Genomic DNA, 144,179 nt, shown 5'->3' on the forward strand with positions numbered 1-144,179 from the left:
GCAACCACAATTTGGGATTTTCTTTCTCTTTCGCTTTTGGTGATAACGGTAAACAGGACAAATAGAGAGGGTTAATATCCTTAATGGGAGTGCAGACAGCAATAGACACCCGTAAGGTATTCTAATTGCTCTCCACGCTATCCAAAAAAAAAAAAGATTTGCCTTTGGTTATTCGAGCGAACCAGTACTTGCAGTGAGTGACACAAAAAGTATTGAGGGCACTGAATGAGCATGACAGACAAACAACTTGCATTTCTTAACTGTCCATTAAGGGACACAGGAATTTAGTAATTACTATACGTTTGGGATATCTGCTGCTGCCTACAGGAGGTTTGGACACTGACAAACAGGAAAAGAAATGGGCCAGATCCCACATAATCCCTCCCCTAGCTGTCATGCTTCATTTTTTGCTAGTGTCCTAGAAGGTTGCCCACCTTTTCCTTAGCTCAGCTGAGAAATTGTCTGACTATATTTTTGATTGCTTCTGTTTTTTTCTTCAATTGGGATATTCCATACAGTTTACATACTTTTTCTTCAGTGTCTTGAATGAGCAAATGCTTTTTGAGCTAGCCTCTGCAAAGCAGCTAAGGGCCCGTTCACACTATGTGCAATTACCTACATTTTTCCTCATAGAACAATAGTTTTCTATGTGTCATGTTCAGATCAAACACACTGCCCCCCCCCCCCCCGGGTTTTTGGCCCGGGGGGTCCCCTGGCCAAAAACTATTGATGCCCACACACTAAATCTTTGCAGTTTAGTGTGCAGGCTGGTGTGAACGGGATATAACTGAGTTTAGCCTCAGCAACAACTGTGGAGGCCGTAGCTGGATTGCCCTTAACTGGAGGATCACAGTACTAGTCTGGAACGTGACCTATGGTTGTGCTTGTGGCACTTTCCAGATCTTTGTGTACCGTGTTAGTTAGCAGTAGAGAGCTCTTCAAGTCCTGAGCCATTGCACAGCCTCAGAGGTGGCCTCACTGAAGCCTCAGTCTATGGGTAGGCCTGTGGATGTGCGTGACATTTTCAAATTTTCAGCTGTTTTTTACGGCTGTAAATGCTTAGGCTGAGGAAATTATCTCTGATATCATCTGCCAGGTGGAATGCTGTGCACATGTACTCTGCGCTCCCTTTCTGCTATTCAGCCTGGAGGAAGCATCATCCCTCTTTTACTCCTGTTCCTCAACCACTACGTGTCTCTCTGGTCTCTGGTTCTGTTCCACTACCTGCCTGAGGTCCCCTCCAGGCCACATGAAACACTCAGCATCAGCTGCTTGGATTTGAGAGTACTTGAGGCCTTGCCTCATATTGGCTTAATGCCACGTGGCACATCATGTCTTCTCAAAGAAACACAAAAGACAGTCCCGCTGTTACAAGTGACCTCAGCCGATATTCCTCTTATGGTTTTGGGAGCATTTACTTGGTATCCCCAGATGGATCTTACTTCTGTAATCTGCAGCATGGGATCCCTATGGTCATAGGCTTTCATCTGCGTAGTCTAGTTCAGCCCTGTTGGGCGGGGACAAGTCCTCTTCTATGTCCACAAGGACTTTTATGTCCACTACGGACTTCATATCTGGTCATACCCAGCTACTGGATCTTTCTGCCTTTAGGGTTTTAGGCACCCTCTGGTAGCATCCCTGGATAGTATGTCTCTGACCTGCCTGAGACCAATAAGGTCTGCAGCCCCTGTTATCATTTCTGAATCAAATTCTGAATACCAACAGTCGAGAGAGGCCCTTTTTGGGTCACAGCAGTCCCCTGTAATTGACTCAAATATACAGGGGCTTATTCAAAACCCTAATGAGGCAGTGTAATTCACCATTTTGCATTTAGAGTATCAGTCTGCTGTTATAGGCATGGGTCTTTTAGAGCTCCTATGGCTGCAAAGTCTTTTCCGCTACATATGCAGTTTGAGAACTTACTCTATGCAGCCTGGAAACACTCTAAAAGGTCCTGGACTCCACCTAAGACTGCACCAGAACATGTCCCCTTTGAGAACAGATTCACTTTTTGGGGGTCAGTGCCCAATGTGGAGCCTCAAATGATCCACGTTAACAGAGATACCCAGGGGTCAAGTCCTGGGGAAAAAAGTGTGGGAACTCCCACCCAAGATCCACTCCCCCACCAAAAAAAATAAAAAATGATACGCTCATATGTGCGAACACTTTAAAAGTGGTATTTTTTATCAAATTTTCATATTGTGTATATGAAGCTTAACTGTTAGTACATAAAAAAAGACAATGCTCAATAAACATAAATACGGCAATTCTCTCAATAATCAGCATTCGTTCATTTGTGCTTCCATGCAAATGTGAATATCATGTTCTGATCTTTATTGGGGAATGTTATTTTGTATATAGAGTGTTTATGTGGTGAGTTTACACTTTTCATTGGGCAGAGTTTGGATAACACAGGGTTAAACGGAAAGGTCATAAATTAACTGCACATTATCTGGACCGAATGCTTGGGGAGATTGATGTGTTCCTGCTTAGGAGATGTTAGCTTGGGGGACTGCAAACTCTGCAAGGCTCCAACACACACTGCTATTCCAACCCTTCACATATTTCCACATAAACTTCCCTCCTGGCATTAAACTTTGCCAGCTATTGTGCTCAGCTTACCACCCCAAACTGATGTTCCTCCCTCAGCTCACCTTTCTCCCTGCATGTCCTGTGAGCAGAACAGAATAGCTGTGCTCCTCCTCTGGGTTCTCTCGTCATATGACACTGAAGATAGAGGAGCGGGGGATTCAGGGCGACACGCAGAGCGAGTATTCAGGAGACTGGGGGGGGGGGGGGTGAGGAGACAGAAAATCATGGCGGGAGGAGCTCATCACAAGAGGTCTGACTAAATACAATCTCTTAGCAGCAGGGACCTGATCTACCGGTCATTTAGCTGTGATTGACAGGTAAATCGAAGAGGAAGCTGTCATGGGGCCCCCTACTGGCAATGCTTGAATGATCAGCCCACCTCTCGTGTGCAGGACTAACTATTGCGAGCTGTGTCGGCGGCTGCTGGTGTAGCACCTGCCACACAGCTCGCATACTTCAAAGTCTTGCAGGACATGGCTGCTAACGGGAACTGATTCCTGTTGTGGAAAAAGTACAGGAACTCCGTTCCCATGCGTTCCCGCAGGACTTGAGCCCTGAAGATACCACTAAAAGTGTTAAATGTATATTTATCTTTGAGAGCTTCGCTGATAGGAAGTTGAATGCCCTCTTTAGACCCCAGTGTAAGTTACAACCACAAAAAAATAAAAACTACAGAGCTCAAAGGATAAATGCTTCCACATATTCCTCAATAGTGTGCAAAACATGGAACACTTGTGTTTCTTAAGCTTGAATGCTATGCCGTGCAGCCCTCAGCCTGAGAGACTTTTACCACAGTATGCTCCTACCAAAGCTTAGGAGATCTGTGGAAGGCTTATGCCGCATACACACAACCGTTTTTTCCATCAGAATAAACTCTGACGGTCTTTCCGACGGAGTTCCGCTGAAATTGTCTTGCCTACACACGATCACACCAAAGTCTGATTGTTTAGAATGCGATGACGTACGACGGGACTAGAAAAAGGAAGTTCAATAGCTAGTAGCCAATAGCTGCCCTTGTGTCGTTTTTGGTCTGTCGGAATAGCATACAGACTAACGGTTTTCCCGATAGAAATTGATTCCGTTGGAAAGGTTTAATTCATGTTCTATTTCTAGGTCTGTCAGAATTTTTTCGAAAAAAAAGGTCCGCTGAGGCATACACATGATCGGATTATCCGATGGAATGATTCCGTCTGACCTTTTCTGCCATAAAGTCTGGTCGTGTACGCGGCATTAGAGGAACCTTGTACCTCTACCAGTGGCAGCCCATGCATTGTGGCCGCACGGGCGTCGCCCCCCCCCCCCCCCCGACACCTCTGCCACCCTCCCTATTCATGTGCCCCTTTCAGAACACCGGACACATGAAATACAATGGTGGGGGATAGGCGGGGGTGTGTATTTTGAAGCCTGTGATTAGAGACAGAGGCTCTAATAGGCTTTAAAATAGGGTGCAGAGCACTGCGTCCTGATTCTACCCTGTTATGTAGCATAGCGAATTAATTTTTCGCTATTTTCACACTAACGTTACTCCCGGCCAATCAGCAGGCAGGTCAGTGAGACCTGTTTCCCGATTGGCCAAAGCATTAGGCGATCCTATTGGATGCCTAGCGCTTTGGTAGAAGAGGAGACACAGCGGAGGAAGCCTGAGGAGCCGAGCGGACACAGGAGCCGCAGCCGCCGCATCCCACCATTACAGAAGAGGAGGCGAGCCCTGTCACTCGGTAAGTGCTGCCGGACCATCTACGCGGGGGGGGGGGGGGGGGGTTAGTGAGGTGACAGCCGGGGGGCACAAATGGCTGCAAATGATGGGCACAAGTGGCTGCATTTGATGGGCACAAGTGGCTGCATATACTGGGCACAAGTGGCTGCATATACTGGGCACCATTGGCTGCATTTGATGGGCACAAATGGCTGCATATGATAGGCACAAGTGGCTGCATTTGATTGGCACAAGTGGCTGCATTTGATGGACACAAGTGGCTGCAAATGATGGGCTCAAGTGGCTGAATTTGATGGGCACAGTGGCTGAATTTGATGGGCGCAGTGGCTGCGTTTGATGGGCATAATGGCTGCATATGATGGGCACAAGTGGCTGCATATTATGGGCACACATGGCTGCATTTGATGGGCACAAGTGGCTGCATATGATGGGCACAAGTGGCTGCATGTGATGGGCACAGTGACTGCATATGATGGGCACAAGGGTTGCATATGATGGGCACATGTGGCTGCATATGATGGGCACAGTGGCTGGCTATGATGGGCACAGTGGCTGCATTTGATGGGCACATTGGCTGCAATTTATGGGCACAGTGGCTGTATCTGATAGGCACAATGGCTGCATTTGATGGGCACAGTGAGGCTGCAATAGATGGGGGGTTTTCAATATTTTTCAGTTTGTTTGCGCCCCCCCCCCCCAAAAAAAAATTTTGAGCACCAGCCGCCACTGACCTCTGCCTGATCTACCCTAATGCTGCGTACACACGATTGGATTTTCCGACAACAAATGTTCGATGGGAGCATGTTGTTAGAAATTCCGACCTTGTGTGGGCTCCATCGGACATTTTTTGACGGAATTTCCGACAACAAAAATTTGAGAGCTGGATCTCAAATTTTCCGACAATGGATTTTTCCAAAATCCATTGTCAGAAATTCCGAGCATGTGTACACGATTCTGACGCACAAAATTCCACGCATGCTCTGAATCAAGTACGAGACGGAAACGCTCAGTCTGGTGCAAATTTTGAAATCTTTAAATGCAGCGCATTCTCTTGTTCTTTATAATGCTAGAATGATGAAGTTGTTTTGCAGTTGATATTCAAAAAGAGTTCTGACAAACTGATTTATTTATTATTTCTTGTGATCTCGTGAATAAAAATATAAATTTTTTAATTTTTCTTTATAATAATCTCCTTTTTTTAAAATCGATATCTCCTGTTTTTTATTTTTTTCTAGTGATCCCCATAATATTTTTTTTTTTTTCGTTTTGTGTGTCAAGTTACCACAACACCATTATTATCTTGTATTTTTTAACCTCAAGGAGATTGGTTGGTGTCCCTTTTTCATTTTACATTGTCTTTTGGAAATGTACCTGCCTACTCACAAACAAACTGTCCTTTTTTCATTTTAACAATGATTTAACCAATGATTTTAGACAAAAGTAGACATTTATTAGGAGTAATAACAAAATAATGAGGAAGGCAATACTGGATAAACTGGTGAAATTTACGAAAGCCTTTGTACCCCAGGGCACACATCAACTATTTTACAGGCAAAATTGGGAGCCTGAGGTGTCCATTTAACAGGGAACACAATCCGGTCCAGGACTCAGAGAGATCAGGAATAGCAGCAAAGGACATATATGTCCCCATGCTGTGGGCTTACAACAGCCTGCGTATTTTGCCAGACCAGACTGAACCGAGACCATCACTCTCTTGTCTTCCTTACACGCTTGCTTCAATGCTTGCTTCCAGGCTGTGGCCCTGGTGTTGGAGTTGTGGCAGGAGGCATAAGAGGAGGATGGTCCAACACACACAGGTGGGTTTTGCTTGTGAGTTCGCCCCTTAACCCCTTATTGAGGGCCATATCACTTCCTCACAAAAGAGGCATTGGCCCACCTCCATTTCCTGCATTTTGTTGGCAGCCATGCAGGTATAGGCCTCAAGAAGACGTGGGGGGGTTCTGAGGGCCACAGAAGCCTGCCAAATTAACCCAAGTGTTGACTCCTCCACGTTCCTCCCCTCCCTGGGCCTTTTTTGTTCAAGGTTGAGGGGAAGGACCTGGGATTTGGTCAGGCTACTGGGCCCGGCCACCTCCTGGCTGCCACTTACCCCCACCGCCTCCTGGCTGCCACTTGTCCCGCGACTTCCTGGCTGCCACTTACCCCACAACTTCCTGGCTGCCGCTTACCCTGAAAACTCCTGGCTGCCATTTTCGACAGACTCCTCCTGGAGCATGGAGGAGTAAGGATTTTCTGTGTATGAAAAAGGGACATCGTTTTAGTTTATTGATCATCAATCACACACAATTTTGAGAAATATATTGAACAATGCTATACCTGACTCAAGCTGGGTTCCTCCACATCTTCTTCCTGGGTGGAAAGCCCAGGTTGGACATCAAAAGCCTCAGCTGGGGTGGAAGGAAGAGTGGAAGGAAGGGTTCAGAGTGATGGCCTGGTTTCAGTCTGGTCTGACAGAAATCGTAGTCTGTCGTAGTACCACAGTCTGGGTACATAGATGTCATCTGCTCCTGATCTCTGGGAATCCTGGACCTTCTTGCACTCCCTATTATATGTGCTCCTCAGGCCACCAATTTTGCACTTTAAATAATTGATGTCTACCGTGGTGATCTGTGGCTTCACAAATTCCAGCAATTTATCCAATGCTGCCTTCCTCTTTAGTAGATTTGTATAAAAGTGCTGTTTTGTCTGCAAGAGACAGAGCAGCTCTCTGTACAGTAGAAAAAAATAGTGGAGCCAAAACTGATAAACTACTAATCAAAAAAGTGTATAGTGACACTAAAATATCAAGTGAAACAAAAACTGAAATCACAAATAATATCAAAAATGATAACAAGCTAATAAAAAGTGAACCATCAGATGCTAAAAGCCTCCTAAATTAATACACAATGCTTTATGCTCTAATTTTTCCTCACCCTGTGACAAGTCAACAAAAAACTATAAAAATAATAGTGAAGAAAAATCAACACAACGTTCACTTAACATGATCACAAACCATGCATTAAAAAAGTCTATGAAGTGGCAAATAAAAAATCGCAAAAATGTGTCTATAATCATTTATCTGTGACGTGATGTGATTCCAAAAAGAGTCCTGTAGTTATATTCTTCCACCACACCTCTATGTCAGTGACTCCACTCCCTTTAAGAAACACACTCACCAGCTTTCTCTGCCTCACACTCTCGTGTTTGGCCAAGATCGCCTTAACCCACACCAAAGGGGGGTAAATATTAACCTTCAGACTCCCACCTTATGCCTCCAGGATTTTTCCACATGTAAGTGATTTCTCTGCATGTAAGTAAAAGAAGTGCTCATGATTAAGTCCTTGTGACGAAACATGTCAGGGCCTGGCTGTACGGCAATCATTCACATGTGATAACAATTCGTTGGGACATGCACTAGGAGGTGGAAGCTCGGGTCTGAGGAGTGGTGAGGCTGTTACAAACTACTGCACACCTTGGGTCCGCCGTGACCCCAACACATCGTAAATGCACTGCATGGAATGCTCTAGCTGTGACAAATATTTTTCCGCTTGATGTGAATTGGAATATTGTGAGTGTAATGGTGGAAGTATTTTTTATATTTTTATTAAATTGAAAGTACAATAACACTATTGGAGCACTACTTTTACTTACATGCGGAGAAATCACTTATGTGTGGAAAAATCCTGGAGGCATATGGTGGGAGTCTGAAGGTTTATATTTACCCCCCTTTGGTGTGAGTTAAGGCGATTTTGGCCAAACACGTGAGTGTGAGGCAGAGAAAGTTGGTGAGTGCGTTTCTTAAAGGGAGTGGAGTCAGTGACACAGAGGTGTGGTGGAAGAATATAGCTACAGGACTCTTTTTGGCTTCACATGTCGTCACAGAGAAATAATTATAGACACATTTTTGAGATTTTTTATTTCCCACTTCATAGACTTTTTTAATGCATGGTTTGTGTTCATGTTAAGTGAACCTTGTGTTGATTTTTCTTCAATATTATTTTTATAGTTTTTTTGTTCACTTGTCACAGGGTGAGGAAAAATGATTAGAGCATAAAGCATTGTGTATTAATTTAGCAGGCTTTTAGCATCTAATGGTTCACTTTTTATTAGCTTGTTATCATTTTTGATATTATTTGTGATTTCAGTTTTTGTTTCACTTGATATTTTAGTGTCACTATACACTTTTTTGATTAGTAGTTTATGAGTTTCAGCGCCACAATTTTTTTCTACTGTTTTGGGTGTGTTGGCACAACAGAGAATCAAATATTGTTTACACATTTACTGTATCCTAGTGGATGCTTTAGGCATTTGTTTTTTCCAAGAGTGCAGTGCTGATATTTCAGGTGTGGGCGATTACCTCTTACCATCAGCTCTCTGTACAAATCAATGAATTGGGGGAGGAAATCATGATCGTTGAATCGATCCATTTTATCTGCAAGACACAACACAAAACAAACCCTAATGTCAGGCTAAACTCACATAATCTTGTCCCAATATAGGCCTCAGTCTATAAGCAGTATAGGCCATTAAATGCCCAAGTTAAAACTGTACCTACTGTACCTACTCCGTCCTCCGCTCACAGATCGTACATACGACACATGTGTGTTACGCTTTATATATAATTGCGCATGCGTAAAAACTCAGCGCGCCCCTGACCTTCTTTATAGTATATTCCCAGCCCCTTGTCTTTCAGTACAGTGGGAGAGCACATGGCGGAGAGACAACAGGTGCATTAAGGCAGCAGCAATGACGAAAGCCCAGAGCCACGAACTTCCCAATCCCGGAGGAGATATAAGGCCTCTAATATGTCCTTGGGTAAGATGGTGTCCATCTTGAAGAGGGCCAACTATGATGGGAAGCATGGACCCAAACCCAAATGTCAGAAAGGCCAAGATCATGACTAAAGTTGTGAAAAGTCTGCAGAAGAATTTTGGGGTACGGTGATCCGAGGATCAACTGAGGAATCAATGGTCAGACCTCAAATTGAGGGAGCAGGATCAGTACAGAAGAATCAGGAGAGTGCTGCAAAAAAGTATGTATTTGTCACGTGTTCCTATTCTTCTTATTATGTTCGTGCTGCTCCATGTGCTTTTCTTTACTGTTGTACAGTTTAAAATGGTAAGTTTCAGGTTCGTGGGCACAGTAATCGTTCGTAGTAAACATTGTTAGTTTGCCCACTATTACGATGTTTTTGGCAGATACAGGTTAACTACATTTGTTCAGGCCTATTTGTATTAAAGAATGTTTAGGACATTGTTGACTAGATGGGTTTGTAACTAGAATGAAATGCAAACTTGATTCAGTGTAAGGAGAGGACACTCAGCAGCTGTTTATACATCTGGACGCAGGAGCACTAGTGTGGGACACTAGAATAAACTTTTTAGGGTGTCCCACACAGGTGCTCCAGTAGATACTAGGGGTGTCTCCATGTGTGAAAATTGACCCAAAAAAGATAAGTATTCCAGTTTGAAGAAAGGGAAAAAATCAGGTCTTCAGCTTGGAACTCTGCCAAAACAGATAATTGTATGACACTTCCAAGCAATGTTTCATATTCCTATTTCTTGCCTCAAATATCTGTGTGCTAAGTATACCTTTATTTTATTCACATAGGGGAGAAAAACGGGGTGTCAGAGGACACCAGGGACCCCCAACCTCCTAAAGAAGGGGAGGTCACCACACCACAACCTCAGGGTGTGGAGGAAGGAGAGGTTTATGAAGTGGGCGAAATAGTGACCACAATAGGTGAGTGTCTGAGACCACAGGTTCAGGTAATAGATGTATGCCTCGATATTTCTAATAAATAGTGTGTTTTTTTATTTTAGGTGATGTGGATGTTGTGGAAGAAGAATCTAATTTCACAAGTGCAAGTGCACACGTCCTCATCGGGTCATCGTGGTGTGCAATAGGGAGTTATAGAAGATCAAAAAAGACTCAAAAACATCACTGATGTTTTAAGCAGAATATAAAACACACCAACGTTTTTTTTTATTTTTATTTTTATTAGAACTTTTCTAAAAAATGTTGAAAGCCAAATTTTGAAGATGCACATAGTGTGTCAACATGTGCTATCTGTCATCACAGGATATCAAGGTACGCGTTTTGTGGGTGCAACCCCTTCCTCGCAACTCAAGTAGCTGAGAGGGAGGGGTTGTACCCCCAAAGCACGTCCATTGATCCCCATGATGAGAGCTAGCACATGTTGATCTTAGGCACGGGATCAGGAGTGAAATTCCCATTTTGACTCCCAATTTGTGTGCATCTTCAAAATTTGGCTTTCACAGGGGTGACCTCATCCCATCTGATGAAGGCAATATCGACACAGTTTGGACATACTAATGTCTGATATTGCCTTAATTTTATCAAAGTTGAACTTTGTAAGTTCCTGAGTTGTGTATTGTTTTATGTTTTTCAAAACATGCCTGTTTACCACAAAAAAGGATATTTCTACTGTCCCAACAAAATAATATATTCCAAAAAATAAGTTGGTTTGTTCAAAAACCCTTTTCTAAACACACATGTGAATGTGCACAGAGTAAAAAATGTTCTACTCAACAATGTGTGGCTTCTTCTTTCAATGCTCAATAGCAGTTTTTTGTTTAAGATGGTGTTTACAGTCAGAAAGGGGGTTATTTCCTAAGTGCAGTGCAGTTTCAGTGCACTTTCAAGTGCACTTTTGCAGTGCACTTGTAGTGAAAAGTGGATTTTCCTTTAGTAAATAACACCCACAGTGCTTTATAATTTGCATCAATCAGGCCATTATCGTCACTCCAAAAAGGTGTGTGTGTGTAGCAGACCCACAACATAATTTAATAGCTGAAGAAGAGATTGTCACCTCATGTATCAAAGAAATTACGTTGGAACTATTGAAGAAAATGGCCAAAAAAAAGCCTATTGGAGAACCTAGGAGACAGCTAAAAGGAACACAAGCAGTAAATCAAAGGAAATATTTTTCAGTTTAAAATAAAAATGTATTTTAAAAATACATTTATTTAAATACATACAATGTGATGTTAAAGGATAAAACTTACCCTAATATAGTCCTTCTGCAGGACCTGAATGATGGCAGAACAGGTCTCTGGAGAAATGATTGGGGAGGAGATGCCTGTTGAGAACTTGATGTCCTGCAGACTTCTCCCCATCGCCAAGTACGGCAAGGTGGCGACAAGCCTCTGATTGGGAGTGATGGCTTGCCGCATGCAGATGTCCTGCTTCGTAATGTAAGGAGACAGCAAAGCCAACAGACGGTGAAAAATGGGGTCCATCATCCAGAGATAATTCCTGAAATCATCAGGATTATTCTCATGGATCTCCCGCAACAAAGGCATCGGTCACGCTGGAGCAACCAATTCTTCGTCCATGAACTCCTCCCCGCCCTGTTCATGGACTGGACTGGGTCAAAGTAAGAACCCCAACACCAAGCCCCTGCACAGCACAAAATCTACGATGATAACGTACCCGCAACATGGCTGTCAGGTCACCTTGAGGCGAGGTGACAGGTGCACGCCGTAGGGATCAGGAGTGCACCGCAAGGTTGTGGACCCTACGGCTGACTTCTGCAGACGGGGGACAGATCCCACTGGGGTTAGAGCGTAAGATTCCCTGGGGCGCGGAGTCTAAGAGCCAGCAGGTGTTCACCAGCGCCTCCAGTGGTGAGGATGGACTTGGCTGCAACTGGCTCCAGGTCGCGACCCCCAGGGTCCCCCAGCTCACACCCACAGTAGGCAACAGGAGGATAGGGATGGTGAGGGACAAAGCCAAGGTCGGGGCCACAAGCAGACCTTAGTATTAAGATTTCAAATAGTAATAAGACATTGTAAGTAACATCACCTCTCTTTCTCTTGTTGACTAGGGATGAGCCGAACACCCCCCGGTTCGGTTCGCACCAGCACTTTCGAACGGACCCCAAATTCGTACGAACGTTAGAACCCCATTGAAGTCTATGGGACTCGAACGTTCGAAATTAAAAGTGCTAATTTTAACGGCTAATATGCAAGATACTGTCCTAAAAAGGGTTTGGGGACCTGGCTCCTGCCCCAGGGGACATGGGTCAATGCAAAAAAAAGTTTTAAAAACGGCCGTTTTGGCGGGAGCACTGATTTTAATGACGATTAAAGTGGAAAAAAAGTGAAATATTCCTTTAAATATGGTGCCTGGGGGGTGTCTGTAGTATGCCTGTGAAGTGCCACGTGTTTCACCAGTTTAGAACAGTCCCTGCACAAAATGACATTTAACGGAAATAACGTCATTTAAAGCTGCTTGCGGTTTTAATGTTATATCTGGTTCCTGCAATATGGTTGAAAATCATTGAGAAAAATGGCATGGGTAGCCCTCCCTGCCCATTACCAGCCCCTTTGGGTCTTGTACGCATATTAAGGGGAACCCCGTACCCATATTAAAAAAAGGAAATGCGTGTGGCCCCCAGGCCCTATATACTCAGAACAGCAGTATACAGGCGGTGCAAACAAGACAGGGACTGTGTAGGTTTGTTGTGTTAAGTTGAATCTGTTTGTAATTTTCAACTGGTACATTTTTAAAGTGTAGCTCCAGTCAAAAAAAAATAATTTTAAGCTTTTTGGAAAACATAGGGAAGGGTTATCAACCCTGTATAATTTGTTTTGTCGTCCATCTTTTTTCATCTCACTTGCTGTTGTCTCCTTCCGTTTGCAAGTAGGAGATGTTTGTAAGTTGGATGTTTGAAAGTAGGGGCCTGCCCTATATGCTCTGCAGAAATGGCGGAACAAGGTGTTGGTTTTGCCACAACATTGTAAGCCCTCAAAGTGACTCTTGGTGGGCGCTGGAGCGCCCTGCTGTGAACAATTATATCAAGAATTGTAATTACATGCCATTGTTGAACAGTGGTAGAAAAATTGACCTTTGGTGGTTGTGGTGCTGGTGCAACAACACTATAAGTCCTCACAGTTACTCTGGGTGGGCACAGGAACGGGCCCTCCTGTGAAATATTATATCAAGAATTGTAATTACATGTCCCTGTTAAACAGGGGCAGAAAAATTGTGCCTTAGGCACTGGTGCTGGTGCCACGACACTGCAACCTCTCCCATATACTCTAGTTTTATTGCAGGAATTAGCCCTGCTGCAAAGCATTGCATCAAAAATTGTAATTAAACGCCCCTGTTAAACAGGGGCAGAAAAATTGGGCCTTAGGCACTGGTGCTGGTGTCACGACATTGCAACCTCTCCCATATACTCTTATTTTATTGCAGGAATTAGCCCTGCTGCAAAGCATTGCATCAAAAATTGTAATTAAACGCCCCTGTTAAACAGGGGCAGAAAAATTGGGCCTTAGGCACTGGTGCTGGTGCCACGACACTGCAACCTCTCCCATATACTCTTGTTTTATTGCAGGAATTAGCCCTGCTGCAAAGCATTGCATCAAAAATTGTACTTAAACGCCCCTGTTAAACAGGGGCAGAAAAATTGGGCCTTAGGCACTGGTGCTGGTGCCACGACACTGCAACCTCTCCCATATACTCTTGTTTTATTGCAGGAATTAGCCCTGCTGCAAAGCATTGCATCAAAAATTGTACTTAAACGCCCCTGTTAAACAGGGGCAGAAAAATTGGGCCTTAGGCACTGGTGCTGGTGCCACGACACTGCAACCTCTCCCATATACTCTTGTTTTATTGCAGGAATTAGCCCTGCTGCAAAGCATTGCATCAAAAATTGTACTTAAACGCCCCTGTTAAACAGGGGCAGAAAAATTGGGCTGATGGCATCACCCAGAAACAGAAATGTTCTTCCAACATATCATCGGAGGAGGAAGAGGATAGACGCTGGCGATGGTTGCTGGAACCGATCATACCTTGGGGCTGCGGACTAAAAAATTGTCTGAAAGCATCAGTCAGACGGCCACCTTCTCCACCGCTCCTTCTGACCGATGCCTCAACAACAGGTTGTCCAGGACCAGGAGTTTGTAACCTCCCAGTCTCTGGGAACGCGTTGCACAGACCTTTCTGCAAGGCCTCCCGGAGATGTCTCATCCTCTGCTCCCTCTGCGATGGCAAGATAAGGTCGGCAACCTTACCCTTGTACCGTGGATCAAGGAGAGTGGCCAGCCAGTAATGGTCCCTCTCCTTGATCCGAAGAATACGAGGATCCTTCCGCAGGCTTTGCAGGATCAGGGAGGCCATGCAGCGTAGGTTAGCTGAGGCATTCGGTCCGGAGTCCTCTGGGTCACTAAGAACAACATGATCCGCAGCTACCTCCTCCCAGCCATGTACAAGTCCACGTGTTTCTTGGGACTGTAAATCATCCCTACAAGACTGCTGCTGCTGCTGATGCCTCCTCCTCTTCCTTCCTCCTCCTCATCCTCCTCATCCTCTTCCTGTGTGATGGGTGGCACAGCAGGAACACTGTCTGGATAAAGGGGGCCTTGAGAGGCAAGGAAGTCCTCCTCTTCCTGCCTCTGTTCTGCCTCAAGTGCCCTGTCCATTATTCCACGCAGCGTATGCTCCAAGAGGTGGACAAGAGGTACAGTGTCACTGATGCATGCACTGTCACTGCTCACCATCCTTGTGGCCTCCTCAAATGGTGACAGGACAGTGCATGCATCCCTGATCATGCCCCACTGGCGTGGTGAGAAAAAACCGAGCTCCCCTGACCCTGTCCTGGTGCCGTAGTCGCACAGGTACTCATTGATGGCCCTCTGCTGCGTGTGCAGCTGCTGCAGCATGGCCAACGTTGAGTTCCACCTGGTGGGCATGTCACATATAAGGCGGTTCTTGGGCAGGTTCAACTCCTTTTGGAGCTCAGCCAGCCGAGCACAGGCATTAAATGATCGGCGGAAATGCACACAGACTTTCCTGGCCTGCTTCAGGACATCCTGTAAGCCGGGGTACCTGCCCAAGAACCGCTGCACCACCAGGTTAAGGACGTGAGCTACACAGGGCACATGGGTCAGTTGTCCCTGTCGGAGGGCGGAGAGGAGGTTGGTGCCATTGTCGCAAACCACCATTCCTGGCTTAAGCTGGCGTGGCGTCAACCACCTCTCGGCCTGCCCCTGCAGAGCTGACAAAACATCCGCCCCAGTGTGGCTCCTGTCCCCCAAACAAACCAGCGCAAGCACGGCATGGCATAGTTTTGCCTGCGTACTTGCGTAGCCCCTGGAACGCCTACGGAGCACCGCTGGTTCTGAGGACAGAGCACTGGAAGAGGCCATGGAGGAAGAAGAAGAGGAGGGGTGGAGGAGAGAGGTGTGTCACAACCAATAGTAGCATTTTGGAGGCGTGGTGGCGGAACAACCTCCAACACTACTGCACCTTGTCCTGCATCCTTCCCAGTTGCCAGAAGAGTGACCCAATGGGCCGTGAAAGACAGGTAACGTCCCTGTCCATGCCTGCTGGACCATGAGTCAGCGGTAATATGCACCTTACCGCTGACCGCCCTGTCCAGCGAGGCAAGGACATTGCCTTCCACATGCCGGTAGAGAGCCGGAATCGCCTTCCGTGAGAAAAAGTGGCGTTTGGGGACCTGCCACTGAGGAACCGCACATTGTACAAACTCACGGAAGGGGGCCCAGTCTACCAACTGAAAAGGCAGCAGTTGAAGTGCTAGCAATTTAGCCAAGCTAGCATTCAACCGCTGGGCATGTGGATGGCTGGGAGTGAACTTCTTTCGCCGGTCCAGCAGCTGGGGCAGGGACATTTGCCTGCTATAATCGGACGTGGGTGTACTGCTAGCAGAGTGCCCGGAAGCACTTGGCTGTGACACACCTAATTCTACACCTTCATTCCTCTCAGAGCAGGTTTCAGAGAGGACTGAAGGTCTAGTGGGGTTGGAGATGCCAGCTGATGAGGAGCAAGGAGAGGGCCGCTTTGTTCTTTGGTGTGGGTCTTTGAGGTACGCTTGCCAACGAGCTGCATGGCAGGTCAACATATGTCTGGTCAAGCATGTGGTGCCCAAGCGGCTGATGTTTTGGCCACGCGATATACGCTTGAGACATATGTTGCAAATAGCAGCGGTGCGATTGGATGAACTCGTCTCAAAAAAGGCCCACACCAAAGAACTTTTATAATAACGTGCAGAGGCAGCGCCCTGCACAGGCGGAGCTTTGCGGTGTGATTCAGTCGGTGTGCTGCCCCTAAGCTGGCCCCCGGAGGGCATCCTGCCTCGTTGGACATGTGCCTCCTCCTCCTCCTCCTCCTCTCTTCTACCAGGCACCCACGTGGAGTCAGTGCCCTCATCATCCCCTCCCTCTTCATCGCTGTAGCAAACCTGGCAGTATGCTGCAGCTTGTGGAACATGACTGCAAGATTGCTGTCCTTCTTGAGCATCCCCTCTCTCTGCATTCACGCTACTGCCTTCCTCTAGCTGAGTGTCATCATCAGAGGCTACAAAACACTGGGCATCCTCCTGGAGCATGTACCCAACACTGTGCTCAAAGAGTTCAGGAGACTCCTCAGGAGGACGTGGTGGGTCTAGGGAAGGAGTCACTGATGATGACATTGAGAGGAGGGAAGACGATGCGTTGGCAGCTGCTTTGCTAGTACCCTGAGACTGGGTGAGAGAGGATGAGGAGGATGAAGAGGGCTTGGTCATCCACTCTACCAAGTCGTTGGCATGTTGCGGCTCAACATGTCCAGCTGCCGAAAAGAAGGACAAGCGTGTCCCATGGCCACGTGCTGATGACAATGCACCGCGTCCACGACCAGCACTGTTGTCTCTAGACACAGAGCCTGCTTGCCCTCTTTTATCGGCTCGCGCCTGTCTGCCTCTCCTTGCTGGCCTTCCAGACATGGTAATGGCCTGAAGGGAGTTGGGTAAAAAAGCAGTTGGGTAGTGTATATTGTGCTAGAGGCACACAACACCCACTAACTCCTGCAGATGCCTTTATTATAGAACACCAGAGATAAAGGGTTATATACAGATGTATACTGTGCTGTGATGGAGGCACACACAACTTCCAATAACTCCTGCAGATGGCAAGTGGGCTCAAATAGAGAAGAGCTATGTAGGTGGATATAGCGGTATGTACTGGGTACAGAGCACGCAGACAGCACGCACAAGCTCCTAACACTACTGACTGCAAGCTCTATTATAAAAGATAGATCCCTAGCTATATAGGTGAGGTGAATATAGCGGTGTATACTGCGGTCAGGGCACGCAGACAACAACCACTATACAACAGCAAGATCAAAAATCGTCCGAAAACGATCGGTGTGTACTGTGTTGAAGGTACACAGAACACCCACTAACTCCTGCAGATGCCTTTATTATAGAACACCAGAGATAAAGGGGTATATACAGATGTATACTGTGCTGTGCTGGAGGCACACACAACTTCCAATAACTCCTGCAGATGGCAAGTGGGCTCAAATAGAGAAGAGCTATGTAGGTGGATATAGCGGTATGTACTGGGTACAGAGCACGCAGACAGCACGCACAAGCTCCTAACACTACTGACTGCAAGCTCTATTATAAAAGATAGATCACTAGCTATATAGGTGAGGTGAATATAGCGGTGTATACTGCGGTCTGTGCACGCAGACAACAACCACTACACAACAGCAAGATCGAAAATCGTCCGAAAACGATCGGTGTGTACTGTGTTGAAGGTACACAGAACACCCACTAACTCCTGCAGATGCCTTTATTATAGAACACCAGAGATAAAGGGGTATATACAGATGTATACTGTGCTGTGCTGGAGGCACACACAACTTCCAATAACTCCTGCAGATGGTAAGTGGGCTCAAATAGAGAAGAGCTATGTAGGTGGATATAGCGGTATGTACTGGGTACAGAGCACGCAGACAGCACGCACAAACTCCTAACACTACTGACTGCAAGCTCTATTATAAAAGATAGATCACTAGCTATATAGGTGAAGTGAATATAGCGGTGTATACTGCGGTCAGGGCACGCAGACAACAACCACTACACAACAGGAAGATCGAAAATCGGCCGAAAACGATCGGTGTGTACTGTGTTGAAGGTACACAGAACACCCACTGCTTCAGACGCCAACACACTACACAAGGCCGCCGCGCTGGCGGCCTTATATAGTGTGGGGCGTGCACTACACAGCCTGAGCTATGATTGGCCACAGGCATCCTGCCTGTGGCCAATCATGGCTCTCCTCGCTGCTGGCGCTGCGATTGGCCAAGCATGCGGGGTCACAGTGCATGCTTGGCCAATCACGAGCCAGCAATGCACTGCGCCATCGCAGTGCATTGTGGGCCGTGAGCGCCACACGAATTTGGAGCGAACGGACCAAAACGTTCGGACTTCGCCGAACGGGCGAACAGCCGATGTTCGAGTCGAACGTATGTTCGACTCGAACACGAAGCTCATCCCTATTGTTGACCTTCAATCTTCCTTAGCCTTCTCCCTGGCATCTGGGAATTTTAACTTGAAGTGACACATGCAGGTCATCCCTACTTATCTAGTGGTCCCTGATTTGAACCCTTACTCTCTTATGGTCTATGGTTTTGTTCCTTATCCTCATCATGGGAGGACTCCTGTCTCAGAGCTGTCCTCATGTCTGGGAATTGAGTCCAGATCCCGAGAGCAGTTCGTGCTTGCTTCTTCAGGGGATTCCGCTTTGACTAGGTCTCTTGACCTGGACTCCACTGGACATCACTTTGGTGCTGTAAAACCTTCACCTCTGGGAAGGCTTGGGAATTCTCCCTGTTCCATGGTGAATTACCTGGTCCCTATGCTGGCTAACCTTCTGGTCTCTTCATTCTATGGTGTCCATTCTGGGGACAGATCTTTGTTCCCTTGAGTGTGCTTTATCTCCTGAATCGTGAGCAGAAACCATTGTAAGATGGCTTGGAGTTCCCTTGGATTGTCAGCAGACAGTTAATCCTGTGGCCCTGCTGCAGATACTCCCTGTGGTACATAGCATGTGCCTGGGGGTTGGGTCCTTATGCATTCTGATTATTGGAGTAAGGCCCTTCTACTATGACTGATTTGCAACTCCTAAGGAAAGTTCTTCAAAATATATTCCCTGTTTATGTCTTTAGTCACGCAATCGTTCTCAGCTCTCTAACTAAGGTTCCTCCTCCTTGCTGAGTGGCTGTGGATGCTTTGCTGGATCAGGACGTGTAGCCCCACTGCTTTTCAGAGCCGTTCTTGCCCAATGCCTAGAATCAGAAGTTTAAGGGTTGAGCCTTTTCTCATTCTTAGACCGGCTGGTCTTGCATGGTGGACCTGTTATCCAGTTTTCCCTTAGGTATATACAGTATCTCACAAAAGTGGATATACCCTCACATTTTTGTAAATATTTTATTAAATTTTTTCATGTGACAACAATGAAGAAATTACACTTTGCTACAATGTAAAGAAGTGAGTGTTCAGCTTGTACAAGTGTGTAAATCTGCTGTCCCCTCAAAATAACTCAACACACTGCCATTAATGTCTAAACTGCTGGCAACAAAAGTGAGTACACCCCTAAATAAAAATGTCCAAATTGGGCCCAAAGCATCAATATTTTGTGTGGCCACAATTATTTCCCAGCACTGCCTTAACCCTCTTGGGCATGGAGTTCACCAGAGCTTTACAGGTTGCCACTGGAGTCCTCTTCCACTCTTTCATGAGGACATCACGGAGCTAGTGGAAGTTAGAGACCTTGTGCTCCTCCACCTTCCGTTTGAGGATGCCCCACAGATGCTCAATAGGGTTTAGGTCTGGAGACATGCTTGGCCTGTCCATCACCTTTACCCTCAGCTTCTTTACCAAGGCAGTTGTCATCTTGGAGGTGTGTTTTGGGTCCTTATCACTTTGGAATATTGCACTGTGGCCCAGTCTCCAAAGGGAGGGGATCATGCTCTGCTTCAGAATATCACAGTACATGTTGGCATTCATGGTTCCCTCAATGAACTGTAGCTCCCCAGTGTCGGCAGCACTCATGCAGCCTCACAGCATGGCACTTCGACGACCATAGAAACATTTCCAATACAGCGCCAGGGATTACTAAAGAGATGATCTAAAGACTAAAGATCGCAGCTGCTCTGATTAATGGCAGGACCAAAAAAACTGAAAACAAAGATTGAGAAAAAGCAGTGCTGATCAGGCTAACTATAAAACCCTATATGTGCTAATATGTTATTAAATAAGAATTCATCAACACCATGACATTGCACAGCTCCGTGAACAATTGATATGGTTGCAAAACATAAAAGTGCAAAGTGCTTCGAAAAATTCATAAATGCAAAAAATCAATAAAGACCATAATAAATACTCTAAACAGTGCTTGAACACAGCTGAAACCAATGTAAAAAATTTAACAGTGATAATATATTATTGTTCCAGAAAAAATAATAAATGTTGTCATGTAAGTGAAAAAAGAATTCTTCAGTAAACGATGTAAAATGGTGACGTTCAGTGAAATCTTGTATGTAGATTCAATGTGACTGTAACACCCAGGTGTAATCTTCCACCAGACGTACCAAATGAACTCACCAGATCCACCAGCTGGTAAAATTATAAACCAGCGTCTAAGGCCCCTTTCACACATGCAGACATTATATCCGTATTTCATCCATCCGTTTGCGGATGAAATACGGAGATACATGCATACCTATGGGATAGCGGGTGTCTGCGGGTGAACATCCGCAGACACCTGCTATTGTCCGCCTCCGCAACTGTCCGATTCTACAGACAGAGGAAAATCCTATTTTTCTATCCGTCTGCAGAGCGGATAGGATGAACACGGACAGATGGTCCGTGCTCATCCGATCCCCATAGAGGAGAGCGGAGATCTGACAGGGCGGTCCCTGCACAGTGTGCAGAGAACGCCCTGTCCACCACCGGCTCAGCGGGGACAACGGAGCGATCCCCGCTGAGTGAGCGTATCATCACCCCCTTGTGAAAGGGGCCTTAGCCTTTTAGCAATCAATGCTTGGATCAGAAATGTTCGTTAGCAAATATGCAAGGTCCTCTCCATTAAGTCATGTCATAATTCATCCAGACATAAGAGAAGGAAGAAAGAAGCTCCAATAGTGTGATAACGCTTAAAAAGTTTATTTAAAACATTTAAAAGATGTTCACTCACATATTACAAATGTCAGACCCGACACTAGGGATTCTAGGCATAAATGTGTTCCTAATTGCCTCCAGCCGCTCAGATTCATGTGCGAGCTGTGAGTGCAATCCTGAACAGCATGTTGGCGTCCGAGTGCTAGTGCTACTCGTTTCGCCATACGTCCTCTGCCCAGGGTGCCCTTTTTCACAATCTTTACTCCCACCACCATGCTTGACTGTAGGCAAGACACACTTGTCTTTGTACTCCTCACCTGGTTGCTGCTACACACACTTGACACCATCTGAACCAAATAAGTTTATCTTGGTCTCATCGGACCACAGGACATGGTTCCAGTAATCTATGTCCTTAGTCTGCTTGCCTTCAGCAAACTGTTTGCGGTCTTTCTTGTGCCTCATCTTTAGAAGAGGCTACCTTATGGTCTGAGCACTGACACTCTGCAGCAATGCTGGCAGCACTCACACGTCTGTTTCCCAAAGACAACCTCTGGATATGACGCTGAGCACGTGCACTCAACTTCTTTGGTCAACCATGGCGAGGCCTGTTCTGAGTGGAACCTGTCTTGTTAAACCGCTGTATAGTCTTGGCCACCATGCTGCAGCTCAGTTTCAGGGTCTTGGCAATCTTCTTATAGCCTAGGCCATATTTATGTAGAGCAACAATTCTTTTTTAAGATCCTCAGAGAGCTCTTTGCCATGAGGTGTCATGTTGAACTTCCAGTGACCAGTATGAGGGAGTGAGAGTGATACCACCAAATTTAACACACCTGCTCCCCATTCACACCTGAGACCTTGTAACACTAATGAGTCAAATGACACAGGGGAGAGAAAATGGCTAATTGGGCCTAATTTCGACATTTTTACTTAGGGGTGTACTCACTTTTGTTGCCAGCAGTTTAGACATTAATGACTGTGTGTTGAGTTATTTTGAGGGGACAACAAATTTACACTGTTATACAAGCTGTAAAATAATAATATATTTACAAAAATGTAACTGTGTACTCACTTTTGTGAGATACTATATTTTAAGGCTGGAAAGGCTCCCCATATTTCCATTTGTAAAGAATTTGTGTTGTTGGTATGTTTTCCTCTTTCAAGTAGTCATATGCTCTACCTGTTTTTGCTTCACCCACAGCTTAAGCTGGTGCAAACTCATGATACTTCAAGGCAGTCATTTCCTGTTTCAACAATTCTTGTACTGGTCTGGGCATCAGGTTGATCCCCTGTGACCTCTACTGATATTAGCTATTCTACTGTCCTGTTGGGATCTTTGCTTGTTTTGGTTCAATGTTGGTTCTTCTAGTTGTTGCAGACAGTTCCTGGTTCTTGGATCCACCAGTAACTGTTGTCCACCACACAGTTGGACTGTCTTTGAACATTTCAAATGTTTAAGACACTTTTCCCTCTTCTGAAAAGAGGAAAAATCTTTATTTTATTGCCACCTAGGGGTACTTCTGGACTGACGTGGGGAAGGGTGGGGGGTCAGGCTGTTTATGTCTAACCTTAGATAAGATTATTCCTTTTAATTAGTTAGGAGTAGTCTCTCTAATTAGTTTGTTAATCCCATTTTCAATTAACTTTTGGCATATTTTGTTCTATCCTTAAAGTGGATGTAAATCCTCACATATACCCAGTGAAGTGAACAGCCGCAGATCATACACAGGGATGAAACTATATCTGCTGTCTTCAGCTTTATATATTCTTTAGAATGTGCACATCTGTTATGCCGCGTACACACAACTGAACTTTCCTAGGTCCAACGGAATCAGTTCCTTCGGACAATCCGATCGTGTGTGGGCTAATCCGATCGTTTTTCATAAAAAATATCCAATGGACCTAGAAATAGAACATGTTTCAAATCTGTCCTACGGACTCAATTCCTATCGGGAAAACCATTCGTCTGTATGCTGGTCCAATGGACCAAATATGACGCAAGGGACGCTATTGGCTACTGGCTACTGAACTTTCTTTCTTAGTCCCGTCTTACGTCATCACGTTCAAAACGAACGGACTTAGTCCGTTTGTGTGTGGCCAATCCGTTCGTTAGGAAGTCCGTCGGAACTCCCCCGAAAGTCCGTCGGGAAGACCGCCGGACCCTCTCTGCCGGAAAGTCCGGTCGTGTGTACGCAGCATTAGAGATTTTCTCTCCCTGTTCAGCACTGGGAATGGATTCTAGGCTTACAGCCAAGACAGCTGATTGGAGGAAAGGCACACACCCCCCTCTCCACATAGGCAAAGGAAGGAAGGAATGTGCAGAGCTGTGCTGTGACATAACAAACTCTCTGCTAATCTATTTATAGCAACCCCACACAACATAATTTTCAGGCTGGTTTTCTTGTCAGAAGTTATCATGCTGACAAAGCAAGGAAACAGCAGAAAGACACAGGTCTTAGTACTTTGGAGAAAGCTAAGAAAACACTACATATAGTGTATGTACAGTATGTGCTTAGGTCAAATTTCAGGAATCAGGTTTACATCCACTTTCATTTATTTTAGAGGGCAACCGATTAATTGCTATGATGTACAGAAGTTTGCCATGAGATGCAGCTGATCCTTTCCATGTTTCAAATGCTACTTGGGAGAATGAAAGGGAGACCCTAATTGCTATAAGTAACATAATCTGTTTATATAACTTAATTACTTAAAGCGGTAGTAAACCCGCACATTTTTTTTTTTTTTTTTTAAACCTGCAAAGCAAAAGGCATAATGAGCTAGTATGCACCGCATACTAGCTCATTATGAAATACTTACCTTAGAACGAGGCCCCGACATCTGGCCCGATCCACGCCGAGGGAGCTGACATGCTCCCTCTGCGTTTCTTCTGGGTATCGCGGCTCCGGCGCTGTGAGTGGCCGGAGCCGCGATATCGTCACTCCCGCGCATGCGCGCGGAAGATTTCAGTCCGGCCGCTCGGCTGCTGCCGGATTTTGACGGCGAGAAACCCCTTGTGCGCATGCGCCGCTGCAGTCAGCGGCGCATACCAAGGGGAATATCTCCTAAACCGTACAGGTTTAGGAGATATTTTTTTTACCTACAGGTAAGCCTTATTATAGGCTTTCCTGTAGGTAAAAGTTAAAAATGTGGGTATACAACCACTTTAATTATAAAGCCCTCAACCTACATTCCGTATAGCTTGTACCTATATACAGTTGCCAAATGGCAAGACGGAAGTCTATGCAACCATACCCAACATTGCAGCCATACCCAACATTCAATACCAGAAGTTTAAGTGATATATTAATAATAATAATAATAATAATAATAATAATAATACAGTATATTTCAGATCCAAACCAAGGCTACGAGTAATCTTTAAGGCACTTTTCTTTATGGACATTTTTTCTTTTCTTTTCTTTAGCTGAGGCCATTGTGTTTTTGAGTTTCTACTGGTTCCAATTGGGACCAAGAATCTTCACAGAGACCTAAACGAATACATTAGTACTGCTGTGTCATTTTATTATACATTTATATTTGACTCCCCTTAACCCCAATAATGTATTTGATACGTTTCGTAAAATTAGTGTAATGTTTCAGATTTTCTTTAATTGACAGTTAAATGCTTTTGGATGGCTGCAAAAAGATCAATTGTCCCTACAATTATGCATTAGCTGAAGATCTTTTTAAAACGGTTTCCTTTAAAGCAACGCCTTCTCTGCCTTTTCTTTGTTTTGGGATGGCCCTTCTTGATATTGCGGTGTGTAGGTGTTTCTGGCTGTCTTCATAGTGATCTCATTTTCTGAGTCGTTCCAACAGAAAGACTCTGTGACACTCTGTCCACACTTCATGATTGGTCCAACCTTTTTCTGGCCAGGAAGAGATGAATCATTTTTTTAATAGGAAAATAAGGTAATTGGAAACAGCATCCTGTAATGGGTGTGCACAAATAAATCTGAAACGACCATTGAATTTATTGCTGGTAAGTTTGGGCAGTGACATCCATCAAGTCAAGTCCTAGGGAGCACTGTCTTCACAAGTCACTACATTCTGCTGAATCTGGAACCCTGTAAAGGTGCATTCATGCATGATATACCAATCATTTATTTTTGTGAATATCTGTTTCCCTTTTTTCTTCATTTGGCACACCTTATGAGTAAGGGTTTGGAGACATTGAACAGGACCATACAGACAGATAAAAGCAAGCAAAGGTCCCAATTTCCAGTTGCAACTTGTAGCTTGCCCCAATCCGATCATTCAAATTAAAAGTAAAGCAGCTGCACCTCTGTTACTATTGTGCAAGTGTCACAGTTACTCAGACAACTCTTCCATATATCATCTGGTGGTAGTTCTTGGGTAAATATTGCCAGTCTGTGGCCAGAGAATTCTTGAAAGAATGCTATGGTTTCCACACATATTTGCAAACCTTTCACGTGCATACCAAGGACTAGCTGCATGGAAGAGAAAATAGCGAGTAGGCACTATCCAGGATAACTTTTTTTTTTAAACTGTAACTCTATAAGATGCTAAAATGTCTTGGTACTTTTAAGAGTTTCTCCATTTACAGTATGTTAGCTGTAGTTTGGGCAAGGAGTGGAAAAAACAATTGTGGAGGAGGGATGGCAGAGGACACAATCAGAAATTATTGGCCAGTGTATTTTTTTTTTCCATGTTTTACCCTGAAAACAGTTCCAGCTGTTGTTGATAATGAAGGACTCATCTGGGAACAAGACCTTTTCTTAGACAAAACCCAACAGCCAGAAACTTTTAAAATCACCGCTGGAGCGTGCTAATATTGACAGTACTTAAATTTAATTATTTTCCTGGTCGCTTTTCAGCCATAATTGTGTTTTTTAGTTAAAATCGCAAACATGACAGGAGAGAAATGTTTGGGAAGGTGCTGCCCTTTCTTGCAGCCTGTCATTCTTCTCACATGTGGTCTTCATAAAGGCTTATTAATAAATACTTTTGCCAAAGGCCTGCACATGGTGATAGTTTTGGGTTGCAGGAGACCAAAAACGGATGCAGCAGTGAAGGCGCGGTATCAATCCCACCAGCCCACCATTCCATTCCTTGATCTACAATGTGCTTTGTTAAATTTTTTTGGCATTTCATATTTTTCCAATTTTTCACATGAAAGGAGACAGGGGGCACGGGAGTCTGGTGGGGGGGAGTGAGGACGGAGGACTCCTCTAATTGCAGGCAGGTGTTACAGACTGATACATGAGAAATGCTCAGTTTGGTCATATAATTACTTTAAGGATGGCTGGAAGGAATCTTAGAGGCTTTGGCCCCTGGTGCACTGGGGGCACTGCAGAGGTCAAAGGTGTTGAGCAGAGTAAGCTGGGCCAAGGAACGCAACTCATTAGTTAAAAACACTGTTTTTCTAGTTCCTAATTCTTCCCCCTTTAAATAACCATTAAAAGCAATGTGGCGCAGCATGCACGTTTGTATGACGTCAAGTAGAGTTCTAAAAGAAGGGCAGTCCTTGCTCACTAAGCTTTTTGAAAACATAGGTCCATTTCTCATGTATGTTTCCTGGCTATGCATATAAAAGCTTTATAATGCATAACCTAGATATCGCCAACCAGTAGCAGCTGGTGCTCAAATTTTTTTTGGGGGGGGGTCACAAAAAAAGTAAAAAATTCTGAAAAATACTGAAAAAAAAATATCAAATGTAGCCATTGTGCCCCATAAAATGGATTACTGGAACCATGTCCTATGGTCTGATGAGACCAAGATAAACTTATTTGGTTCAGATGGTGACAAGCGTGTGTGGTGGCAATCAGGTGTGAAGTACAAAGACAAATGTGTCTTACCTACAGTCAAGCATGGTGGTAGGAGTGACATGGTCTAAGGCTACATGAGTGCTGCCGGCACTGGGGAGTGACAGTTCATTGAGAGAACCATGAAGGCCAACATGTACTGTGAAATACTGAAGCAGAGTATGACCCCTCCCTTTGGAGACTGGGCTGCAGGGCGGTATTCCAACATGATAAGGACCTCAAACACACCTCCAAGACGACCACTGCCTTGATAAAGAAGCTGAGGGTAAAGGTGATGGACTGGCCAGGCATGTCTCTAGACCTAAACCCTATCGAGTATCTGTGGGGCATCCTCAACTGGAAGGTAGAGGAGCATAAGGTCTCTAACATTCACCAGCTCCGTGATGTCGTCGTGGAGTAGTGGAAGAGGACTCCAGTGGCAACCTGTGATGCTCTGGTGAACTCCATACCCAAGAGGGTTAAGGCAGTGCTGGAAAATAATGGTGGCCATACAAAATATTGACACTTTGGGCCCAATTTGGACATTTTCACTTAGGGGTGTACTAGTGGTTTGGACATTAATGGCTGTGTGTTGAGTTATTTTGAGTTGACAGCAAATGTACACTGTTATACAAGCTGTACACTCAGTACTTTACATTGTAGCAAAGTGTCATTTCTTCAGTGTTGTCACATGAAAAGATAGAATAAAATATTTACAAAAATGTGAGGGGTGTACTCACTTTTGTGAGATACTGTCATGATTCTGCTTTTCTGAGTAGCGGGCATGCAAACTGCAAACAGGTCTTCTTATGGCTTTCTTTCAACAATGGCTTTCTTCTGTCCACTCTTCCATAAAGCTCAGATTTGTGGAGTGCACGACTAATAGTTGCCCTGTGGACAGATTCTCCCACCTGAGCTGTAGATCTCTGCAGCTCCTCCAGAGTTGCCATGGGCCTCTTGGCTGCTTCTCCAATTAATGTTCTCCTTGCTCGGCCTGTCAGTTTAGGTGGACGCCCATGTTTTGGTAGGTTGTGCCATACTCTTTCCATTTTTGGATTATGGATTGAACAGTGCTCTGTGAGATGATGGAATATTTTTTCATAACCTAACCCTGCTATAAACTTTTCTACAACTTTATCCCTGACCTGTCTGGTGTGTTCCTTGTGTTCCTAGGTTCTCTAACAAACCTCCGAGGGCTTCACAGAACAACCGTATTTAGACTGAGATTAAATTACACACAAGTGGACTCTATTTACCAATTAGGTGAGTTCTGAAGGCAATTAGTTCCACTGGACTTTACTTAGGGGTATCAGAGTAAAGGGGGCTGAATACAAATGCACACCACAATTTTCAGATATTTATTTGTAAAAAAAATTGAAAACCATTTACCATTTTCCTTCCAGTTCACAATTTTGTGCCATTTAGTGTTAGTCTATCACATGAAATCCCAATAAAATACATTTAAGTTTTTGGTTGTAACATGGCACTGTAACCCTCACATTGCTAGAAGGTGAAGTTGAGTATACTTGGAAGTTTGGTAGGAACTCTACCCTTGCCCATTTTAAATTGGGCCTATAGCATTCTTTTTGAATTAGATACAAACTTTCTGTTATAGAGTAACAACGCTCTGTTCCTATTTCCCAATTGGGCTCCCACATTGTCACTGTGTCACACAGGCTTCTGTTAGAGACAACAAGTGGCTTTTTCAACACACATTATGCAGGAATGGTCCACTGTTGTTACCATCAGGAAACCCATCCTTTGGAAATGGGATGCAGCCTTCGCTGGGATTCATGTTGACAGGGCTACAAAGACATTGCAGGAGACCAGCAGCACTAAAATGCAGCATAAAAACTATTTTCTGACAGTAAAAAGTAATTGTTTACTTTACACAAAGGACGTTAGCAAATTAAATATATTTGAAGTAGGGTTTACATCTACTTTAAAATGGTTGTAAACCTCTGACATGAAATATGAACATATCCCTCTATAGCATGGGTGTCAAACTGGTGGCCCTCCAGCTGCTGCAGAACTACAAGTCCCATCATGCCTCTGACTGTGGGAGGTATGCTAGTAGCTGTCTGCCTTGCAATACCTAATGGGACTTGTAGTTACGCAACAGCTAGAGGCAGTGGCGTAACTAGAACCTTCAGGGCCCCGGTGCAAGAAACCATGGAGGGCCCCCCTGACCTCCAGCCAGGGCTCTTCCCACTGATCCCGGGGGCAGCAGGACCTAGATAGGAGGGGGAACAAATCCCCTCCATCTTCCTCCTGCAGTTACTTAATCCCTATCAGAAGGAGAGGAGGAGAAGCAGACTTTTAGTGGCTGCAGGAGAAAAATTTAGGGTATTTGTTCCTCTAAATGCCCCCCTATTGCAATTGTGACCCCTGCAGTTACGCCCCTGGGATGAGTGCCAGTGGTGGTGGTGGGGGATGGGATTAGTGGCAGCAGTGGTGGTTGAGGAGGGATAGGATTAGTGGCATCGGTGGTGGGGGATGGGATGAGTGGCAGTGGTGAGGGAGAGATGGGATGAGTGGCAGCAGATGGGAGGATGGGAAGAGTGGCAGCAGTGGGGAGGATGGGATCAGTGGCAGCAGTAGTGGTTGGATGGGGAATGGGATGAGTGGCAGCATGAGTGGCAGCGGTGAGGGTGATGGGATCAGTGACAAGGGTTGTAGTTGGGGGTGGGATCAGTGATGGGGGGGGTTGAATGGGATGAGTGGCAGATGTGGTGGTGGGAATGGGATCAGTGGCCAGGGTGATGGTTGAAGGGGATGGGATGGGATGGGATGAGTGGCAGTGGTGGTGGGAGGATGGGATCCGTGGTGAGGGTGGTGGTTGGGGGGTGCGATGGTATGAGTGGTGGGGAGGGGAATGGTATCAGTGGCAAGTATGGTGGTTGCAGGATGGGATCAGTGGCAGCAGTGGTCATGGTGGGGTGGATCAGTGGCAGCAGTGGTTGTGGTGGTGTGGGGGGTATCAGTGGTGGTGGTGTGGGGGAGGGGGAATCAGAGGCAATAGTGGTGGTGTGGGGGGTATCAGAGGCAGTAGTGGTGGTGTGGGGGGTATCAGAGGCAGTAGTGGTGGTGTGGGGGGTATCAGTGGCAGTAGTGGTGGTGTGGGGGTATCAGTGGCAGTAATGGTGGTGCGTGGGTGGTATCAGTGGCAGTTGTGGTGGTGTGGGGGGTATCAGTGGCAGCTGTGGTGTTGTGCGCGGGGTATCAGTGGCAGTTGTGGTGGTGTGTGGGGGTATCAGTGGCAATTGTGCTGGTGTGGGGGTATCAATGGCAGTTGTGGTGGTGTGCGGATGTATCAGTGGCAGTTGTGCTGGTGTGCGGGGGTATCAGTGGCAGTTGTGGTGGTGTGTGGGGGTATCAGTGGCAGTTGTGCTGGTGTGGGGGGTATCAGTGGCAGTTGTGGTGGTGTGGGGGTATCAGTGGCAGTTGTGGTGGTATGGGGGGTATCAGTGACAGTAGTGGTGGTGTGGGGGATATCAGTGGCAGTTGTGGTGGTGTGGGGGTACCAGTGGCAGTTGTGGTGGGTATCAGTGGCAGTAGTGGTGGTGCCGGGGGGATCAGTGGCAGTGTTGTTATTAAGAGATGGGTGCCACTCACTTGTAGATCACTTGGTTCCCCCTCCTTGCTTGGTCTTACTTGGGCAAGCAGAGAGGCTGGGAGGGGCCTGTGATTGAAGGTGTGGACGGAGAAGATGGGCGGAGCAGGTGGGGACAGAGAATTTGGGCGGAGACTGTGCGGGCAGAGGGAATGGGCGGAGAGGATGGGCGAAGCGGGCGGGGATTGTCCCTGTGAGTGTGGGAGCAGAGGATGGGTGGAGAGGATGGGCGGGGAGGATGGGCGGAGCAGCTGAAAAGGATGGGTGGAGCTTACCGGGACTCCACGTAAATTACTATATCTCGGGGCGGCGGCAGCGGGCCCCCCTACAGTGGCGGATCTCAAGGGCCCAGCCGCAAATGCGACTGGTGCGACCCTGACAATTCCGCCACTGGCTAGAGGGCTGCCAGTTTGATACCTGTGCTCTACAGTGTGTACTTGTTTCAGTCCAGAAAACTAAGTGTAATTTCTCTCTGCGGCCTCATTCTTCTCCCATCTGTATGTGTCACTTCGGACAGTTTTTTGCTGACACCAAGAGGTAAAAAGGTGACTGGAAAGGGAACTACAGCACACAGTCTGTGATTGAAAGTCTCAGCTCTGTCCCTGTGTGAAGGGGGGGGGGCCTTTCCCTCCAATCAATACTCACTGAGCTCTGCAGAGTGTAACTTCAGCTCCCTGCCACCTGCTTTCTGAAAGCTCAGACAAGCTGTACAAATTCTGACATTTGAGCTGGTGTAGAGAAGAGAAGCCTGCAGATAAACAGGCACAACTTATGCAGGAGGATTGCTTCATCTCTGTGTATCACCTGAGGCCCGCTACTTCACTGGGTATATATAAGGGTTTAATCTTTTTATGGAGTAAAGGGTTTACAACCAGTTTAAATAATCCTAAGAAAGTGTGTACTAGAGGTAGTAAGAGCGGTACAAGTTTCCATAAACAGTTACAGACTTTTCACTTCCTGTAGATGTGGCCTAGGTTAGAATCCCAACAACACATGTTTACAGTTCAGAGTATATGACATATTTTTACATAAAAACTTTTAGCTGTGCTTGAATATGACATCATACACAGTTCAGGATGTTTATAGCATTCTGCTAACTGTTTAATGATGCCCTATTGCCCCTCATGTTATTTTATGACACCTTTTAACCCTCAGTAGCTGGCAGACTGTCCCAGCGACATTGTTCCGCCCACCATGACCTGGTCGGATCCCTTTCTTCATGCTTTGACGTGTAAATTTAGACAATTAGAAATGTTGTTCTAGGAGGAAGTAGCCATCATTGAGCCCCCTCGCCACTTCTTTACAATTTTATGGCTGTTTCTTTTCTTGCAAGCAGAGAAAAAGCTTTGGCTTCTGAGCAGCGTTGCTCCCCCAGGACTCTGGGTTAAGGTGAAAAAATGACTTGTCTTACTCTGTTAGGATCAATTTTAACCACAAAGTCCCTCTTGGCTTCTCTTTTCTCCCTTGACCTAATAATGGAGATTTTTGTGATGTGAAACCGCAGGACTGCATTCCTGAGAGAGGGGCGGCTGCTCCTCTCCTTCCATCACTAAAGGGATGGAGATCCAGAAAGACTGCTCTCCACTTTGCTGAATACCGTTGAATCACAGATAGTATAACGTGTTAGATTATGGTCAGGTTGGCAACCAAAATGCTCTTCAATAAAATACTCTAAAGTACAGTGTTACCTTCTTAAAAGCAAATCACAAATCCAAAAAAAAAAAAAAATAAGAAAAAATAAGTTGTAATAATAGTACAAATCCAATTCCAAACAGAAAATTTACCATTTTAAGAAAAAAATGAATTCTAAAAATGATGGCAGCAATACATCTCTACAAAGTTGGGACAGGGCAAATCATTAGATTTGCAAATCCTTGCATTTTGTTTTTATGTAGATTTTACACAGGGTCTTAAAGGGGAGGGCCACCCTGAAAAACAAAAAAATGTTAAAAATTACAAAAAATCTAAAAAAAAAAAAAAAAAATGAAAAAAAAATTTTTTTTTTACTTACCAGAAATGCCTGTTGCTAGGCACTTTATCCTAATCTTCCTCTTCCTCCTCCGCGGAGATCTTCTGTCTTCTCTCTTCGTCGCGGCGTCTTCTGGGTAATGAGTCGCGCTGTGTTCTGGGAACTGTGTGTTCCAGAACACAGCGCGTCCCATTCAGAAAGCGCTGCGGGACTCGCGCATGCGCAGTAGCTGCGGGACTCGCGCATGCGCAGTAGGAAACGGGCAGTGAAGCCGTAAGGCTCCGCTGCCTGTTTCCCTTACAAGGGATGGCGGCGCCGGGACCCGAGAGCCGAGGGACGGGTCAGCCTCGGGAGGCCGACATCGCGGGCGCCCTGGACAGGTGAGTGTGTTTATTAAGTCAGCAGCTGCAGTGTTTGCAGCTGCTGACTTTTTTTTTTTTTTTTTTTATAACCGGCCCTCCGCTTTAACTTCTTGGGGGTATGTACTGTGGTATATAGGACTAGAACCTTTGTGCTTGTTTATCACTGGATTGCAGCACATATACAACCTAGCTGTCATGCTTACCCCTAAAGCAGTTGGTCAGACACTATAGCTAGCTTCTGTGTTCTTCTCCTATAGCAGCTCCCTTTCCTATAAGGCAAGCAGTGGCGGAATTATAGGGGTCGCCAAGATCGCCATGGTGACCGGGCCCCTTGCTGCAGGGGGCCCTTGAGGGCCCCCTGTACTCTTCCATAGGAGGGGAGGCTGAGAGGAGCTCCCTGATCATCAGCCGAACTGAAATCGGCATTATGCAGGGAGCTCCTCACATTAGCCTTTAGTGAAAGCACAGTGTGTGCTCTTTGTCTCCCCCTACAGTGCAGTACCTGTCAGGAAGAGCCAAGGTAAATGTCTGCCGTTTTTTTTTAATAAGACTAGCTACTGTATTTGTGTTTGTGTGTGTGTGTGTGTGTGTGTGTGTGTGTGTGTGTGTGAGCATGCATGTATGTGTGTGTCTGTGAGCATGCTTGTGTGTGTGTGTGTGTGTGTGTGTGTGTGAACATGCTTGTATGTGTGTGTGTGAGCATGCTTATATGTGTGTGTGAGCATGCTTGTATGTGCGTGTGTGTGAGCATGCTTGTATGTGCGTGTGTATGAGCATGCTTGTGTGTGTGTGTGTGCGAGCATGCTTGTATGTGTGTGTGTGAGCATGCTTGTATGTGTGTGTGTGAGCATGCATGTATGTGTGTGTGTGTGTGCGTGTGTGTGAGTATGCTTGTATGTGCGTGTGTGTGAGCATGCATATATGTGTGTGTGTGAGCATGCTTGTATGTGTGTGAGCATGCATGTACCGTATATACTCGAGTATAAGCCGAGATTTTCAGCCTCTTTTTTGAGGCTGAAAGTGCCCCCCTCGGCTTATACTCGAGTCATCGCTGTCTGCCCGCTCGATCAGCGTGTCGAGCAGACAGACAGCGGCCATTCTATTCAAAAGCCGCGCCTCCGGCTCCGCCTTCGCCTGTGATAGGCGGAACACTGAATTTCCCAGCAGCCTGTGTTCCGCCTATCACGGACATCGTATCATCCTCGTACTACGGACGAGGATGATACGACGTCTGTGATAGGCGGAACACAGGCTGCTGGGAAATTCAGTGTTCCGCCTATCACAGGCGAAGGCGGCGGCGCAGCTTTTGAACTTTACAATGGCCGCCGACGAAGAGGGCACGGGACGGAGGCAAGGCAAGGCACGGCACGGCACGGGACGGGACGGGGGCAAGGCAAGGCACGACACGGGACGGATGCAAGGAGGCAAGGCACGGCACGGGACGGAGGCAAGGAGGCAAGGCACGGGACGGAGGCTCGGGACAAAGGTAGGCTGGACACACACACACACACACACACACACACACACACACACACACACACACACACATGGATGGAGACACACACAGGGATGGATGGATGGATGGATGGAGACACACACACACACAGGGATGGATGGATGGATGGATGGAGACACACACACACAGGGATGGATGGATGGATGGATGGAGACACACACACACAGGGATGGATGGATGGATGGACACACACACACACAGGGATGGATGGACGGACACACAGGGATGGACGGACACACAGGGATGGACGGACACACAGGGATGGACGGACACACAGGGATGGACGGACACACACACAGGGATGGACAGGCATGTCTCACCCTCGGCTTATACACGAGTCAATAAGTTTGCCAGTTTTTTTGGGGGTAAATTGGGGGCCTCGGCTTATATTCGGGTCGGCCTATACTCGAGTATATACGGTATGTGTGTGTGTGTGTGTGTGAGCATGCATGTATGTGTGTGTGTGTGAGCATGCTTGTGTGTGTGTGTGAGCATGCTTGTGTGTGTGAGCATGCTTGTATGTGTGCGTGTGAGCATGCTTGTATGTGTGTGTGTGTTCATATATGTATGTGTATGTATGCATGTGTGTGTGCATGTATGTGAGTGTGCATGTATGCATATGTATGTATGTGAATGTGCATGTGTTTATCAGTGGCGGTGCATCCAAAAGGGTGCACAGGTTCCACCCCCTCTATGACCAATGGATAGATTCATGCATAGCATAGCATGAATCTATCCATGGCCACCGCTGCCACCCCCATATTTAGGTGTCTGGTCCCTTTTGGGGTGTCGGGTGCCTGAATTACAGCGGGGGGGGGGTGTTTTTGCAGTACCTGATTAGAGCCATGGGCTCTAATAGGCTTTAAAATAGGTGAACTGCGAGCGCCATGCTTGACGCTCACAGTCTACCCAGGTGTGTTAGAAAAGTGAATTAATATTCACTTTCCTAACACTGAACCGCCTCTCCACCAATCAGGTGTGCGTGTCTGTTACCCATCACCCGATTGGCTGAAATGATAGACACAGCTATTGGAGGCCCATCAGGAGGAGAGGACGGGGTTTGATGGGCACAGTGGCTGTAATTGATGTTTTTTAAATCGGTTCCTTTATATGCGGCCACCCATTTGGGACTGGGCACTGGTGTTCCACCATCGGGCTCGGAGAAAAGATCCCTGTCCGGAGGTCGGGGGGGGGGGAGCCCGCCATGGTTTCCTGCATCGGGGCCCTGAAGGTTCTAGTTATGCCACTGAAGGCAAGCATGCCTTTCTGGTACTAGGTTGCCCCCAGGACTTATATACAATGCTATAGCGCCTGGTCATTTATTTTTTTTTTTTTTTATTTGACACGGGGTTCCCCTTAATATCCATACCAGACCTGAAGGGTCTGGTATGGATATTTAGGGAGAACCCCGCGTCAATTTTTTTTTTATTTGACGGGGGGTTTCCCTTAATATCCATACCAGATCTGAAGGGCCTGGTAATTGAATTTAGGGGAACCCCACGCTTTTTTTTAATCAATGAATGAATTGTCGGCTCCCGTAATACAGAGAACACTCATTGCGTGTTTTCTGTATTACGGGAGCCGACAATTCATTATAGCCCCAAGTGATTTTAAAAGACTTTTTTTCCTGCAGAAATGACACTTTGTGCAGGGACAGTTCTAAGCACGGGAAACATGTGCCCCTTCACAGGCATACTATAGACACCCCCCATGTACGAAATTTAAAGGAATATTACACTTTTATTGTTTCACTTTAATCATTATTAAAATCACTGCTCCTGAAAAACGGGCGTTTTAAAAACTTTTTTTTGCATTGATCCATGTCCCCTGGGGCAGGACCCGGGTCCCCAAACACTTTTTAGGACAGTAACTTGCATATGAGCCTTTAAAATTAGCACTTTAGATTTTGAACGTTCGAGTCCCATAGACTTTAATAGGGTTCTAAAGTTCACACGAAGTTTAGGTCTGTTTGCAGGTTCTGGTGCGAACCAAACAGGGGGGTGTTAATCACAAGCATGATACTGCAGGCTTGGCTGGCTTAAATCAAGTTTGGTCTCCACCCAGAGACTGGCCACATCAATCACCTTGCAGGTAGACAGACAAGGAGAATGCCACCGTTAAAACCAGGATGCTGGAATGAAGAGCAGGAGCAATACACAGTCCAGACATTAGCACAGTGATTGGCTGCCAGCAGAACCCCGAGCGTTGTGCAAGTTCTTACAAGCCCTGCTTTTTTTCAGGTTGTCCGCTAAGGTCCCTTTCACATAGGCAGTTCATCTGTCCATTGTTTGATCTGTGATTTTAAAATGGGCAGCAATACATCTCTATAAATGTAAAGAGACAACAGTGCGCTAAATTCAACCTGCTACTAACAACACAGTGGTAATATCACATAAAATCTATCTGAATACAATCACTTGTAGTGCTCCAAACATCCACAGCGAGTGGAACCATATATATTGCCGTAAATATATTGAGTGAAAATTAAATAGGTATATGCAAATTAACCGTGATAAAAATAAATAAATGAATTCATTACAAATATCCCATAATACAAAGTTCATTAAAAGTAGTTGAGTGATAAAGTGGCAAGCAAATAATTCCTCCGCGTACAAACAATATTCAAAAAACGCCTCCTGAATACAAACAGCCAGTTCCTGATCAATTGCCTCACTCAGGTTCCTGCCGACTGATTGCCGTTTCACATAAAACAGGTGTTTTGATAATATAGTTTGTGGTGGTGCTCACATAAGGATAAAAATAGAAGGGAAACGCATCATTGCGCAATGTTGATAAAATTGAAAATCTACAAGAATGGTCGATCTCAGTCACATTGGTTGAATTATCAGCCGGCGCTAAATATAATCATCAGACGTGATCATCTCCTCACTCCGCATCTCGTATGCCTACAGCACTACAGATGTCGTCACTAGGCTCCTCCCGACTCATTGCGTTACATGTAACGTGACTTTCTCAAGTGTGATATAGATTGATCTCTATAGGCTCAATCTATATCCACCTCCGGTGGGATATAGATGAATTCGCCTCCGGCAGGATATAGTAAAAAGTGTCCCAAGCGCAGACTTTTCCTGTTTGGTCTGACAGACCTGAAATTGGGAGGATGTAGACAGACGCAGGTCCACTTAGAAAAGGTTTGCTTTTGGGTCCACTTTTACTGACTGGACCATAGGTGGTTAGATATAGCTGGATGCATGTCAACTTTTATCCACCCACCAATTGGGTTTACATGGGTCAATTTTTTCCATGGATGAAAATTATAATGGACATGGATGTCACAAATTTGACATCCATATTGTTCTGATCCAACTCAGCAGGGGGTCAGTCTAAGATACACCCAGATAGCAAGTAGTAATGGGCTAGATGTTACGACTCGAACATCAGCTGTTTCTTTGTTTGTAGAACAAACAAACATATGGGGCGCTCGCGGGAAGTTCGCCTGCCGTGAAGTGCCCCATAATGCACTGTGAGATCGCAGTGAATTGAAGGCTGCTGATTTGCCAAAGCATGCACCTGACCTGTATGCTTCAATGTACTGTGAGAGCCATGATTGGTCAAAGGCAGGGTGCCTTTGGCCAATCATGTCTCAGGGGCTAACTCCACGGCCCACACCATATAAGGCTGCTTACATGACAGCCGCGTATAGTGTGAATTAAAGCGGAGTTCCACCCAAAAATGGAACTTCCACTTTACGTGACCCCTGACATGCCACATTTGGCATGTGATTTTTTTTTGGGGGGGGGGGTACCTTCTTTTTAGAAGCATCCAGCTTTCACTTCATCCTGGGGCTCCGCAGCACCAGAAGGAAGAGAGGGGGAGAGGAGCGGGGCTTCGTACATCTGCATCACTGGACCGTGGGACAGGTGAGTGTCTGATTATTAAAAGTCAGCAGCTACACTTTTTGTAGCTGCAGACTTTACTTTTTTTTTTTTCGGTGGAACTCTGCTTTAAGAGAGATTAGGTAGGTTAGTTAGTGGATTGGGCATGCAGTCAGTATAGTATATATAATACAGTGCAGAGTATATAGTGCAGTCAGTGTAGTATATATAATACAGTGCAGAGTATATAGTGCAGTTAGTGTAGTGTATATAATACAGTGCAAAAAAGGAAAAAATAAACTGCGCTTAGGTGAAATAATGAAAAAACTACTAACAATCTGTAATAAAGGCGGCAGCAATAAATGTGATACAAACACCCAACAACAATGAGAAAATACAAAAAGCTGCGCCAACAAAAAATGAACCTCTAAAAAAAAAAAACTAAAAAAAGGGAATTATGTTGTATGTAAGTGAAATGTGAATAATTGATATATTCAAAAACTCCTCAATACATAAAAAAACAAAAAATAAAAAATTGCAATTATAAAGAATTCATCCTTAGAAAGTTCATAAATGAGTCCATAAATGATCAACAATTGTAGTCCTAAATGGAGACACCACAGTGGATGAACACACTCAGATGCGCACAAGTGCCCGTCACCATATAGTGGGTGCGCTTACCAGATGGAACTTTGGTTAGAGCGTTATAATCATATCATCAATCGCGTCAGAATACTCCTCTCTTTAGTAGGTCAGCTCACCACAATGAAACAGCATTCTTACAAGCGCATCTTAATCCTTGATCCCAGAAATTATACTCAGTGGCTCAGAGGAAAAAGAGGGAACCAACATAGTGTGATACTGTTTGGAAAATTTATTAAGAAAAAAGTAGCGCACTTACATAGATATCGAATGTATACAGCGTATATAGAAAGAACATGAAAAGCCGGCCGGCATTCAGGAGCCCGTCCTCCTCTCCTACAACGTAATGGCGTCACTGCGTGCCTTCCCAGACGCGTTTCGTCATACCTGACGTTGTCAATGGGGAACGGGCAGCGCAGTGACGCTCCACCTTATATAACCAATGCTGCAACCAAACCTCGTTCTGAGATGCAAGATTCAGTGATACGTCGCCATTTTAAATGATGGCAAATAGCCCTAAACATTGTGCAATTTATCCCGTACTAACATGTAAACAAAATCACGTATCTTATGGACTACTATAGCGCATAAGCACTCACTTTACCATGCGAGCGATTCAAAAGGTCAGCCCAAATCTAGGATAAAAATAAATATAACCAAAAATAAAATTGACTATAAATAGTATATATGTATATCAATATGCTAATGTCATGAGATGGGCGGTACGCAGTCCACGCAGTGCCACACATAACGCGCAAAGAAATCTACGCGAATGGAACAGCGAAAAAAAACCCCAATACATTAGTAAATTGATACAAAAATTGTGTCACTATGTTTAGTGTCACACAACTATAATATAAGTATTGATAAAGATCAAAAATATATATATAAATAAAAAATAATTTGTACTTGAAATAAAATGAATAAATATTAATATCAACTATAATCTTATGTATGTATGGGTACTTAGGCAATATAAAGTAATCTATGAATATGATCCATAACAAATTACCAAATCCAGATGGTCACATAGATTTAGTATAGATATCCCATCCATACATAATAATCCATAAATGGTATATAAAAAAATCATATTATACAATGAAAAATGTATAATTGAAAAATATATGTTTCTCATAGACCAATCTGGCATCTCAAAACCGGTAAAGCCAAAAAAAAAGGGTTTTTTTCCCCTTTTTTTATTAAAACAGGTCTATCCCACAGACCTCAATATGAACAAATACTATTAAAACTTACATAAAATAAATACAATATTAAACACAAAATTTAAGAATTATCAATGAAAGCATTGACATCGGAATCAATATTGAGCCCATAAGGGGCATAGGTTTTTAAACGATGGATCCAGGACATCTCGAGTTTTGAAATTTCTCTAACCAGGGAACTGCCCCGCCAGTGAGGTTTATGTTTATCAATTCCTAAGAATAGGGTTTTAGAAGGGTCTTTATTGTGGAACATCAAATAGTGTTTGGACACTGAATGATTAGGAAAACCGGTAATTATATTTGTTATGTGTTCATTGAGTCTCACCTGTAATGGACGCTTAGTCCGTCCCACATATTGCAGCCCACAAGGGCACTGCAACATGTAGACCACCCCAGTGGTGACACATGTGATACATGGCTTGATGGTATGGTCCAATCCTGTGGCTGTACTCCTAAAGGTAGTAGTCCGTCTATGAAGGCAAGAATTCAAAGAACAGACCCTACATTTTCTACATTTGTAAAACCCAGTGAGTTGGTCAAAAAAAACCCTGCCTCTGGCTGGTGGGTCAATGACATTTGGTGCCAGACGGTTTCGTACTGATGATGCACCCCTAAACACTATTTGTGGTCTCTCACCCACCACATTTTTCAATGTGGCATCGCTGCTAACGATATGCCAGTGTTTGTTAATCAGTTTTTTTATACCTTTCTGTTGTAGTGAATAGGTGGTTATAAAGGGGACCCTTCCCTGGATGGCGTTTTCACGCGGGCCTCTCTCTACTAACAAATCACGTCGATTGATATTGGTCACCTCCTTAAGGGTCTCAGTCAAAAAATCTTGTTGGTACCCCTTTTCTAGAAATCTTGAAGTGAGGACCTCAGCCTGTGTCAAGAACTCCTCAACCCTTGAGCAGTTACGCCTTAATCTGATGTATTGACTCTTGGGAACTGCCCTAAGCCAGGGAGTGTGATGACAACTATCAATAGGAATGAAGGAGTTCCTATCAGTGTCCTTAAAGAAAGTTGAGGTGACAAAACGGTCCTCTACCACCGAGACAGTCAAATCTAAAAAATGTATTCTTAGTTGGCTTATCTCGTAGCTGAGTCGTATGCCCCTTTCATTTTTATTCAGAGATTCCAAAAAATTCTTCAAATCACCCATCCCATAGGAGGAGGATGTCATCTATATATCTAGCCCACAGGACAATTTGAGGTGTATTATGAGCATAGATGACATCCTCCTCCCACTTGGCCATAAAGAGATTTGCCAAACTAGGGGCGTATTTTTCCCCCATGGCTACTCCCATGGTCTGTCTGTAATATTGATTCCCAAACCAAAAATAGTTGTGGGAGGCGGCAAATTCCAAAAGATACATAAGGAAAGTCACCTGCTGGGTGGGGAGGCCAGAATCTCTATCCAGATATAAATGGACCGCTTCGAACCCCAAATTATGTGGAATGATCGTATACAGGGAGGCCACATCTGCTGTGACCATCCATGTATCAGGTCCAGCGGACACACTTCCTAAAAGATTAATAATATGCCTCGAGTCCTTAACATAGGAGGGAGTCTTTTGGACCAGAGGCTGTAAATACGAATCTATATATCTGCCCACCCGGGAAGTGATGGAATCGATATATAATAATATATATAATATATAATACAGTGCAGAGTATATAGTGCAGTCAGTGTAATATATATATAATACAGTGCAGAGTATATAGTGCAGCCAGTGTAGTTTATATAATACAGTGCAGAGTATATAATGCAGTCAGTGTGCAGAGTATATAGTGTAGTCAGTGTAGTATGTATATTACAGTGCAGAGTATATAGTGCAGTTAGTGTAGTGTATATAATACAGTGCAGAGTATATAGTGCATTCGGTGTAATATATATAATACAGTACAGAGTATATATAATGCTGTGCAGAGTATATAGTGCAGTTAGTGTAATGTATATAACGCAATGCAGAGTATATAATACAGTGCACTGAAGTGGTTAAGGGGAACCCTATGACAGAATTAAGTCTGCACCAGAATCAAATCGCATGGGTGTTTACACTCATGCAATATGATTCATGTCCGAACTGACAGTTCACACTGCAATATGCGAACCGACCTGGGGGTGTCGCTAACTTTGTAATGACACTCTCTGCGGTTCGCATAAGGTGTGAACTGCCTTGCCAGTCAGGTGCGATGCTGGAACAGCAGTGGATTCGCAGAATTTTCTGCATCGCACCTATGTGAACCGGGCCATAAGGGAATGACAAGAAGTGATATGGAGTACTCAGGGATCCTCACTCATGCAGGGTAAGAGATTCCAGGGTGATTGAGCAAGGGGACAACATTTAATTGCTGCTTTACTCAGATTATTAAGTCCTTATATGTGCCTTGGAATTTGCTATGAGAGATTTTGGGTGTGAAAGAGCCAACAAACCTGACTATGGGTACTTTGAATAGAGCAGAAAGCAAGGACCATTAAGAAAGTGCAGCATGTCTTGCGCATGCGCAGTGGGTAGCTGGCTGTGAAACACCGGGAAGCCACAGCCAGCTTCTTATAAGCAAGGTGGCAGTACCTGAGACCCAAAGTCCAGCAAAGAACCAACCTGGGTGAAGACAGTGCTTGATCCCTGGACAGGTGTCTGTATATTTAAAGTCAACAGCTAAAGTATTTGTAGCTGCTGAGTTAAAATTTTTTATAACTAACCGGAGCTCAGCTTTAACATAGATGACTGACAGCAGGAAAAGACCATGTGGTCTATCAACTCTTTCTTTTTTTATTTTAATTTTGTTTTAACATATTTTTCTGAGAATAGACCTTTGTACAGCCCAAGCTTGTTTAAAGGATATGTTCACCTTCTGGAGCATGTTACACATACTCCAGCACGTCTTCTTATTCACTTGAATCGATCGCTTTCGCATACCTCCCAACTTTCTGAAATGGGAATGAGGGACACCTATTAGCAAAATTATGTAGGCATAGGACAAACTCCTTGCCACGCCTCCCTTCAAAGGGAATTATACAAAAAAAAGATTGGTTTGTAGCGGATGACATTTTGGACAAAGTGTAATTTATGTGTAAACTTAGTTTTTTGCCTCAGAACGGTAATGGGGTTCTGAGGGTTAATTATGTTGGTTAACTTTGACATCAGTTTGGCTGGGCTGTGTTAGAGTTCTGCCTGGTCATGTGCACGGTGAGGTGCACATGACAGGCCAGAACCAGGCCTGGTTGCACGTTTTGGGTATCAGCTTCCTTCAATCAGTGGGTGTGTCGGGCCCCGCTGAGGAGTCTGGGGAGGGGTACTTAAGATGTTGAGGTCCCGTGTTACGGGTGGTTCGTTCGTGAGGCCCTATCGGTCTGTTCCTGTTTCCTGGACCGGGGTAGCCCCACGAGGGGTCCCGTTCACGGAGCATTCGACGATCCGCAACATGCTTCTGTTGGTTGCCCCCGATAGACCCGCCTGGTCTGGAGTAGGGATCCGGCTGGTCCAAGACGCAGTAACTGAGGGAGGATTCAAGGCGTCCGGGTGCGCTCTCGGCTTGGAGAGGCATCACAACTCGTGAAGGCGACCGGGGGAGGATTCTTCGGAGGAGGGCCAACAAGCTGGCATCCTGAGAAGTGCCTGGTTACTGAATTGGGAAGGACATTGACGAATCCACGTTTTTTCAAGTACACTCAAGGAGACAGAGAACGTTCCAGGTACTGAGGAAAAAGGTTCCTGTTCACTTTCAGTTACAACTTGTTCAAGGTTAGAGATTTTACAAGTTCTGAATCAAAGTGCTGATTGCCACAATCTCTGGCTAAAGAGTTGTTCAGCCTTGAAGCACCCGGCTGTGAGTGGCTACTCTCTGGGTGGTACTAGAGACGTTGTTATGTCTGCAGTTCGAGGTGCCTGAGTTCTTCACCCTTGCCCTCTGTTCCCATACAAGACTGTGTTACCCCTGCAAAATAAAACCTTTCAAAAGGACTTTATTGGTGTCAGCGTTCAAAGTTGTTGGGTATCAACCCTGGGAACCCCTAGACGTGGAAGAACAAGCCAAGCGGAGGTAACCGGTAAGCCCAAAAAGTTAAGGCCGCCCTGCAAAGGGTTATGGCCGCTACAGGTTAAACCCACAAGCACTTTTTTTACCACTACTATTCCTTTATACTGGCTTTTGAATTGAATACAAATGCAGCAATTTAGAAATTGGATGAAAGGTTTAGCACTGGAAAACACCTTTAAAAAGATAAAAAGTTTTATATACAACTTTAAAGATCAGACCAAAATGAGGGACAAATGAGAAGGAAAGAGGGACTTTGTTCTGAATCAAGGACAGTCTCTCAAAATCAGGGACAGTTGGGAGCTAATGCTTTCGGTGGGTGGTGTTTCTTGCCAAATGCAACATGGGGTTTATTACTTGCTGGGGCCTTGGCGTGTGAACATTCCCATCTGCTGCCTTTGCAGTTTATGGTAGAGCAGTTGGGGGGGGGGGGGGGTTGGGGGGGCTTTAAAAACTCCGTTCATTTGTATGTTTTTACCTCCCACAATCGCAAGTCTACATGTGCCCTAAGGCTTAAGCAGGCCATGCATGGATCAAAATTCAGGCAGTTCAGCAGAGACCATCCAAATTTTGAACCATATATGGGCAGGCTGGTTGTAAAAAAGTTGATCAACCGATCGACTGCTGTACAACCACCCAGCAGCAGCAATCAGTGTATTCTGACAGTGAGGAAGCCACCCCAGCGTGAGTGATTCCCCCCCATCCTCATCAATTGTTTTTTGTTCACACACACTGATTTGAACGAAAAAAAAAAAAAAAGATTAATGTATGGCCAGCCTTAGTTTACACTTGCATTTGGTTAATCCCAGTTTGTACTGCCCCCGGCTGCTCCCCCTAAGCTGCAAAGGCAGCCGTATGATATATACACATGCTGGCGGCTGTGATACTTCTAATGCTGCTCTCACATTCGACATGCATTTCCGCCTGCTGAAGGTGCCCCATTCAAGTGAACGCAATAGCCCCACATCTACATGCAATGCAAGTGGTTGGAGCTTGGTGGTGCAAACTTTTAGGGCTTAAAACAAGCAGTGAGGAAATGACAAAATGCCTCCTCACCTCCTGTTAAATGCCCTCTGAAAAGCTCTTCAGACGATTGCTGCAAGTGTAAATTAGTGAGAGGAAATCTGCACTTACAACTCGAGAAAAAAAAATCTCTTCAATGGCATACTGACTACAGTTAATACCTGATGGGGTATACAACTCTTCCCACTATATCCAAAACTAAAAATTGGCTCTGGTTGTGCTTTAACTGTTACCTAGAACTTTTCTTTAATGGAAAACTTTTATGATAGGAATACCTATATGCTGTCTGTTTTTAAAAAAAAAAAACTTCCAGCTACCTGTCTGTCATCCTAATACAATGGCTTCAGTATTGTCTGAGTCACTGACCTGGCACAAATACACAGATCAGGAGATCTGACTTCACTCCTACTGCATACGTGTTTTGTGTTAGTGACTCAGAAAGTATTTAAAGCCCAACTGAAAAGCCACATAGATACTGTACATATGCAGACATTGCAATACCAAGCTCCATTTTTATAAGCTTACCTCCACTTTGATGTTACAGCATTTGTGTAGGGTCTTACCATGTAGTCCAACCAGGGCTGCTGTTAGAAATCAGGTACCTCTCCACCCCCCCCCCATGAACATATCAAAAATTTTCATTAAAAATACACTAAAATCATTATTAGCGGACACAAACATAACAGAGACTGTGTATGAATTAGCCCCTTTTTAATAGTTTTTTATATTTTTTTTAAACGTATATATTTTTTTAAAACGGGGGAATCAGAGGTAGGCAGAACGGGGGGGGGAAGCAATTATAGGAATGATTGTCAGGACTGGGCTCAGCCCTTCCTACCCTGAGCTGGCCACTCAGCTGTCGGCTAATTGCCAGCACCTATCTCTCCACAGTGACTCATCTGTTGATGATATCCTGCTCGTCAGTCCTACCTACTAAAGCCGCCCAGACCAGATGATTTCTGCCTTTGCCTTGGTCAACATCACAGAGACTATCTCCTGCGTTCCTGTTAAAGACTTGCTTGGCTGACATGCCTTCTGGCTCCAGATCCTGCTTGCAGTTCCACTAGGCTGATCCCTGGCTCCCCGACTTTCTGGCTTGTCTGACTATACGTTCCGGTTACTGAACTTTGGCTATATTTTGACTACGCTTGTTCTATTTACTTTTATTATTAAACAAGTGTGATTTAACTGTACTTCTGTCTCGGTCTGATTCATGGTTTCTGACAGTAAGTGAAGGCCATGAATTCAGAAGATGCAGTCAATCCACTTGTTGGTAATATTTTTTCCAGATTGGATAAGCAGGATCACTGTATGGATCAGTTTGCCATGGCGCTATAAACGCTCCTGAGTCGGACATCTCACCTGGAATCTCCCACTGTGGATTCAACCTGTGTTACAGGCCATCCCTGCTGCTGCTCCAGTCTCTGTGCAGGCACCCACCTCGAGTATTACCTCTATAAGAGGTATGTCTGGTTCTGGTTCTGTTGTCTTGAATGACCCTGAGTTTGTGGCTTCTTTTAAAAAGGGTATTTAACATTCCCGCACACAGAACTGTTGCCGATTACACCATTGAATTCTGTACTCTGGCAGAAGAGGTTGCTTGGAACAATGAGGCCCTTGTGGCTCCTTTTTCTCATGGTCACTTGGATACCATCAAGGATGAGATAGAAGCCCGAGGTATACCCACCGAGCTGGACAAGTTGATCACGTTTACCATCCTCATTGACTCCAGACTCAGAGACAGACTCTCTTTTAAGGAGCGCTTGTGGAAGCCTCCTGTACATTTGTCTCTGAGCTTTGCAGTTCCACCCTTGCCTCCCTCACTGCTCATGCCTCTGGTAACAAGTCAGTCTGTGAAGGTGAACCCATGCACTTGGGCTTCACGCGCCTCTCTGAGAATTGTTCCAGTTATGTGTGCCGGTTTACCTTGATGATATCCTCATATTTTCCAAGTCCCTGGAGAACCACCACACAGGTGTCTGTTGTGTGCTTCAGAAACTAAGAGAAAACAATCTCTATTGTAAATTGGAGAAATGCGAATTCCATTGCGAACAGGTTAAATTCCTGGGTTATGTAATTGCTGTTTTTTTCGATGGACCCAGAGAAACATTCAGGATTCCTACAGTGGCCAGATCCGTGGGTTTATGTCCTCTTGCCAACTGTTATCGGAAGTTTATTCGTAACTTCTCATCTCTGGTCAAGCCCCTGACTGATATGACCAGAAAGGACAATAACCCACACAGTTGGTCTCTTGAGTCCATTAAGGCCTTTGAGAGTCTAAAGGCCGCCTTTGTTTCTGCTCCTGTGTTGGCACATCCTGATCCAAAGTTACCTTTTATCCTTGAGGTTGATGCTTCTGGAGTTGGCACTCTTCTGTCTCAACGTCCTACCTCTGAGAGCACTATGCATCCTTGTGGCTATTTTTCCAAGAAATTGTCACCTGCAGAGTGAAATTATGAGATTGATGACAGAGAGCTGTTAGCGATCATTTTAGCCCTGAAAGAATGGAGACATCAGAGCTAAACGCCTCTCTCCCAGAAGCGTGCGATGGGCTCTTTTCTAGTCTAGTTTCAATTACATTGTCTCATTCTTACTTACATACCTTCAGTACTAAGAATGTAAGGTCTGACGCTTTGTCATGACAATTTTCCTCCACGTCCAAGATGGAGTAAGTTCCTGTTTCTGTGATGCCTCCTGATCGTATTCTGGTTACGGTTCGCACCAGTCTCACTTCTTCTTTGGGTGACAAAATTCTTGCTGCTCAGGTCTATGCTCCTCCTGAGAAACCTTGTGACCGCTGCTTTGTCCCAGAGAGTCTCCGTACTACTGTGCTCCAGACTTACCATTCTCCTAAGGCTGCAAGTCACCCTAGAAGAATCAACTCTTTCGGGCAATTTCCCAACAATTCTGGTGGCCTAGTCTACGTGCTGATGTAAACACCTTCATAGATGCCTGTTCCTTGTGTGCTCAGAGTAAGACTCCACAACACCTTCCAGTGGACCTCCTACAACCCATACCCATTGGAGAGAGGCCCCGGACCCACCTGTCTATGGATTTCATTGTGGAGTTACCCAACTCCCAGGGCAACACAGTTATCCCTATGGTGGTTGACCGGTTCTCGAAAATGTCTCAATGTATTCCACTTAAGAAGTTGCCAACTGGCGTCCATTTTTGCTCTGAATATCTTTCACTTACATGGGCTACCCAAGGTTATTGTCTCGGACAGGGGTAATCAGTTTGTGTCCCAGTTCTTGTGAGCCATTTGTGCACAGTCAGGAATTCAGCTTGCTTTCTCCTGTGTGTATCATCCGCAGTCTAATGGGGCCACAGAACGAGCCAATCAGTCCTTGGAGCAATTCTTATGTTGCTATATTTCTGACCATCATAACAACTGGTCAGACCTCTTACCGTGGGCAGAGTTTGCTCACAATAGTGCCTTGAATTCTGCTTCCTGATTGTCCCCGTTTATGGCGAACTATAGTTTCCAACCTTCCATGTTGCCTGACTCTTTTGTTCCGCAGAGTATTCCTGCGTTAGAGGAGCATCTCCGTGGTCTTTGTTCCACTTGGGCATAAGTCCAGGAGGCTTTGCGAAATGTTAATGATAAGTACAGACTCCATGCTGACCACAGATGCTTGCCTGGTTGGGGACAGGGTCTGGCTGTCATCTCGCAACTTCTGACTTCGTGTTCCCTCTCTGAAGTTGGCTCCTTGGTTTATTGGGCCTTTCCATATTCTTTGCAGGATTAACCCAGTGGCTTATGCATTAGACCTTCATTCTAATATGCATATCTCAAATGTATTTCATGTCTCCTTATTAAAGCCTTTGGTCTGCAACCGCTTTACCGCCTCGGTGCCACGTCCTTACCCTGTACAGGTTGAGAACCATGATGACACTTCCGGTTCCGGCGCCACATGAGCAGGCTGTGAGTGGACGCAGCTCCCGCCGAACCCCTCTATATCGCTGCCTGTAGACCTGCTAAAACTCCGGGGTTGCTCCCCAAACTCCACCTCACTTACGGGGGACTCATGGACCGCTTTGTGGAGCGGTCATATGCCCGGGCTGTCTCTTCCTCGCCGTCCTCAGCAGAAGACGCGGCCCTCGGCGCGGCCAAGATGGCGACCACGCTACCAGCAGATCAGGTCGGGCCCTTGATCACAGCAGAGATGCAGGGAAATCAACAACCGGTGGGCATAGCCCAAGAAGTTGTAGCCCTTCTAGGCCCTACTTTAACAGCCACAGTGGATGCAGCCGTACACAAAGGGCTGGAGCAGCTCCATATAGAGCTACAAGCACAGGCGCAACGAATCACCCAGACGGAAGATCGGATTTCTTTTCTGGAGGATGATACTACGGCACAATCGGCGACGATCGCCCATCTCACGGCGGAGACGAGAGATCTGTGGGATAAGATCGATGACCTCGAGAACCGCTCCAGAAGAAACAATTTACGAATCATTGGTCTTCCGGAAACGGTTACTGCGAATCACCTCGCTGACATATGTGCTAAAGTCATACCGGAACAATTGGGTCTCCGCATACCCTGTACTATCGAACGTGCTCACCGCATCGGCCAATATGAGGATACCCGCACTAAGCCTAGGCATGTCATTGTAAGGTATCTCAATTATGCTGACAAGGCAGCGATTTTACAAGCATTCCGGCGCAATCGTACCTTGACCGTTGATGGAGCTAAACTTCTACTATTTGCCGACTATTCAGTAGAGGTCATGAAACGCAGGAAGGCGTTCGCTCCGGTGTGTACTACGCTACACCAACAACAAGTAAAGTTTTCCTTGGCCTACCCTGCTATTCTACGAATGGAAGCGCCTTCAGGGGAACGCCTATCTTTTACGTCACCGGACGAAGCAGCAAGATACTTGGCTCAAGCCACCACAGAAATGGACCATACAGATGCTTCGATCGGCTCTCCGTCCCGCCCTGACCCTGGAGATCGCAGACCGCGCTCCAGCCCTAGCAAGCCGCCGTATAAGCGCACCCGACTCACCCAGCTATCGAATCGTGAAGGAAATCGTGGCCGCTGAAATCGGACGTTTTGGATACGAGGAGACCACGCTACTACTCCCTGCACTGACGATGGAATTGGCCTGATAAGTACACGCTTGTTTTTCTCCCATGTGCCTACACTTCTACAGTTTGCATCAAGTTAGCAGTTCTTTAGTGTTATGGCTCAGGGCTCCTACTGGTTTACTGCGATTATAAAGCGGTCGCTTAAGTTCTGTTTATAAACATTTACTCTACATACCACCGAGACGGTAACCTGCTTTTGAATGCTGGACTACAGTGTATACGAGGCGGATATGTTCTCTTAGCCCGCCACTCTGATCCCACATGACACTGCTTTATACTCTATATTTGCAACGGTTGTTCGCTCGGAAGCGGGAACCATTACCGCCCTCAGCCTGGGTCATTCCCACTGCAGCATCTATGCTGTCCCCCACGTGGGGTGCTGAACTCGGCTCTTGATCCCTCCTGGACAATACTCAAGTGTAGGGGGGAGGCGGGAGGGTCGGTATCCACATACGGTTGGATGTGGAAAAAAGGGAAGTTCATGATAGATTGTTTAGATACCTTCTGGGTATTAATTTGTTCTTTATTCCATGCAGGTTATGCTCTACGTTACATGTTGTTTTTTACTTCGTGCTTCTATGAATGCTCTATGCCTTTAAGCCTAGAAACGACACGGTCTTCGAGAGTTCCCCTATTTGGCGGATCGAGATTATGGAGGAGGTTTCCCCGCTACCTCTTAGCGCTGACATCTGAATTATTACTACTATGGCTTCGTCGGTCGAGGGGGATCACTTGAAGATCGTGTCGTGGAATGTTAAGGGGCTTCGCTCCCCATGTAAACGGCTGATGATCCTTAGACATTTGAAACGGTTACGAGCGGATGTGGCTCTGTTACAAGAGACGCACCTCTCGGCTGATGATGTGCAACGCCTCCGTAGGTTGTGGGTGGGAGAGGTTTTTGGGTCCCCATCTGATGGTCGTAGGGCTGGGGTAGTGATTCTGTTACATAAAAAGCTAACCTACACAGTTAAGAATGTACAAGTGGATCAGCTAGGTCGCATGATCACCATTTCACTCAAATTAGCCTATTCGGATATCGCTATTACTAATGTCTATGCCCCAAACTCACCTGACTCTACCTTTTTTCGTGACTTGATTACCTGGACGGCGATGATACCAGAAGCTTTACACATTTTGGGAGGAGATTTTAACGCGGTGATGTCACCCACCCTTGACCGTTCGAGCAGATCCGCAGCAATAGGGTCGACTCGGGACAGACCTATCACCTCACCAACGCTCTTAGCCAGAACGGTTGACCAACTACAACTACTGGACCCGTGGAGGATAGCTCATCCGACGGGTAGCGACTTTACGTTTTATTCCCCTCCTCACGACTCGTTTTCTCGTATAGATTATTTTTTTGTCACCCAAGCGCTTTTCCAATTGACCCGGGATCCTGAAATCTACGACCCTAGGATTTCGGACCACAGCCCAATAGCCCTTAACTTGCTAGATACTCGCGCGGGGTCCCTGCCACCTATGTGGCGATTCCCTTCGTACTTAGCGGACAACGAAGATTTTCGTTCGGTTCTGGAGTTGGCATGGACGGAATATGTCTCCGACAATCGGGAATACCTTACCAATCCGAACTTATTCTGGGAGGCTGGCAAAGCCTTCTTAAGGGGTAAGATCATATCGTATGTCACTCAATTTAAACGTAACGCCAAACGACAATATATGACGGCGAGCGAGAACTTACGGTATGCTCACGAAAGTTTAATATCTAATCGCTCGCAGGCCAATATTAAATTATGGACGAAGGCCAAGAGGGAGTTTGATCTTTGGGCAGAACAGCAGGAATTGGCCAAAGCGTCATACTCCACTCTTTATTTTCACAAATTCGGTAACAAGGCAGGTAAGCTACTCGCCAGGATGTGCGCCGGCGCTAGAAAAACTACGCGTATTATGTCCATGAAAGATGATACGGGTGTGCTGCACACCTCCTCCGATGAAATTAGCAAAATCCTTACGGACTATTACACCCGATTGTACTCGACGGATTCGGTGGATCAGGAGGGAGCGGCGACCCTCCTGCATCAACTGCAATTACCTGAACTCACCACTGAAGCTCTGGATGCCCTCAATGCTCCCGTTACGATTGAGGACATTCAGATCACAATTAAATCTTTGGCGTCGTCTAAAGCGCCGGGTCCAGACGGCCTCACTGCCGAATTCTATAAAATGACCAAAGACTTTGTCCCGGCCACGTTACAAGCTGTCTTTAAGTCAATGTGGGAGGGCGGTCCATACCTCCCTACGGGAACTCAGGCATACATACGACTTATCGGCAAGAAAGATAGAGATCCTACTCTACCAGGGTCATACCGACCAATATCGTTGATTAACGTAGACGTGAAAATTTTGTCGAAAATTGTCGCCACTCGTCTTGCGTCTTTACTCCCATCACTTCTACACCCAGCTCAATCGGGGTTCGTTAAAGGACGCTCGGCTACGTTAAACATCCGTAAGGTTCTGACTGTTCTAGAGTACGCCAAATCCCACCCTGACAAAGATGTAGCTATTATGTCGTTAGACGCCGAAAAGGCCTTCGACAACATTAGTCTGTCTTGGCTTTTTCAAGTATTGGAAAAGTTAGCGTTTTCTGGTCCGATCCTGCAATTTTTACGCCGTATGTACGAATCCCCGACGGCACGGTTAGTGACCCCTGACTTTATATCGGCCACAATCCCCTTGTCGAAGGGGACGAGACAGGGTTGTCCCCTGTCTCCCCTATTGTTCAACTTAGCCGTTGAGCCGTTATCGAGACTGATCAATTCGCCTAACGGGATTAGTGGAATCAGGTTGGGGGACCACACGCTTCGTTCTGCCTTTTTTGCGGACGATATTTTATTATTCTCTACGGATCCGTCGGGAGACTTTAGACGCCTTACGGACATGTTCCAAACGTTTCGGTCGTACTCCGGGCTGCGCATTAATTTTGACAAAAGCGAAATTCTATCCCTTCGACCTAATCTGGCCACTGCCTGGACCTCTAACTCCCCCTTGACCGTAGCAAACCACTATATCACTTACCTTGGGATACGCATTGGCCGGACACCCTCAACTATCTACTCACTTAATTTCCCTCTGGTGATATCGAAAATTGTGCACGAACTAGAGGCTTGGACGGCTCTTCCTCTCTCGCTCTTCGGGAGATGTCATCTTTTTAAGATGGTCTCATTTGCCCGATTACTATACCCAATGCAAACTATTCCTCTCTTAGTTAAGCATTCGGATATTAGGTTGATTCATTCAGCTTTGACGAAATTCCTTTGGGCCGGGAAGAAACCGAGGATTGCTTTGAATAAACTATGCCTCCCGAAGATGGAGGGAGGAGCGAGCCTACCCAACATCCGATTTTATAATCTAGCGTGTCTGCTTCGCCAAGGTCTAGATTGGCTTTCAGGAAAATCCAGGTACTCGAATAACTCCTTAGAAGCTGCGGCGGTCTCGCCGTTTGCCCTATCGGCTATCCTTCATTCGAATCCAAACAAATTACCCACCCATTTCCGATCTAATCTATTGATTAGAGATACAGTGATAGCATGGCGGGAGACGCGCAAATTGATAGGGCTACCGTCCGATATTTCCCGATTTTTGCCAATCCAATCAAATCCCATGTTCCCTCCTTCCACAATGCATAGTGTATTTGCTTACTGGGCAACTAAGGGTCTCACGAAGGTATATGATGTTTATTCGAGAGACTCAGGTAAACCCAAGCCATTCCCGATGCTAGCGAGAGAATTCTCCTTGCCGTTAACTCATTTCTTCCACTACCGCCAGCTCCTTCGTTATTTGGGTGACAGGCATAGACAAGTAACGAATCAGTTCCAGAAATCCTTCATAGATACGATAATACACAATGGTGACTACTCTATCTCTACTATTTATACCTCCCTTATTGAATACCACTCTGCCAAATACCGCTTACAACCTTTTCGAAAGTGGGCAGACATTTTTGAGGATGTGGATCTTCCAGGGAAACTACTAGAGGGTTATGTTAAAATTAGAAAGGTTACAGTTTCTGAAACATGGAGAGAAACCCAATTTAAGATTCTTCATAGGGCGTATTACCCCTTTCGTATTAACAGAACTGATCCTAACCAGGAAAGTTGTCCGTGGTGCTCAAAACTGCGTCCTACACTTCTCCATCGCTTATGGGAGTGCCCACACGTTGAGACCTTCTGGAACTTGGTGCTACGATTTATTCATGCTGTGACAAACCAGTACCTGCCCAGGGACCGACTTCTATGTCTCTTCGGATATACCACATCGACTCAACCCCACCTCACAGATAGCTATACAGCTATACCCCAATGGGCACATTTGTGTCTACTAGTTGCACGAAGAACTATCCTGACACAATGGATCAAACCCTCACCGCCCTCAATACAGGCTGTGAAAAAAGCCCTGGAAACTCTTTTCTACCTAGAACGATTGGATACTATTCTGCTAAGTTTTAAATCAACCACACGTTTCTTTTCAAGATGGCGCAAATTTATGGAACATGTCTTCACGAAAGAGGATATACACAGGATTATGCAGCCATTCAGATACACAGAATGGTATCTTAAGAGGGATATTACTAACTCTTTGGGCGTACTAAAAATACCCAGGGAGACACTTAGGGAGGAGCCCCCCTGACTTGAACTACAGCGTAGTGTCTCTTAGATTACATTCTATGCTGACTCTGTATTGTTCTGCCATGATCTTTTTGCTAGGTTGTGTTCTCGATCCCATAGACTCTACTGTACGCATATAGGCTTTTAGGCATATGGCTGTTGGTTACGAACCATGTATCTGTATTCCGTGTTCCTTGTATATCTACTGTTTATGTTTATTGACTGCTTGTCATTCACAGTAAAAGTAATAAAAATTTTATAAAAAAAAAAAAAAAGAACCATGATGAGTATGAAGTACAGTCCATTGTTGACTCCCGTAGGTTCCGTGGGCCCATGCAGTACCTGGTGCATTGGAAAGGATATGGTGCAGAGGAATGCTTGGGTCTCATCCTCGGACGTACATGCCCCTGTCCTCCTCCTTGATTTCCATAGATGTTTTCCCCTCAAGCCTGGTGGTCCTCCCAGGGGGAGGGGCCTTTGAGAAGGGGGTAGTCAGGGCTGGGCTCAGCCCTTTCTTCTCAAAGCTGGCTGCTCAGCTGTCGGCTAATTGCCAGCTCCTATCTCTCCACAGTGACTCACCTGTTGATGATCTGCTCGTCAGTCCTGCCTACTTAAGCTGTCCAGCCCAGATGACCTCTGCCTTCACCTTGATCAACATCACAGAGACTATCTCCTGCATTCCTGTTAAAGACTTGCTTGGCTGACATGCCTTCTGGCTCCAGATCCTGCCTGCTGTTCCACTACAAAAATGAAAAAATGTTGGAAAATGTTGGAAAATGGAAAATGTTTGATGTGAGCTTTTTGTCAGAATTTCCATCACACAAAATTTGAGATATAGATCTCAAATTTTCCTACAACAAAATCCGTTGTCGGAAATTCCGATCGTGTATACACAATTCTGACGCACAAAGTGCCACGCATGCTCGTGTAGCACTTACCCCCGAAGGAGCTGCTGAATTTTTATTGTGCTTACTGTTACTTCACCTGCTCATGGTGTCTGTCTCAGGGGTCCTGTTGTAGAGTGAATTAAAGAATATGGCTCCGACACTTAGTATTTTTTTCTTTTTGTTGGGTGTTTATTTAACAACACACACTTTTGCAATAGAGGGATAGAGGGTAAGAGGGATTCAGGTATCTTTGTAGTTTTGCGGGTTATAGGTATTTCCTTGGTCCAGAGGACAAGTTCCACAAGCTGGATCTAGCAATCACCGGATAGGCCTCTCTCACTGACCTAGCAGCCGGCGAGATGCTCGTACAAAGCCTCTGCCACAGACTTGATAAGTTTAGCGCTCTTGTCCTGCAATCCTCTGCCACAGGAAGGCACGATAAGCTTCTGGTTGCAAAAATTAAAGAGTTTCCCCACAGTACCTGAATCTTTCAGCAGGCCCGACCATACTGTACGGTAAGCAACTCAGGATGCATCCTCCAACTGAATCTCTAGGCTTATCCATGAGGTATCAGTCTTATTGCTCGGTCCTCCTCAGAAAAGTCCTCCCCTGGATCCTCCAGTTGCTTGGCTTCTCCCCGCAGGCAAGACAGCACAGGATCATCTCTGGATCCATAGGCCCCAGAGCCTCTGGGCCTACCCTTCAGTTGTGGAGCCTCAGGCCAGCCAGCCCTGAGACATTGATTAACCACTTAACAACCGGCCCATAGCCGAATGACAGCTACAGGGCAGTTGTTTAACTCTGGGAGGCCGTCATATGATGTCCTCCCAGAATTCCGCTCTCGCGCGCCCCCTGGGGTGCGCACTCGAGAGCATCCGTGACCGCCTCATCGCGGCAGTTTACCACGTGATCGCTCCGTCAAATGACGGAGTGATCACTTGTAAACAAACCGCCGTCATGTTATGATGCCGGTTCCTCCCTCCCCTCTCTGTACCGATCGGTACAGTGGAGGGGGAAGAGATCGGTGTCAGCAGCACTGTGGGCTGCATCTGCAGTCTCTACATCGCTGCTCACCGAAATTTAACCCCTCAATTCCCTGCCAATACTCTGCAATACCCAGCAATACTCTGCAATGCCAGATAATACTCTGCAATACCCAGCAATACACTGCAATGCCAACTAATACTCTGCAATACCCACCAATACTTTGCAATACCTGCTAATACTCTGCAATACCCGCTAATACTCTGCAATACCCGCCAATACTCTGCAATACTCGCCAATACTCTGCAATACCCACCAATACTCTGCAATGCCAACTAATACTCTGCAATACCCGCCAATACTCTGACATACCCGCTAATACTCTGCAATACTCTGCAATACCCGCCAATACTCTGCAATACCCACCAATACTCTGCAATGCCAAGTAATACTCTGCAATACCCTGCCAATACTCTGCAATACCCTGCCATAAATTGCCATACCCGGAGATACCCAGCCATACTCGGAGATACCCAGCCATACTCGGTGATACCCTGCAATACCCAGCCATAGACATCCCCCCTCCCGCCGCCCCCCGGTGCTTCTACCGACTCGCCAATACGATCAAAGCCAGAATCTTTTTTTTATTATTTCAGGCTTCCCAGCTTAGAGGTGAGATGTGGGGTCTTATTGACCCCATATCTCATTGTAAAGAGAACCTGTCATGCCATATTCCTATTACAAGGGATGTTTACATTCCTTGTCATAGGAATAAAAGTGATCAAAAAATTTATTTTTGGGGAAAAAAATGTCAAACTAAAATAAATAAAGTAAAATGAACAATAAGAATTATTTTTTTTAATGCGCCCCTGTCCCCATGTGCTCGCATGCAGAAGCAAACGCATATGTAAGTCCCGCCCACATATGAAAACGGTGTTCAAACCACATATGTGAGGTATCGCTGCGAACGTTAGAGCGAGAGCAATAATTCTAGCCCTAGACCTCCTCTGTAACTCAAAAAATGTAACCAGTAAAAAAAATTTAAAGCGCCGACTATGGGGATTTTTAAGTAGCGACGTTTGGCGCCATTCCACGAGCGTGTGCAATTTTGAAGAGTGACATGTTAGGTATTTATTTACTCGGCGTAACTTCATCTTTCATATTATGCAAAAATTGGGCTAACTTTACTGTGTTTTTTTTTTTTAAAGCACAAAATAGTTTTTTTTTTCCAAAAAAAAGCATTCGAAAAATTGCTGCGCAAATACCGTGCGAGATAAAAAGTTGCAACGACCACCATTGTATTCTCCAGGGTGTTTGCTAAAAAAACATATATAATGTTTTGGGATTCTATGTAATTTTCTAGCAAATAAATGATGATTTTTACATGTAGGAGAGAAATGTCAGAATTGGCCTGGATGCTCCAGAACGCCTGATGGCGCTCCCTGCATGTTGGGCCTCTGTGTGTGGCCACACTGTGTAAAAGTCTCACACATGTGGTATCACCGTACTCACACTTGTGGTATGCATATGTCGTGTGTGAGAAATAAACTGACAATATGACAATTTTGTGAAAAAAGTAAAAAGAATTGTGGGAAAAAATGACAACTTCAAAAAACTCATCATGCCTCTTACTAAATACCTTTGAATGTCTTCTTTCCAAAAAGGGGTCATTTGGGGGGTATTTGTACTTTTCTGGCATGTTAGGGTCTCAAGAAATGAAATAGGCCGTCAGTACTTCAGGTGTGATAAATTTTCAGATATTGGCACCATAGCTTGTGGACTCTATAACTTTCACAAAGACCAAATAATATCCACCAATTTGTACTTATTTTTACCAAAGATATCTAGTAGTATAAATTTTGGCCAAAATTTATGAAGAAAAATTACTAATCTGCTAAATTTTATAACAAAAATGAAGAAAAATTCATTTTTTTTACAGAATTTTCGGTCTTTTATAGCACAAAAAATAAAAAAACGAGCAGTGATTAAATACCACCAATAGAAAGCTCTACTTGTGTGAAAAAAGGACAAAAATTTCATATTGGTCCAGTGTTGCATGACTGAGTAATTGTCATTCAAAATGTGAGAGCACCGAAAGCTGAAAATTGGTCTGGTTATTAAGGGTGTTTAAGTGCCCAGTGGTCAAGTGGTTAATGGCGCACACACCTCAGGCCAGAAGGGCCACAAGGTCGGGGAAAACAAACCCAAAAAAGAGACCCCTCAAAATGGTGTCAGTACCTTAAATACCCTTATCCAGAATGCACAGCGGGTAGACCACTCCCACCGGACTGTTTCTCAGTAAAAGGAGTACCTAATACATTTGGCTTGTTATATTTCCAACACCTACCGGTTGTGACAGTGACACCCACAGTAGAGTGGAAATTAGCACAAACCAGCCAAGCTGGTACAGAAGCCAGAACCTAAGCACAATTAGTCTGAACCAAACTGCAGTCTGAACCAAACTGCAATTTAAATTTAGAAAAATACTAGTGTTGGTATTGAAAATACTAGCGCTATACTTGGAATCAAGCTGGCTATTGAACTTCATTTTCCTCGTGGTACGTCACTGCGTTCTTGACGTTCACAATTTCCGACCAACTTTGTGTGACCGTATGTATGCAAAACAAGTTTGAGCCAACATCCGTCAGAAAAAATCCATGGATTTTGTTGTCGGAATGTCTGATCAATGTCCGATCATGTGTACGGGGCATAAGTCATAAAAATAGTTTTTTTATAGTATAGGGCCTATAAATAGTCGAAAAAGGGTGAAAAGGGGAGATCAGCAAGATAGCCAGGGAACTAACATTTTTTAAAGGGCAGGCTATGTATTGCACCTTTGATGGGTTTCCTTTCAGTGAAAACAGGGCTTGCTTGTCTGTAATGAATACACCTGCCCTGGGAATCTTATCTCTGTCATCTTGCCTTGTCTTGTTGTCCTTGTTTGTTGCTAGCTAGTATTGCCAATTTTCTTTTCCAGTTATATAACATTCCAAATAAAAGTTTGCTTTGCAAGGTTGTTATGCGACCGCTCAGTTAGTTCCCAGAATCCAAGTGAAAAATCAACCCTGCATTTATTACGGGACACCGGGCACATTAATTATGGACATCTCCTGCCAGCCCTTCTGAATCCCCTCGTCATGACAGGGCAGCTGAGAATGTGGACCAGTGGCTCATGTGACTATACAGTAGCATTAAACACAGCTCTAGGGAGTTAGGTCGTGGTTAAAAGGCTACTTGATCTGTACTTTAAGCATTATTTTTGCTCCTTAAAAAAAAAAAAAAAGAGCCACCGAACTGGAAACAACAAAACAGAATAAAAGTAGAACTTCTGAACAGCAGGACCAGACAAAGGAGCCCGAGGGCCCTTGCTATGAATTTGTGATGAACAGACAGAAGGCTGCCCTGAGAGTAAGAGTGGGTGCAATGTCATTATTGTTAGTTTAAGTCATTTAGCATGGTTCACTTACCCTCTGAGAGGGCCTTTATTCAGTAGCTCTTTCTAACAAGCCCCTTTTGCTCTGGGCAGCTTGGCAGCAGAGCTCAGTAACAATAGCCGCTTTGAGTCTCAGGAGCGTTTCTCTTCCCATAATATTTAAGTCTGGGTGATTTCAGTAGAGATGGAGTTCAGTTTTTTTTCATGGCAGTTTATAAAAGTGTAATGTGCTGTTACTTTGCATGCGACTTGAAACCTTCCTTGGTGGTAACTGGTCGACCCAGGAAGGTGCTCAAGTTCAATAGAAATTTTTTTATGTAAGATCCAATCAAATCACTGCAGCACTTTAGTAGTATTCAGTCTCATAAGAGCTGTTCACACTGCAAAAACCACCAGCAGCCATGCTAGCCAAATAACGAGAAGACCTGAAAACTTGTCTCCCTTCTGGTGCCGATCACACGGCCAAATGCCAAAGGCAAAAAGTTCAGGCAGAGCTGCTAACTGGCCAGCTAACAAGTATTTTGTTGCAATGACCGACACTGGAGAGAGGACAGATTTGCAGAATTCTAGGAGAAAGGTCCATATTTCGGACCTGCTCTGTTGGTTCTATTGGTTCAATGATCTCCACTGTATCAAGCAATCATAGTGTGACACTGTACTGCTCTGGTCACAGTATGTAAAAACAACAATTGTAAAATTAAGAAAAATAAAGAATTTTTTTTTAAATGTTTTTTTTTTTTTTACATAGTGTCACCAGTCAGTGTCTCTGATCACTGTCACACCAGTCATATGGTGACGCTGTACTGCATTGTTGACAGTAGGTCAAAAAAACATTATGAAAAAAAACACAAATTTTATTTAATGTCTCCATTTTCCCCAAAAATTTACAACTTTAAAAAATGCACTATGCCTCTTACTAAATACCCTGGGCTGTCTACTTTCCAAAAAGGGGTCATTTAGGGGGTATTTGTACTGTCTTAGCATTTTAGGGCCTCAAGAATTGAGATAGCCCGTCAGTACATCAGGGTTGATACATTTTCAAATATATAGTATATACTATAGGTTGTTTTAACAGAGACTAAATCAGGGGCAGACTGACCCATCGGTCATTCGGTCGCCGTCCGAGGGCACAGAGCCATTAGGGGCCAGTGGCCACCCCAACGAGAGGCCCCTTGAAGCGGCTGTAATAATACTGCTAACAGCGTGCTGCTCCCCGCTGGCTCCTCCTTCCCTCCCGTCCGTCGCCGGTGCTTGCACTGAATGAATGAATGAATAAAATACTTGTATAGCGCAACAATGCGAACTGAATCGCCTCTAGGCGCTGTGGCGAGCTTTGATCATCTGCTAAAAGAGGAAGGTCTTGAGTTTTTTCCTAAAAGCCAGGTGATTTTCTTCCAGGCGGATGTTGATTGGTAGAGCATTCCATAGCCGAGGCTCTTGGACAGCGAATCTCCGATCACCCTTGGATTTATACCGGGCTTTGGGCACGAGGAGGAGGTTTTTGTTGGCTGATCGAAGACTGCGGTTTGGTGTGTAATGATTTATTTTCTCCATTAGGTATTGCGGAGCTTCTCTATGCACGCATTTGTGGGTGAGGCAAAGGGTCTTGAACGTGATCCGATTTTTTATGGTTAGCCAATGTAAGCTCCTCAGCGAAGGAGAGATGGATTCCCAGGGTTTTTTTCCTGTTATCAGCCTTGCCGCCGTGTTTTGGATCAGTTGTAATCGCGCAAGTTGATATTGTGGTAATCCTATGTAAAGCAAATTTGCGTAGTCCAGTTGTGAATTAATGATTGTTCCAACTACCACTGCTTTGTCATTCTTTGGGATAAAAGGGATGAGTCTGCGAAGCATGCGCAGCAGATGGTGAGATCCACTGACTACAGATCCTATTTGCGCATCCATTGACATTTGTGCATCTAAAATAACCCCCGAGACTCTTCGCTTTGGTCTTTGGGGAGATAGTCTGCCCAAAGACGGTTGATGGAGACCAGGAGGTTTTGGTTACGGGCTTATGATTTGGGTGTAAGATAAGAAGCTCTGTCTTTGATTCGTTCAGCTGGAGGGAGTTGGTGGTCATCCAGTCCTCTATTGATTTGAGGCAGTTTTCAAGTTGTTGTTGGTGATCTTTTTTTCCATTGATCCTGAAATAAAGTTGCGTGTCGTGAGCGTAAGAGTGGAAGCAGAGATCTGAGCATCTGATGATTTGAACGAGTGGGCGAATGTAAATGTTGAAGAGAACGGGTGACAAAGGAGAGCCTTGAGGGACTCCGCAGGTGACTGCCCGAGTTTCGGAGAAGAATTTTCCTAGTTTCACTGTCTGTGACCGATTTCCTAGGAAGGACGCGAACTATTGGAGATCTATGTCTTGGACTCCGGCTACTTCTGTGAGGCGGACGAGTAGAGTATTGTGATCTACTGTATCAAACGCTGCACTTAGGTCTAGCAGTACGAGGAGACACGGCTCTCCGTCATCTGCTGCTTTGAGGGCGTCATCCCAAATCTTGTGGAGAGCTGTTTCTGTTCCATGACCCGGGCGGAAGCCTGACTGCAGCGGGTCCAGGAGTTTGTGAGTATCCAGGTGAAGATGTAGCTGATGTACTACAGCTTTCTCCATGATCTTAGAAATGATGTTGAGGCTTGTAATTGGCCTACGGTTGTTTTGGATCCTGAGGGTCCAGGTTTGGTTTCTTGAGAAGAGGTTTGACAATGCCTTGTTTGAGGATGCTGGGAACAATCCCTTCGTGGAATGATCTGCTTATGAGGTGGGTTATGGTTGGAGCCACGATGTCGGAGCATTCTTTCAGTAGTTTTGTGGGGATGATGTCAATAGGTGAGGTACTGTCACGCAGTTTATTAACCACTTGGGATCCGCGCTATTGCCAAATGACGGCATTAGCGCGGACCTACATTTCCGGGACTACGTCTATTGACGTCGTCCCGTGTACGAGCGGCCTGCGCGCCCCCTGAGGGGCGCGCGCGGCGCGCGCGGCGCGCTCTGTGATCGGCGAGTCCATGAGACTCGCCTGATCACCGATCCGTGCAAGGGGTCGATCCCGACCCCTTATCACGTGATCAGCTGTCAGCCAATGACAGCTGATCATGTGATAGAACGGAGCCGGTAATCGGCTATTATTCCTCCTCGCGCTGAAAAAAAAAAGCCGATCACGGGCAGCAATACAAGGGACCACCTGCCACCTGCCAGTGCCCACCTGCCTCCCGCAGTGCCATCCTGAATAAAAGTAAGTGCCCCCCGTCAGTGCCCCCCGTCAGTGCCCATAGTGCCCACAGTGCCACCCACAGTGCCACCCACAGTGCCACCCACAGTGCCCACAATCTGCCTCAAAGGTGCTGCACCCCAGTGCCGCCCATCAGTGCCCAGCAGTGCCGCCCATCAGTGCCCAGCAGTGCCGCCCATCAGTGCCCAGCAGTGCCACCTATCAGAGCCACCTATCAGTGCCACCTATCAGTGCCCATCAGTCCCATCTATCTGTGGTACCTATCAGTGCCCATCCGTGCCACCCATCCGTGCCACTTATCCGTGCCACCCATCCGTGCCATCTTATCTGTGCCCATCTTTGCCCATCAGTGCCGCCTTATCTGTGCCCATCGGTGCCGCCTTATCTGTGCCTATTAGTGCCGCCATAACTATGCCTATCAGTGCCCACCAGTGCAGCCTATCAGTGCCCACCAATGCAGCCTATCAGTGCCCACCAATGCAGCCCATCAGTGCCCACCAATGCAGCCTATCAGTGCCGCCTAATCAGCGCACTTCAATGAAGGAGAAAAATGACCCGTTTGCAAAATTTTATAACAAACTATTAAAACATGATTTTTTTTATTTTATTTTTTTGCATCTTTTTTTGTTTGTTTAGCAAAAAATAAAACTCCGAGCTGTAACTAAATACCACCAAAAGAAAGCTCTATTTGTGGGAAAAAAATGATAAAAATTTCATTTGGGTACAGTGTTGTATGCCCGCGCAATTGTCATTCAAAGTGCATCAGCGCTGAAAGCTGAAAATTGGTCTGGGACTGAGGGGGGTTTAAGTGCCCAGTAAGCAAGTGGTTAATGATGTTTTTTGCAGTGTCTACGGTAATTGGGGATAGTGAAAATTTCGGCGGTTGCGGTATGTTGGTGCAGACATCCTCTTTATGTATTTGCTGGCTGAGGTCGGATGTTTTCTTCTGACAGATTGTTTCCCTGATGGTTTTGACTTTATCGATGAAAAAAATCCGACAGTTTGTCACAGTAATCCTGGGATTCACTTTCTGGGGGTTCTAGGCACACCGGATTCATTGATTGATTAACCAGTTTAAACAGTTCCCGTGGTTGGTTTGCGGCCATTGAGATTGTATATGAGAAGTGATCCTTTTTGGCTTTGAAGATTGCTTTCCGATAATTCTCTGTGAGACCTTTGTAGTTAAAGTGGTTTTCCTCGGTGGTATTTCTTCTCCATGTTCTTTCCGCTCTTCTGCGTTCTTGCTTTAGTACGGTGAGGGAGCTATTAAACCATCCAGAGTTTTTCTTCCTGATGAGAGCCCTGCGTTTTGGTGCTACTGAGTCTGCTGATTGCAGCAATGCCCTGTTCAGGGAGTTGAGTGTTTCCTCCATAGAGTGGTTTAAGGTTATTGTAGTTATCTTGTTGGACAGAGTGGATTTGAAGGATTCGGAGTACAGTTTTTTATGCGATCTGGTCCAGTGCGTTGTTGTTACAGGATTCCGTTTTTCGTTGGTGATGTTGGTAGCTATTTTGAATTTGATGGCGTGGTGATCCGTCCATGGCAATGTTATGTTGTCGAGTATGTTGACGTCAATGTTCTGTTTGAAAATTAGGTCCAGGGTGTGTCCTGACCCATGCGTGGGAGTCTTTATCAGTTGCTGGAGACCCAGTTCTTCTAGTTGATTGATGCAGGCAGTCGCAATGGGGTCTTTGGGCTCGTTTGCCCAAAGGTTGAAATCTCAGAGTGCCAGGAAATTTTTGAATTTTAAGGTGTGCATTGCAAAGGATTCCGTGAGGGGTGAAAGAAGATTGGACTTTGGTCCCGGTGGTCTGTAGCACAGTAGAATATGAGTGGTGTCATGGGGTGTTGGTTGAAGATGTAGCGTCAGGGTTTCCATAAAAGTCACTGGGTTCTGAGATGATGGTTTAGTGAGATCCAGGTGACTTTTAAAGATCACTGCTAGGCCTCCTCCTTTTTTCCCTATCCGGTGTTCGGTTAGGATCCTGTAGTTTTCCGGCACCAATTCGGTGAGGATGGTGTTGCAGTCAGAGGTTAACCAACTTTCGGTGATGAAGAGGCAGTCTACATTGTTCTCGATGATGAAGTCGTGTACTTCCAGTCTATGTTTGACTGCAGACCTGGCGTTAATCAAGGCGCAATCTAATTGTAGTGGTCGAGTAGATGTCTTCCTGTGGTTGGGAGCTGCTTGTCGTCCGGTTTTTAATAGTTGTTCTCTTTGAAGTATTTTTTGTATGGAAGATGGCATTGTGGTGTTGATGTTCCTTAGTCTGTGCAGAACTTCAGCTGAGTATTTGAAGTAGCACATGGTTTGTGGATGCTGTTGATGGTACTATGGGCCTAAGATGATGATCCTGATCAGGGTATTGATCCTGAGGAGGGGCTAGGTATCAGACTTGCTGCCGTGCTTGAGGCTATTAGCGCACAAGATGATCAGGGGATGCCTATATGTATGCGGAAGGAGTTGTTGTATTCGGTTGCTGGCTGTTCCGGCTACCTTTACTTGAGGTGAAGGTCTCCGCTCAGAAAAGAAGTCTGGCTGTGATCTGGAGTAGTCGTCCTAGGATAGCATGAAAAATGGAATGGAGGCCGGAGGTAGGGGTATGCTAACCTACGGTTGTTCCTGATTGTTCCAGAGGAAGGCGAAAAAAAACCCTGGCAGTAGCAGCCAAACGCACCAGTGGGGCAAAAATTCCTTCCTGACCCCCGTAGGCGGTCGGACGGAGTCCCTGGAATCACTGGGAGGGGGGGGGGGGAGTGGAGGTGCGAGCTTACTTGGCTGCGGTGGTCCCCGTTAAACACTCTGGTTCCGGTGAATCTGGCTTGCTGTCAGCCTGACGTTTCTGGAGAGCTGTCTGGTTGCCCCTTGCAGTGGGATCTTTAAAATGGAGGGGAGGATGGAGGTAGGATAGAGGTTAGAGACTCCTGTCTTAACTCCTGTTTTCAACTCCTGGTTATTAAATCTCCACTTTAGTTCAAAAATCCACTTGTGTTCACAAAATCCACATGCAAGCCACCATCATGGAGCAAGCTCCATGCACTGTACACTACATCACCTAGGACGGACGAGAAGGGAGGAGGGGCCGGCGGGGAGCAGCACGCTGTTAGCGGTATTGATTACAGGCATGACCGGGGTGAGTGAAACTTTTTTTACTGGAGGGCCGCCATCGGAGGGAGGGGGTGACTGCAGTACAGATGTATTGGGCCCGGGCCAGTCTTCAGTGTGCTCTCTCCCCTCTCCACACTAACCCCCTGTATGCTCTCCCCCCACAGTGTTGCCCTGTGTGTGTCCCTCCCCAGTGTCTCAATGTGTGTCCCCCAATGTCCCCCTGATTGTCCTCCCCGTGCCCCCCTGTGTGTGTTCCCCCCAGTGTCTCCCCCTGTGTGTCCCCCCCGTGTCCCCCTGTGTGTCCCCTCCCCAGTGTCCCCCTGTGTGTCCCCTCCCCAGTGTCCCCCTGTGTGCCCCCCTTTGTGTCCTCCTCAGTGTCCCCCTTGTGTCCCCCACCAGTGTTCCCTTGTGTCCCCCCAGTGTCCCCCACCAGTGTTCCAGGGTAGAACAGTGGTGTAGTGGTTAGCACTCTCACCTAGCAGTAAGAAGGGTCGCTGGTTCATATCCCAACCACGACACTACCTGCCTGGAGTTTGCATGTTCTCCCTGTGCCTGCGTGGATTTCCTCCGGGTACTCCGGTTTCCTCCCACACTCCAAAGACATGCAGGTAGGTTAATTGGCTTCTGTCAAAAATTGGCCCTAGTATATGAATGGGGACCTTGGCCTGTGGGCTCCTTGAGGGTAGGGACAATATACAGGGATAGGGACAATTGTAGACACTCACTCAGGTTGAACTGGATGGACTGGTGTCTTTATTCAACCTTACTAACTATGAAACTATGAAACTATGTTCCCCTGTGTCCTCCCCAGTGTCCCCCTGTGTGTCCCCCCCAGTGTCCCCTTGTGTACTCCCCCCCAGTGTCCCCCTGTGTGTTCTCCCACCACCCAGTGTTCCCCTCTGTGCTCCCCCCACATGGTCCCCCGTGTCCGCCCTAGTGTTCCCCTGTGTGCTTCCCCCGCAGTGTCCCACTATGTGCTCCCCCCAGTGTCCCCCTGTGTGCTCTCCCCTCCACAGTGTCCCACTGTGTTCTCCCCCCCCCCAGTTTTCGCCTGTGTGTCCCCCCAGTGTTCCCCTGTGTGCTCTGCCCCCCAAAGTGTCCCTGTGTGTGCCCCCCACAGTGTCCCCCTGTGTGCTCTCCCCCCAGTGCCTCCCTGTGTGTGCCTCCCTCCAGTGTCCCCTTGTGTGCTCCCCACCCCCACAGTGTCCACCCTGTGTGCTTCCCCCCCTCCCCAGTGTCCCCCTGTGCTCCCCACCCCCCACAGTGTCTTCCTGTGTGCCTCCCCCTCCCAGGGTCCCCCTGTGTGCTTCCCCCCTCCCCAGTGTCCACCGGTGCCCTCTCTCCCCCCCAACAGTGTCTTCCTGTGTGTTCCCCACCCCCCACAGTGTCTTCCTGTGTGTTCCCCACCCCATACATGTCCACCCTGTGTGCTAGTGTCCCCCTGTGCCCCCTCCCCCTCCCAGGGTCCCCCTGTGCGCTCCCCACCCCCACAGTGTCCACCCTGTGTGCTTCCCCCCCTCCCCAGTGTCCCCCTGTGCTCCCCACCCCATACAGTATCCCCCTGTGTGCTCCCCACCCCCACAGTGTCTTCCTGTGTGCCTCCCCCTCCCAGGGTCCCCCTGTGTGCTTCCCCCCTCCCCAGTGTCCACCGGTGCCCTCTCTCCCCCCCAACAGTGTCTTCCTGTGTGTTCCCCACCCCCCACAGTGTCTTCCTGTGTGTTCCCCACCCCATACATGTCTACCCTGTGTGCTAGTGTCCCCCTGTGCCCCCTCCCCCTCCCAGGGTCCCCCTGTGTGCTCCCCACCCCATACAGTGTCCCCCTATGTGCTCCCCACCCCCCACAATGTCCCCCTGTGTGCTCCCCTCCCCCCACAGTGTCTTCCTGTGTGCTCCCCACCCCCCACAGTGTCCCCCTGTGTGCCTCCCCCTCCCAGGGTCCCCCTGTGTGCTTCCCCCCTCCCCAGTGTCCACCGGTGCCCTCTCTCCCCCCCCAACAGTGTCTTCCTGTGTGTTCCCCACCCCCACAGTGTCCACCCTGTGTGCTAGTGTCCCCCTGTGCCCCCTCCCCCTCACAGGGTCCCCCTGTGCGCTCCCCACCCCATACAGTGTCCCCCTGTGTGCTTCCCTCCCCCACAGCGTCTTCCTGTGTTCTCCCCACCCCCCACAGTGTCCCCCTGTGTGCCTCCCCCTCCCAGGGTCTCCCTGTGTGCTCCCCCCAGTGTCCCCCTGTGTGCTCCCCACCCCCTCAGTGTCCCCCTGTGTGCTTCCCCCTGTGTGCTTCCCCCTGTGCCCTCTTCCCCCCTACAGTGTGCTCCCCATCCCCCACAGTGTCCCCCTGTGTGCTCCCCACCCCCTCAGGGTCTCCCTGTGTGCTCCCCCAGTGTCCCCCTGTGTGATTTTCCCCCTCCCCAGTGTCCCCCTGTGCCCTCTCCCCCTCCCCAGGGTCTCCCTGTATGCTCTCCCCCCACAGTGTCCCTCTGTGTGCTCTCCCCCAGTGACCCCCTGTTTGTTCCCCCCAGTGTCCCCATGTGTGCTATCCAACCCCACATTGTCCCCCATGTGCTTTCCCCCTGCCCCAGTGCCCCCCTGTGCCCTCTCCCCCTCCCAGGGTCTCCCTGTGTGGTTCCCCCCTCCCCAGTGTCCCCCATGTGCTTTTCAACCCCACAGTGTCCCTGTGTGCTCTCCCCCTCCGCCAGTGTCCCCCTGTGCCCTCTCCCCCTCCCAGGGTCTCCCTGTGTGCTCCCCCCAGTGTCCCCCTGTGTGCTCCCCCCCCCCCCCACAGTGTCCCCCTGTGTTCTGTGCTCCCCCCAAATGTCCCCCTGTCCAGGTGTGGCTTGGGACACAGGGGGCCTCATGATCTTCTATTGCCTGGCGGCCCCATCAGTTGTCAGTCTGCCCCTGGACTAAATAATACACACTGATTTGGGTTATCTTCACCAAAGAAATGTAGCAAAATAAATTTTGGTCTAAATGTAAAGATTATTAATTATCAAAATTTCATAACAAAAACTAAAGTAAAACGTGGCTTTTTTTAAACAAAAATTTGTATTTTTTCGTTTATATAGCAAAAAACAAACAAACAAACAAAAAAACAGTGGTGATTAAATACCACCAAATAAAAGCTCTATCTATCTCACAAATTATATATAAAAAAAAATTGGGTACAGTGTTGCATGACTGAGTATCTGTCATTTAAAATGTAACAGCGCTGAAATCTGAAAGTTGACCTGGGCAGGAACAAGGTGAAAGTGTTTGGTATTGAGGTAGCTAATAATTCAAGTTAGCCAAAAAAGGGTATCACTTAAAGTGGATGTAAACCCGATTCATGAAATTTGGGCTGGGCACATATATCTGCAGTGTTTTCTTATCTCTCGTCAAAACACTAAGTCCCGTGGCTTTCTCCTGCTCCGTAGCTCTGTTATCAGCCTGATAACTTCTGACAAGTTCTCCGACACACACAAGATAAAAGGAGGCTCAAATTTGTGTCGTGGGAGGTTGCTATAAATAGATTAGCAGAGAGCTTGCTCAGGGCAGCTCTGCAAGTCTCTACCTATGAGGTAGAGGGTGTGTGCCTTTCCTCCAATCAGCTGTTTTGGCTGTATGCCCAAGCTTCACTGCAGTGGTGAACAGGAAGAGGAAATCTCCTAACATGATGTGCACTTTCTAAAGAATATATAAAGCTGAAGACAGCAGATATACAAATAAAACTTATGTAGGGAGATTTGTTTCATCCCTGTGTATAATCTGAGGCTGTTCACTTCACTGGGTATATGTGAGGGTTTACATCCACTTTAAACTTCAAACTTCCTACCCACCTTCCACCCGGCCACATAAACGGCCGGGTGGTCTTTTCCTTGTTCTGAGTGGACGTTCACGGGGTGCGCTGCGGCTTGATCCAGAGTTTGGGATATGGGCACCACTGTGATTGGCCCTCCTGATCATGTGACGGCTGTGCCCAAGCACAGCTGTCACAATGTAAACAGAGATGCGTGTCTCTGTGACAGTTCTCCCCACCGAGTTCAGTGAGAGCTCAGTGCAAGGGGGGGGGGGGGGGAATCTGCAGATCCATGACAGTTCTTTGTGTCAGGATGATTTTACACAGAGAGCTGTTACAGATCACCCACCAAACAGTACACCAAGTACCACCGATACCCCTGTCCCTATACACATTTCAGTGTCCCCATAAAACATCTGTCTGTCCCCCACCACTGCCAACATCAAAAAAACACTGATTTGGCTTATTTTTACCAAAGAAATGTAGCAGGATCATTTTTGGTCAAAATTTATCAAGAGAAATTACTGGTTTGCAAAAGTTAACAGAAACAAAGAAAAAAGCCTTTTTTTGTAAATTTTTTAATAATTCTAATAATAAAATAATTCTTTTTTTTTGAGCGTAAAAAATAAAAAACCCCAGCGGTGATTAAATATCACCAAAGAAAAGATGAAAAAAATGTGTGAAAAAAATGTAATTTGGGTACAGTGTTACATGACTGCGCAACTCTCTTTCAAAGTGCGACAGCGCTGAATGCTGAAATTTGGTCTGGGAAGGGTGGGTGAAAGTGCACAGTATTGAAGTGGCTACATTAGTCTCAATAAAGAAATCAAAAGGTACAGCCTTCCTCCACCACCCATGGTGGTTCCCGGGCTCTCCCATTCCTCTGGGGCAGTAAACACTTAAGTTGGCTTCCCACAGAGGAAATGGAGGAACATCCGTTACCCCCATCACCTCTGTGACGAATGAAGTGACAATAATTTAGTCACTTCAGGTTTTAGAGCTGTGTTTCTCTGGCTGTTACAGCCAGGGAAGCAGCTGCTGTGTTTGATCAACTGCCTTAGAGGGCAGGGGAGACACTGGGGGTCTAATAGACCCCTGATGTCTCCATAAAGGGTTTCTGTCACTGCCCAAAGCTGCCCCAGTGGGCTTATTCGCCCCTGGTAATAGCAAGTTAAATAAAAAAAAGTGTTAAAAAAAAAAGTTGACATAAAAGAAATAAAAATAATATAAAAAAAATTAAAAACACACAAGCAAATACAAATGTGCACATAGGTCCGGCGTGCATATGTAAACAGTGACTGTGCACTCATGTGAGGTATCGCCGCAAATGGTAGAGTGAGAGCAATAACGCTAGATCCATAATTCACAATTAACTCTAAACAAATAACCTGTAAAGCAGGTGGGTCCAACCTTTACTCTTTCCTGGGCCACATTGGAAGAAGAGGGCATGTCTTGGGCCACACATAAAGTACACTAATGCCCCATATGGAAAATGTTTGATGGGAGCCTTATGTTGGTAATTCCAACCGTGTGTAGGTTTCATCTGACATTTTCCATTGGAATTTCCAACACACAAAATTTGAGATCTTGATCTCAAATTTTCCCATAACAAAATCCGTTGTTGGAAATTCCGATCGTGTGTGCACAATTCTGACGCAGCAAAGTTCTACGCATGCTAGGAATCAAGCAAAAGAGCTGCACTGGCTATTGAACTTCTTTTTTTTCGGCTCGTTGTACGTATTGTACCTCACCGCGTTCTTGACGTTCGCAATTTCCGACCAACTTTGTGTGACTGTGTGTATGCAAGACAAGTTTTAGCCAACATCCGTCAGAAAAAATCCCATGGATTTTGTTGTCGGAATGTCTGATCAATGTTCGATCGTGTGTACAGGGGCATAACATATAATAAGGATAGCTGATGAGCAGAAAAAATTGGGCAAATCACAAGGTAACGATCTCTGATATTGATAATGTACCTATCTGAGTAACAAAACTTAATTGAATTTTTTTTTTTTATTGTAAAAGAGAGCAACATAAAACGAATGCGATATTTGACACTATTTTTGTTAAACCAACGCATCAATATCTGGTTCCATGGATAAACTAGCAAATCTCAATGAATTCTCAAGGTGCTCATCAGATATTTTGATTTTAATTTTTCCCGTCATGTGCTTCATCCTTGAAGATAGCTGCTAAAACTGATGCCATGGATAAGGCGTGATTGTGAAGAGTGGGAGATTTCTCTTTGGGAAGATAAATCATATAAAAGTCCAGGAAAGAGACACTGTCAAATTTTTCTTCGGCTGCATGTGTTCACTAAGTGTTAACGCATTTTTACAAAAATTGCCCCTCCCCCCCCAAAAATTCAAAAGTTTTAAGTAAGTTTACAATTTTACGCTTGGTCGCACTCATAGTCATCTCAGGCTGCATGCGACCCATGGGCTGCAGCTTGGACACCCCTGCTGTAAAGGCTTTTAAAGGGTGAACTATGGACAATTTTAGGTAATGTAGTTTGTCGACATATCACAGCTCAGTTAAATCTTGACATGTTTGGTACCTATTTACTCGATGCAACATCATCTTTTAATCTTTTATTATTTACCAAAAATTGGGTATTATCCCCTTCACACCAACCGTGTGCAAATATGCGTTCATGGTTTGACAGGGTTATACCGGGGTGATGTCTGCAGCTGCAGGCATCTGTACAATTTTTTCGAGCCAGCGGTTGGCTTTTTAGTGATAACAACCGATGCGGCTAAAAGCAGCTCGGTTGTTATCCTAAAGGAGTGGGTGGGGAGGTCCCCCCCGCCCCTTACGATGTCACTTTCGGTTTACTCGGCTGCCAATGACCCCAATTTAAAAAAAAATGACAGTATTCAGAAATGCAGATTTTGGCGATCTGAATACTTTTAAGTATTCCGATTTGGGGTCTTTTAGACCCCTGAGCCCTCCATAAAGAGTACCTGTCACCACCTATTACTGTCACAAGGGATGTTTACATTTTTTTTTTTTTTAAAGGGACAATGTTAAAAATAAATAAATAAATAAGAAAAACATTTTTTTTTAAAGCACCCCCATACCCGTGAGCTCGCGCAGCAAAGAAAACGCATATTTAAGCCGCGCCCGCAAATGTAAATGGTGTTCAAATCACACATGTGAGGTATCGCCGTGATCGTCAGAGTTAGAGCAAATAATAATGGAAACCATATATATAAAAAGTTAAAGTTTAACTTTTTATATATGTAGGCCGTGTAGTGTCTTCCCCCTTTTAGTGGTCCGTTTCCTGGCGGTGGCCCTCTCTGGGGATTTTGAGGCGGTAAGCTCCCCTTTTTTGGGGTGGACATTGGCAAATTATGCAATTTTGTTTGTTATATGCATTGATGTATGTTTATATTTGATATATTTTGTTTATATTTTCTATATTTTTTGTACAGTCTCACATTCATTGGTTGATTCTTATATCCCCTGATGAAGCCATTAGGCAAAACATTTCGGGTTAATATACGAACATGAGATCACTGTTCAACATGAACTTTCGCCACGTGACCACCATCACAAGGGCTTTGTTTGGTTTTTAATTTTGTTTCTTTTAAACTTTAACTTTTTATATATATGGTTTCCATTATTGTTTGCAAGCACTGTGATAATCCCTTCCCAACTTCTCCCCCTTCTTTGAATATTTGACTATTTGGGATGAGGTGCTAAATACTGGGTGTTCACCTTTAGTTGGACACAACTCTACAAACGATGTTAGGTATCTATTTACTCAGTGTAACATCACATTATACAAAAAGATTGAGTTAACTCAATCTAACTTGAGTTAACTTGAGTTAACTTTACTGTTTTGTTTTTATTCCTGAAAGTGTCTTTTCCCCAAATAATTTTGTTTGAAAGATTGCTACGCAAATCTGTGAAATAAAAAAATTGCTACAATTGCCATTTTATTCTCACTGCTTAAAAAAAAAAAAAAAAAAAAAAAAAATATTATATATATATAATGTTTAGGGGTTCTAAGTCATTTTCTAGCAAACAATACAGATTTTAACTAGTAGGCAACAAATAATAAATATAAATAGGCTTAGGCATGAAAGGGTTAAATTGTGTTTGCGTGCACCAAAACACATTTAACCACTTTTTTGAAGATTTCATGACCAGGCCTTTTTTTTGCGAAATGGCAGTGTGTTATTTTAACTGACAATTGCATGGTCAAGCAACGCTGTACACAAATAAAATGTATGTCCTTTTTTTCCTACAAATAAAGCTTTCTTTTGGTGGTATTTGATCACCTCTGCAGTTTTAATTTTTTGCGCTAGAAACAAAAAAAGATCAACAATTTGGAAAAAAAATATATATTTTTTTCTACTTTTTGCTATAAAACATATCTAATAAAAAAAATTGAAAAATCTAATTTCTTCATCAATTTTGGCTAATATGTATTTTTGGTATAAAAAAAAAATATATATATATATTTTTTACTAGTAATGGCAGAGATCAGTGACTGTCAGATCAGTTTATTTTCACCCACGATCGGTGGGTTCTTACAGACATCAAGTCTTTACCTTTGGCAGCTCGCATCCTACCTAGGAGCGTCGGATCCCTTATATGCACGTGATCTGGCACACAGGTGCAATAAAACTGCTTTAGGGTAGATGGGAAGTGGTTAAAGGAGAAGTCCAGCCTTTTTTTTTTTTTTTTGAGTTTTAAAAGAATTTTATTGTAGTTAGAAACCATACAAATATAAAAGAGTAACAAATTACTCTTTTGGGGTCGGTACAAGGGGCGAGTTACAGTCATATACAGTTAGTAGATCACTTGGAAGGGTGTATTACGGCAACCGATTAGCATCTAGAAAGAAAAGAAGTTGCATATATTGTCGGGTGGAGCAGACTCTGCGTAAACCAGGTGGGCGAAGATATCTTTATGGGAGGCAGTGGGAGACGCAGGTCCAGAGCCCACCCCCAATCGGTCCACGCACCCCAAAAGGGTTCTTGCTGTGCGTGGAGTGATCAGAAAGTGAGCGCCCCGGGTAGAACCAAGTTGAAGGGCTGGAACTGCCACCCTCCAGAACAGAACGCTAACCCCTGGAGGGGGTCTACATTCCGAAGTGAGTCAGCTCTCAATTACCTGTTAGTAGGACAGAGGATCAGAGGTAACTTATTGAAGAAATGGCTACAAAATCTTGCCAAGTGGGCTACCCCCCTGTACCCAGTCTGGGACCCTCGCAGAGAGGGATTCGAGGTCAAAAACGACCCTAGAAATAGAGGTTATCAGTCGCTTTCAGCAGCCTGAGCTTTTTAGGCTTGGCTTCTCCTCTGGGTCACAGGAGTGCAATTCGTTTTGCACTCCTGTGACCCGTTTTAAGAGGAGAGCAGTCTGAAGTCCACTCTCTGCTGACATCATTGCAATCATCTCGACTTAGGAAGTCTGGATCTGCCAGCTGCCTGGACTGATGGCAGTCTCAGGCTCTCAGCGAGCCACTGAGAGGCTGAGACGGCCGTTCTCCACCCAGCTGCCTGGACTGATGGCAGTCTCAGGCTCTCAGCGAACCACTGAGAGGCTGAGACAGCTGTTCTCCGCTCCTCCACAGCTCAGTGCTCCAATGAGCGTGGAGGAGCAGAGCAGGAGAGATGCTGACTGACAGGCAGCATCTCTCCGCTCAGGGAGGTGAGAGAACGGAGCCATCTGAGATGTTCGTTGGCTAGGGTTCCCAGTGCAGAGGCGGCGGGGGACGGATGCAGCATCAGTCTGATGCTGCATCCACCTACTGTAGGTAAGTATGAATAGCCAAAAAAAAACAAAAAAAAACATACTTCTCTTTTAAGTATATTTTTACGTTAAAATTAGCATTTGATAAACAGCTGCGCAAATATCGTGTGACGTAAAAAATTTCAACAGCCACCATTTTGTTCTCCAGGGCCTCTTCATTTATAAAATATATATTTTGTCGCATGAACTTCAGTTACCTATTAGAATTCGAAATATTGAATTCATACCATATGGTAAAATGTTAGATAATGAAAGTAAATAGAAAAGGAAGTATACTATTTTTGTGAAGGCGTGGGAACGAGGACATACTTACAGTAGTTATGATTGTCCATGATAGCTCTTTCACATCGTATAATTTTATTTTCATTGTATATTTACTAGTAGGATGAAGCAGTTGCGCTCATTTTGCTGTGTGTCCATAGTTAACATAAGGCCCTGGATTCATGGCTTATTTAACATACCCATAGCACAGAGGAGTCGGCCTGGAGATGATGACAGGCAAAGAATGATGTTATATATAGTGTGTGAGGAGTTTTCTTACGGTTCACTGGCTCTCAGCTGATCCAGAGGGAAGAGAATATTAAACACTGCAAAGTACTGCTTACTAGAGCTATATAAACACAGGCCGCCGCAGTTTACATAGCTGTCAAGAAGTCTTCAGACTGATGCTGAATACTTACAGAGGCCCATGTAATTCAGACACAGACCACAAGATACTCGATACATCCATGTTTAAAGGCACATTTCATTTCACAAGTTTGCTTAATTCACTTCCTTTGATCCACATATACCTGTTATACTGTATATAATTCCATGAAGCCATTTTGTTTGCAGGTCAAATATATCAGAGAATTCGGTTTAGTTAGTCCGGGCACAATACATCTTTTAAAAGGCATAGATAATATAGTGTGTATCAGTAAAATATGTAAGATAATGTGACCGGAATTTTTTTAATTAAATCTGGGGACATATTTTTTTTTACTAGTAATGGGGGCAATCAGCTACTTATAGCGGGACTGCGCTATTGCGGTGGACAAAATCAGACACTAAGTGACACTTTGTGGGAACCAGTGATCGGTGCTAAAAATATGCACTGCCACTGTACTAATGACACTGGCTGGGAAGGGATTAACATCTAGGGCAATCGAAGGGTTAAAGGTGTGCCTAACAAGTGTTTTCTCACTGTGGGGGAGGGGATTTTACTAGGGGAAGGCATAGATCCCTATCCCTGCTTTGCAGGAACATAGTATCAATGTCTTCCATACTGATAGAACAGTGATCTGCCTTGTTGTACGGAACAATTATGGGCACAGTTGGACATCGAGTCTGCTGGACCCGCTGATCTGCTCCGATCCGGCTAAGTGTCACGAGGATAAACACTGCAGTTTTGGTTACTGAAGCCCCCCGATTCCCTCGTGAAGACTGAGGAGAAGAATAAATTCATTACCGTCGCCATCTCCCCATCCCTTGTAACCAGATGTCCTTCCTCATTCTTTATGGGGCCAGTATGGTCTGTCCTCCTTTTTTACTGTTTACATACTTAAAGAATTTCATGGGATTTTTTTTTGCTCTCCTCCGCTATGTGTCTTTCGTGTTCTATCTTAGCCGCTCTGATTGCACCTTTATATTTCTTGTTGCATTCTTTATAAAGTTTGAATGATGATGATGATCCCCCAACTTGTATTTTTTTGAAGGCCTTCTCTTTTGCTTTTATATACATTTTTAAATTGGAGTTAAGCCATCCAGGACCTTTGTTCGCTCTTTTAAATTTATTACCCAATGAGTTACACTGGCTACTGCCCTTATTTAGTATGCTCTTAAAGCGAAACCACCTCTCCTCCGTGTTATTTGTTCCTAAGATTTCATTCCAATTTTTATCGTCTAGCGAAGTTCGTAGTTTAAGTTAGCTCCACAACTCTGGCTTTTATGGAAGAGTGACAAGAAGAAAGCCATTGTTGAAAGAAAGCCATAAGAAGAGCCTCTTGTAGTTCGTGAGAAGCCATGTGGAGGACACAACAAACATGTGAAGGTGCTCTGGTCAAGGGAAAACCAAAACTGAACATTTCGGCCTAAAAGGAAAACGTTATGTGGCACCAAATTCACACTGCGCATCACCCTGAACACACCAACCCCACTGTGAAACATGGTGGTGGCAGCATCATTTTGTGGGGATGCTTTTGTTTAGTGGGGGCAGCTAAACTGGTCAGAGCTAATGGGAAGATCTATGGAGTCAAATACAGGGCAATCTTAGAAATAAACCTGTTAAGCCTGTCTGCAAAAGAATTTGAGACTGGGGCAGAGGTTCACCTTCCAGCAGTACAACGACCCTAAACATACAGCCAGAGCTACAATGGAATGGTTTAGATCAAAGCATATTCATGTGTTAGAATGACCCAGTCAAAGTCCAGACCTAAATCCAATTGAGAATCTGTGGCAAGACTTGCTGTTCACAGACGCTTTCCATTCAATCTGACAGAACTTGAGCTATTTTGCAAAGAAGAATGGGCAAAAATGTCACTCTCTGGATAAGCAAAGCTGGTAGAGACATCCCCAAAAAGACCTGCAGCTGTAATTGCAGCGAAAGGTGGTTCTACAAAGTATTGACTAAGGGGGGCTGAATACAAATGCACCCCCACACTTTTCACATTTATTTGTAAAAAATGTTGAAAACCATTTATCATTTTCCTTCCACATCACAATTATGTGCCACTTTGTGATGATCTATCACATAAAATCCCAATAAAATACATTTATGTTTTTAGTTGTAACATGAGAAAATGTGGAAAATTTCAAGGGGTATGAATTATTTTTCAAGGCACTGTATATGGATTGTCACCATGTTTGCCACCCCAACATTATCTATTTAAATATTCTTCGGGACCGGGCAGGAAATCAGCTAACCTTTGCACATGTATATTAAATTTATGTGCAACAGGTTATCTGTAACTCTTTGTAACTTAATTGATATAACAATGCATAGCACAGATGGTGAAAGTACCATTATGTCCATTGCTCAATAGGTTCCAATAGATTTTTCTATTATTTTTTTAGAGACATGTTTGTATTAATTTCTGTGTCTGTACTGGTGGTTGGAAGTTGGAACATCAAAGGTAGGGCGTAGATGGTTGCAACAGCCACTATTAATGCCTTCCTCCACTCCAGTCTTGTATATGATGTCCAGTATGGCAGAGGAATTGGGGTCAGGAAATGGCCTTAGTTGACCAGTCCGTGTAATGTAGCTGGCCCTCTGAGAAGCTCTTTAACAAGCCCTTCAGGCTCACTTCTCCATCTGGCCAACAGAGCACACAGGTCACGTGAAGAGACATCTGCTGTCCAGATGTGGGGCAAGATACTAGCATTTATCCAGCTGCTCCGAAACGTTCAGCCCATGGCTAATCCTATTTCTCCATCCTCGGAGCCTAGTAAATTGTTGGAGATCCGTAGCTCACATTCCTCCAGCTTGGCCAGTATTACATACTAATATTATGGATAATTCATCTTGACTCCCATAATTCAGTGGCATTTTCAAAAGGTTTTGCATGATCTTGACCATCTAGATGGTACTGTTGCGGATTATGGCTTTTTTGTTTGTTCTTTAAAAAGAAATATCATGAACAATCAGATTTTCTCCTGCCTATTTTAAATATGATATAAAAGATGAGCATGTAATCCAGTTATGTAATCAATAAATATAAAAGTGTGTGTATAGCCAAAACCTTTCCATTTTTGGGTAGAATAGTGAAGGGTTAAAGTGGAAGTAAACCCTCCTATTATTTTAAGCCAAGGAAGCTGCCATCTTGGCCTCTGTTTAATCTTTAACTGTCATGATGCTGCACATGTGATCAGTTATGACCCCAGTCATTGGATGGTTTGACCGTTTGGTTGAGAGCACAACCAATCTGACAGTTAGCATTTCCGGCATGCCGGGAATTTAATTGTTTTTTTAAACTATTAAATCAGGGGGTTTACCTACGCTTTAAAAACCCAGTCGGATAATTTTTTTGCTGATTTTGTACCGTTGGGGTCATTTCCCTTTGCTTCTTGTACCAAAGGCCCAACAGGAATTTAGAAGAAATCTACTAAGTGAGGAAACCTCTCCTCTTAGACAGTTGTCCCTAGAAGGGGTGTCCTTCTTTAGACAATTTACTCCAACCTTTCATCCTGGGGACCACCTTACAATTTTAGATTTCCTATCACTGTTTTTAGTAACAATTGTGACCATTAAAAATAGAGGGCTGACTAGCCCCTACATGGACACATGTAGCAGTAAAAACTTGTAACGAATAAAAACCCCAAAAACGTGAAAAAAAAACTCTCTGCATATGTAGAAATGCAAACATGTGTTATAATCATACAAGTGCAATGTTATATATTATATTCCATAAAGTGCTTCAATTGATGCAAATGACAATAACGGACTATATATTATAGTCCATAAAGTGCTTCAATCAGTGCAAATGACAATAACGGACTATATATTTTCAGGAGAGCAATCAATTGTTCTGTTCATCAAACAGCAAAGCAATCAGCACCACTTACCAGATTTGATGGATCTCAAATTATAGAGATAAAACAGGCACACACAGGAGGGATCACTCAGCGGAAGAAAGTATCTCCACAGGCTCTTTCCTCATATACTGGACTCTCCACTGATATGATATTCCTCACTGATAAGACAGAAAACCTTTCTCCATGTAGACTCCAAACATGGGATATTTTATAAAATGAAAATAAGAGGCTTCATGGTGCAGTACCCCACTTAAAAGATTTTATTCAAAATTCATAGGCGTTGACATCCAACAAACAGCATTAAGTATATTCAAAACAGCCGCGGCTCAAGCCAGCCAGTTGATGCGTGGTGACGTCAAGACCTATAGCTCGATGCATTTCCCCATACAAGGCATCGACTGGGAACGGAGGGATAGTCTAACCTTATCCCCCTTTATTAAAAAAAGTAGGATATACTGTAATTTTAAATACAGCAAGTGTAAAAGAAAACTCAAATCTTTATTTTATTTTATTAAAAATAGGCGAAGGGCTGACATGACTAGGTGAACACAGGGGGGAGATGTATAGAGTTAACATCTGGGATGTCAGGAGTCAGGACAGGAGATATGAGGTTACTCACCATGATTGGTGGGATTACATGTTAGAAGGAGTTCCAAAGGGCCAGTTTGAGAAAAGTTCAAGCAGTTGGAAGACAACAGACAAAAAATAAACTTCCCTTCCTCCCACCCATTATTTTTTTGCGATTGGTGTTCCTCAGAGGTTGTAGTGGCCAGGCAGTTGGGATCTTTGGAGGCAGGCTAAATTATCAGTGATATCACATACTAGGAACCTATCTAAGGTATGGCGTCCTCTGGAGAAGTTACAGTTAACGCTTGGTTAAATTGGAAGTTGGGACGTGCTGGTATCTGCAGAGAGTTTGGATTGTCCCTGAGCCAGTTTCTTGTGGCTGGGGACCTTTAGGTGGTTCTGCAGACATAAACCGTAAATAGTCTTTTCGTGTCTTCAAAGATCGGCAACTGTGGTTATTATAGTTATTGTCAGTATGTTTCTTTTGAGAGGAACATTACATTGGTTATTTGTTAATAAATGGCCGCTATGGCCAATTTTTCATCACAATCTGGTGTTGGTCTGATTTATTTTAGGTATATTAGATAACAAGGGCAATTAAGGCATAGTGGTATTAAGGGGGGGGGGGTGAATGATGACATCTGTTTTACCCTAGTCATGTAGATTCATGTGGAGCAGGACTGGAAAATGGAAGACTACAAGTCTGAGGAAGGCAGGCTTTGACGTTATGCACTTTGCCATCATTCTAATACTGCAAGTTTGCGAAGAGGCGGAGTTTACTAACCTCATCAGTGTGGTGATGATCCTTCATTGTCCAATCAGCAAGCCTTGGGCAAATTGGTGATCAACCATATGTGCAATGGAGAAAAATAAGGGTGCCACATGGAAGAGAAATGTCAAAAGGCCTGAGAAAGATAATAATTCCTTTACACAAGATAAAGGCTACAAGAATATCAGCAAAGCTTTACTTATTAGTCAGAATACTGTAGCAAAAGTGATACAAAAATTTAACAAAGATGGAACTGCAACCATCTTCACAGAGATGTCCTGGCCGTCCACTGAAGGTAAGACCTCAACAGGAGCATCTTTTGATGAGAAGGGTTGAAGAAAATCACCATGCAAGTATACTGCAGTTAGCTAAAGAATAGGGATGAGCTTCGAGTTCGAGTCGAACTCATGTTCTACTCGAACATTGCCTGTTCGCCTGTTCAGCGAACAGTGAACAATTTGGGCTGTTCGCAGCAAATTCGAAAAGCCGGAACACCCTATACAAGTCTATGGGAGAAATCTAAAGTGCTCATTATAAAGGGTAATATGCAGGTTACTGTCCTAAAAAGTGTTTGGGGACCTGGGTCCTGCCCCAGGGGACATGGATCAATGCAAAAAAAAGTTTTAAAAACTGCAGTTTTTTCAGGAGCAGTGATTTTAATAATGATTAAAGTGAAACAATAAAAGTGTAATATTCCTTTAAATTTCGTAGCTGGGGGGTATCTATAGTATGCCTGTGAAGGGGCGCATGTTTCTGGTGCTTAGAACTGTCCCTGCACAAAGTGTCATTTGTGCAGGAAAAAAAGTCTTTTAAAATCACTTGCGGCTAAATTGTCGGGTCTCCGTAATACAGAGAACACTCAATGAGTGTTCTCTGTATTAGCCGACAATTCATTCATTCATTGATTTAAAAAAAAAAAAAAAAAAAGCGTGGGGGTTCCCCTAAATTCAATTACCAGGCCCTTCAGGTCTGACATGGATATTAAGGGGAACCCCGTGTCAAATTTAAAAAAAAATTGACGTGGGGGTCCCCCCAAATATCCATACCAGACCCTTCAGGTCTGATATGGATATTAAGGGGAACCCCGCATCAAATTTTAAAAAAAATTGACGTGGGGGTCCCCCTAAAAATCCATATCAGACCCTTTATCCGAGCACGCAATCTGGCAGGCCGCAGGAAAAGAGGGGGGGATGAGAGAGCGGCCCCCCCTCCCTCCTGAACCGTACCAGGCCACATACCCTCAACATTGGGAGGATGCTTTGGGGGTCTGTGACCCCTCAAAGCACCTTGTCCCCATGTTGATAAGGACAAGGGCCTCATCCTCACAACCCTGGCCGTTGGTTGTGAGGGTCTGCGGACGGGGGGCTTATCAGAATCTGGAAGCCCCCTTTAACAAGGGGACCCCCAGATCCCGCCCCCCCCCTGTTTGAAATGGTAAGGGGGTACAAAAGTACCCCTACCATTTCACAAAGAAAGTGTCAAAATGGTTAAATAAGACAAACACACTTTTGAAAAATTCCTTTATTAAAAATGAAAAAAATAAAAAAAAGATTCCAGCGGTGCTAATCCACTCTTGCTATCCTGCGACGGGTCTCCGGGGTCCAGCGATGGATGATCATATCCAGCGACGGGGATCTCTCAGTCCAGCGCTGTCCATACATCCTTCTTCTGTCTCCACTCCGGAGACACTGCAGAGAGCCCAGCGCTGACGTTTCTTATATTAGGAGGGCGGGGCCACCCGTCACCTGACCCCGCCCCCTCTGACGCTGGTGAAGGGAGCCAGGGGTTCCCCAGTGACGTGTGGGTGACCCCGCCCCCTCTGATGTAACGGAAACCTGCGTTACATCAGAGGGGGCGGGGTCACCCACACGTCACTGGGGAACCCCTGGCTTCCCTCTCCAGCGTCAGAGGGGCGGGGTCAGGTGACGGGTGGCCCCGCCCTCCTAATATAAGAAACGTCAGCGCTGGGCTCTCTGCAGTGTCTCCGGAGTGGAGACAGAAGAAGGATGTATGGACAGCGCAGGACAGAGATACCCCGTCGCTGGATATGATCATCCATCGCTGGACCCCGGAGATCCGTCGCTGGATAGCAAGAGTGGATTAGCACCGCTGGAATCTTTTTTTTATTTTTTTCATTTTTAATAAAGGAATTTTTCAAAAGTGTGTTTGTCTTATTTAACCATTTTGACACTTTCTTTGTGAAATGGTAGGGGTACTTTTGTACCCCCTTACCATTTCAAACAGGGGGGGCGGGATCTGGGGGTCCCCTTGTTAAAGGGGGCTTCCAGATTCTGATAAGCCCCCCGCCCGCAGACCCTCACAACCAACGGCCAGGGTTGTGAGGATGAGGCCCTTGTCCTTATCAACATGGGGACAAGGTGCTTTGAGGGGTCACAGACCCCCAAAGCATCCTCCCAATGTTGAGGGTATGTGGCCTGGTACGGTTCAGGAGGGAGGGGGGGCCGCTCTCTCGCCCCCCCTCTTTTCCTGCGGCCTGCCAGGTTGCGTGCTCGGATAAAGGGTCTGATATGGATTTTTAGGGGGACCCCCACGTCAATTTTTTTTTAAAATTTGATGCGGGGTTCCCCTTAATATCCATATCAGACCTGAAGGGTCTGGTATGGATATTTGGGGGGACCCCCACGTCAATTTTTTTTTTTATTTGACACGGGGTTCCCCTTGATATCCATGTCAGACCTGAAGGGCCTGGTAATTGAATTTAGGGGAACCCCCACGCTTTTTTTTTTTTTTTTTTAATCAATGAATGAATGAATTGTCGGCTAATACAGAGAACACTCATTGAGTGTTCTGTGTATTACGGAGACCCGACAATTTAGCCGCAAGTGATTTTAAAAGACTTTTTTTCCTGCACAAATGACACTTTGTGCAGGGACAGTTCTAAGCACCAGAAACATGCGCCCCTTCACAGGCATACTATAGATACCCCCCAGCTACGAAATTTAAAGGAATATTACACTTTTATTGTTTCACTTTAATCATTATTAAAATCACTGCTCCTGAAAAAACGGCCGTTTTTAAAACTTTTTTTTGCATTGATCCATGTCCCCTGGGGCAGGACCCAGGTCCCCAAACACTTTTTAGGACAGTAACCTGCATATTACCCTTTAAAATGAGCACTTTAGATTGTGAATGAATGAATGAATGAAATACTTATATAGCGCACAATGCGAACTGAATCGCCTCTAGGCGCTGTGGCGAGCTTTGATCATCTGCTAAAAGAGGAAGGTCTTGAGTTTTTTCCTAAAAGCCAGGTGATTTTCTTCCAGGCGGATGTTGATTGGTAGAGCATTCCATAGCCGAGGCCCTTGGACAGCGAATCTCCGATCACCCTTGGATTTATACCGGGCTTTGGGCACGAGGAGGAGGTTTTTGTTGGCTGATCGAAGACTGCGGTTTGGTGTGTAATGATTTATTTTCTCCATTAGGTATTGCGGAGCTTCTCTATGCACGCATTTGTGGGTGAGGCAAAGGGTCTTGAATGTGATCCAATTTTTTACGGTTAGCCAATGTAAGCTCCTCAGTGAAGGAGAAATGGATTCCCAGGGTTTTTTCCTGTTATCAGCCTTGCCACCGTGTTTTGGATCAGTTGTAATCGCGCAAGTTGATATTGTGGTAATCCTATGTAAAGCGAGTTTGCGTAGTCCAGTCGTGAATTAATGATTGTTCCAACTACCACTGCTTTGTCATTCTTTGGGATAAAAGGGATGAGTCTGCGAAGCATTCGCAGCAGATGGTGAGATCGACTGACTACAGATCCTATTTGCGCATCCATTGACATTTGTGCGTCTAAAATAACCCCGAGACTCTTCGCTTTGGTCTTTGGGGAGATAGTCTGCCCAAAGACGGTTGGTGGAGACCAGGAGGTTTTGGTTGCGGGCTTATGATTTGGGTGTAAGATAAGAAGCTCTGTCTTTGATTGGTTCAGCTGGAGGGAGTTGGTGGTCATCCAGTCCTCTATTGATTTGAGGCAGTTTTCAAGTTGTTGTTGGTGATCTTTGTGAACGTTCGAGTCCCATAGACTTTAATAGGTTTCTAAAGTTCACACGAAGTTTAGGTCTGTTCGCAGGTTCTGGTGCGAACCGAACAGGGGGGTGTTCGGCTCATCCCTACTAAAGAAGTAGAAAGCCAAACTGGGGTGATTGTTTCTCGTGACACAATACAGCTTACACTGCAGAGGAAGGGCCTGCATGGGTGTCATCCATGAAGGAAATCTCTCCTAAAGCCCATGCACAAAAAAGCCCACCTAGATTTTGCCAGAGCCCATGCTGAAAAAGAAGAAGACTACTGGGACTCTATACTCTGGCGTGCTGAGACCAAGATACATGTTTTTGGAACTGATGGCTTCAAAACTGTATGGTGTTGCAAAGGTGGGGAGTGCAAAGAAAAATGCATGACGTCTACAGTGAAAAATGATGGTGGCAGTGTCCTTCTGTGGGGCTGCATGAGTGCTGCTGGTGCCGGAGAGCTGCATTTCATTGATGGTGTCATGAATTCACAGATGTACTGCTCTATATTGAAAGAGATGATGCTACCATCACTCTGTGTCCTTCGTCGCTGTGCACTTTTCCAACATGACAATGATCCAAAACACACATCTAAGGCCACTATTACTTTTCTGAAGAAGAACAGCATGAAAGTGATTCAGTGCCCAAGTAATCTCCTGATCTGAACCCAATCAAACACCTATGGAAAATTCTGAAGAGACAAGTTAAACATCATTCTCCATCCAGCATTCAGGCTCTTAAAGAGGTCTTTCTTGAAGAATGGAAAAAGGTAGATGTTGCAATATGTCGGCAACTTGTTCATTTCATGCCTAGAAGACTTGGTGCTGTCCTTACAAATCATGGAGGTCATGCAAAATACTAATGTGACAGGAGGCGTTTGTGCTAGAAGTGACACATTGAAAAAAAAAAAAATAATAAAAAAAAAAAAAATATATATATATATATATATATATATATATATATATACTGTATATATATAAAAAGATATTGCAGCAAGCACCATCTTGCAAAGGCTTTTATTGACCTTATTTTGGGAACAAAAAAGGTCAACAACATCTGGTAAGGAGATATCTATATATGGAGCACTTAGGGTGTACAACACATTGGTGGAGGTCATCTATCTCTAAAGGAAAAAAATTGGTCGGCATTCATTCACTGGATTGGACACTTTATTTTATTTATATATATATATATATATATATATATATATATATATATATATATATATATATTTTTTTTTTTTTTTTTTTTTCAATGTGTAATTTCTAGCACAAGTTGTGATTTTTTTAGGTGGACTACAACAACCAGCATATATTGTGGATATTTTGTTGGACTGTATTTATTTATTTTCCAGGATATGGTGTGTATATATTGTCAGTTATTGTTTCACACGGTTGACAACATTTTATATTGTTTACACACAGGACACTAATTTATGTGCAATCATATGTACATAGGGTATTCTAAACACAGGTGTAATATTAGTGTCCTAGCACTAGGCACATAATAAGCTTGCTCCATATCCAGTTGTGTTTATTTATTCCGACACGTTAGTCAATTCACTGGTTAGCAATTTATAATTTATTATACAGTGCCTCCCGTCACATTCTTTTTCAACATTGCACTAGGGTATTTCTCACCTAAGGTTTGGGAGATAGCAGCTTTTAATTTTAATTACAAAGAAATATTTTAGTTATTTTTGGCACGAGGTATTAACACACATGCAAAATACTAGATGTGGTCGTTTTTGGTTGAGTAAAACAGAAGATTTTGTAATCTAAGGTATAATATTAACCTTACTTTCATGTAATGAGCTAAACAAAATGTGTTCATTGAGATATTGATTAAAATCTTACTTTTCAAAAGGGGTGTACTAATTTATGCTGAGCATTTTATATGTTTTTACTTTTTATTGTTAACTGTTTATAAAACTCAAATATTTATACATAAGTATAAAAGTGTAAATTGTATGTATTCACAATTACAGTAATCATATAAAGAACCTGAATATGTTCCCTAAAATAAAGAACTGGGACAGCCTCTCGTGCTTTTTTTACATACAGTGCACTTTAAAAAACATTGCCAAGAAGTTCACATATACTGAAAGAGGTACAGTGAGGGAAAAAAGTTTTGATCCCTGGGTGATCTCTTATGTTTGTACACTGACAAAGAAATGATCAGTCTATAATTTTAATGGTAGGTTTATTTTAACAGTGAGAGACAGAATAACAACAAAAAAAATCCAGAAAAACACATTTCAAAAAAGTTATAAATTGATTTGCATTTTCTCCAAGTGATTAAGGTTTTGAGGCTGACGTTTGGTAACTTGAACCTTCAGCTCCCTCTACATATTTACTATGGGATTAAGGTCTGGAGACTGGCTAGGCCATGCTAGGACATCAATGTGCTTCTTCTTGAGCTACTCCTTTGTTGCCTTGGCCATGTGTTTTGGTCCATTGTCATGCTGGTATACCCATCTTCTACACATTTTCAATGCCCTGGCTGAAGGAAGGAGGTTCTCACCCAAGATTTGGCAGTACATGTCCCCGTCCATCATCACTTTGATGCAGTAAAGTTGTCCTGTCCCCTTAGCTGAAAAACACCCCTAAAGCCTAATGTTTCCACCTCCATGTTTGATGGTGGGGATGGTATTCTTAGGGGTCATAGGCAGCATTCCTCCTCCTCCAAACACAGCGAGTAGAGTTGATGCCAAAGAGCTCAATTTTGGTATCATCTGACCACAACACTTTCACCCAGCTCACCTCTAAATCATTCAGATGTTCATTAGCAGACTTCAGGCGGGCCGGTACATGTGCTTTCTTGTGCAGGGGGAGCTTGTTGGAGCTGCAGTAATTCAGTCCTTCATATCGTAGTGTTACCAATTGTATTCTTGGTAATTATGGTTCCAGCTGCTTTGAGATCATTAACAAGACTCTACTGTGTAGTTCTGGGCTGATTTCTCACCAATCTCATGATCATTGAAACTCTACGAGGTGAGATCCTGTATGGAGCCCCAGACCGAGGGAGAATGACAGTTATTTTGTGTTTCTTCCATTTTCTGAATAATCGCACCAACTGTTGTCATCCTCTCACCAAGCTGCTTGCTGATGGTTTTTTAGCCCATTCCAGCCTTGTGTAGGTCTACAATCTTGTCCCTGACATCCTTGGACAGCTCTTTGGTCTTGGCCATGGTGGAGAGATTGGAATCTGATTGATTGCTTCTGTGGATAAGTGTTCTTTATACCCGTAACAAGCTGAGATTAGGATCACTCCCTTCAAGAGACCTGTATAGAAGACACATAGGAACCATAAATCTTGCTGATTGATAGGGGATCAAATTCTTATTTCAGTCCTTAAAATATAAATCAATGTATAACTTTTTTGAAATGCGTTGTTCTGCATATTTTTGTTGTTGTTCTGCCTCTCACTGTTAAAATAAACCTACCATTAAAATTATAGACTGATAATTTCTTTGTCAGTGGTCAAATGTACAAAATCAGCAGGCGATCAAATACTTTTTTCCCTCACTGTAGTTATAACTTTAAGTCTGTGGAGGTCACCCCAAACTTATTTGAGGAGTAGAATTACACCACGGGTCCCATACTTCCGACTTTGGGGGGGGGGTGAATTGTGGGTGGTGGGGGCAAAAAATATCCAGAAATCAGTGGGAGTAAACAATGCCTGAAGCTTGGAGGTTAGTGAGAGTAAAATAATTACATAGACAGTCAATAGGAGGAAGCACCCCATCATTGGTATAAGTTGGAGGAATAGTATCAATGGTATCAATGGGAGGAATAATGCCCCATCATTGGTGTTAGTTGGGGAAACAGTGCCCCATCATTGGTGTTAGTTGGAGGAATAGTGACCTATCCTTGGTGTCAGTTGGAGGAATAGTGCCCCATAATTGGTATCAATGAATGGGATAATGCCCCATCATTAGTGTTAGTTTGAGGAATAGTGTCCCATTATTCACATCAAAGGTAGGGATAGTGCCCTGTCATTAGTGTCAGTGGCGGGAATAGTCCCTTGTAAGAGTAGGAAGCATAGTGCCCCAATGACCAGATAAAGGCAAGCAAAGGGCCACATCCTGCCCATGGGCCACATATTGGACTGGTCTAGTATACCATATAAACATTAGATGTACAGGGAAAAGGGGACTACAGTAAGGTGGTGAACACAGTAATAACTTGAACCAGAGTTCAGATATAATCTGACATCCACAAGTGCAGGGCATGAAATCTGCTTGGGGTTCATTACATTGTATAAAGTTGGATGTAGCCATTCTACATCCCATTCTGTGCAGTCGACCAGGACATAGGTATGTTTTGGTGTATAGTATACAATTTAATGAAACTATTATAAATTATCATCCTGTTCCTCTGTAGACATAGTAGGTAATAGGCTCTACCATTTGGTCTTAATAGCCAATAGAGTTTTAGTTTAGCTTAGTGTGTAGCAAGTGGGAATAGAAAGTATATATTAACCCTTTGGAGCTTTAACATTCCTGTTAGTAGGTATTCAGTATTCAGAGATGAGTTTATCCTGGTCCCTTGGGCCTCCAAACCATGGTGCAGTTATAGGAATTGCACAGAATATTTTCTAACATGGCTGAGCTAATTTTAAGCCTCAGACAAAGAAGGAAAGTGTTAGAACCAGTGTCAGGTTTTTACTGATGCTTGTGACCTTGTGGGGAGCTGACTCTTTCCCTACTTTATTGAAGCTAAAAAAAGCATTGCATTTTATTACAGTTTAAGACCAATAAAACCAAGGCTGTTCATTATTTAAAATTAGTGTGAGTGTTATCCTTACAGCCACTAGACTTTCACATTTAGCTTTACAGTGGATGTAAAGGCACAATGCTTTTTTACCTTCTTGCATTCTATGCAGGAAGGTAAAAAAACTTTTTGTGTGCAGCAGCCAATGGCCAATGGCCAATGGCTCTGGCTGCTGTCAATCTCAGCCACTGAGCCAATCAAGAGGCCGAGGGGGTGGGGCCAAGCCGCAGCTCCGTGAGTGAATGGACACACAGAGCCATGGCTCAGGAGCTTGCCTGCTTGGGTGCCCCCACAGTAAGCTGCTTGCAGGAGGGAGGAGTCAGGAGTGCGGGCGTGGAGAAAATGGGCTGCTCTGTGCAAAATCACTGCACAGAATAGGTAAGTATAACATGTTTGTTATTAAAAATGTTGCCTCTGGTATGATATAACTACGTATACTCATCAGAGATGGGTGGGAAGGGCAGTTGGTGGTGCCCCCCCCCCCATTCTCCACTCCACTCCTTATCTTTTGTTTGCTTCCTCCCTCTCCCCTCTTCTATTTCTCCCTCCCCGTCCCCTTTTTTTATTTTACCGTAGTTTGGCTCTGGTGGATGTGGATGAAAGCATAGGATAGGAATGACCCAAGATAGCTGCCTACTATTTTCATGTTCTTTATTGCCATAGACCAACTTTCCCATAAATTACCGATATGCTCCTTACGTTCATATGGTGGCCATTAACTGGTTATCTCAGGAAATGCTTTCATTAGTATGGGTCAATATTATTAATGCTTGTATAGCTTGTTATATTTTCTTTAGGGTGTCGTCCTAGGCTGGTACCCATCACCTACCTCTTGGTAGGCTCTGTTAATTTGTTGACTTATTTCATGGTTTGTTGTCTTCCATTTACATGATGGCATAATGTATTTGGAAGTTATTTGTTGTATTTCTCCTAAAATTTTATAAAATGTTTTTTATAAACAAAAAACATGGCTTTAATATCACTTTAAGCTTTTAAGGTTCTGTCAAGGATAATTTAGTAGGCATACTTGTAGTTGACAGCCAGTGTCTTGAGGTGCTTGAATATCCAGGCTAATTACCTCAAATCACATGTCACGTGAACAGTCCTAAACGGCTCTGCCTAGTCGCATGTTGCCTTCACTTCATGTGCCACCCATTCGGTTCCATTTTGTGTTTATTGGCCCTTGATGCAATTTTTGAACACATTTGACTTAAGACAGGAAAAAAAAGTATCCACTGAATAGAGCTCCTACATATTAGAATACCTCAACAATGGGACTTTATAGGCAATATTAATTAACCAAAAAATAATTATCTTTCCATAGATATAAAAAAATATTTATTAATACAAAATCATAAAAGCATTATAATAGTAATTGCACAAAAACATTCTATATGGTACAATGTGTGAGTTGTAAAACAACAAAGAGCGGCTTATTCCAACGCGTTTCGAATGATGCATAAAATGTTCTTCTTCAGGGAAGACACTCTCTGAAAACATAAATATCAAAAAATATATTTAGAAAAATATCATTTAAATAATGTATATATACAAAAATACAAAAGTGTTTATGCTGAATTACTCACATCTCAATTTTTTTGAGATGTGAGTAATTCAGCATAAACACTTTTGTATTTATAATTTCATAATTATTTTTTGGTTAATTAATATTACCTATAAAGTCCCATTGTTGAGGTATTCTAATACATCGGTATATCGAGGGATGATGGCAATGGCATGCTGTTCCATATGAGTCTATGTAATTTCTGAATGGAGCTCCTTGCCATGCTATTTTTAATGCTATTCATTTTCTGGACCTAAGTAGGAAAACAAGCTAGCGCAGGCTCTCTCAACCTTCTTAACATAGAAGAACCCTTGAAATAACTGACTGGTCTTAGGGAACCCCTGCTAATATATAATCTATCCACAGGTAATGGTACATTAGTGTGATGGGCAATGGGAAGAATTCTCTTTAAATTTGTAGTCAGTGGAAAAATACCTTCATTACTGATCGCTAAAAAGATCATGGTGATAGATTATCTGAGAGGCAGAAATAGATCATTGCTCAAAGAAACCCTAGAAACCTTTGGAGAAACCCTAGAGTTTCATTGAAACCCGGTTGGGAAACATTGGGCTAAAGAGTATGTTCATCAGTTCTAATTCCACCCTCTCTAGTTCTCAGAGAGGGAGGTTGCACAGAATTTTGTGTAATGAGATGTTATAGTCAATCCCAGAAGCTCTGTAAAAACCAGGACAGGACCATTAGTAAGTTGATGCCTAAAGGCACAAAAGGCAAAGGATGGTTTTTCGCTGTACAGTTATTGCCTCCACATTTTCCCCACCATCAGCAGAGTACAGTCATCTCCTTTAAGTTTATTTACACAATCACAATATTCCAAGCTGTGTAAAGACCAGTAAAACAAGAAAACATTCTCTGTAAAGAAGGTGATCATAGCAGAGGGTATTTTCTTCTGGGCGCCAAAGGTTGTGTGCCTACAGGCTCCAGTAACGAAAATCCAGCCCTGGTAAAAACCCTGATGAATTTGGCTGCCAGAAACTACATAATATTCAAAATAAAGAGACATTAAGTGGACTTTCTAGTTTAAACTCAGTTTTAGTGTTTCTTGTATACGGGGCCTAAAATGGCAAGGGCTGGTTTAATGAATAGAAAACAACTTCACTATATGTTCATAGAAATCTCTGCCCCCACCTCCTTCTCAGAAACCTGGCAACTTTCCCAAAAGAATTGTCGTCACTTTTCCAGTACGTGTTTTCACTTAGGAATACTGTTTAATAGCTCTTCTTATTAAAGTTTCCTCATGCTATTATTAAAAAGAATTGCACTGGGATTGTTAACTGCGTTTCCACAGCAATTTTCAAAAACTTTGTCTTGAGCAACAACGATTTTGGCTCCGTACTAAAATAAAGAGTGCAAATTTTGAAATGTATGTTGTGGTACAATGACATGAATTTGGAACATTTTCATCGGTGTTTTCTTTGCTTGTGCACATTTTGGCAAATTAACACGTTTAAATCCACATACTTTTTCATTTTTTATGATGTGCATTTACTGTGCTGTGGTTGAAGGAGAGCTGTAGGCAAAGCATGAAATTCAGAAATTAAAAAAAAAAAAGAAAAAAAAAAAAAGCAGTCAGAATAGATATTAGAAAAAAAAATAGATATTTTTCAGAACTCTGCTAGCAATTTGCAAACTTTATGATCCACCCAAGATGGGCAATCTTTGTATCAGTTAGGACTTTGTATTTGCCAAGTTAACATTGGTTCCTATGCATCATCTTCAGTAGATGGTATAGGTTATATTGACAGTGTTGCCAACCGTCTGTATTTTTTCTGGCAGCCAGTAAATGCTGGTGACAGGAAAAGGTTGGCAATAAAAAAATATGGCTGTGATGCTTGGCTCGGAACTGCTCATGTTGGCCGAGACCATTGAAGTGCCTGCTACAGTGTGTTTGGACAGCGCCAGCGGGGGACGGGTCTGGAGGAATCGGTGCCTGAGCATGTTGTGTGATGTCATAGTGCAAGGGAGCCGAATGGAGTGGCCGGAGTCTCATGTGCGGGTCTGTGGGACGGGAGCAAGGCAAGCTGGGAGCGGGATTGTCAAGGCTTTTTGTACTGGAGCTGCTGCACACTGCTGTCAGTGTCACTGGGAAACTCAATTTCATGTGTGTCAGCCGCCCAATCTAATTTCTTTCCCTCTTGAGTCCTGTCCCTGAGCTACTTACTTACTATGTTGAAAATAAAATAAGACATATGATTTTTGTCTTAATATCTTCCTTAATCACGTTGCTAATTGCATATTGTACTTGTTTGTAGCCTAAATACTGAAAATTACACTTAAAACTGTAATTTTGTAACTTTTGGAAATACCAGTAAAAAGCGTGGCTGTGCCAGTAAATTTTGGGTGTCGTGTTAGTAAATTTCAATCTGGTAGGTTGGCAATACTGTATATGGAGTGCTATTACAAGTGTTTTTAATCATAATTTGAAGGATACAATGTTTTTTTCTCCTGATATATGTACTCTGCCCGTGCTGATTGTTCCTTATCCCATACATTTCTGATTTTATACTTCAAAAGAATTTGGCATCCGAAATTTTCATGCATGTCTAAGTGATTTTTCAGATGATGTTCTCAAGCCTAGGTCAGCTGTTATGGTCATTCATACAAAAGCTACTTTACGTCATAATCTCTGCATATGCTAGCATCTATCCCAGGCCTATGGTTTTCATAAGTGGTTGTAAACCCTTCCATATACCCAGTGAAGTGACTGGCATCGGGTGATACACAGAGGTTAAACATATCCTCCTACATAAGTTGTACCTGTTTATCTGCAGCATTCTCTTCTCCATCATTCACACAGCACATAGGAACAGAGCTGAGACTGTCAAACAAGCTGTGTGCTGGAGGTCCCTCCTCTGTCACCTTTTTTCTCTTTGTGTCAGGAAAACTTGTCAGAAGTGAATTTTGCTGATAGCAGAGGAATGAAGTAGCAGACAGAAATGACACTTAGTGCTCTTAATTGAGACAAGTACATACTATAGAGCAGTGGTCATCAACCCTGTCCTCAGGGCCCACTAACAGGCCAGGTTTTCTGTATTACCTTGGGGAGATGCAGACTAGAATACTGCAATCACTGAGCAGCAAATGATATCACCTGTGATCAGGGCCGTCTTTAATTTTGATTGGGCCCTGGGCAAACATTTTCTTGGGGCCCCCCCCTCCATTCTGAGACATACAAAAAATAGCAGGTAGACTCAAAATCAGTTTACTGCAGCAGATCATTGTTTGCCAGAGGTTACAGCCTATCCTTACTGCTCGCTGGCTGGTTGCTAGAGGTTACAACACATAATTTCTGCTTGCCGATTGGTTGCTAAAGGTTAATGCACATCATTACCACTTACTGATTGGCTGCTAGAGATTAAAGCAGATCACTACTGTTCGCTGATTGGTTGCTACAGGTTAATGCACATCATTACCTCTCACTGAGCAGTGGAGCAATCCTAAATAATTGAGCAAGTAAAGGGGCACATTAATACACATACTACAGGAGAGTGTCAAAGAGTGCAGACATACTACAGGAGAGTGTCAGAGAGTGCAGACATACTACAGGAGAGGTTCAGAGACTGCCGACATACTGCAGGAGACAATCAGAGACTGCGGACATACTGCAGGAGACAATCAGAGACTGCGGAAATACTGCAGGATACAATCAGAGACTGCGGACATACTGCAGGATACAATCAGAGACTGCGGACATACTGCAGGAGACAATCAAAGACTGCAGACATACTGCAGGAGACAATCAGAGACTGCGGACATACTGCAGGAGACAATCAGAGACTGCGGACATACTGCAGGAGACAATCAAAGACTGCGGACATACTGCAGGAGACAATCAGAGACTGCGGACATACTGCAGGAGACAATCAGAGACTGCGGACATACTACAGAAGACAATCAAAGACTGCGGACATGCTACAGGTGATGGTCAGCGAACTTTCAGAAACCCAGCTTCAGCTTGACTGTTGAATAACACAGCTCAGGAATAAGACAGCTTAAGCAGTCAGGCATTTTATGGGTGCAAGGACATACCTGGGCAACCAAACTCACTACATACATTTAGAGGTATGTGGACGGGCTTCCATTCTCTGATCTCACTACAACAGCCGGGAGCTCCACTGATGCTTTGTAGGGGGGCCCCGTTACCCGTGAAGGTTTTGCAGAGTGCACAGAGGACACGGCAGGCTGTATTCTCGCGCTAGCCAGCTGAGAGGGGGCGGGGCCGGGAGCTCCACTGACGCTCTGACCCCGCCCCCGTGCAGCCTGTATGCTGGGAACAGAGCGGCTGTAGTGAGAGCCAGTGATCGGAGTGGGAGCGTCAGTGGAGCTCCCGGCCCCGCCCCTTCTATACTGGCTGGGGAATACAGAGGTCCGGGGGCAGGGCCAGGAGCTCCACTGACGCTCCCACTCCGATCACTGGCTCTCACTACAGCCGCTCTGTTCCGAGCATACAGACTGCACGGGGCGGGGTCAGAGCGTGAGTGGAGCTCCCGGCCCTGCCCCCTCTCAGCTGGCTAGCACGGGAATACAGCCTCCCGTCACGTGTCCTCTGCGCACTCTGCAAAACCTTCATTGGGGCCCCAATTCGCTGGTAGCAATGCGGGCCCCCCTACAAACATTGGGCCCAGGGCAGGTTCCCCGTTTGCCCTGCACTAAAGATGGACCTGCCTGTGATGTATTTCAGTTATCTTGCAAACTGGCCTGTTGGTGGGTCCTGAGGACAGGGTTGATGACCACTGCTATAGAGGGATATGCTTTGTTCATATTTCATGTCTAAAGTTTACAGCTACTTTAAAGCTGAACTACAGCCTTCCCTTCAGTCTTTCATGACTGGTGTATTGCAGACTTACCGGCTGCCTTGGCCACTCACTCCCAACCCCACCAACCTACAAATAAATCAAAACACCAGACTTTATGGGTTTTAAATGGCCATAGCAGCCTTTTATTAAACATATTGCAAAACATCAACCATACTGTATCATTCAAAACGAACTGGCTCTTAAAGCAGGTATTTTGGGGGCGAGCATGGTCTACAACATCTGCTGTATCAGGCTACCATTTCCATACCACGGATCACAGCCGTGAATACCCCGGTTTGAGGACAATTTTGCAAAACCTTACCAACCTGATACAGCCCCAATACTAAATCCTGCATAATGACGTCACTTAATTTGGGAAGGTACCCATACCAAAGATGAGCCCCTCCCACCATACTCCACATAACCGTTTGACCATGCCCACCTTCAAAAACCCTGAGACCCCTGCCACCGATGCCACAAGTGTGAAACCTCACACTTGCGCAGCCGGCCAAACACTCAATGCCCTCTGAATCCCATCTTGCAGGCCCAAGCACCACATATCTATCCCAGTTGCGTTCAAATGAACACCGTCTCCTCGCAGGTAGAGCCAGTTGTCACCCTCTAATTCCGTATGGCGCACAGCAAGGCCACCATTCCGGACAAAAAATCGTGCCACCTCCTTGTTCAACTTAATCCTTGCTTTATTTAGCTTCTCCACCGAACGAGCGAGACGCCAGGAGGCTCTGCCCACAATATCTGACCAGACAAGGAGAAATCTGGGAAAAAGGAACGTAAACGTAAAAAATCTAACTTAATATCCCTAATTAACTCCCTAGCAGAATGAAGCCCCAGATCGTTGCCCCCAAGCGTGTACTAAAATATCCGGAGGTCTATCCAATCTAGCATATCTGTGTACTTCAGGCAATACCCGTGACCAGACCATGCACGGGACTCCGATCCACCTTACTCTCGCCAAGCTCCTTGGGAAGCCTAATTGGCGGCCGTTCGGACAAACCGCAGCCCATTTTGCACACCAAAAAACATAGGAGTGTCCGATAATCCACACCAAACATTCTCTATCTGAAAAACATTAAATACAAGAATAGCATAACAAAAAAGTCCCAACAAACACATGAAGACACACAAACCGCCAGAAACATTGTCACAACCAACATACACTGGGGTATGACAAAATACAAAGACACATCACAGGAGATGCGGACGAACATATAATCTGAAACGCCGGGATTGACCAATGACCAATCTGCTGTAAGATTTGATCGTCTAAACCCCACCTAGCAGCCTCAGTGGCTGCCCCAATGCGAAATGAATGGGAAGCATAAGCCCCCAGATAAAAACCACCCGCCCGCAAACATTTCCGAAAGACTGATACAAACTGGAAAGAAGACAATGCCGAACCATCAGCGTGCGTCAACAACGGCCCCGGCCCTGCCTTCTGAACCCCTAACCAATGAAGCACGGCTGCAACCGGGCAGGCCGGAGAATCAAGAACACGGCCAAGCACCACCGTGGCCCTCCGGCCCAACTGGTCTGTTTTTGATTTCCTAACGTACAAGTACAACTTGTCCCCTCACACTGCGACTTCAGACACCCCCAGACCTCTCCCAACTTTAGTCGAAGGGCTTACCAATTCCCCATTCCTCAGAGCCCCGAAAAAAGCCAAAACATAGGCTGTTTTGAAAAGAACCGCTTCAAAAGCTGTCAAACAGACTACTGGCAACTTATCCAATAGTACCCCAAGCATCCCGAAAGACACCGGCCATCTGGAACGGGCACCCGTCGCCCTTTTCGGTAACCCCTCAATGCTTTTCTAACCAGAAAAGATTTTGTGACGTCCCCCAACCCTGAGAGCTGGAAAGGGAACGCCAAACCTGCCATCTTCTTATTCAAGGATGAGATTGAAACCCCCTCCTCAAAGTTTTTTCCAATAAAATACAACAATGCATGTAACCTGTCCTCCTTATGAAAACACCCACCCACCAAACTTATCAGCCTATGCCATTCCTCCCAGACCCGTTCATAAGCTGTTCATGTACTGGAGCAAACTGACCTCCGAATCAAACCTTCTATGGTGGCAAAACAACCTCCCACAAATAATCCGGGCATGGAATTCCGAGCTCCTCCGCTTCCGGTGCCAACTGACGGAATTTCTCCCACTGTAGACGAGAAAGGGCATCCGCCACTGTGTTATTTACCCCGGGCAAATGTACAGCAAACACAAAAGCATTTAAACTCAAACACTGCAAAACCAAACGCTTAAGCAAACACACGACTGGCAGAGAGGAAGAACTAACAGAGTTAATCGCTTGCACGATACTTAAATTGTCACAGTGAAACCGCACACGCTTATTTTGAAATTCTGTCCCCAAATTTCCACCGCCAAAACTATTGGAAAAAGTTCTTATGTTTTCTCATGTTTTCTTACGTATTCCCATGTTTCTTATGTATTCCCATGTTTCTTACGTTTTCCCATGTTTCTTACGTTTTCCCATGTTTTCTTACGTATTCCCACGTTTCTTATGTTTTCTCATGTTTTCTTACGTATTCCCATGTTTCTTACGTTTTCCCATGTTTCTTACGTATTCCCACGTTTCTTACGTTTTCCCATGTTTGTTACATTTTCACATGTTTTCTTACGTTTTCCCATGTTTTCTTACATTTTATGTCATATGCCTTTCATGTCCTTGCCCTTCATTTGCTGCATTTTCATTAGTTGGTGCTTACATTCAGGATCTGTCATGTCTACAGGTCCATACGGGCTGAGGTTTTCATTGGGAATTGATTGTCGTCCCACAATCTTCTCGCCTGTAGTCCATACATCATACGTTCACGTTCACCGTTACACCTTTACTACTACCCACCACGGTCTGTGGGTTCCTTAGCCCTGAGTGTTCGATTTTAATTTCCTGTCTGGGCACTGCAGGTTGCTCGGGCTCATTTCTGCATACACTAGGGTGGTGTTGTCATTAGGTTTGCATTCATGCGCTGTTGGTCCTGTCATTTCGGCACCCATATTCTTATACTTGTCAGGGGGTTGTTATGTCACAGGCAGGTTGTCTTATGTTTTCTGGTTGGTTCACACAGCTGGGTTGTCCATGTTCTTCCACCATGGGTTACCCATCACGCCTAAGGGTTAACAGATTGAGGTGATCATTTTTTAATTGGCTTTTTCGGTGGCAAGTCTCCTCATCTGTTCTTTCACCTCTCACATTTTGTTCTATTTCACTTTTCTCATGAGGTTAGTTTTTATGCAGGTAAGTTTCTCATGCAATGTTACATTTCTTATGCAATGTTACGTTTCTCATGCAATGTTACGTTTCTCGTGCAATGTTGCGTTTCTTGTGCAATGTTATGCTTCTCGTGCAATGTTTTCTTTTCTCGTGCAATGTTTTCGTTTCTCATGCAATGTTACGTTTCTCACGCAGTTTTTTGTTTCTCTCGTTTTCCAGGTTTTCTCTCGTTTTCCAGGTGTTCTCTCGGTTGTCCAGGTGTTCTCTCGGTTGTCCAGGTTTTCTCTCGGGCCCCCTGGTTTTTCTCTTGGGCCCCCTGGTTTTTCTCTCGTGTCCCCAGGTTTTTCTCTCGTGTCCCCAGGTTTTCTCTCATGGTTTCATCTATTCACGTTCTCGCGCAACCTGCGTTTCTTGTGCAGGTGGTGTGTTCTTGCAGCCTCGGTTTTATGCTGCTCACGTTTGTATCAGCTCGCGCTACTCATGTTTCCCGTTCAGTCATGTTTCCTTCTCGCAGGGTACATTCTTTTCACAGGTTTCTTTGGTCTGCTCACATTTTTTGTGCAAATTGTGTTCCTGACCAGTGGGGTGTCGTTCCTCACTACCTTTTATTTCCTAGCTGCGTCCAGCCAGGAGTTGCGCATGGTATGAGATGATTGGTAAGTCACCCTTTGGCAGCTTCTACTGGCTCAGGAGCTTTAGTGGATCTCAGAACTCTCTCGGGGCCTAGGCTTTTATCAGTAGGCTCAGGTCTTGGAAGCAGGTGACGTCATCACATTTTCTTTTTAGTTCCAATTTGTTTTGATGGATTGGTTTTCCTTTTGGCGGACGCAGCAGCCTTGATCGTTAGGTTTTGTTTGTATACCAGGAAGGATTATGACATTGCTTGGCATGTTTTTTCAGGCTTCCGGTCTACGTTCCAGTCCTGATGGTTAATATCCAGTTCCTATTTGTTTTTGTTTTTTGCCTCTTCCAGCTTGTATTGGCGCACAGCACTTTCAGGACGTGACGGTTTGGATGACCTGTCAGGTTCTTTTATTTTCTGTACTTTCGATTGAAGCCGTCCTCAGGGTTCCAGCAGAGTGGACCCCCTGCTGTGCTCAGCTGACTTTTCATTGTGAGTCTTATTTTCGTGACGTATCTGACATGCCCACAGGTCTCCTTTTGCGTTGCTTACCAGCTTGGGACTCAAGGCAGTGCTATAGCTGGCTTTTGTGGTTCCTAAGGCCAGAAGAGTGGGCTTCTGGCCCAGGGTCTTGCTTACTTTAGCCAATCAATTGGTTGGCACCCCAGCCTTTTCGATCACAGCTGCATGTTTGCAAAGACACAGCATTCGGGGGCGGCACTGTTATCAGGTTCTTGGAGACTGGCAAGGTGTGGTGCTCGGGGTTGGTTATACCGGCTTGTTAGTGTTACTATGTCAAACCCTGGGATGGTCCTCTTCTGCCTTTTCCTAGCGCTCCCCTTTCTGCAGTGAAGTATATACTTCATTGCCGCCACCCCAGGTTAGACGTTAAATCATTGTGTAAGCTGGTTGTTAAGCTTTCATCCTACTGTGTTATGTTTGCCCTCTTTTAGGCATACTGACCACGTGACTCCGGCACACTTCAGGTCTATGTTCTTTGTTGCTCTTTGTTCCTTTCCATACTATGCACAGATTGACTCTGAGTACAAGTGTACGGCTGACCGCAGGTCAGCCTGTGTTTGTGGGAGGAGTCAGGCTGCATAAAGCCTGCCCTCCTCTGCCTCCTCCTCTCATTGGTCGCTGGCTCTCGTGTCCCACCCACCCATTCCCTTTTTCTTTCCATTTCTTTTATTATATTTCACACTTGGGTATGCCCCCTTTTAGGCATACTGACCACGTGACCCCAGCACACTTCAGGTCTATGTTCTTTGTTGCTCTTTGTTCCATTCCATACTATCCACAGATTGACTCCGAGTACAATCCCTCCACGTCTGCCATGCTAAAAGCAGCCTGCCACTAACCTGTACAGCAAAAACTGCTCCTAAAGCTCCTGCACTGAAAATTCTCCTTCACTTTCTGTCTCCAACTGACCATATCCTGCTTCCCCACTGCCTACACCCTCCTTGACTCCACCCTGGCTTGACCTACTCCCCCTACCACGCCTTACTCTAAGCCAATGCCTGCGAACCTCCCTGTTTCATATATTTTTTTTAAAATCTGCCCAGCTACAGCCTACCCTGCCCCCCGAGTCATGCAGGCCCTCCACTATTATGCTGCGCATCTCCATTACAGGCCTGATACTCAGTTGTAAAGACTCATCTCCAGTACAAAAATAGCTCACTCTGATTTCACTGCACGCTGTGAGCTTCTTGCAATAAAATCTTTAGCAATTTGGAAAGAACTTGTCTCATTTCCTTTCTAGCCTGACTGTCCCTGGCCCACCCTTTTCACTCATTGGATTTCAGATCTGTCTGCATTGCATAGAAAAACACAGATAACAAGTGATGATATTACTGGGTCTAAAATAAGGTATGCCTTTAAAATATAAAGTTTTATCATTAGAAAACCATTAGCAAATCAGTTCTTTCATATCAGAAGTCAGACATGAACCCAATTATACCTCTTTTTGGGGAACCATGGAGAGGATAATCTTGATTAGAGTGGGTAAGGCCTTGTATTATATTTCTATAGTTGGTAGATGTGAGTTGTTGGACACAGAGCTTAAAGCTGAACTCCAAGCACAAAAACTTTAATTTAAGTATACTTATCAGCCAAAAATGATATAAATCCACTTTATATGCCCCAAATGCCTTTGCAAACCCAAATATTACCATGCAGAACTGGCAGTGACATCATGCTGTACATGTACTGTGCAGGGAGCAGAGCTATGGGAGGGGCCCAGCAGGCTCCACCTGCTACACGCTGCCTGAAGAAAACTACGGGAGGAACAGAGGCAAGCCTGGTCTTTATTACAAAAAGCTCCTGCACATAGATGAAGCTTCACATTGGATTACTACACAGATCTGAAAGAAATACACAAAGCCAGTGGCATTGCTAGGGGGTGGCTCCTGGGGCTATAGCCCCGAGTCTCTGTGGGCATCCCCAACCCCTAGCCCACAGCCTCTCTGCACCTGAGCTGCACGACAGAGCCGGAGGGCCAACGGGCAGCACGGGAGAGCTGGAGAGCGGACGGGCAGCATGAAAGAGCTGGAGAACAGGCGGGCAGCATGACAGAGATGAAGAGCCAGCTGGCAGGCAGAACGGAAAAGCCTGAGAGTGGGCAAGAGAGCAGAGAGATGACATCATCTGTCACTGCCCACCCTGCATCATCACTGTTATATGGTTTTATAGGACATCATAGGTAATCGCATCATTAAAAATAAATAATAAAAACAATTAATTAATGATGTGATTACCTATGATGTCCTATATAATAACGATATGGTCAGTACATATTGATGTTACTGTTAAATATTTTGTTACTATGAACAATTTTCCTTGATTGTCAATTTATTATATACTTTTCTGTTAGTTTGACTATTCCGCTGGCTCCTTGTCCACAGTTACTCCTTCCGTAGCCCCACCATCATGGATGGAGGAGTTGCCTGTATTATTTGATCATGGTGTCGGTTACATGCTGGTGGAGGATCTGCAGCAATTTGAATGCTCCGATGTTGGTTTCCAAGTTGAGGAAGGGAGTAACGTGAGCCTAGAGAGAGGGGGTGCCAATGATGTACAAGAAACTAGCCGAGAGAACAGAGAGGAAAGTGAGGAGGCACAACTCCAACAAGGCAGGATGTCCTCCAGAGGCCGGCTTAAGGGTAGCCACCCTATTGCATCTCATCACAGAGCTCCACAGTTGCATAGCACTGCTGACTCCCCACTGACTTCCAAAAGTTCATTGGTGTGGGCCTTTTTCAGCACAAGTGTAGCAAACCACCGTGTTGCTGTTTTTAATCTCTGTCTGAAGTAGATCAAGCACGGCCAGAACCGCATGCTTGACAAAACATGTGACGACCTGCCATGCAGTCCGTTGGCAACAGCACCTTAAAGACTCACATCCTTTAAAAATGCAGACACTTCCTTGCTCCTCATCTGGGATCTCTACCCCTACTATACTGCAAGTCTGCTCAAAAACCTCCACTGAGAGGAATGATTATATAGCAATGGGTGCCACAGGTACTTGCACCCAATCTGCTAGCAGTACAACGCCTGTTGATTTCACCAGGAAAATTTTGCTATCCCAGTTGCTGTACCATAAAAAAAAATACTGTCCCAGCCATCCACATGCTTCGGCCTCATTGGGCAGGGTATAAAAGAGAGGTAGGGTTTGCGCTATGGAGACAAAAGATATTAGGATAAAAAGGCCAAAAATTAGTTAAATCGCATAAAATCGCTTAAAGTTAGTTAAGTCGCTTATAAGGGAGGGAGGCTGCCACTACCAAAAAATCCCAGCCTGATGGGTTGGAAAGAACTATAAATATCAAGGTAGTTATGGCGCTCTCCTATAATAGTGCTAAAATCGCATACTATTTATGAGTTGAAAAATATTCCAGCCATCTCAAGGTGCTAATGTTGCATATGTTCTAATGTGTAAGCACTTTTTTGCACAGTTGTCAATTTTATTAACTCTTAAATGTTCTCTTTATATTTCTAGTCTATTCCAGCCACTGCTTTATTGCTGGTTCAACAGTACAAGATGATAAAAAGATAAAAAAAAAAAACTGGCCTCCAACCTCCCCTTATAGCCAGTCCAATACATGCTTAAAAAGTATCAGCCTCCAACCTCCCCTTTAAGCTCCTAAAAAAAATACAGGCCTCCAACCTCCCCTCATAGCCGGTCCAACGCATACCTGAGGAGAAAAAGGGTCCACTGGCCTCCAACCTCCCCTTATAGCCAGTCCAACACATGCATAAAAAGTATCAGGATCCACCCTCCCCTTTTAGCTGATCCAACACACTCCTCATTGCGGGTCCAACGTGGGGGAAAAGGGTCCACTGGCTTCCAACCTCCCCTTATAGCTGGTCCAACGCACGCCTGTGGGAAAAAAAGGTCTACCTCAAACCTCCCCTCATAGCCAGTCCAACGCACGCCTACACAAAAGACTACCAGCCTTCAACCTGCCCTTATAGCTGGTCCAACACATGCCTGCAAAAAAACACTGTGGCACTCCTGTTTATGAAGAGAGTGGTGATATTGCTTTCTCAGAGGCCGATGCTAATGAAAATCCTTCCATAGAGTGAGGAAATAAGAGGACACTCCAGTGGGGATGGCTTGACTCAGAGATCCTCTATCTCGGGTTATTTGTCTTCCTCTGATCCCGTCCTCCCCACCACCTAGTTTAAAATTTCTTACAACTTGTTGGCCATCTTCACTCCCAAAAAAGCTGCACCCTTCCCATTTAAGTGCAGTCCGTCCCTGCTATAAAGCTGGTAACTGACCCCAAAGTCAGCCCAATTCTCCATGAAGCCAAACTTCTCTTCTCTGTACCAGTTCCTCAGTCACGTGTTAAGCTCCCTAAGCTCCTGCTGCATTTGTGGTGTAGCTTGAGGTAAAGGCAGTATTTCTGAAAATAGTGCCTTGGAGGTGCTTTTTTTCAATATAGTCCCTGAAATTATTTTGTAGGATGCTCCATCTTCCTCTAACTTTGTCATGGGTACCAAGTTGTACCAAGACAGCTGGGTCCTCCTCAGCCCCAAGCAACATTCTGCCCATCCGATCTGCAATGTCCCGAACCTGAGCGCCTGGTAAACAACATACTGTTTGGAGTTCACGGTCTTTGTTACAGATTGCCCTCTCTGTCCCTCTAATAACTGAATCCCCTACCACCAGTATCTGCTTATCCTTTCTTGTAACCTTGCCCCCATCTTTACCAGAGGAAATGTTCCTATGGTTCCCCTGGCACTTTGGTGGAGTCTCAGTGTCTGATATAGTCCCAATGTATACATCACACTCTACTGGAGTTTGCACATGAGTGTCACGCTCTGCTGGAGTCCCAACGTGATTACCGCATTCTGCTGGACTCTGAACATGAGGATCACACTCTTCTGGAGTCTGAATGTGAGGGTCACACTCTTCTGGAGTCTGAACATGAGGGCCACACTCTTGTGGAGTCTGAACGTGAGGGTCACACTCTTCTGGAGTCTGAACATGAGGGTCGCACTCTTCTGAAATCTGAATGTGAGGCCTACGCTGCTGGAGCCTGAAAAGCCCACCCTTCTGGAGTCCTGATTGGCGCACTCTGCTGGAGCCTGAATGGCCAACCTTTCTGGTGCCTGAAAGCCCCACCCCTCTGGAGCCTGAATGGCCCACCCTGCTGGAACCTGAATGGCCCACCCTGCTGGAACCTGAATGACCCACCCTTCTGGAGCCTGAACGGTCCACCCTTCTGGAGCTTGAATGTCCCACCCTTCTGGAACCTGAATGGCCCACCCTGCTGGGTTCTGAAGGGTCCACCCTGCTGGATTCTGAATGGCCCACCCTGCTGGAGCCTGAACGGCCCACCCTTCTGGAGCATGACCGGCCCACTCTTCTGGAGCCTGAATGGCCCACCCTTCTGGAGCCTGAACGGCTCAATCTTCTGGATCCTGAACGGCCCACTCTTCTGGAGCCTAAACGGCTCACCCTTCTGGAGCCTGAACGTCCCACCTTTCTGGATCCTGAATGGCCCACCCTGCTGGGGGCTGAACAGCCGCATCTGGAACCTGAACAGCCCACTCTTCTGGAGCCTGAATGGCCCTCCCTTCTGGAGCCTGATCGGCCCACCCTTCTGAAGCCTGGGCTTCCTTTGGTTGGTTTCTCTATCTTATTCTTTTGAGAAGCAATCTGTTTACATTTAAATTGTTTCATTATGAAGAATAATAAAACACGCTTTAAGCCTGTAAGAATGATATTGCAATAAAACTGAATTTTATAAAATCAGATCCAATGAAACCGCAAGAAAACTCCATAAGACAATAACAGGTCTTTACTGATCAATGAACACTCAGTTACTGATGCCAGAGCCTCCTCAGCAGCCTTATATTGGGGCAGGTGATGACATCACAGTCACACTGTTGGTGATGACATCACAGTGGGATTTTTTTTTAACCCTTTCACTGCCAAAACAGGTTTCTTTCCTTTTTTGCCCCTTTCACTGCCAAACCAAATGTTTTTCCAATTTTGAACCCTTTCACTGCCAAAGCAGTTCTCATTTTTTTTAACCCTCTCTCTGCCAAACCTTCCTCTCCCTTAATTTTTTATTTTTTCTGCTTTGACTGCCAAACCAAATGGTTTTCAGATTTTTAACCCTTTCACTGCCACCGCAAAGTTTGTCACTATTCCACGAGCAGGCGCAATTTTGAAGCAGGACATATTGGGTATCCGTTTACTTGGCGTAACATTATCTTTCACAATATAAAAAAAATTGGGCTAACTTTACTGTTGTCTTATTTTTTAATAAAAAAAGTGTATTTTTTCCAAAAAATGTGCTCTTGTAAGACTGCTGAGCAAATACGGTGTGACAGAAAGTATTGCAATGACCACCATTTTATTCTCTAGGGTGTTAGAAAAAAAATGTATAATGTTTGGAGGTTCTAAGTAATTTTTTAGCAAAAAAAACAGTTTTTAACTTGTAAACAACAAATCTCAAAAAGAGGCTCAGTCATTAAGTGGTTAAGGACACTCCTCATTTAACGACCAATTCGTTTAGTGACCTGGTCACTGGAACAGAACCTGATTGTTAAGTGAGGAGTACCTGTATTATAAAACATTAGTGGTGGCATGTGGCTTTTAAATAGATACCTTAATTTTAGCTGCAAATGTGCACAATTGTAAATGTATCTATATTACATGATATTTCAACCAAAAAAAGTTGAAATCTAATTTCACGTTGCATCCGCTGTCATACTTTTCCTGGATGTGAAGAGGTCAAGTTGCTTTTTCTCCGCACCAGAATTCCTGGAGTCCTGGGGCTTGGTATGCAGGTGGAATTACCTTGTCTACAAGCTCGCAGACGTCCTCTCTTCTTACTGGGCATAACATATAGATTGCTTGTCCCAAGCCAAAGCCTTGCTGAGCCCCGACATTCGTAGACACTTCAATAACCACATTTTATTAAAGACAGTGAGGCATTATCTGGTGTTCAGTGTGCATTCAGTATAATAGTGGCAGGGAAAATGACATGTTTTCATTCTGTTCTAATGATTTATGACTAAGAAAGCAAAGTTGGAGAGAGCGATGCTTGTGTTGGCCGTCGGCCAATCTAGCATCGAAACATTATAGTGAAGGAGTGTTACAGCAAAGTCATACTCTACAGAGCAATGTCTTCTGGTACCAGAAGTCTGCAACATGGAGAGAACATTTTTAGTTAATCCTTCAGAAATACTCCCCAAAGTACAAGGTGTATGCCTGCAGTCATATTGCTTTTTTTATTACTAGGAAACTAATAACCCCTTTTTTGTTTTTTAAACTTACATTTTTTAATATTCATTAAAGAATTGTATAATTTGCAGGATTTAACAGAGAATACTGGTGTTTATCAATAGCAGATTAGATAATCTGTTATTGATATTTAGAGGCATTTCTTATTTTGGCTCAATTCACACTTCTGCAATGACAAAGTCGTATGACTTTCCTTGTGACTTTGTCCTGTGACTTCTTTCCGACTTGATCTGACTTGGATGCTATTAAGGAGCCTGTACAAGGGTTGAAATACTGCCAAAAAGACAATCAGGAGTGCGAGTCCCCATAGAGGCAAGGCTCTCGTGAACATTGCTGGATCAATGAATGCTTGAAGATAAAAAACCTTGTGGCTTAACAACCACACTGGCTGCAGACAGAACTTTAACTGGACCATGATGCCTGGAGCCAGAAGGTGTGGTTTTGTCGCACTGTGACTGGCTGCACAGTGCTGATGTAATTGGGGGCTGCATTTATCAGCTCCCAATCCCGGGTCACAGTTCTGGGGGTGCTGATGGAGCGCACCCCAGAACAAGGCAAATATGCTGTGGCTGGGTCTTAAGGCCCACCCACCCTGCCACTGCATATATGCATATTGCTTTTTTTAAATGGGTTAAAGAAGTGTTATCGTTGTAGAACTCACCATGACTTTAAGATACTTTTCAGGTTTTCCAGGCTGTAAAGTCTGTTTACACAGATGTGGATAATATAATGTTAGCTTTGGCTCATCCCCAATTGTATGATGCAGTCTGAAATTTCATTCAGACAAAGAGAGACAAAAGGCAAGCTGCTACTGCTGTGTTGTCTCTATAGCTAACCTATAATGCATGGGGAATTCTTTGCCATGTATGTAATGGTTTCCTGTAAAACAAGTATATATAGTAAATAGTGAAAGAGATATAAAACAGCAATTGTGAAATTGTGAGTTAAAAATTGTGCATGCATACATAGTGATCTGTGCTACCATTTGCTTTATTTTATGTTATCCCTATGCCATCTTGCTTAGTCTGTTGACAGGTGCTTAAAGCGGAGCTACACCCGATTTTCACATAATATCTCAAGATGATATAATACATGTCAACATTCAAAAACTGAAGTTTTTTTTTTTTTCTCTACAGTACCTTTTTTTCTTGTGCTGTTGTCTATTTCCTGTCCATGGGTATCACTGATATGGGCAGGGATATTGTGGATATTTTGCAATATCCTCTCTCCGCACTGTCTCCTGGGAGCTTGTGGCATTGTTCCCAGGAGTTTGTGCGGCGGCCTGGCGCGAGTTATCGCGAGATTTAGAAACCGGAAGTGACGTCATTGCTAAGCTAGGTTGCGATGGCAACCTGAGCTGTTGAAGGCACTCCAAATTCTAGTTACTGCGCATGCGTGAGATTTGGATACAACGCGCAGTGCATCCTGGTACATCAGTGACACTGTATCCTGGAAGAGGATTCCTGTGAGCTTCACATGCCCACAGGCAAGATGACAACCACCAAGAAGAAGAAATATAATTACTCTTTTAAAGAGAAATATTACATCTGAATGACTTAAAAACTACAGCAAGTAGGTAATAACTTTAAAGAACTTAATCTCTTCATTGTAACAAAAAAAAAGATTTAGGCAGTGGAACCCCACTTTAAGGGATAAAGGATGTGTGTGTGGGGGGCGGGGGTATGATCTGAGGTCGGGTTCACATAGGTCCGGCCTTAGTTCTCAGCATGGGGTCCGGCGTGTCCCTGTTCACCATTTCAGGTGCGAATCAAATCTGAACTTTTGCCTGAATTCGCGCTTGAACCGGACACAAATATGAACAGGACTCTTTTGGAATGCGGACCACGCCCATCCGGACATGTGTGCGAGCCAGGCACATTTGCATGCAATGCGAATTGGAAGTGGAAAAACCCACATCCAATTTGCACATATGTGAACCCAGCCTGAAGGATTTTATGTATTTATTTCTTTACCATAAGTGGCCTGTAGGAACTATCTTTTTATTCTTTGCCAGGAACCAGGCATGCAGTAGGACTGTTCTATCTCTGCCCCAGTTTTTTCTTGTTTCAAAAATTCAGCTATCAATGAATGAGAAGAGAGAACACAGGAAAGTACTGGAAGGAGCCACACTATTCTGTGCAGTAATGGTTTTTACCACTTATGCAAATATAAGAGCATGATGACATACTAGGGCTAATCAGGGCGTCTTTAATATTGATTGAACCCTAGGCAAAAAGTTTCTAGCCCCCCGCCATGCAATTTTACTCTTCACCTGCTCTGAGATATATAATAAATAGCAGCTAGACTTAAAATCAGTTTACTGTATCAGATGTATGTGATTGGTTGCCAGCAGTTACAGCATATAATTACAACTTATTGACTGGTTGCTAGAGGTTACAGCACACATTACGGCTCACTGATTAGTTGCTAGAGGTTACAGCAAATGATTTCTGCTTGTTATTTGGTTGCTACAGATTATTGTACAGGGATACTGCTCACTGATTGGTTGCTAGAGGATACAGTACATCATCTCCTCACTGCAGGGGGGCATGATATACATATGAATGCCGCCTTTATGTACATATCAATGCCGCCGGCCACAGCCATTTACTTATGAATGCTGTGACTATTTACATATGAATGCCGGTTATTTACATGTAAACACAGGGTCTGCGTGTGAGTCATCTGGTACACAACAATAGAGCAGAGCTGGGCAGAATTAGTACCAGCACTTAACACTGAGATATAGGGACACAGCACAGTACTAAAAGTTCAAAGGACAAGGGAATTTAAACTGGGACAGTTGGTAAGTATGAGGCAGCTGCTTTGGGCCCCACAACAATGAAAGGGCCCAGGGCAGCTTCCCCATTTGCCCTGCCTTAAAGACAGCCCTGGTGCTAATCATATACATATGGATTTCTCTAAATACAGACTGAACAAGAGAAATTCATAAGATTCCTTCAGCCACTCTAAACAGCATGGATGAAGGAATTTTCCTTGCCTGCTATTGTAGTCAGACACTTGGCACCTGCATCTGATTGGAAGTCTAATGTTTAAAATGTGCTGCAAAATGCGCCGTGCCAAAAAACGCAGTGCAAAAAGAGGTGAACCCAGCCTATGACCTCTGGGCTATGAAGCTTTCAGAACTGAAGCCAAGAGCCTATATGGAATTCTAGGCTCTTAACTGTGCCTGTACAGTGGCTGGGAGCCTTTCTGGAAAACCACAGCACCGGGGAAGATTTACTAAAACTGCAGCACACAGAATGTGGTGCAGCTGTGCATGGTAACCAATTAGCTTCTAACTTCAGCTTGTTCTATTAAGACCCCTTTCACACTGGGGCCCCAGCCGTGCTAGCGCTAAAGTGCCACTCATTTTAGAGGTGCTTTAGCTCTGTTTAAATGGTGCTTTTCGGACACTAGCGGGCTGCTTTTAACCCCAAAGAAGGGGTTAAGAGCATCCATCTTGCGGCACTTCCAAAGCACTTTCCAGGTGCTTTGGAAGCGTTGCCCATCAATTTCAATGGGCAGGTCATTTTGGGAGCGCTAAATACAGCACTACCAAACCGCCCCAAAGATGCTGCTTGTAGGACTTTTCCTAACGTCCCGAAAGCGCACCACCTCGTTTGAAAAGTCACACTAAAATGAATGGGAGGTGGTTTTCAGGCACTTTACAGGTGCTATTTCTAGTGCTAAAATGCCTGAAGACCGCCTCAGTGTGAAATGGGTCCTAAGCGTTGACAATAAAACCTAGAAGCTGATTGGTTACTATACACATCTGCACCAGATACTGTGTGCTCCAGTTTTAGTAAATCCCCCCCGTAGTTTTGCAAGCTTGCATGCATGCGTTTTTTTGACTTGCGCTTTCAGAGTGTTAGCATTTAAAAAAACACACATATAGACACTACCTGAAAGGATTGTGAGACAGAAACTGAGTGAAGGAGATTTAAGATAAAGATCATGTAAAGTATAAATCAAACATTTCTTAGTACAGTATATGCCAGGGATATGCAATTAGCGGACCTCCAGCTGTTGCAAAACTACAAGTCCCATCATGCCTCTGCCTCTGGGTGTCATGCTTGTGGATGTAAGAGTCTTGCTATGCCTCATGGGACTTGTAGTTCTGCAACAGCTGGAGGTCTGCTAATTGCATATGCCTGGTATATGCCAATAAAACGTATTTCTTCTTCTTGTACCTTTAGAAAAATCTTTAATAGTTTCCTCAACGTCCATATCATAAGTGATGTAACTTTTAAAGTACAGTGGATCCAAGGATGGCCTTAAATCTTAGCTGAACCTGTATATTTCTTCTATTCTTTTTCTATTTCTTCTAATTCTTATGGCCCGTACACATGAATTCAATAATCGGACGAAAAATACAGATTTTGACGCGATCGTACGATAATCAGATCAGTAGTACAGAGCTTTCAAGAGCCAATCATGACAATTCATCTGATATTATTCGATCAGACAAGCACTAAAATTTTCCTTATACGATACCAGATGGGTACCAGATGGATGATTTTCGTTTAGTCGATACAATTGTCGTCCAAAAATACAATACAAATATATTACAACACATGACATCACTTACAATTTTTTTTCTGTAGTATGAGAATTTTCAGGACTTTAGTAACCTATTCAATTTCTACTTGCGACTATTAAGCAAAAAAAGTCAGATGATCTGTCGTCCGATTTTCGGATCGTGTGGCCTTTAATTTGCCCAAAAGGTAAGTGAATTTTGGAATAAAAATACTCCGCCCATTTTTCCTTTCTCATTCAAACCTCAGATGACAGATCTAAGGTGCAGGAATGCTCTGTTCTGAGGAAAGCATTGTATGTCTTTTCCACCTCCTCTCCCACTCCTCTATCACTTTTGCATACATTTTTCTTTTCTTTTTTTTTTTGAGCCGATACCTGATTTTTGCAATCTGAGCAGAAGTTTGCCCCCCCCCCTTATCCCGCAACCTTAAGAGAGACGTCACAGAAGTTTCCCAGAAGGCTGCGGAACCAGTCACAGAGTGCAGCACTGTGGAAAGCTAGCTGTGAAGCCGCAAGGAGTCACAGCTGGCTCCCCTTAGACCCCTTTCACACTGGGGCGGGGGCAGCGTCAAAATGCAGATATTTTTAGCGGCACTTTACCGCCAATTTTGCGGCGCTATTCAGCTGCTAGTGGAGCGCTTTTACCCCCACTAGCAGCCTAGAAAGGGTTAAACCCACCACAAAGCGCTGCTGCAGCAGCGCTATAACGGCGGTGTAGCCGCGCTGCCCCGTTGATTTCAAAGATCCACTTGGAGATCCGCTCCAAAGATGCTGTTAGCAGGACTTTTTTTTACCATCCTGCCAACGCACTGTTAGAGAAATTAAGTATTATACCTTTAAATGTCAGCTATGAATATGCATAGAAATATAGCTTTAGCCTCATTACATTTAAAACAGGCAGAAATTGATTTTTGAAGCCTGAACGTACATGTAACCATTTCTCTTGCATATGCAATAAATGTCTTAACTTGAATCGAGAAGGTCTGAGAATACAGATTGTTCTCCAACAGCACCGCGCCAGTGTGAAAGCCCTCGAGGGGCTTTCACACTGGAGACACAGCAACGGCTCTTTGCAGGTGCTATTTTTAGAGCTGTAGTGCCTGCAAAGCGCCCCGGTGTGAAAGGGGTCTTAGTAAACATGCTGGCGCCGGGGACCGGTAAAGAACCGTCCTAGCGAAGTCAGCGTTGGATCCTTGGACAGCTAAGTGTTCTTTTATTAAAAGTCAGCAGCTACCATATTTGTAGCTGTGGACTTTTAATATTTAGATACAGCCTGAAGATCTGATATTTCTGTTTCAATCTTTTTATTCAGTTTTTGAAATGATAATAAAAAAATAAAAAAAAACGTGGTATGATGTAACAAAAGAAATTGCAGAATGACACCGTCATCAAAATCAGTTGAAGGTCTGATATTTCTAAGGCCATTACTGAGTTGAGATTCATCCATTCACTTTTCCTAAAAATAATAAGGGTAATGCTTATTGAAGTCAAGTGTGAATTTTGTCATCAAGAAAAACAGTACTTGGACATGTTCCAATTCACTAGGCAGATGAAGTCACAATATTCTGCCAAGTTTTAGTATCTGGATCTTAAGGCTGGATTCACACTATTGCGAATTGGATTCCCCGCATCCTATTCACAATAGCAGGAGATTTATGGAGCCATATCTCCGCTGCGGCTCTGGTGCAAATTGCACAGGAGCCCTGTGCGTTTTTTGGTCCGTTTCAGGTCCGAATTCAGCCATTTGGCTGCAAAGATAGTTGAACCCAGCCTAAATGAGTTTTAAACCTTCAGGGTTTTTCACCTTAATCAATTCTATGCATTAAGGTGCAAAACCTTCTGTGCTGCAGCTGCCCCCCAGAGCCCCCGTTTTTCTTACCTGAGCATGATCGTTCCAGCGACAAGCAGGAGCCTAGCAGCTCTAGCCATTGTTTCAGATCCTCATCTGCTGTCAATCAAATCCAGTGACATGGGAGTTGGGGGCAGGGCCGAGTCTCGCTGTCTATGTCAATGTACGCAGCAGCAGGACTTAGGAGCATGCCTGCACAGTTGCCCCCATGGAAAGCGACTCTCTGTGGGGGCACTCGCCAAAGAGGAGGAGCCAGGAGTGCCGCTGGGGGATCGGGGCCACTGTTCAAAACCCTTGCACAGAGCAGCTAAGTTTGACATGTTTGTGTCAAACCTTTATGATCACTTCAAAACAAAATCCTAAATTGAGTCTCCGTGTTGAATATATAAATGCAGTGTCCAGGCACAGAGCAGTGTTTAGAGCTTCAACTCCAAGCATGTACCGTGTTTCCCTGAAAATAAGACCAGGCTTTATATTAATTTTAGCTACAAAAAACACACTAGGGCTTTTTTCAGGGGATATTTTATTTATTGTATGTACAATGACGATCTTAAAGTGGTTGTAACCCTAAAAAAAAAAAAAAAAAAGATCCTGATTGTTTAAAGCATGATAGACAGCAAAGTGCTTGTGCTATGTAATTTACCCCCCTCTATTTTCTAAAAAAACCTGAAATAAAACAATTAAATGTTTTTTAAAAAGTTTGTGTCCTCCCGTCTTCTCTCCCCGCTCTTCAAGTCAGCTCAGGAGTCAGCATTAGGACATTCCCAAAACTAAACTTATTTTCAGGGAAACACAGTAATGCCCTGTACACACGGTCAGACTTTCTGACGGAAAATGTGCGTTTTGATTTTGTTGTCGGAAAATTTGATCGTGTGTGGGCTCCATTGGACTTTTTCAGTCGGAATTTCTGACACACAAAGTTTGAGAGCGGGATCTAAAATTTTCCGACAACAAAATCTGATTGTTTAAATTCCGATCGTGTGTATACAATTCCAATGGACAAAGTTCCACGCATGCTCAGAATAAATTACGAGACGAAAGCTATTGGCTACTGCCCTCTTTATAGTCCCGTCGTACGTGTTCTACGTCACCGTGTTCTGAACGATCGGATTTTTTAAGACAACTTTGTGTGACCATGTGTATGCAAGACAAGTTTGGGCCCAAAATTTACAGATTTTGTAGTCAGAATGTCCGACCATGTGTATGGGGCATAAGTCTGAAGTTTAAATGCAAGGTATCAAAAGCACCGATTTTTCCACTTCTTATTCCTCAGTATTGGCAGCAGAAATTTTAAACGCAAACAATTTCTGCATTGTTTCAGCTTTACAGCTTTATCTATTTGTTACATACCTGAAAAGTTCACTTCATAAGCTGTTTTTTCATTGGTTGTAGTAGGTTACTTTTACATACTGCTATGGTTCTTTGCACTACACTCTTGAACACACCTAAATTTTTAAATATACATAAAACAAATTATATATTGCATTTCCTATGGCTGAATGCTTTGGATGACCCTTATGAAAGGACTGTTTCTCTACCCCACCATGTATCTTTCCTGGGGACTTCACAGCCTACACAATATTGGCTGAGTCAGCGTTGTGTTCTGCTAACAATGCAACGTGATACGCGGTGAATAAAACATGTCATAGCCCAAATTAGTGGGAATTCGTAACATTAACCATCAGGAAAAAGAAAGAGTTATTGCCTATGCCAAAAATTCTCAAACAGGATTAGTCAACATAATGTTCTTATTTTTCTAGAGAGCAGCAAAGGCGCTGAACACCGCAGCAAAACACAACGTCCCTTCTCTCAAAATGCCGATGAATAAGTCATGAACAAGAAGTTTTTTTAGAGCTTTCTTCCAAGTTGTCTTTGGGAAAACAAGAAAACAATCGCAAAAACTTCTGACTGTTTGTAGAAGATCAGGGAACAGATAAACCACAGAGGGAGAGGAATTTCACCCACTGTGGAAGGTTGGGATTAGGAGCATAATGGACAGGCAACAAGATAAAGAATGATGTTTGCTAACATTGAATTAATGTGCAAATCTGGACTATACCATAGCAACCAACCAACACTTGCTGCCACATCCAAAGAACCCGCATGCACAAGCTTCTTCTGGACAGTATACCCAGTGCTAGGGTTTTGATGTTCCCATGCCAACCATTGGCTTTGGAGGTCTTTTGAGTAACGAGGAAGAGGCATAATAAGGTGCAGTAGGTGGTGCAGCTGTGTTTATTTTAGCGTTTGATATGGTGAAGAGAACACTTTGCAGATTTGTGAGCAGCTTGGACCAGGGTTTTATACATTTTTTTGCAGGCATTATTAGCGTGAGCTGGGTATTTTCATTTCTGTAAATATGTGGTGTAGGCTTGGGCCTTTGATGTACATTTTAATTGCACTCTCCCTTCATCTATGAAATCCTGTAGCTTCTGCATGGGTTGTCTCTTGAAACTCAAGCTTAAAGTGGAACTTCAGGCATTTTTTTCATCTTTCCATCTATTAACTCTTCTGCCCTTGTTTTAACTTTGGATAGTAAAACATTTTTTTCTGCCAGTAAATACCTCATACAGCCCACTTACTGTTTCTTGTCTGAGAAAAAGCCCAGGCTTATGACATCATGCACAGCTCTCTCTCTCTCTCTCATGAGAGTTTGACAGGAAGGGAGGGGGGGTGATAAGAGGGCCAATGAGAGCTGAAGAGCTGGAGGTGTGCCTCTGTGTGTCTGTGTAAATCCAGGAAGTGAACAGACAGCAGCTTCAGCTGCCCACAGTTAAAATGATTGCAGCCAGACTCAGTGGAGGGAGATTTCTGCAGCATATTTGGCACAGTACAGAATCACAGATTATATAAAATAATATGCAAAGTGGTTGGAGGGAAGCTTCAGAGTGGCAAAGATGTTTTTATTACAAATTATGTGAGCAGACTGCTTTTTCTCTTCAAGGCTTCATGTACACTAGCCTACAATTACCGTGGATGAGTCAGGAACCATGAATCAGACTGAGACAGAAGTGCAGTAAAAATCACACTATTTAATAAAGTGGTAAAATGGTATAAACAGAAGCAAAGGTAGTCAAAACATAGCCATAGTTCAGTAACCAGGACAGGTAGTCAGAACAAGCCAGAGAAACAGGAGTCCAGAGATCAGCGAAGTGGGGTGCAGCAAATAGGATCAGGAACCAGAAGGGATGTCAGCCAAGCAAAAGTCTTTCACAGGAAAACAAACACAGCAGAGAGAGTCTGGATATGTTGACCAAGGTGAAGACACAGAAGATCTGATTTAGGCCGGGTTCACACTGATACGACACGACAGTTGTACCACTTTGGATCTGACTTTGTACTGCGACTTGAAGTCCGATATGCATCCGATTTCAATGAACAGGGATACGACTTTGATCCCCAATACCTTGTACTGTGCTTCTGGTATGAATGTTAAAAAAAATAGCATGGTTTCCCCCTCCAAAAACATACCTGGCCCTTTGGTCTGGAATGGATTTACCCCCATGCCAAAAAACAGCGTTGGGGTCCCCCCATAGACCATACCAGACCATTATCCAAGCACACAGCCCGGCAGGTCAGGAAAGGGAGTGGGGAGGAGCAAGTGCCCCCCTCCTGAACCTTACCAGGCCGCATGCCCTCAACATGGGGGGTGGTTACTTTGGGGAGGGGGGGGGCTCTGCGCCCCCCACCCCAAATCACCTTGTCCCCATGTTGATGATGACAAGGGCCTCTTCCCGACAACCCTGGTCGTTGGTTGTCGGGGTCTGCGGGTGGGGGGGCTTATTGGAATCTGGGAACCCCATTTAACAAGGAGGCCCCCAGATCCCAGCCCCCCTCCCTATGTGAATGAGTATGGGGTACATTTTACCCCTACCCATTCACCAAAAAAAGTGTCAAAAATAACACACATTACACAGGTTTTTAAAGTAATTTAATAGGCAGCTCTGTCGTCTCTTCTGATCTCTTCTCCCCTCTACGGCGCTTCTGTGTCCTCCGCTGATGTCTTCTGCCTCTGTTCTTCTTCTGATATTGTCTCAACGCTCTCTCCCGCTCTAATGCCAGGTGTGCGGTGTGCCACTATTTATATTGGCACGGGGCAGGGTCACCGGAAGCATGCCTCTTATGATGTCACCGCCCATCATACCCCAGGTGCTGATGTCATAAGGGGCGGGGCCTCCGGATTACGTCACACTGTGACCCTGCCCCATGCCAATATAAGTAGTGGCACACCTCACACCTGGCATTAGAGCGGGAGAGAGCGCCGAGTCAACATCGGAAGAAGAACAGAGGCAGAAGATCTGGCAAAAAGCGAGAAGCTAGCGGAGGAGACCCGGCAGAAGGCAGCAGACAGAGGGAGAAGAACCGGAGAGAGGAGGAGAACCAACTGAGGCAGAAGACATCAGCGGAGGACACAGAAGAGCCGGAGAGGGGAGAAGAGATTGGAAGGGACAATGGAGCTGCCTAATAAATTACTTTAAAAACCTGTGTAATGTGTTTTATTTTTGACACCTTGTTAAATGGGGCTCCCAGATTCCGATAAGCCCCCCGCCCACAGACAACCAATGGCCAGGGTTGTCGGGAAGAGGCCCTTGTCCTCATCAACATGTGGAAAAGGTGCTTTGTGGTTGGGGGTGTAAAGCCCCCCCGCCCCAAAGCAATCACCCCCCATGTTGAGGGCATGTGACCTGGTACGGTTCAGGAGGGGGGGGCGCTCACTTGTCCCCACCCCCTCTTCTGACCTGCCAGGCTATGTGCTCGGATAAGGGTCTGGTATGGATTTTGGAGGGGACCCCCACACCGTTTTTTTGGCATGGGGATTCTCCCTAAAATCCATACTAGACCAAAGGGCCTGGTATGCTCTTTGAGGGGGAACCCATGCATCAGAGCACAAGTCGCATGCCAAAGTTGAATCAGTGAAGACGACGATCCGACTTTGATCCGACTTCAGTGATATTCAATGGGCTGAAGTAGGATCAAAGTCGGACCAAAGTCAGACCAGGTAAGATGGCTCCCATAGGGAAACATTGATTTTTACACGTCATGTGACATGAGCTCCCAACGAGCGTTTGTCGTACCAGTGTGAACCCGACCATAAGGAGTTTAGATAACCAGCAGCTCTAGCTGATGAGCAGGAAATGAATACCAGGTGAGTCACTGTGGAGGAAAGAGTCTTTGGCCTCTTTCACACTAACGTCCCGTTCAGGCCCGCCTGTCAGTTTTTCAGGCGGACCTGAACGGGTGCTCCATAGAGGTCTATGGAGCGTCGGATGTCAGCGGTGACATGTCCGCTGACATCCGACCCGCTCCGATCCGAAAAAGTGTGACGGAGGAAAAAGCTATTTTTCCATCCGTCTGCGGATCGGATCGGGTGACGACGGGCACTGCGGTCCGTCGTCATCCGATCTCCCATAGGGGAGAGCGGCGCTGTGACAGGTCCGTCCCTGCGCAGTGTGCAGAGACGGAGCTGTCATCTCCCTGCTCAGCGGGGATCGGCGGAGTGATCCCCGCTGAGCAAACGGACATCCACGGGGCGGATCAGAACTGATCCGCCCCCGTGTGAAAGGACCCTTAGGCAATTAACCGTCAGCTGAGTACAGAGCTCTGAGAAGGAAGGGCTGAGTCCAGCCCTGACAGCCGTGGGAAACTGCAAAACGTGGCAAAATTGTAGCATGTTTGTCATGATTTTCCGTTTTTCCCATGGCCCGCAGTCAAAAGGTTCCTTTCCTGAATGTGAGTCTTCCACGTTCAGGAGAGAGAGGTTGAACCTCACCTAAGCATGGCAGCTCCTAAACCCTGCTAAAAGTCTATGTGTACATTGGCTTGTCTGGAGTTGAGTTTAGGAGCTTTGGCAAAAAAGTTTAGGAGCTACCAGTGTAGGCTAGTATACATAAAGCCTTAGGTTTTGGCCAGCCTTAAGAAGCATTACTAAAATGTAAGCATCATGCTTTTTTGTATGTCAAAATTCTACAAGAAATATTTGCAAACCAATTACAGACCAAAGGTAAAACATGAAAGCTTGTATTTGATTCAGCTGAGCTCCATATTGCAGGACTCCTCTTTTGGAAGTTTTAGGCTTCTGCACAGACCCCTTGGACACTTTGATCAACCCACTATGATCAGGGGTTCTCAGGAGCCTTCTTATGAACAGAACAAAATAAAGTATTAAGATTCCTACGCCCATGAGTGATTACACCATCATGGACATAGAATGATGGCGCCAGCACACTACATCTGAAATTACATAATCTCAGTGCTGGCATGTACTGGAGCCAATGTACGTCCTGGGGACTCTTCATTAGCAGAATGTGCATGGATACACTTATTGGCACATATAAGTTTGTATTGCATGCAGTGATTCTTTCCAGTTCCCTTTCTGAACATATTCTGTGCTATGAGACCCAACTATTAATAATGGAGATTTCACGATTTGTTCCAATATCTGATATCAGAGTGCGGAACCAAACGATTGACTTATTCTCCGTACGCTGCATTTCCTTCCTCTTTGTTTTTGCCCTAATGCATGTTTTTAAGACAGAATGTATCTATTTTCTGTTGTTCTTTGTGCGATGCCAGAGAATTTTCCATGCCCGAAATTCCTTTCCACTCACAAAGCCGCCCTGGGCAGCTTGAAACAACTGGAAGACATCTGGCCTGAACGCAGAGTGTAAGTCCACCTTCCCAATTCCTTCTAATACGTTCCTTTTCATCATGTTGGTTTAGAAAATTAAAGTGTAACATAGAAAAAAAACACAGATGTTTTAAGATCTAAGTGTGCGGATTTAATTCAAATCCCCCTCTCTATTACCGGACACTTTGCTGGCTTTAGTACATTTGCATTCTGCAGTTAACGGCAGCTGTCGAAAGGAACAGGTTTCTGCCATGCCGAGGCAGATGGACGGATTTACACTATAACCTTTGCCTGACTCTGGTTGATCCCTTTGTGTAATATGAACCTATGACTGAGCATTGATTTCAGCAGCATTAGATGATATCAAAAGCTGGCTAAGTGTGAACATTAGCAAAATGCAGATTGCCCGATAATGATTACATATTTCAGTAGTGGACAGAATAATGTTGAATTCAGGCAGCCAGATCCAGTGGTAAGATCCAGGATCCAAGCCAGATGCAAGTCAGTGGACAAAAAACAAGTTGGGTGGATTAATTTGCACATTGTTATAGGTATCTGTTACATTTCTACCAAAGCTTTAACCAAACAGCTAAATAGAAATATGCAAATTTAAATATTTGTGATTTATGCACCCCACCATTTAGAGCCAACAGCTCTGCTGCTTAATGTGTAGCCTCCAGCTTGTTCATTGTATCATTACCATTAACCCGTTGTAAGGTTTTGTTTAAATACTTTTCCTCTTTTAAGTATCCTTAAAGTGGCTGTAAACCCATGGGAACAAAAAAAAAAAAAACAACCTGCAAGACAAAGGCATAATGAGCATGCATAGCATACTAGCTCATTATGAAATACTTACCTTAGATCGAAGCCCCAGCAGCGGTCTTGGCACACCGCTGTGGCTGGCGACATGTCTTCCAGAGTTATTTCCAGGTATCGCGGGCTTCTGCTCTGTGATTGGCCGGACCCGCAATGACGTCACTCCCGCACATGTGCACGGGAGCCGCTGGTAACGGCACAGCAGCTGAAGAAAAGGCACGAGCGAGCCGTTCCTTTAGTGCTGATGATGTCGGCACATGCTGATACAGCGAATATCTCCTAAACAGTGCAAGTTTAGGAGACATTCACGATACCTACAGGTAAGCCTTATTATAGGCTTACCTGTAGGTAAACGTGGTGTGTAAGGTTTTACAACCACTTTAACCACTTGCCGAAAGGCTCACGCTGATATACGTTGGCAAAGTGGTTTGTTCCCGCGAATCGCCATAGGGTACATCTGTACCTTTAAGGGCGATAGCAGGCGTGCTACACGGCGGGAAACCTGATGCACGTGGCTGACGGGCACGATCGTGTGCACGAGAGCAGGAACACAAAAGGACACACAAATCCCTGTTCTGTCAGGAGAGAAGAGACATATTGTTTGTTCCTACTAGGAACAGCGATATGTCTCTTCCTCTAGTCAGTCCTATCCCCCCACAGTTAGAACACACCCAGGGAACACACATTTAACCCCTTGATCGCCCTCTAGTGTTAACCCCTTCCTTGCCAGTGACATTTACACAGTAAACAGTGCATTTGTATAGCACTGATTGCTGTATAAGTGTCAATGGTTCCAAAAATGTGTCAAAAGTGTCTTCTCTGTCCGTCGCAATGTCACAATATCGTTAAAAATTGCAGATCACCGCCCTTACTAGTAAAATAATAATAATAAAAATGCCATGAAAAAGCCATAAATCTTTCTCATAGTTTGTAGATGCTATAACTTTTGCGCAAACCAATCAATATACGCTTATTGCATTTTTTTTTTTTACCAAAAATATGTAGAAGAATATATATTGGCCTAAATTGAGGAAGAAATGTGTTTTTTAAAAACATTTTTGGAGATATTTATTATAGCAAAAAGTAAAAAATATTGTTTTGTTTTTTTTCAAAATTGTTGCTCTTTTTTTGTTTATAGCGCATCACACCGATATACGTCGGCAAAGTGGTTCGTTCCCACGAATCGCCATAGAGTACTTCTGTACCTTTAAGGGCGATAGCAGGCGCGCTGCATGGCAGGGAACCCGAAGCACATACATGCCCTGTAGTGATCCAGCCATCCATGCCCTGTAGTGATCCACCCATGTCCTGTAGTGATCCATCCATCCATGCCATGTAGTGATCCATCCATCCATGCCCTGTAGTGATCCATCCATGTCCTGTAGTGATCCATCCATGACTTATAGTGATCCATCCTTCCATGCCCTGTAGTGATCCATCCTTCCATGCCCTGTAGTGATCCATCCATCCGTGCCCTGTAGTTATTCATCCTTCCTGCCTTCCATGCCCTGTAGTGAATCATCCTTCCTGCCATCCATACCCTTTAGTGATGCATCCTTCCTACATTCCATGCCCTTTAGTGATCTGTCCTTCCTGCCTTCCATGTATCGTAGTGATCCGTCCTTCCTGCATGCCATGTACCATAGTGATCCTTCCTTCCTTTCTTTCCTCCATGTACCATAGTGATCCTCCCTTCCTTTATTCCATGTACCATAGTGATCTTTGCTGCCTTCCATGTACCATAATGAATATGTATCCCTGAGACTCCAGTTTGTGGCACAGCATTCAAAGCATATTTTATAGGTACAAGGAAGCCCAGGTTTTGTTTGACCACTGCCCTTGAGCCCCCCCCATTACCACGTTTGGCCAGACCCACTTTTTGCCGCTGGTCACTTTCTCGCTGAAATGTCCCTCATTCTCAAGTTCAAAAGTTGGGAGGTATGTCACCTGCAGGAGGCCAAACGTGGGATAAACCATAGTGAGTGAAAAACAAAGTTCCAAGTTATTGTGCAGATAAACCCAGACCATAAGCAGCTGTCAAAAACAATACGGATGAGATTGTAAACAGTGTATACAAACAAAAAAATTGCTGTGTTAAAACAATCAAAAAAATATACTGAATATGAAATATTCTCTAAGAGAAACAAAGTCCCATAAGTGATACAGTCCAAAAAAAAGTGATACAGTCTATTCATGAAACTTGTGAATCACTCCAAAGAAGCTGTGAAGAATTCAATGTTCAGCATATATGACATATACTGTACACCTTGATAGTGAATATCATACAAAGAAGTGAATCATCCAGGTGCTCCTCCACCGTATTTAATGAGATGGCCGCTTACCAGAGGGAGTGGAATCTAGATTATAATGCCGCGTACACACGACCGGTTTTGCCGTCAGAATAAACTCTGAAGGTTTTTGCAATGTAGCTCCGACGGAATTCCGCTCAAGTTGTCTTGCATAAACACGGTCACAACAAAGTCCGACCACCAAGAACGCGGTGACGTACAATACATATGACTAGAAAATGGAAGTTCAATAGCCAGTAGCCAATAGCTTCCGTCTCGTACTTGCTTCAGAGCATGCGTCGTTTTTGGTACATCGGAACAGCCAACAGACGAGCAGTTTTCCAGATAGGAATTTGTTCCATTGGAAAAATATAGAACATGTAGTCTGTCATAATTTTTGACGTAAAAAGTCCGATGGGGCATACCCATGGTCAGAATATATGAAGAAAAACTACCGTCGCACTTTTTCTGTCAGAAATTCCGCTCGTGTGTACGGGCGAGTCATCACAGGTGCAGGGGAGGGACCCAATACAATGCAGTGGCTCCTTAGGAGGTGGTGCTACATATAATTTTTTCCTCATACAAAATGTTTAGCTCTTAGGTAAAAGCAAACATCTAGATATACAGATGAAATACATATATGAGAGCTATTTTACCTGCCAAACAATTTGTATTCCTGTCCAGCCAGTTCTGGTATTTCCACAGCTCTGCCACACAACATAGTTCTGTCTGGCGGGGAAATAACCTGATCTTGTTCTGCTGCAGTTTCACTTTCACTTACAGGTCTCCTCCCCACCCTGTGACAAGACAGTGAGAGGAAAAGCAGTACAGCTATCTGTCACTCTGCTCTCTAAACCACAGCACTTTCTAAGCAATTGAGCACACCTGATTGGCTCCTTGTGGTGCTTCTCCCTCCCTCTCTCTCTGAGCTCTGCAGCAGTGGTACTGCAAAATGCTGTGATACCAGGTCCACATTTCTTAATATATTAAGGATTTCAGATCTGTATTCATTTTTATTTTATTTTTTTATATCTGTCTGGGGTTCCGCTTTGTGTTGCCTGGAATTCTAATCATGTAAAATGTTGTCTCTTGTGGGCATTATTCAGTATATAGACATCAGCAGATAACTGCAGACAACTTTGTATTGTGCAACTCGAATCTTGGGAAATTTTATAAACTTGAAATTCCTTCTTTCTGGTGATTTTTGAATGTTGGGATCTGCAAGGGATCATTTTGTAAGAGCGAGGGCTGTTTCCAGCCCCCAAACCTTTATAAATTAGGCTCAAGGAATGTTGAGTGTGCCTGGTTTTCCTCAAAATGATTTTCATCTTCTAATGATCTTCCCCCCTATCAGTCTTTTATCTTTTTTTCTAAAACTTCTCTTCCTCTCAAGTACAGTTTTCCCATCACTAAAACTTGAACTTTCTCTAGCTTACAAAGATGTTTCTGTGACTCGCATAGAGAAGCAAAAATTAGCAAAATATGTAAAATAAAATTCAGATTCTATAGAGGTCACCTCGCCATATGCACATACCGGATTTACCATACATTTTTCCTTAGCGCTCAACCTCACCGCCACCTCCTTATTCTCCAGAATGTCTCCTTCACAGGGCTGCTGTAATAAAACATTTAACCCACAACATTGTTTACCTATTTAAAATATATTAGATCTGACACTGAGTATAAAGGAAGATATTTCAAATACTATAATGTTCTCATATTCTCTACATTGCTCAGATTTATTTATTATAATACAGACAAGAAAGAAAGATTGGGACTTTACAGGTGCTGAAACCTCCTCCTAGAATAATTCACCATACAATGACATCATTTTAAAATTGACTTTTTATTATATTTCATAAAAAATGTCCATTATATATAATAGACACCTCTTAAAAACAAGAAAAATTCATCACAACTCATTAGTTTATCACAAAACATCCCCCAAACATCATAATTACTCCCAGAGGAAAAGATGTAAATAACACACAATAGAGATAACACTATGTACAAGGCAAAGTGATAATACACATAAGGGAAAAACACACAAACCAACGCATTTCTCCTTGTTGGCTTCTTCAGGGTAATTAGACATCTTGATGTCTGCCAGCTCTGGTGGAAACATGAAACACCTTCAAAGGCCCTCCTAGAACTATTACATATTCATTGTAAGTGATAAAGCTATAGTTACATCACGTGTGAGATATGTGATGTTTAATATGAATTATGGATTGCAAAATTATATATTTGGGGATATATATTATATGTATCTATTTCTCTTCCAGCCAACTCAATTCTATCATCATCCTCAAGCCCCCTGAAGAAGCCAATAAGGCAAAATGTGCCGGGTTGTGTGTGATTTTCTCTCTTATGCATATTATCACTTTGCCTTGTACATAGTGGTATCTCTATTGAATGTAATTTACATCTTTTCCTCTGGGAGTAATTACTATGTTTGGGAGAGGTTTTATGATACAATAATGAGTTGTGAATTTTTCTTGTTTTTAAGAGGTGTCTATTATATATAATGGACATTTGTTATGGAATATAATAAAAAGTCAATGTTAAAATTATGTTATTTGTATGGTGAATTATTCTAGGAGAAGGTTTCAGCACCTGTAAAGTTCCAATCTTTCTTTCTTATCCGTATACTAAATTTATGGGGATGTGGTGCTGATCTTCAACTGAGCTCATGTTCCTTGTCACAAAATTATTTATTATAATGTTGACAAATTACAAAATGTTTAAATATGTGGTGCTTACCCCCTGAAAGGGCCAGCTGAGTTGCCCCAAGTTCCTTTTCCCTAGTTGGTGTAGTGGCAGCCAGGCACGCAGCAACAGTCACTCTTCCTGGCTCAGTAGGCAATCTAGGCGTGTCTTTTTGTTGCTTAACTGCTTCAATATAGGGCACTTTCTCCCCCTTTCTGCCCAGGCCAATTTTTAGCTTTCAGCGCTGTCACATTTTGAATGACAATTGCGCCGTAATGATACAATGTACTCAAATACATTTTTTATAATTTTTTTCACAAAAATAGAGCTTTATTTCGTGTTATTTATTCACTTCAGGCCCAGAAGGGTTTACCCCCCTTCCTGACCAGAGTATTTTTTGCGATTCGGCACTCGGACCCTTTAGCTGACAATTACGCAATCATGCAACATTTTACCCAAACAAAATTGACGTCCTTTTTTTCCCACAAACGGAGATTTCTTTTGTTGGTATTTGATTACCTCTGCGTTTTTTTTTTGTGCGCTATAAATAAAAAAAAAAGCAAGAATTTTGAAAAAAACAACAATATTTTTTACTTGTTGCTATAAAAAATATCCCCAAAAAAATAAATAAAAAAAAACTATTTTAGGCTGATATTTAATACTCTACATATTTTTGGTAAAGAAAAAATGCAATAAGTGTATATTGATAGGTTTGCGCAAAAGTTATAGTGTCTACAAAACAGGGGATAGATTTATGGCATGTTTATTATAAATGTTTTTTTTTACTAGTAATGGTGGCGATCTGCGATTTTTGTCATGACTGCGACATTATGGCAGACACATTGGACACTTTTGACACTATTTTGGGACCACTGTCATTTATACAAGGATCAGTGCTATAAATAGCCACTGATTACTGTATAAATGGCACTGGCAGAGAAAGGGTTAAACACTAGGGGACGATCAAGGGGTTAAGTGTGTCCTAGGGAGTGATTCTAACTTTGGGGGGATGGGCTACCACTGACATGGCAGCGATCACTGCTCCTGATGACAGGGAGTAGTAGATCCCTGTCCTGCCTGTCACTAGGCAGAACAGGGAAACTCCTTGTTTACATAGGCATCTCTTCATTCTGCCTCTCCATCTCACGATCGCTCGCACATTGAGTTTGCGGGACCCGCTGGCACGCTCCCGCCTACAAGGTAGCAAATTCAAAGGGACATACAGGTATGCATGCTAAAAAAAACAAAAAAAGACAGACAATTTTGAAATACATTTTTTTCCCCTTAGTTTGTGTCTGAAAATGTTGTAAAGAAGAAATTTTTCAACTTCACTAATGTGCGCTGATGAGACTGCACTGATGGGCATTGATAGGCGGCACTAATGGGCACTAATGAGGCGGCACTGATTAGGTGGCACTGATGAGGAGACACTAATATGCTGCACTGATTGGCACTGATATGCGGCACTGATGGGCTCTGATAGGTGGTACTGATGGGCACTGATAGGCTGCACTGATGGGCACTGATAGGCGGCACTAATGGGCACTGATAAGCAGAACTAATAGGCACTGATGAGCATGCACTGATGGGTAATAAAAGACAGCACTGATTGGTGTCACTGATGGGCATTGATAGGTGGCACTAATGGGCACTGATGAGGTGGAACTGATTAGGTGGCACTGATGAGGAGGTACTAATATGCCGCACTGATATGCAGCACTGATGAGCACTGATAGGCAGCATTGATGAGCATTCACTGATGGGCACTGAAAGGCAGCACTGATTGGTGTCACTGATGAGCACTGATAGGTGACACTGATGGGCACTGATAGGCGGCACTAATGGGCACTGATAGGCAGCATTGATGAGCACTGATAGGCGGCACTGATAAGCAGGCACTCATGGGCACTGATAGGCAGCACTAATGGGCACTGATAGCTGGCACTGATGGGTGGCAATGATGAGCAAGCACTAATGGGCAAAGATAGGTGGCATTGATGGGCACTGATGGGTAGCATTGATGGACAGCACTGATGGGTGGCACTGATGAGCAGGCACTGATGGGCACTGATTGGTGTCACTGATGAGCACTGATTGGTGTCACTTATGGGCAATGATTGGTGTCACTGATGGGCACAGACTGGCATGACTTGCTGGGCACTGTTGGGGCTTCACTGTAATCAGGGCACTGATCATGAGTGCCCTGATTACTTGTGCAATCTCCCCTGCGAAGATATACCACTGATCGGCTCATCCTCGCCTCACACTCTGTCATTGTGAGGCTAAGAGAGCCAATAAATGTCACTTCCACATTTACATGTGACCTACTGTGATTGTACACAGCTGATCACATGGGTAAAGAGCTGTGTCACTGGGTCTTTACCGTGATTGGGGTTGCACCGCAAGAGCGGTGACACTGGGGCACCGTCATATGATGGCCCCCCAGAATGGGAGGAGATCCTTCCCGCCATCATTTCCCTATACGGTGGGCGGGAGGAGGTTAAGGTCCTTTTCAAGACCAGTGGTGGACCGACTGGCTTCACTTGTCCGTTTTCAGGTGGACCTGTTTAGACCACCCATTGTGCTCTATGGGGCTTTCGCTGTCACCCGCCGGCATCCGTTACAGTCCGCAAAAAGCAGAGGGATGGGGATACGTACGCCATCTGTCCGGCCTATCAGATTGGGTGACATTTGGATGGAAAAGGAAATGCAATCCATTTCCAGCCGACCACCCCATAGAGAAAAGCAGGCTGTATCGGTGTCAGCTCAGCATGGTGAAGCAGACACAGATCTGTCATCCGCCTGCTCAGTAGGGATCCGCTTGGACGGATTCCGCCCTGTGTGCAAGGGGCCTTACTGCTAAATGAACTTGGGTAGAGTGCAGGGAGCTTTTGGATATAACCTTGCCACACTGTATTGTAATAAGAGGACACTCTTCTCTTTGTCAAAGCTTATTAGTATAGTCCCTCTAGTAGCAGCTAAGGAAATGAGCAGCACTGAGACACCATAATAAATGTCTCAGTCCAAGCATGCACTGGCACTGATGTACAAGATATAGTAGCAGCAAACAGTCATTAGAATCCCACACTCAGGTTTGTACGCACAATGTCCCTGGATACTTGGATGCCTCCCCCAATATCAGCCAGACATTTCTCCCGTGAACTCTCCAAATCAGATCCTCTGCGAAATCCCTTCATTCCAGAAGTTCTCAACAACGAACACCCCCTAGTTCTAGCATAGCTGGGACCTTGATGAGCGCATGTGGAACTTAAGCTTGGCTGCTTAGAAGGGCAGCAGTTATTCAGGCTGTGGACATCTCCTGGACAACAACCTATCTGCCTCAGGCCCCAATTTATGCACTCTCCAGCCACCTACTGGGTTCCCACCCCCAGGAATTGGCTCAGACAATATAAACATTCAGGCTGTTGATTTGCCTATTCCAGCCCACTAAATTCCAGAATCCTCCAGAATTCAGGAAGCAGCAGTCAAACCTGTAGCCAGTGATGCCCTGGAGAGCCCAAAGCAATCACAAACTTCTCCACTGATTACAGGGGAGCCAAAAAGAACTAAATTTACCTTGCTTATCTAGCAACCTACCTAGAAGGGTGCTACACATATTGCACGTTCACATCAGTCCCTGCTCTCAGGAGGTTACAATCTAAAGTCCCTTTCACATGCATAAATACTAGGGCCAATTTAGACCGGGGCTAATCAAACTACCAGCATGTCTTTGGAGTGAGGGAGGAAATCCACACAGGCATAGGGAGAGCAAGCCAACATGCTACCCATGGTTGCTATGTTTTTACTTTAAAACTTCAACCTTTCTGCTGTAAATTATAACAAGGTGTGTTTTGTTTTAAGTCTATGGAAAATTATTAGTGGGTGTAGTGTGCAAATTAAATCTTTGAAGTAATATTCCACTTTTAAATCAAATTTTCTATAATCCTTCTCCTAAACGTTCAAAGGCATTGTACACTTTTTTTTTTAATAGGTGTTAGTGCAGTTATATTTCCTGTGTTGTTTGTTTGCCTTGCCTTGTAATAATGGGCTCACATGTTGTGGCTGCAGTTTGTAGTGTCATGTCTGATTGATTACCTTGTGCTCACGAATTGCTTCACCTAGCTGGTCTCCATACGCCAAGAGGAGAGCAATTTCCTGTTCTGGATCACTCAGTGTCCAGTTTTTGAGACAGGAAGGAGGGACACATATTAAAGCGGGAGTCCACCGGAACTCCGCGTTTTTTTTTTTTTTTTTAAAAGCCAGCAGCTACAAATACTGCAGCTGCTGACTTTTAAAATAGTGACACTTACCTGTCCAGCGCGCCCGCGATGTCGGCACCCGAAGCCGATCTCTAGATCGTCTGTAAGGTGCTGCCGCTGCCATCTTGGGTATGGGAATCAGGAAATGGAGCCTTTCGGCTTCATTTCCCGGTTCCCTACTGCGCATGCGCGAATCGCGCTGTGCAATAAGGACGGTCCCCGCTGCCTCTGGGATCTGTGTGTTTCCCAGCAGGCAGCGGGGCACTTGTGGAAAGGGGCGGGCACTTGCGGAAAGGGGCGTAATCCGCCCCTTTCCGCAGAGAGCTATCCCGGAAGTGGGTGCAGAATACCTGTACTGTACAGGTATCTGCACCCCCCTCCCCCCTGAAAGGTGCCAATTGTGGCGCCGGAGGGGGGGAGGGTTCCGATGAGCGGAGGTCCACTTTAGGGTGGACCTCCGCTTTAACAAAAGAATGTAGGCATAGAACACACCCTCTGCCACACCCCCTTAAAGGAGAATTATACAACAAAAATGTTTTAGTCAAACTCACAAGTGCTTTTTTTTACCGGTACTATTCCTTTATATTGGCTTTTGAAATGAAAGGGGTTGTAAAGGTAAATATTTTTTCACCTTAATGCATTCTATGCATTAAGGTGAAAAAACATCTGACAGTGCCGGCGCTCCCAGCTCCCCTCCCCCCGTTTTACTTACCTGACCCCTTGAAAGTCCCGCGCTCGCCCCCGACGTCCTCTTCGCCGCTCAGCCTGGTCGCTGATTGGCTAGAGTGGATGAATTGAAAGCAGAAGACCAGGTTCGGGACCATTCTGTGCAAAACGAGCTGCACAGTGGAGGTAAGTATAACATGTTTGTTATTTTAAAGAAATAAAAAAATTAACTTTACAACCCCTTTAACAAAATGCAGCAATTTAGAAATTGGATGAAAGGTTTAGCACAGAGAAACACTACGCTATAGCTTTTGTGAAAACCAATCAATAAACGCTTATTGCAATTTTTTTACCAAAAATATGTAGAAGAATACGTATCAGCATAAACTGAGGAAAAAAAATGTTTTTTTTATATATTTTTTTGGGATATTTATTATAGCAAAAAGTAAAAAAAAAGTGTTTTTTTCAAAATTGACGCTATTTTTTTGTTTATAACGCAAAAAATAAAAACCCGCGGAAGTGATCAAATACCACCAAAAGAAAGCTCTATTTGTGGGGAAAAAAGGACGTCAATTTTGTTTGGGAGCCACGTCGCACGACCACACAATTGTCAGTTAAATTGACGCAGTGCCGAATCACAAAAAGTGCTCTGGTCAGGAAGGGGGTAAATTCTTCCAGGGCTGAAGTGGTTAACTATGAAAAAGAAAAGAGTTTGGGACTTTAAATGAGGCCTCTGAAGTAGAAATCAGAGGTACCCCCATCCCAGCTTTTGCGCAGCAAAAAGAGAGAAAGGGTTTAGGATTTTGAGTGAAGTGGTTAACTATTAGAATTTCATTCTTTCAAGACTTTTGTTTTATCCTGTTCCTTCGAACTTTGTCATCACTATTAGAGATGGACGAACTTCTGACGGGGCATTTCGCGAACCGCGAACGCGGCCGGAAGTTCGCAAACCGCAAAGTTCGCGGTGGGCCCCATTGACTTCAATGGCAGGCGAACTTTAAAAACCTACAGGTCATATTTCCAGCCACAAAATAATTACTAGCTGTGCACACATAGTCCCATCACATGGCCACTGACATAACACATGTATGAAGTGAATCTGGGATCAACAACTACAAGCATTCTTTTTTATAAGTGAAATTTTGAAAATTCAGGACTCAGGAGCGCATGAAGGCAATGGAGGAGAGGAAAGGTCAGGGTAGGCTATGAAGAGGGTGCAGAAGATGATCACCAGCACCGTGATATAGAACACTGACACCAGCACCGTGATAGAGTGCACTGACACCAGCACAGTGATATAGAGCACTGACACCAGCACTGTGATGTAGAACACTGACACCAGCACTGTGATAGAGTGCACTGACACCAGCACCGTGATATAGAGCACTGACACCAGCACTGTGATATAGAACACTGACACCAGCACCGTCATATAGAGCACTGACACCAGTACCGTGATAGAGTGCACTGACACCAGCACAGTGATATAGAGCACTGACACCAGCACTGTGATATAGAACACTGACACCAGCACTGTGATAGAGTGCACTGACACCAGCACCGTGATATAGAGCACTGAAACCAGCACTGTGATATAGAACACTGACACCAGCACCGTCATATAGAGCACTGACACCAGCACCGTGATAGAGTGCACTGACACCAGCACAGTGATATAGAGCACTGACACCAGCACTGTGATATAGAACACTGACACCAGCACTGTGATAGAGTGCACTGACACCAGCACCGTGATATAGAGCACTGACACCAGCACAGTGATATAGAGCACTGACACCAGCACAGTGATATAGAGCACTGACACCAGCACCGTGATATAGAGCACTGACACCAGCACTGTGATATAGAACACTGACACCAGCACCGTGATAGAGTGCACTGACACCAGCACCGTGATATAGAACACTGACACCAGCACCGTGATAGAGTGCACTGACACCAGCACCATGATATAGAGCACTGACACCAGCACCGTGATAGTGTTCACTGACACCAGCATTGTGATATAGAGCACTGACACCAGCATTGTGATATAGAGCACTGACACCAGCTCTGTGATATAGAGCACTGACACCAGCTCTGTGATATAGAACACTGACACCAGCACTGTGATAGAGTGCACTGACACCAGCACCGTGATATAGAGCACCAGCACCCTATATATTGTACATCTATACCAGTCCTTACAAGGACCTTTGTGAACCGAGTAGCTAGTGATGTGCAGACTGTACCTCAGTCCCTACACTGATAAAGACTGTTGCAGAATAGGTCAGCAGTAGTGCACCAGCACCCTATATATTGTACAGCTATACCAGTCCTTACAAGGACCTTTGTGAACCGAGTAGCTAGTGATGTGCAGACTGTACCTCAGTCCCTACACTGATAAAGACTGCTGCAGAATAGGTCAGCAGTAGTGCACCAGCACCCTATATATTGTACAGCTATACCAGTCCTTACAAGGACCTTTGTGAACCGAGTAGCTAGTGATGTGCAGACTGTACCTCAGTCCCTACACTGATAAAGGACTGCTGCAGAATAGGGCAGCAGTCAAGTATAATATTCCTTCTATATTTGGAAGAAAGTATATTATACATGTACAACCCTACAGTGGTGTAAAAAAGTGTTTGCCCCCTTCCTCATTTCCTGTTCCTTTGCATGTTTGTCACACTTAAGTGTTTCGGAACATCAAACCAATTTAAACAATAGTCAAGGACAACACAAGTAAACACAAAATGCAATTTGTAAATTAAGGTGTTTATTATTAAAGGTGAAAAAAAAATCCAAACCATCATGGCCCTGTGTGAAAAAGTGATTGCCCCCTAAACCTAATAACTGGTTGGGCCACCCTTAGCAGCAACAACTGCAACCAAGCGTTTGCGATAACGTGCAATGAGGCTTTTTCAGCGTCCTGGAGGAATTTTGGCCCACTCATCTTTGCAGAATTGTCCTAATTCAGTTACATTAGAGGGTTTTCGAGCATGAACGGCCTTTTTAAGGTCATACCACAACATCTCAATAGGATTAAGGTCAGGACTTTGGCTAGGCCACTCCAAAGTCTTCATTTTGTTTTTCTTCAGCCATTCGGTGGTGGACTTGCTGGTGTGTTTAGGATCATTGTCCTGCTGCAGAACCCAAGTTCGTTTCAGCTTGAGTACACGAACAGATGGTCGGACATTCTCCTTCAGGATCTCTTGGTAGACAGCAGAATTCATAGTTCCTTTTATCACGGCAAGTCTTCCAGGTCCTGAAGCAGCAAAACAGCCCCAGACCATCACACTACCACCACCATATTTTACTGTTGGTATAATGTTCTTTTTATGAAATGCAGTGTTCCTTCTACGCCAGATATACTTGGACACACACCTTCCAAAGAGTTCCACTTTTGTCTCATCGGTCCACAGAATGTTGTCCCAAAAGTCTTGGGGATCATCAAGATGTGTTGTGGAAAAATTGAGACAAGCTTTGATGTTCTTTTTGCTCAGCAGTGGTTTTCTCCTTGGAACTCTGCCATGCAGGCCATTTTTGCCCAGTCTTTTCCTGATGGTGGAGGCATGAACGCTGACCTTAACTGAGGCAAGTGCGGCCTGCAGTTCCTTGGACGTTGTTGTGGGGTCTTTTGTGACCTCTTGGATGAGTCGTCGCTGCGCTCTTGGGGTAATTTTGGGCGGCCGGCCACTCCTGGGAAGGTTCACCACTGTTCCATGTCTTCGCCATTTGTGGATAATGGCTCTCACTGTGGTTCGCTGGATTCCCAAAGCTTTGGAAATGGCTTTATAACCCTTTCCAGACTGATAGATCTCAATTACTTTCTTTCTCAATTGTTCCTGAATTTCTTTGGGTCTCGGCATGATGTGTAGCTTTTAAGGATCTTCTGGTTGACCTTACTGTGTCAAGCAGCTCCTATTTAAGTGATGCCTTGATTGTGAACAGGTGTGGCAATAATCAGGCCTGGGTGTGGCTATAGAAATTGAACTCAGGTGTGGACAACCAGAGTTATAGTATGTTTTAACAAGGGGGGCAATCACTTTTTCACACAGGGCCATGATGGTTTGGATTTTTTTTCACCTTTAATAATAAACACCTTCATTTACAAATTGCATTTTGTGTTTACTTGTGTTGTCCTTGACTATTGTTTAAATTGGTTTGATGTTCCGAAACACTTAAGTGTGACAAACATGCAAAGGAACAGGTAATGAGGAAGGGGGCAAACACTTTTTCACACCACTGTATATACTGTACTACACCTATACCATACCAGTCCTTAAAAGGACCTTTGTGGACCTAATAGTAACAGCTAGTGATTAAACTGACTTTGCCTGCTGCACTGACAAAAGACAGGCTGCTCCAATCAAAAGCACAGCAGTGCACTGAACCCTATATACTGTACACCAATACCAGTCCTTAAAAGGACCTTTGTGGACCTAATAGTAACAGCTAGTGATTAAACTGACTGTCCCTGCTGCACACAGCATCCTGTCCCTCTCTGCACTGACAAAAGACAGGCTGCTGCAACAATCACTAGCACAGCAGTGCACTCAACCCTATATCCTGTACTACACCTATACCATACCAGTCCTTAAAAGGACTTTTGTGGACCTAATAGCTAGCGATTTGTGTCACTGCAGTCTCTCCCTGCTCCACACAGCAACCTCTCCCTATAATGACACAAGAAAGACTGTAAAATGGCCTCCAGATCAGGTCTATTTATAAGTTAGGGGGAATGCCCAATTGTCCATGTGCTGAAATGTCTCCATTGGCTGTCCTGTACCCCATGATGGATGTGTCATCATGGGTCAAAGTTCTTTCACACTGTAAACACATAAGTCCGCCGGGCGAACAGCGGCAATAGTCCGCCGAACGGGCGAATCGCAAACATGCAAAATTCGCCGCGAATCGACCGCCGGGCGAACAGTTCGGCCATCCCTAATCACTATGGCTAAAAGCAATTTTTGATTTGACCCCACTATCCAACAGAAAATTGAACAAACGCTCTGAAAGCTAAAATTCTCAAATTAAATGTTACTTATGTTTGGCCAGCTTAAAGCTTAAAACTAGCCATACACACATAGATCTTTTTCATTCAGCCTTTTTCCTAATCAATATATAGCTGTCACAAGACCCACATCATTCCACAGCCTGTCTGCAGGGAAACCATGAAAGGAGAAGCTTCTAGTCCTCTGCTGCTGGTCACATGTTCAAAATAAGAAAAAAAAACTGCTTTTGGAATACAGAGTAAAAATAAATATCAATAAACTGTTATAATTTGGCATACAAATATATATTTGAAATAAAATCTTTATTATTTGTTGGCAATAACATGGTATGGGCGGTTTTCTGCCTGTCACAGGCTGTGTCACACCCCTCCAGGCCTGTGTCCTCAAATAACAGGGAGGTGAAGCCTCCATTAATCTCCACGTAATATCCCACCCCCCACTGTGTTTAACTTGTTAATGGATATGGAGGAGGAGGGAGGGAGTGGGCTGTCATTTATCACTGTGTATACACCCACATGTGTGATTCTAAAGTCAAATGGGCTGCGCACATTTGAAGAAATGCTCAGCATAGAAACTCACTGAAAACTGATCATGTGCAGAGTTGCCACTGCAGTTGCAAAATCCCGAGCTGAATTGGGGACATAAACAGAAGGTGGAGATAGAGAACAGCAGGATCAACCAGGTTTTTTTGCAGAATACAGAAAACAAATCTCATAGTGACTGAGTGTGTATGAACAGCATGTAATACACCATTTATTGATAGGTTTTTATTATGTGGGTTTAGTGACATTTTAAGGAAAAGGGTCAAAGGGGAAAAGTTCGGAAGGGAGAAGATGATTACATCATTTTCATATAAGAGACTAAGAGAGAAATCTATTGGTGAGAATCTTTCTGCAGCTGTCTGAAAATTCAGACAGAACACCAGCTGACAAAGAATTTTTGCAGACGAAGAGGGCACAGTGGGAAAATTTGCCCAACAAACCCTCTTTTTAGGCTAGGTTTCCACTATTTTTAAAAAAATGTTGGTTAGAGTAAGGCAGGATTAAAACTGCTGTTAGGTTTTTTTTTTTTTACCATCTGTGCCTCATTAGGATGTTTTTCCTTCACTGCCTGTCCTGTAAAATCAACAGGAAGTTTGTTGATATCTTTCAAATGTGAGGGAAATCCCCTCTTAGCCCACGTACACACGGTCGGAGACTTTGCCAACCAAATCCGTCGGATTTTGCCCGTCGGATTTAGTCTGACGGATTGTGTCCGAAACTGTTGCATACACACAGTCGGGCCAAGTTGGCGAAAAATCCGATCTTTCAGAACGTGATGATGTAATTTCGTTACGATGGGACTACATTCAGGCTAGCAGCCAATAGCTTTGATGTAGGAATTTGATCTGAGCATGCGTGGCACTTGGTCCGATCAAAATGCTCCACAGATGATCAGATTAGGTCCGTCCGGCCCAGTTGGTCGGGAAATATTTCCAACATGTTGGAAAATTGGGTCGGACGGAGATTCGGACGGAATCAGTTCGATGCATACCACACACAGTCGGATTATCTGACGACACGATCCGATAAGACTCATTCCGACAGATTCTCCGACCGTGTGTACAAGGGCTTAGTTATCATAGGAACAAGTATCCTCATTGGGAGATTTTCCCTCTGTTCCCATTCCGGAGGCAACTTAGAATTGACGATTCAAACTGGTGACAATGGTGATGAGCACAATTGGAGAGAGTAAATCACCCTAATCATAGTCATGCACACCGGGTGTGCCAGGTGTGCATGGGCACACCCTAATCACCCAATGTGCAGCATATTCCCCCTGTTTAGACCCTTGATATTTCACCAAATAAAATTTAAAAAATCTCCTTTTTTTTCTGCAAAAAAAATTGTAAAAAAAAAAAAATTGTAAGGGCCATTTCACACCAGGCGCTGTTCCGTTCAGTTCCGTGTGCTTTTTTTCTGTACTAAAAATGCATGCACAGTGTTTTCCATGTATTCCAATGGCTCTAGTTCACACCATGTAGTCAGTTTATGGTCAGTTTCCGGTCAGTTTCTGGTGTAGAAACTGACCAGAAACTGAGCAGAACTGACTGTATTGGTGCAGAAAAAACTGAACTGCATGGAACTGCATCTGGTGTGAACTGGCCCTAAAAAATAATAAAAATAAAAACTACTGGCACCGTCCACTGCCTTTATGACACCTTCCACTGCCCCACTGACACCATCCACTGCCCTACTGACACTGCCAGTATATATAAACATGCACACACACGCATATGTGTTTGAACTTTGGGGTGCACACCCTAATGCAATAGGCTGTGCACACCTATGACCCTAATGAGGGGACAGACAGCAATAAAAACCTGCCAGGGGTTCTAACCCCTTACTACTCCCTCAAAATCTACAAAAAAAAAAAAAAAGCTTTGCCTTTATTTATATTTTAATAACACCTTGAAAGATAGCATTGCTTTTCAAATACAGTATTTTATGTGACTACTTCCAGTTACTTTGCAGTAAAAGGTTCCTGATCATCTCAGAGGGCCCCGGCTCAGAAGGGACCTGGCTTTTCTTAAACTGACTCATTAAGATGTCACTGTGCTTGGACAGTGTCTCCTCTGCATAGTTTGGCCAAGCAGCAGATGACATGCAGCTACAAAGGCGTCTAAACAGGCTATTTTTCTCCGTACGGCATGACTAACAAAGCAAACATCCACCTCCCCTGCCTGAATCCCAGGAAAATATTCATTTTCGGGCCTCTAACTGAAACCAGGCCTGACAGATAAATAAAAACATTTGTACAGCACCTTTCATGGAGAAGAGAAAAATAACAGTAGTGAGGGCAAGGGCAGAGGGGATGGCTAAAAATATAGGAGTGAGCAGGAAGGAACGCCTCGGCCTCCAGCACCGACAAGGACTCCAGGGCTTTCTTTTACAATGAAGCATGTCAATTTATTCAGTGTGTGAAAAGGATCATTAAAGAAGCACTTCAGCCAAAAGCTGAATTGGCGGTCAAAGGTTCTGACTCTTGAACAGCTGTTTTTTTTTTAAACAATCATGGTCAAAACATGCTCACTTGTATTGGCCGAGTGTTTATGCACAGAGTTGGAATGGTATACTTGTCACTGTCCTTAACTGGCTAGGCCAGACTTTTCCAACCTTTTTAACCCAAAGGAACTCTTGAAGTAACTTTACGGTCTCAGGGAACCCCATATACAGCTCATGGTACATTAGTATAATGGTCATTGGGAAGAATGCTTCTTAAATTTTTTGTCATTGGGGAGAATGTTCCTTACTTTGGTGGTCAGTGGGAAGAATGTACCTTAGATTGGTGGGCATTGCAAAGGATGGTCCTTACGTTGGTGGTCAGTGGGAGGAATGTGCCTTACATCGGTGATACGTGGGAAGAATATCCCTTACATTGGTGGTTAGTTTTTATTATTATTATTATTATTATAATACAGGATTTATATAGCGTTGACAGTTTACGCAGTGCTTTACAACATTAGTGCAGACAATACAATTACAACACAATTCAATTCAGGGGGAATCAGAGAGCCCTGCGCGTTAGAGCTTACAATCTAGGAGGGAGGGTCAAGTTATACAAAAGGGTAATAGCTGTGGGGGGTGAGCTAATGGAGAAAATAGTGCAGTTGTTAGATGGGGGCAGGATAGGCTTCTCTGAAGAGGAAAGTTTTCAGGGATCGCCAAAAAGTGGATACATTTGGAGACAGTCTGACAGATTGGGGTAGCGAATTCCAGAGGATGGGCGAGGCTCGGGAGAAGTCCTGGAGGTGGATATGGGAGGAGGTGATGAGGGAGCTAGAGAGCAGGAGGTCTTGGTTAGTAGGAAGAAAGCTCCTTACATTGGTGGACAATGGAAAGAATGTTCCTTACATTGGCGGTCAGTGGGAGGAATGTTCCTTACATTGGTGATACGTGAGAAGAATGCTCCTTACATTGGTGGTTAGTAGGAAGAAAACTCCTTACATTGGTGGACAGTGGGAAGAATGTTCCTTACATTGGTGGCCAAGTGGGAAGAATGTTCCTTACATTGGTGGTTAGTAGGAAGAAAGCTCCTTACATTGGTGGACAGTGGGAAGAATGTTCCTTATATTAGTGGTTAGTGGGAAGAATGTTCCTTACATTGGTGGCCAAGTGGGAAGAATATTCCTTACATTGGTGGTCAGTGGGAAGAATGTTCCTTACATTGGTGGTCAGTGGGAAGAATGTGTCTTACATTGATGTAGAGTGAGAAGAATCATGCTTACATTAGTGTTCAGTGGGAACAACCCCCTCTAAAAAGATTATTTATGTGATTGCCTACTTATCTGAGAGGTAGCAATTGCTCATTGCTCAAAAAAACCCCAAGAAACCTCTGGAGCAACCCTAGAGATCCACGGAACCCTGGTTGAGACAGTAGAAACTGTCCAACAAAATCTTTACTGGGCACCATATCTAAAGGCCCGTACACACGATACGAAAATTGGAAGTAAAATTTTGTCCGACGAACAATCTGCCGATTTTTCGGATCGTTAGTATGGTGTTTTTTGACAGCCGATTCCGTCTGGATGTGCAGACTATAGAATTTTTGTTGTACGTGAACTCTACGTCCCATTTTCGTATAATTAGTAGGGTTTTCGTACAAAAAAAATCGTAAGAGCAAGACTACGCATGCTCAGATACAAAAGAATACATACAAAACTATTCAACACATTACGTCACTTCTGAAGTTGTATTCTGTCGTACGAGAATTCTCGTCACTTTCGACACGAGACTAGCATGCAACAATAAACGGACGAATGGTCGTCCGAAAATATGATCGTGTATACGAGACTTTACTCTGGGATTCAGAAGTACAATTGTTTACTGAGCTGACATTTATTGGCCTGGATCATGTTGATCGTTAGTCTTATTTATTTATTTATTTTTACAAAAAGGGTTGTGGTGTTTTAAAATTGCAAAGGGGAACATTTTAGTTTTAGCAAATTATACCAAAATCACCACTTTGCCGGTCTACCCTTGTAGCATTAATAAGTGGTGCTGACTTTTCCAAGGCTATAAGGGTGCATTTCTGATTGCTTGATATTTTGACCATATCTAAGAAAAAAATGTTAATGTGTGTTGATCATTTTCTGACCACTTCTGATTATCTTCATGGGCCCAAACAAAAATACATTTTTTTTGTTGTTTTTTTGCTGTAGTTCCAGTGCATACATTTTTATTTATTTATAGACCAGCGTCTTGCATTCTCCTGCTCTCTTTTGTCTGCTGCCTGCCCTGACCCCAGCCTGTCCCTAGAACACTACCTAGTCTGCTGAGATGTCAGTCCACACCTGGACACCAAATGTAAAAGTTAACACGTCTTAAGATCTTTATGTCCCTTTCCCCATTCTTTTGTCCCAACACCTATGCACTGGAACTGGTCCTATAGTATTTGTGCACCCTCCTCCCACCTCATTTATCTTTCTGTCTGTAGGTTTTATGTTTTCTTAATTTCATAACTGTATATATTGCATAGGTTGATCTGTACTCTGCTTGTAGTGCCTGGTGTTATATTACCATTCTTCTGCTTTTTTCCTATGGTACTGGCCACAAGTGAGTAGGGTTGTTACCTTTTCTTCAAGCCAAACCCGAACACTTTAGCGGCGTAAAAGACCTAGGACACAATTGATTCCTTACCCATGGAGAGTAGTTATGAGGTGTGGTGAACAGTGGCTATGGTCAAATTGTGTTAACAGTTGGGGGACCTAAAGGGGTATGATTAAATAAAACAAAAAAATAAATAAAACAAAAGCATGTGTAACCATAAAATATGATTTGATTAATAAAAGAAATGTGACAGTTAAAATATGAATCTAGCCTACCTTGAAAGTGGACACTGTCAGTTAGTAGAACAGTGGACGGTGTGAGTAGAACAGTGGAAGGTGTCAGTAGAACAGTAGAAGGTGTCAGTAGAGCAGTGGACGGCGTCATTAGAACAGTGGACGTTGTCGGTGGAGCTGTGGACGGTGTCAGTAGGACAGTGGACAGTGTCAGAAGGACAGTGGACAGTATCAGGACAGTGGACAGTTACCGTAGGGCAGTAAACAGTGTCAGTAGAGCAGTGGACGGTGTCAGTAAGGCAGTGGACAGTGTCAGTAGAGGAGTGGACAGTGTCAGTAGGGCAGTGGACAGTGTCAGTAAGGCAATGGACGGTGTCAGTAAGGCAGTGTACAGTGTCCATAGAGCAGTGGACGGTGTCAGTAGGACAGTGGACGGTGTCAGTAAGGCAGTGGACAGTGTCAGTAGGGCAGTGGACAGTGTCAGTAAGGCAGTGGACGGTGTCAGTAGGACAGTGGACGGTGTCAGTAGGGCAGTGTACGGTGTCAGTAAGGCAGTGGACGGTGTCAGTAGGACAGTGGAGAGTGTCAGAAGGACAGTGGAGAGTGTCAGAAGGACAGTGGACAGTGTCAGTAGAGCAGTGGACGGTGTCAGTAGGACAGTGGACAGTGTCAGTAGGGCAGTGGACAGTGTCAGTAGGACAGTGGATGGTGTCAGTAGAGCAGTAGACGGTGTCAGTAGAGCAGTGGACGGTGTCAGTAGGACAGTGGATGGTGTCATTCGAACA

Source organism: Lithobates pipiens, unplaced genomic scaffold, assembly GCF_037356315.1.
Source record: "Lithobates pipiens isolate NorthernLeopardFrog02 unplaced genomic scaffold, aLitPip1_a1.2 Scaffold_27, whole genome shotgun sequence".
NCBI lineage: Eukaryota > Metazoa > Chordata > Amphibia > Anura > Ranidae > Lithobates > Lithobates pipiens.